General features: G+C 34.4%; 2 protein-coding genes and 4 non-coding genes across 8 annotated transcripts; 3 read left to right on the top strand and 3 right to left on the bottom strand.

Moving 5' to 3' along the window:
* Positions 1 to 1,776: 1,776 nt before the first annotated feature.
* On the top strand, positions 1,777 to 46,193 carry LOC125066053 (prominin-like protein). Of its 3 annotated transcripts, XM_047673950.1 has the most exons (16): positions 1,777 to 2,378; positions 31,605 to 31,743; positions 31,864 to 31,989; positions 32,078 to 32,430; positions 32,611 to 32,732; positions 32,946 to 33,376; positions 33,852 to 33,956; positions 34,088 to 34,436; positions 34,519 to 34,707; positions 34,787 to 34,921; positions 35,010 to 35,168; positions 35,241 to 35,362; positions 39,019 to 39,069; positions 42,988 to 43,119; positions 43,418 to 43,498; positions 43,875 to 46,193. In XM_047673950.1, exons 1-16 carry the CDS (start codon positions 2,117 to 2,119, stop codon positions 43,885 to 43,887), a joined length of 2,769 nt encoding a protein of 922 aa, XP_047529906.1. In that variant the 5' UTR covers positions 1,777 to 2,116; the 3' UTR covers positions 43,888 to 46,193. The 3 variants fall into 3 exon arrangements, with proteins under 3 accessions (XP_047529906.1, XP_047529907.1, XP_047529908.1); XM_047673951.1 differs by lacking the exon at positions 39,019 to 39,069; XM_047673952.1 differs by lacking the exons at positions 42,988 to 43,119; positions 43,418 to 43,498; positions 43,875 to 46,193 and adding an exon at positions 39,748 to 40,737.
* On the top strand, positions 16,339 to 16,410 carry Trnae-uuc. Its single transcript has one exon. It is a non-coding gene; the product is annotated as a tRNA-Glu (tRNA).
* Trnae-uuc lies at positions 24,995 to 25,066 on the top strand. Its single transcript has one exon. It is a non-coding gene; the product is annotated as a tRNA-Glu (tRNA).
* Positions 29,236 to 29,307, bottom strand: Trnap-agg. The gene has a single exon. It is a non-coding gene; the product is annotated as a tRNA-Pro (tRNA).
* An 856-nt stretch (positions 46,194 to 47,049) lies between the features above and the next one.
* LOC125065756 (sodium-independent sulfate anion transporter-like) lies at positions 47,050 to 79,695 on the bottom strand. Its single transcript, XM_047673557.1, has 13 exons — positions 79,063 to 79,695; positions 60,436 to 60,612; positions 57,368 to 57,634; positions 53,702 to 53,829; positions 52,518 to 52,610; positions 50,462 to 50,651; positions 50,094 to 50,258; positions 49,431 to 49,618; positions 48,864 to 48,978; positions 48,605 to 48,750; positions 48,299 to 48,457; positions 47,918 to 48,102; positions 47,050 to 47,360 (listed from the first exon to the last, which is right to left on the bottom strand). Coding segments are annotated over exons 1-13 (2,256 nt in total). The 5' UTR covers positions 79,505 to 79,695; the 3' UTR covers positions 47,050 to 47,359.
* A 278-nt stretch (positions 79,696 to 79,973) lies between these two features.
* On the bottom strand, positions 79,974 to 80,046 carry Trnak-uuu. Its single transcript has one exon. It is a non-coding gene; the product is annotated as a tRNA-Lys (tRNA).
* Positions 80,047 to 107,342: the final 27,296 nt, after the last annotated feature.

Raw genomic sequence — 107,342 nt, 5'->3', positions numbered from 1 at the left:
CGAAGAATGGAATTTTGTGTTTTATAAAATTTCGCGCGGGTAAAGCCGGAGGCTCGTTCTAGTATATAATAAAAATGCTTAATTTAAAAAAAAATACATACATAATTCTGTCACAAGCAAAGTATTCGGGCGAGATTAGGACTGCTTTCTAACAACTTGGAATCAGCAAGGCAGAAGACGGAATTACCTCAGAACTTTTCAAAGCAGAAGGAACACCAGTTCTATGAGAGCTATCGAAGAGCTTTAATTCCGTCCTCCACAATGGTATTACACCGAAGACTTTGAAGTTGTGTTGGTAATATTTTTTAAAAAGAATAATAAAGCTCTTCTGAAAAATACCGCTCCATTTCACTTTTAAGCCACGTTTATTAGTTGTTTTCGAGAGCAATCACAAATCTTCTTGGCAAAAATTAGGAATATAATCAGCCTGTATGCCTAGGGTTTGTGAACTACGATAAAGCCTTCGGTATTATCGAGACCTGGGCTGTTACGGAATCCATGCAGAGGTTCTTAACTTTGACTGTCTGTATGTCCAGTTATTTAACCGGCCGTTTTAGCACAAGATCAGTTGCATCGTGGGGTAAGACAGAGGGATATAATCTCGTGGAAACTTTTTACCAAATGCATTGAAGGCCGTCTTTTTTATGTTAGAGGTGGCAAACGAGCATGAGGCTCATCTGATGACAAGTGAATACCACCGCCCATGGACATCTGCAACACCGGGGGGCTTGCAGGTACGTTGCCGGCCTTTCAGGAAGGAGTACGCTAGGCATGATTGAAACGGATGTCACATACATATAAATAGCCGGCAGGCTATATATCAGCAGGATTTGGTTAAATAACCTAAGTGATTCTTTAAGACAAGTAGGATTCGGAATAAACATTGAAAAGACCAAAATTATGATCAACCAACATGTATCCCGAAACCAGTAGTCTGAATATCTACCTGCCAAGCTATATAACTGTCATATTCTTGTATAGACGATCCCATAATCGCTTAAAACCTTCAGGTCTTTAATTAGTTCGTCCTACGTGTACGATTACAATGCCGATACGTGGACAAATTTAAGACCTTTCAGCGAGCAATGGAACGCATCGTGTGTTGAGGTTTCTCCGGCAGATAGAATCCGAAATGAGGACATTCGCCAGAGAACTTAAGTCACAAACAACGCGCGTAGAATTTCCTCGCTGGAGTGGAAGTTGGCTGGTCAGGTCTCCAGGCGCCTTGATTGCCGATGGAGATTGCAGCAGTGGACGGCAAAAAGGTGAAAAATATAGGTATATATATAATCCAGTCGACCTAACCCTACCCTACCGTAAACTTAGATGATTTCTAGATTTGGTGAATAATTATAAATTTTACTCCAATGTACATATATTTGAATATTTCACTTACAATAGATTAGAAATACCTTAAAATTAAATTTTAAGGTATTTTTAATCTATTGTGTTTTTTCGAATCTATTTGTATAGTGTTCTATGTACAAATTCACAATTTTTTTCTTATTTATTTAATTGTTAATTGAAATAAATGTAGATATGTAGTTAAGTTAATTTTTTTTAATTTTATTTGTATTAAAAAGCATTTTGGTTCACCTTGCCCAATTGTTGTTTTATTTCTTATGCTTTAGTATTTTCACCACTAGCAATACAACACAAAATGAACGAATGAAACATAGATGGAGCTAGTGTTATTTTATCGAGTTCTTGACATTTTAATGAATGAGTTATGAAGAGAGAAACATTCAATTATTATTTCCAGTCTCGCACTCTTCATTCAACGTTGTGCATCGACCGAGTCGATTTGTTCGACGGAACTCTACTTCGTGAAATGACAAAGACTAAAAAAAACATGTAAATTCTAACAGAAAACGAGAATATAATATGTTAAAATAAAGTGACAAGATTTTTTTAAACGTTTTTAAAATACGTCCATTCTATTTTAAATCGCGTCCGACCTCAATCGTGTTTATTTATGTTTTGTGAGTGGGTATCTTTGTGTGTTTGTTTTGCAAACAGTTAGTTTACCCTACAATTTAAAAGGTTGTGCATTAAAATGTACATAATGCAATGATAGTAATGTGGTTGCTGCTGTGAGGATCGCTAGGGCAGCGACATGATGTGGAAGGTGGTAGTGTTCTGTGTGCTGGTGGGTGGAGGCGTGACTACGGGACAGTCATGGCTGGATAACATAACCGACAACCTGCTGGAAGGCACGTTAAAGGAGATGCAGTCATCGGTCGTCAACTACTCGAAGCCGGTTATCAATGTAACGTACATGGCTGATTTCGAATTCGACATGCGAGCTATGGGACACCTCTACAACTCCACTCATATGATCATCGACTTTATTGCTAACAAACAGGCGTACCCTGAAGGTGAGCTATTTTTGGTTTAATTTTAATTGGAAATATAAATATTAAAATAACTTAGATGAAAATTCCTGTTACATATGTAACAATATTAAATAATAATACGTATACATTAAAACAATAATATTACAATGGTACTCGATTAGGTGAAACAATTTCTGTGTAGCAGCTAGAAAGTAAGTTACAAGGTAAACGAGTAGGCCAGAGCAATAACTTGCAAGCTATGTGAAATATTGATAAGGTTCACCGAATTTGAATATTAAATCACTTGTAGCAATTATTGCATGCATTTTAAACTGCCAAATATATTTAATATTTTCAAATGATAATACAAACACACACATACTCAGAATGATCACACAATGGCTGTGCAATTTGATCAATAGCTGTTTCATTAAACAACACACAGCTCCCACGGCAACATTATGAGATTTTATATTGATGAGCAATAAGTTAAACCATTATTTTACATTTCAACAGAATGTACAGTTACGAAAGAAACATTTTGAAAAAAAGTGCATAAAGTAATGTCAAATTTGGAAAAGTTTGTGTTTTTGTCCACATAGCTAGTAGAACACAATTGCTTGTACTTGCCTGAGCTTATAATTACTACTTAAAGATCTGTTAACAATATAATATACTAATTCTTTTGGCTGATGTTTATATAGTACCTAAGCCTAAGTAATAAACATACATATGTTTATGCAACATGTATATAATTAAGCAACTTTGAAAGGGAGGAACTTAGAATATTTATATTTAAATTGTCCCTATCGCTAATTATGCTCTATACATTTATTTAATGGTATAGTTAACATAACTAACATTTTAACATAACTAAATAGACAAAATAAAAATCAACAAGAGTGTTTTTATCTATTTTTTACAGAGAAGTCATTAAGATATTAATTAGTCTTGATGATAAATGTTTAAAAAGTAGGAATAAATTAACATTATTTTCAAAGAGATGTTGTAAATATATCAAGTGATTACTTTTATGTTTAAGACAATAGTTAGTACAAAAGTATTGAACATAAGACTCAAAAACATAAACATCTAAAAATTATTTTTTTGTTTACAATCAGCAAAAAGAAAAAATTTTTTGTTCAGATAATTAATTTATTGCTGTGTGACACTGTGATAATAATTAATTAACTATTATTGAATGTCATTTTTGTACCTTAAATCTCAGAGAATTTGATCTGAACCAACAAATTACCATAATAGACATTTATGTCTGTTGAATTGTTTAGAAGTTGGTATTGTATATTGATTGTGAAACATTTTGTTTCCTCTTCTATACAACAAATATATCGATGAAATAGCAAATGTTTTCCTCTATCGAAAAATATTAATAATAATTATACATATTTATTTAAATGGAGAAATAATTTAATTTTGAAATTGGAACATTAATTTCTTGCTGTGTGACACTGTGATAATAATTAATTATTTGTGAAATAGTCTGCCTTAACTCCAAGAAAATTTAAGTAATGGAGAATGACACTCCGATTTAATTTTCACAATTTAATTGCCAATTATTTTTCTTATTAGTTAATTATTAGATACATTTTTCTTTAGTTATGTTGTATCCTCTAATTTATAGACTCCAAAGAGTACAATTAAATATTGATTAAGACAAATCTCTCTTTCATAAAAATTAAATTAATAATTCAGTTTGTTTCTATTATTAAAAATGTTGTATTGTTGTACCTTTACATTTTAACAAACTAGTGTAATGTTAACCCAGCTTGTTTTTTTTAAATAGTTCATAAAAATAAAAAATAAAAATTGTGTCACTAATCTATTAATAAAATAAAAGAAGCCTAAGCCTAATACTGCGGCGTGTGCGTCGCGCTGTGTGCGAGCGCAGGCGCGGCCGTCGACCTTGCTTGTCGTGTTGCGCATGCTAACTGCTACTAGCTAGGGTTGACGAGCTACGACGTCTCACTTTCCGACTTACACTCAATAAATTATCAAAATGACAATAAAAATTTGTATGACATTTGGTCCTTGATCCTCAAACTTCGACCTAGACGGTAGAAGTCACAAATTTACCATAAGTAAATATTTATAAAACACTTCTTTATATCTGGATCATCATCATCAGATAATGAAGTAAAATTGAGGTATTAGCATATATTCACAGATGTTGTTGTTGTTGAATGTATATTTTTCCATATATTCAAAGCATAGATACAATATTTCAAAGCAGCCGGTATACAATTCATAACAAATAAATTGTTTGTAAAAGTAAAAAAATAATGAGATTCTCTTGATGGGAGCGCTTGATTTGAAACATTATTTCCGCTTGAGTGGTCGCGAGCCCTGTAAGTGGTAGTTTCTTATTGGCTGCGCCCGCCTCGCTCCCGAGACACGTTTGCTTATTATTTCCGTCTTTATTGTAATGCTACCTACAGGCTGCTCGCCCAGCAGCGTCTCCCGTTTTGATATTAACATTTCATACGCAAACAAATGAGCCCTTTTATCTTTTAGTCAAATGCAAAGGCGTAAACAGAAAAAGCAACAAAGCTTTGCTCTATTTATTCGAAAACAATAGTAGCTACCGTAGTGTTTTCGCACTTTTCGTCCCAGTCTCTAATATGTAGATGTACCTACATTTACATACAAAAACTATTGAGTTTTGATGTTGCGTTATGACATGAAAACATTTGAGTCATTTAAATTTCTTAGAAACCGAATTGTCATAAGGACCTATATTTATTTGATTGTTCCCGTTTGTTACACGTTATGAGCCTTTTTTAATATATTAGTAGGATATGCGCGACAATTTGTTTAGGTTTTTAAATAATTATATCTTAACTTGGAACTGGTAAAGCCAAAAAGATTTACCAATTAATCAATTATTACTATGTACATTACATTAAAACTTAAGGAAAACTACCAATTATGTAACGCTTCATATGATTGTAACAATATGAATCTTTTGTTATAGTAGTCTCTCGAAATATATAAAATTGTGTTGAAAATAATAATTAACTCAAGGATGGAAGGAAAATGATTTTCGGATTTAAGATGGTTATTAGTTATTAATTATGATTGCCTTGTTTGTTTAAAATGCACGATTTATGGACACGTACGGACTAAATTTGGTTTAGATTTTTTTATTGGTGAAAAATTTTAAAATGGTACTGGAGTGTTTTTTTGTACTATTGCGATCTAGACATCTACGAAAATTCTTATATTCGAGTTTAAGTATTGTCACGTTAAATTATCAAGATCAAGACTAGATGATGATTTTCTTATTGAAAAGTTTTAAGTTTAAATTTATCTTGCAAATTGACGATACAAGAGTGCTTGAAATAGTCTGTTTGAATTTATTAATTTTAATCTTATTTTTTAGTATAATTCCAGTACCTATTCAATTTAACCTGTCGTCAAAATTGGCATCACGCAAATTGTACCGCCGTAGTCAATTTCTTTTGTAGACACACGAATAGATATTTATAGATAGACCTTACTGACCTAAAAATCCCCTCTTGGAAGCGCTTAAAAAGAGGGTATTATTAATAAAACACATATTTTTTTGTTGTTGTGATAAATAATAATTATAGGCGGTAATTTTATTCAAATATTTTTGTCGTTTTGATGGTCCTGGAGAACTTCCTCTTAGGTAGACTCTTCGAGTCGTGAAGGCTCTTGAAACGTAGGAAATGATGCTTTGATGGTCGAAATATCATAATTGTCATCATCATCGTAGTTGTTGTTGGATATAATGTCGGCTCCGGCGACGTTGTTGCGTGTTTGGCCACTATGGTGCAGGCAACTAATTCCTGCTTTCTGGCTGCTGACTGGACTATATGAATAAATTCGAAACACCGCAGAACACGTACGTTGAAATGTTAGAATGCGATAAGCGAGATTGATTATAATAATTTTAAAAAAAATATAGGATAGACGAACCAAAATGGAATATCATCGTAAGTCGGTTGTCAATACATCATGTGATACGGAGTGAATTATTACAGAATATAATAGCATTGCAATACTGTAAATTGAAATTTGTGGCGAGTTACTACGAAGTCAAAAGAACAAGAGAAGACTCTTGTCTTCATAAAAATAAAACACATTTACGGGTCAAATTTAGGGTGATCGGTCTAATGGTGCCGAAGTCTATCAATTTCAAACAATATAGGTACTAGCATCCAATATTATTTATAACATTATTTAAAACATCTTTACATTGAACCTTAACAATTTTAAACGTGTTCATTTTATGAACTAAAAACTAGGAATATAATAATTAAATTTCCATTCTATTCCATTCGTGTAGATCATTCGAATGACTTGTAGATTCGGAGTCTTATACGAAACCGCTGTTTTCATAAGACGTTGGTGTCGATACAGCCAGGCTTGCGTCACCGTGTGACTCATTCGCTGCCTCATTGGTCTCGACCAGTTTTAGCTGGCCACGAGATGAGCTTTCTAAAGACTTGAGGCATTTCATTCTTTAAATTATAACCCTGGTATATAGAGTTACATGTTACAACAAAATCACTCTACCAATGATTCCTCTTATCAATCTAAAGTAGTATATAGGTCTGACGCGCTTGTTTTTTATAGTTTGAGCGTGATAATCTTAAGATTTCAATTTGAAAAAATATTTTGGCCTTAATCATCTAAGTCATCCTATCGCCAAAGGTTAAAGACTACAGCTTAACATCCAGCTACGACTTACGGGTGCGGAACAGTCTCATATAGTTCAGTGTTTTTTTGGGAGCTTTTGTGTCGACAACCCAAATTATTATTTTGTTGATGATGTAGGATTTGATAGTAGAGAAGATAAAATGATAATGATAACGTATAATACGCATATGAATATGATCGATGTATTAAGTCTTGTTATCTTTAATAAAAAATATAGTTTAGCGTTCGTTCTACGATGTTAAACCTAATAAGTAGATGTAGTACCGAGAAGCGCTTCCTTCTCTTGTAACTATCTGTTTGCAAGGTCAATCTTTTTCCTGGTTTTATTAAATAATGCATGTGTAATACATATCAAGAGCGCTCAGTGGATAGAAAAAGTGGAATTTAACTGCCAAGCTCGAATTCAAATCCGCAACATCTGTATTTTCATGTGAATATTTTGGGTTACAATATCGTACCGTTTTCCGCGATGAAGAAAACATCTCGAGGAAACCTACATTTGTCGCATGATATATGTATATCTGCCGTCATCCTGAACCGATGCAGCATGCCGACTTCGCAAAGTTAATACATCCTTCCTGGGACACGGCATTCGCTTCTACAATAAGTTATTTTTAACTTGACCTATTAAAAAATTTACCGTGGAATTAAAATTTGTTGATTTCTCGACAGATATATACAAATCTAATTGGACTTTACTGACACACTCTCTAATTAAAATGGTGGATAAGACATTAAATAGAGGAAGAATCATGTTAGAATCTACTTTCTGAAACGGTGGTAGCTCTACATTTAATTTAACACCGTAATATGTCGATTTGAAAATCCTGAATGAGAAAAAATGAGCCTACAGAATAGAGAATAGTTTGATTTTTTATCGGAATAAGCCCCAACTCCTGAAAAGGAGAGGAGGACTGATTAGTAGGACATTTAATGTTTGTTTAACATTTATTTACAATAAAAATAGAATTTTGTTTACTATTATCAAACCTTTTTAATAAATAGTTTAATTTATAATTAGTCGATCATGTATGGTTGTGTGTAAGACTGAAGAACTTGGTGCCATCGTTTATTGAAGTACTTCATTTCTTACAAGGTCGTAACTGGCGAAATACAAAACAAGCTATTAACCTAAAAGCTAAAAGCTTGATTCTAGTTCTTAAAATAGGTCATTGGGTATGTGGAACAGTTTGGCAAGTCTGAGCGAATAACGGCTATTAATTAGGTGAAAGGCATGATTAGGTCGCGTGAGACTTTTCTGCGAGTCTTGCTCTATTGTTAAGCATTTTAAACTTGAATGTTAGTATCATATTTAATGTGTTAAATTAATTAGTTATATTGTTATCATTTTTATGATGAACAAGATCATGAAACTTGACGTCAATAGTCTAAATATAAAGCAGTAGAACTTATATAATAATATTATAATTATTATATGCATGCGCTGAATCTTCTGGTATACAGTCTCTTGTATATTAGATGTAGTTTCTTTAGTAAAGCCTTATAGTAAATCGTCTCCTAATGTTTTGTATAGATCTATATAGACTGTACTGTAAGACTAATCAGTTACTTTCATTTATTTATTTATCATTTATATTTTTCGAATATCAGTTCATGAATAATAAATATAATGGCAAAATAAATTCACCGTGAAATATCTTTCGTTTGCAAACGATGTCATGGTCGAAGTGCGCTCTTTTCATCTGCAATGCTTATGAAATCTGCGTTCATAACTGTATATTCATATTACGTAGCTGACGTCATATAAAAGCTTGGCTTATTATGGGTATTACAACAGTGGAGCTTATTAGGCGGAATTTTTATCTATATCTATATGTATAAAAGCGAAATACCACTCACTGATTAATCACGAAATCTCAGAAACTATAACTCCTTCAAACTAGAAATTTTATGATATTTCACCCCTAAGGGTGTAAAAAGAGGGTTGGATTTTTTTATGAAAGTCCTATGTTTTTGAAGTAAGAGAATTGAAATTGAAATGAAAGATGATATGGAGCTAAACTAATAACGTATCTCTAGAAATTAACCCCCTTTTGGGGTTGAAATAGGGAATGTTTGTTTATCACAGCTATTTATATATGTGTAAACTATTTGATACTTACTGTAAATTGTTTAGATGTTATTCACATATATCTTAGTTGATTGCTCTGCACAGATCAATAAACACTCACTGCGCCTTCAATATGTTTGGACAACAATAGCGTTCATGTTTCACCTAGACATTGTGGTTGCTGCAGTCAATTTTGATTTGTTTTCGTTATAAATTTGTTGTGTGTGCTTTGAACTGTTTTATTTAGATTTAAATACAGTTTTTATAGTCTTTAGTTCGTCTCTCTACAGCTGTTAGAATTCGCTAGAACAATTTTGATTTCTTGTCATTTCGAACTGAGTGATTAAAATTAACACAAGCTTACTAACTCAGCCATTAGTGGTTATAATAGGTGAATCTTAAACGAAGATTACGGTTTCAAAAACGGAGAAATCAACACTAAATTTTCATGTGCTTAATAAATGTGTGTCATTTCTTTCGTGGTAAGGCTTTATGCAAGCCCGTCCGGGTAGGTACCAGAAACTCATCAGATATTCTACCGCCTAACATAAATGCTTAATATTATCGTGTTCCGTTTTGAAGGGTGAGTGAATTAGCGTAACTACAGGTTCAAGACAGATTACATTTTAATTCCATAGTTGAATATTTCTTAGTATGTCAATGTGTATGGGTAGTGGTGACCAATTACCATCAGGTTTCTACCAATACCATAAAAATAATTCTCTTGCTTAGCTGTAAAGGTATGTTTAAAAAGAGGATAACAAACAGTCGAGAACACCAATCGTTATCTAAACATATTTTGTAGTGTAGAGACGAGCAAGTCATTAACAATTAACGGTTTGTTTGGACAGCTGGCGGTCGGTCTCGCAGACGCTAGACGCTAGATGCAAAGGTGCTAAACGAGCGCTAACTGTTTGTACACGGAGTAAACGTAAGCGCTTTACGCGGTGAAACGTCACAACACGACGAGCGTCATCTGTCGCTCATATTTTTTTATGTACGCGATGTCTCGAACGCAAATGTGGTATCCTTTTGCGTTCGGTAGTCCTTTAGGTGCGTGCATATTACTCAGTAGTTAGTCATATTATTCTTAGTTACAGCGAATGATGTTGTATTGAAGAATCGAGGTCAATGACCAGCAACAGTGGCCGCTTTTTTCCCTTAACTCTTTGTTTCATATTCACTCCGTTATCAAGCGAACTACTTAAAATAGTTATGTCAAATATAATCATTCTATAATTGTCTTTTCGAACACTAAACACGCAAAAAAAAATTAAGCTACATACATCTGTACAATTTTCTGTTTCATTCATACACAGTGATATTTAAGAGTAAAAAAATATTAAATTGTATCAAGTCTACAAGTAGTTAAAAGGTCAGATGGCACTCGATATCAGGCAGATAATTGCAGTGGGAGCGTTGTTGTTCTATTCTGGGAAGAGCGAACAATACGAACGGTTGTGGTAGTTGAGTTAATTACACATCGTCTGTTACATCGTATTCGTAACGCAGGCATATTTAGCTACCAACTATTAGAAAATAAATTGTTTGTAAGAAAATATTAAAGTAATTAAATAATTAAATTTACAGTAAGACAAAAAGATTAGTTACAAAGATAGACTTATTAGGAAATCATGAATGTATACAGCCCATATTATTTCAATCTCTAGTGTAGTGTGTCGCTGATAACTTATCAATGTGTAATACCTATGTGTGACTGCGTTTAACGCCCCATACAGCACCTCGCCCCTCGCACCGACTCCCGCCTCTCGCCTGCTGATAACAATGACTACTGACTGCTTATGTTCGCCTGGTACGTTTTCAGGAGTTGCGTTGTGAAAAGCATTTTCCAGAGCGACGTCACAATAAACTTTTTATTTATTGTATGCATAATTTATACGTCTTTACTTATCGTGTAACTATTTTTAGTTTCGTTTTTCACTTTCAAAGTACATATAGCTAGGTCATGACGTTAAATATAATGTTTCAATGTTTGCCTTCGTCACAAATTAACATTGCCAGTCATTCGTTACATCTGATAACAAGACCCGTTAAAACCACAAAAACATCTACAGTTGTTTGATAGTTTTTAAGCTGCTTCATGATGTATTGGTGGATTATTATTAAAATATATTTTGTTTAAGAGGGATAGACAACATTGTAAATTATACTTATTTAAAAAAACCTTATCTATATACCGAGTATCATTCTCATGATATCTGCAGAAGCGCAGACGAGGTTGCCAAAACTAAAGTATGACCCAGCATAGGCGAGGCCGGCACGTTTGGATTTGGGTCGCACCTGCATTGCGTCGACCCTACAACTCGACTTGATAAATATCATCGATGACTTAGACCTTTCTAGAATTTCAATTAAAAAAAACGAAAAATCAAGTAGGCCAAAGATTTAGGTCGGATCTGCAGTGCGTCGGCGTCGTGGTTAGGCTTCTGCGACAGCCGCTTTGTATGCACTTGACTCGGTTTTAAATTCCCGACCCAAATGTGTAAACATGCCTGAGCTGCTTGTCTGAAGTCGTTTGTAGAAATCTATCTATATAATCCTACGTCATTGGTTCCTTTGATATTTATTTTACTTGGGGTTTTTTACTTATTTTAATTTATTGAATATAACTAATTATTTGGATTAACACGTTTTATATTTTATTGAAAACTGAGAATGAACCGATCTTGTATTGTAATAACCAAAGAAGCACAGATGAATAAGAGTAAATAGAAAAAATATGGAATTGTTAGTATGAAATCGTCATGGCCGTTTATTTGCGTACAGTGCTGCGTTGCCGACGCGGGCGACGCGCTCTGTGGGGGGAGCGCGGAGGTCGAATCAATTGCATCTATGGTTATCGAGAGTACCGTCTGCAGTACTATGATGACCATAATATAAAATGTAAAAAATTATATCTTATCGTTTACCATCGACGAGGGTGTAATTTTTAGTTGAAAGTTTCATATTCCTAGCCCAGATTGATTTAATGGATTGAAAGTTTCTACTCATCCAATAAACGTCATTAGGGATGTTTAACTACATTTTAGTAATGGATATTTTTTTTAAGTAGTGTCCTTTACATGTTTGATTACAAACACGAAAGAAAATATAACATAGTGTGTTGCTTAAAAAATGTTACAGCATTATTAAAAGATGTTAAATATGAAAAATTAAATTCATCAGATATTTTTGGGATTTTATATACAAACTCTTTGTTTAATTAACTTGAAATAAATTCTGTAGTAAGTAACCAGTACGTAACTAAAATGTTGTAAAGTACAAAATAATCAATATGAAAGCCAAACGTTTAATAGAATATATACATTTTCAGTCTTCATATCACGACTCGTCGGGAACCTACAATTTTTTCTTTAAATAAAAATCAAATTTCTGATATTACATATTAGTGATGCTGTCGCTACATCGGGCGTGCGAATTGCATTAGAAGGGGAGCCAATGCCGTCTAGGTATATAATATGTTATCCATTACACGTGTCCGTTAGTAAGCCTATAATATGTATTCACGCACTATATACATCTATATTAATAATTTCGTGCAGGTCTACGATAGACCCGATCGAAATCTATTCATAATTATAGATCGTTAAAAAATAATTATTATTAGTCGACAACTTGTATCCGCAAAATCCGTATAATCGAGATATTTCGATATTAAATCCGTGAAATTCAATGAAATGACAGTTCAACCCATGGCCATGTTTGACGTTGACGGGCGCGTTCAGAAAGTTGTGTAAAGAATGATTATTGATAGATTTTACCACCTAAATAAAAAATACAGATTTTTGATAATCACAAAGTTTATAAAAAAATTATGAAAAGTAAATGATAAAACGTATTTTAGTTTAGTATTATTTATTTCACCAGAGCGAAGCCGTTTTTTCATCTATTTATTATATCATAACATTATGCAAACTTCTTTAATATTAGTACTATCCCCTGTACAAATCATGGCATTTCATGATACTAAAAAGTATAAATATTATGTCTTAGGTATAGATAATTTTATAAGAAAGTAAATACGTGTTTGAGGGGTTTTTTTATTATATCGTATAAGCTTTCTGAGAACAAGATAAACTTCAAAACAATAAGATAACGCATAATAAAATTTACAACGAAATGATATCATTAAAATTTTATCTTAGCTTAATCATAAGTTTTTATTAAATGGCTTAACTGATTTATTACTCTTTTATGTTCAGTTTTTTAAATTACTGTGCAAATTTAATGATAATAATTGTTAACTTTTGATATACCGTGCAGTTGATAAAATCGAACGAACTTGATAACGGCATTTATTAACAGATCCATCACATAATAATTATATTTTAAAATATTCATCTGCTCAATAAACATTAACAAAAACTTGGGAATGACGATACTAAAAATATCATTACTCGCATACTCAGTCGTCTGGAACAAAGTTAATCGGCCGAGTTTGAAGTGAAAAAATTATAAATCTACCGACTATGGTACGGAGTTACAATAAGTAGGTACTCTGACCAACTCTAATTTCTCCAATATACTCGTAAACCGTCACTATATTGTTTTATTAAAATCACAATAGCCTTTCTTTAAATATTATTAGCGCCTTTGAATCGTCACCTAACAAGATTTAATTGAATGCTAATTTGTTGTGTAGCTTCTGGAAATATTTTTTTCCAATAATAATCTTATCTTCACTGTACATAGATGGCATGTATATAATACTTTTACGTAAAAACTTAAATGTATATAATACGTTTAAGTAGTATTTGTTAATGGTTGTTTCTAATACATTTAAATTTTCAATTTTTGTTGGTCACATAAAATAACGCTATCCAAGTGAATAGTTATACATGTCAACAAATCTGTCACTACAATATCGTAATAATACGTCCTAATTAATTTATTTCACTCGTTGGTAGGGCTTTTTACCAGGCCGTCAAGCGATGTTTGAAGTTAGGTCCGCCTATCAATTCTATAGAAAAACTTGTTACGATGCAAGCTTTTATCACAGGACGGACATAGACTACTGTTTCACCCTTTGAAAAAGGGTATAATGCTGGAAATAAAGGATTGTAAGCGAGCCGCGGGTTTCGCTAGTATATTTACCTATTGGTAAGCCATGGAGACAGCAGGAGGAAAAAGCAGTATAGCTTATTTGTTTATATTTAAAACTAGCTTCGTTTAAATGCGCTAAACGAAAAAAATCAACTTTTACTGTTAACTTATGACGTTATTTCACATTTGACACTATTTATATGATATTAACAAGTAAATTAAACCATGCATTATCATGCAAACTGAACGTAAAAACAACTGAAGTTAACGATACAAAATTTAAGCTCAATCGGTTAAAGATATGCTTCTAAATTGAATCGCAAGATTTCACCCTTACATTGTTAGTGAAATAAAAACTTGTAAATGTATTTTCATACATAACAGCTTGAAATATTACATTATTCCAGTAGATTTCTAACTACACGATATACAACGATGTCGGGAAGCGAATAGTTTCTTTACCAATCGACGAAATGTCAGTGAAAGGTACGACAGATATTTTATGTCAAGCAAAATAATAATAAGATTTTTACTTACCTCAAATTGAAAGATTTCTACTTAGTTGAATAAGCTTTCCTCGAGCATTGTGATTTTATATAAAGAGGCTCATTATAATGTGGATCAGTGGTACTCTTGAAGCCTCTAGCCTCCATTCGGAGATCTGAATAAATATTGGACTGGTTTTAATTAAACTATGCTATTTTTAATATGAATTTTTGGTCTTAGTTCATGTAAAACGTTGATTTTTTTGGGATGGAGTTTAGCTTATTATAATACAAAATTTTATTATGAACTAGCTGTGCCCGCGACTTTGTGCGCGTATTTTACATATAATTCTAAAATAAAAGTAGCCTAATTTACTCCTTATTACATCAGCTATCTGCCAGTGAAAGTCCCGTCAAAGTTGGTCCAGCAGTTCCAGAGATTAGCCCGAACAAACAGACAGACAGACAGACAAAAATTTTAAAAATGTTATTCAGGTATTTGTATCGTGTATACATTTAGTAAAACACGGTTATTTTAATATTACAAACAGACACTCCAATTTTATTATATGTATAAATATAACTTTACTTTTTGAAATTATTTTTGTAACTAATATAAGCTATAAACGTTGTTTTACACAAATTGACTGTTATTCTGCTGCTTGTAAGGTTGGGTGACGTGTTTTGTCACTGCTTTGCTATGGGGGGTAATTATATAGCTAAACTTTCACATCAGTGTCCCAAGTTTTCTTGGTTGTTTGATTATTGGTGTCAATAAACATAATATTGTACATTGTATGTGACTCATATTTATTCTAGATAATCTTAAACTTACTTATCATCCGATATTTACAATTAACGACTCCGAATATATTTATGTATTTTTCGTGTAATATAATAATAATAATGTTTATAAATACTTCTAGAGATGATTCAACATTCTGAGATATTAAATAAGCCATGTAGGTGTCTTATCGATACTTTGAGATACGTGTATCTATATTTATCTTTACTGAAATGTTACATGTAAATAAATAAACGACGTCGCGTTACGACGAATCCAACATTTAATTTCACTAACTGTTTGATCAAAGTGGACGAACGTCCATCTGTTCCCGCAGGCATCTAGTTCACGGGGTTACAGCAAAGCGAACATTACGACACAACTATCATCCTCCTAATGTCAATAATGACTCACACACCGAATCACTTCGTGTATGACTTTAAAACTTGTGCTGTTGACGATAGAGTTAATATTTGCTTGCACAATATTGACACGTTGAAGTGGCCACCGGTTGACTTTTCCTCTTTTGTGTCCGCATCATATAGAATTCTCGTTAACATTAGTCATACAACTCACAAATAACGGTCCCGTACGCGTGTCTTACGGATTTATATGTACCCGTTCAGTTCGTAACACAATAAATGATTTAAACATATATGTACATGTCGCTAGTAAGTGAATGCACTGAATTCCCTTTCGAAATTTATCATACTTCAATTATTTGGAATCGGTGTTGGATATTTAAATTGGTACGTTGCTGTTCACCTTGTCATAGTCGTTCGACTTGTTTGTTATTCATTCATAAAACTATAAATATTTTTAAATGATGTCATGCAACGTTTATAACATATAGACGTTTAGAAAGTAGGCTGTTATTTCTGACTATCATTCATCTCCCGTATGGTCTAGTGGCTAGGATACCTGGCTTTCACCCAGGAGGCTCGGGTTCGATTCCCGGTACGGGAATATTATTTTTTTATGTTTTCATTTAAAAGAAGCCTTATTTTTTACCACATCATGTTATCTGTAGATGAGCGTTGTTTCTCCGGCATAATTCATTTATGTTAATGCGTTTCCTGCCTCGTGACACGAGTTGATGAACAAATTACATTATCTGGAGACCGCACGTTTTATAGGTACATAGTCCGGGGTTTTTGAGCAAACTATTTATTCATGGCCTGGCAGACGAACAATTTTTCTCGTCGCCTTTTATTTAAATTTTCAAAATTATTTTTATGTTTTTTTTTTCGTAATTAGACAATAGAAACAACGTCGCTGCATATGTCTCCCTTACTTCACAGGGCACCCAATGTGCGACGCACAGTCGTCGGTGAAGAGGACTCGTGATACGTGCTCTTATGATAAAGGCGGACTAAGTCAAAACTTTATCTAAAATAAATCATTATTTCGGGACAATTTGTCAACCAAAAGATTCGAAGTTTTTATTTTTCAGTTTATTTTACCTTCGGTGTTTTTGTAGATGTGTGGTATTCGGTGGTGTTAGGGCTTTCTACATCCCGGGGTCGGTAGGTACCATCAACTCATACATACATAGGTTTGAAGGGTAAGAACAGCAATACAATGTTTTTTTTTAATTAAAAGCTTTAATATTTTAATGACGTAGTGTAAAGTCGATATTTTGATACTTGTTTGTGTTAGGTGACTGCCTCAGGTACCCCATGTCTTTACTCCTGGCAACGTTGAGTTGTTCACGAGTGCTTAACCAAAAGACAAATAATTAATAATAATCCAAACTAATTTTCGCATTTAAAATATTACGACGGTACATTTTCTGCTATCTAACGTGTGAAGTGCTCAGTAGATGTCTCCTGATTACGTCCCCTACGTCGCATTTTCCGCCCGTGTTCGCGACTCGATTATTTCCATCCGCAAGTTGTTTTATTGAGCGATTCCCGTTAGTAGCAGTCTGCCGTCTCCAATCTGTTCCTAACGCGCCCGCGCCGTATGTGTCGCGCTTTACTGTTACACTGCGATCAATGACTTTTAAACTTTTTCTTCAGCTTAACGATTCTTATGAATAGCGGCTGCTGTGTTTCGCTTTGAATTATTTAAAGTAAAAACTGGACTACCAATACATTTATATTCACTTAATTTAGTTTGTTAAATGACGATTCAAAGATGCTTGTAAAAGTCTACTTGAATAAAACACCTGGATTGAGGCTCGGGTTCCATCACAGGACACTAATTATTGTAAAAAAAACAGCATTGTAAATCTGTTTATTTGAAAAGAGCAACTATGCGACTTTCTTGCCGTTTCTTCTCGCTGGAGGCTGCTTACCGAAACGGTGGTAGTATTTTAATATCGACGATTCAAAAACGCTTCATTGTGAAGTTTACTTGAATAAAATTGATTTGATTTAAAGTATATTTTGATTTTGATTCTGTTTTTGGGCAAAGGACTTCCCTTCTATTAAACTCAAATTCCTTTACTCAATGTGGAAGCATTACACTTACTTATTGATAGTCAAATTAAACACTACCACTATTACGTAGTGTGTAGTAGTAGATGTAGTAGATGTGATGAAAAATGCTGATTGCAGGTTATAATTTCTTTACAAAAACAATGAATGTCGCTTAAGTTCGCGTTGAAACACAAGAATCAGAAAGAACAGAATCTACAATGGCTATATATTGACTCATTCAGTATGGCGAAAATAAAATCAAAGTAATAACAACGAATCCATTGTTTCGTATGATACTTTGCTTCCTTTCATGCAATTATTTTTAATTCATTTTCGTCAGAAAAACGACCGGGAATCCAATCCCGAGATTCGAGATCCCGGCGACCCCAGTCTAACAAAAAGAAAAATCTAATTATCTCATTATAAACATATCAAACACATGGAAAATCAAACTCTCGCTATCTCGCCTCTATATCATCACTTGTTTCACAAATATGTCAATATTTATTTAAACGTATTCTTCTTTTCAAGACCTAGTCATGTAAGTTGTTTATTATCTTACCAATAATTTCAAAATCATTGTTATTGAAACCACTGTTTGTTTACTACTTTGAATCCAATAGTATCTACTCTTTAGTACTTGAATAAAATCATATCGACTAAGATTATTCTCAAGATGTCGCGTTCGATTCAGTGCACTTAGGTATAGAAATAAATTAATTATGATTCAGCAACGGAAAATAAAGAGCGAGGATACTTTGAATAATGTTAACTAAACGAGTGGCGACCTTGAACTCGCTGCCCACTCTTCACTCGTCAGCGGTCGACAATGTGAAAGTGAAACGATATTATTATCTTGTGAACGGTAATTGACGATAACGACCCCCCACTGATCTAGGTGTTTACAATAGATAAACGTGTTTTAAAAAAATACGTCGCCGATTCATCTCCTAACACTACGAATATCCGGATTAAAGTCAAACATTTGTTAATTTCACTACGAGAAAATATAACATGTTGGTAATGATTGTTGCGCTTTATAGGACATAACAATTTTGTAATAATAAATACAACTATGGGTTGTTTTTATAGCGCGGCTATTTAAAAGAGCCCATTCACATCACAGTATGATAAATATTTATTAGCGATGGATATGAAGGTAAACACGTCATATTAAAAAGGCATATGTTCAACCATTACACGCTTTTAACCCCGTTGCCTAATTTTCAAATGGCCAAAAAAACGCTTATCATCTATTAATTAAATCAAATCATCATTATTATCATGTCGCGTTGAAATAGCCAGTATAGACAAGTGAGCTGTGTTTATTAAATACGATACGATGTTGCCGCAGAAGGTAATGGGAAAGTAAAACTTCAGAGAACCTTCGACATGTGTCAACACATGCCACCTGATTGACCGCTACAATTTACTCGCTAGAAAGCTAACTGTTCCGTATACGTACTATGAGAGTAAGAAATTGACGTTTGTCACGATATATAGTCTAAACTTGAAACTGTGTATATTTCATAGCGTAGATATTTATATAAAAAAATAAGTATGCTAAAACCTTCTCCGTAATGTGCTGCATGTTGTGGTATAAGTTTAATGTACATTGATTTAGTATTTTTTTCAGTTTGGTAGTATAAAATAATCTTCCTCGTGTAAACTTGCCATTGAAGATTAGAACTTATGTTCTATGGCAAGGTGTTATTTAATTTACTTTTTCCAATGGTATTCAATAATTTGCCGTTATTTAAAATTTATACATAAAATAATTGTAACTCGCATTCCGTAGTAGTTTATTAACACAGCTTGTTGCTATAATTAAAAATTAAACTAAAACATTTGATAACCAAGTTGATATACGAATATATTATAGTCATTAGTAAAATTTTACGATTCAAGTTATACATTTTAAATTACCGAATGTATTTAAAAATTGACACAATTTCAAGCTAATTTTACAAACCAGGTGGAAAACGAGATAAGAAAATTGTTATCTGTAAATAAGTACTACTGTAACTGGACTTAGTATTTATTGATTTCTAGGTCTATAACTCCTACTAGGTCTAGTATATAACTCAGTAGAGTTACATAGTCTGTAATTCTACTGAGTTTCTCGGTTGAATCTACTTTCCGAACCGGTGGAAACTTTACGTTTAATTCAACACTGCAACATGAAGATTCAAACGTGCTTTCAAGAGCCTACTTGAAAAAGGAAAATTTTGATTTTGAGTACAAGTGATCGTTTGAAAAAATTGAAATTGACCACTGAAGTAACTCAGCAAAAATATCGGCGAGCAGACATTTCAATAGAATTTTTTGTTGTCTATCTTAGTATTGAAATGAATTCGTATTCAATGCATTGTTGTATTGATTGAATATAATTAAATGAATATTTGTTAGCCGTTATTGGCACTTGTGCGAATTTTTCTGGCACGCTATTATTAACAAAGACTAGGTGCGTGAGTGGTAACGGATAAACGTTCGCTAACAAATTTAAAGAATTTTATACGAGATGTTTCGATGCATCTTTACCGATGATTGCGGGTTCAAACCCTGGCATATTTTTTTAATACTGGGTTTATAATTCATCTCGTGTTTGGAAAGGAAAACATTGTAAGAAAACCTGCATGTGTTTAATTTCAATGAAATTCTGCCACATTTGTATCCACGGGCGAGTAAGCTCCAAAATTTCTCCGCAAAGAGATCTTAGCCCAGCAATCTATGCTCAGAGTCTGTTAATTTATTCTACTTTAAGTTAACGAATGCCGACATTAACCAGTTTTTATTTAAATATTTTTTCTATGCAGTAGTGTGTCAGTGGTCGGCACGTAAGCTCTTGAACGAGTCATTTTCACTCGACGCCGACTATCATCAATTAGACATACATGTATCATATAAATAATATGGGCAGCTTGGGTCATTTTGGAAACTAACCTACTATTAAATGTTTGGCCAGATATATAAATTCATTCAAGTATGATAGTCGATTATTTATGATGATGATATATTTTACAAAATGGAGAAACATGATTATTATGATTATTACACTAAAAAATTAAAGAGATGTTCAAAAGCTTAACGTTCTTAACTTTGCTTGCCTCCATTCGTCTTCAGCGTTATAATGACGAGGGAAATGAAACGCCTGAATGTTGATATAAGACTACTTTATTAACGTTACTGGTGTGGGTTTTATATTATGATGGCACTGAACATGTGTATATCTAGATAGATACCACAAGATACTACAACAAACATATTACAACGTTTTATTGGATTTTAATTAACAGATTATTTTTTAAAGAAAATTTGTTGTTCAAATAAACTCTTATCTCTATTTGACCACTGCTTTTCCATGTCTGTATGTTAATGTTTACAGTAGATAATTTAACACATATCCTTCCTCTTCATATACAAATTTTATACGAATTTCCATGCATATGGGCTTCCCGACATTTAATTTTATTTTGTGTCTCATTTATACTAATAATATAAATACGAAAGTGATTTTTCACTTCAATTTTCACGTAATGTGATGAAATTGGTATGAAAGAAATTTGAACTCCAACGAAGGATAGTCTACTTTTTTATACATAATACTTGACGAGTAACCCTTATAAGGCGAGCGACAGGTCGTTTTACTGTAGTTTAAAGTTATTTCAAGAAAAAGCCGTGCTTGCAAAAAGTGACATGTTTTTTTTTTTTTTTTTTTAATTTAGAACAAGTCTATTGATATTTGCAGCGAAAGGTTATTTTAAATATAACGTAAGGTTATGATCAGTTCAGTGGAAATTATGCGGTGCGCCTCATGCGTACACATTCGCTTTAAAAGACTTTCATGTTTTACGACCGGGGAAGGGTCGAGCGCGGTAAGTGCGACTTTGTTTGCGTTACTTTGGACATTAGTTTTGACCATCCCCTTTTTATATTTCGTGTATAAATTATCTGAAATATAAGTTACTATCGTAGTTCGTTTCATTAAAACCTTTTCCCTGGAATACGCGTTATAACTTCAAAATAGGAAATGTTGAAATAATTTAGCTGAGTTTGAAAAATGTTTAATTTTATATAATAGAACGAGTTAGTTTTAAGTAGTATTGGTTAAGTATACAACTATAAAAAAAATTATATATTAGTTTTTACTTTCTAGTTATTAGACAAAAAAATTTCAAGTCTTATAATACATAAGTGTGGAGGGATGGGTGGAAGAGGAGAGAGTGTGTGCAAAGGAGGTGGAGGTCAGTATCATATCCGAGAGCCTTGAAGCGCCTGTAAATCACGGCCAAGCTTTTATCACAATACAGGCGTATATTCTATTCGGTCGACATTAGACCTAACATTGATTTATTGTCGACTATTCGAAAAAAGAACATCAAATCTACTTCAATCTCTTTAGAGTAAAAATAATATCTTTGCCATATAAGTTCAACTTGTTTTAAAATATCAAAATAATCAAATATCTGTTATTTATATAACAGCACAGGGAACGCGGAGCTAGGTACGTTCCGTAGCAGGCCTAGCTTATAAAATATTTAGGGGGAGCAAAGTTCTTCCCTGGTGGACAGCGGACAACGGCACAGAGGGCTGTTGCTCTTATTTCTGAAAATAGTCTAATAATTTTACGCATTGTATTAAAATTTATATCTTAGTGGTTAATAAAACTACAAGACACCTCAACACTGATATCTAATATCAATAATATACTCGCTTTACACAAAACCCATTACATTAAATTGACCTTGCGTTAAAGAGATTATTATATTATTGTATATACTTGCAAAGTTTTTTAGGCATATTGTATAATGTATAGGTATTACGTGTAGTCGAATTATGTTGTTTTTTTATAACATGTGAGATATAGATATTACCTATATATATTGAATACTAGCTGAACTACCCAGCTGCTCTGAGTTTCTTCAACCGCGATTAACGTTACTGTTCCACTACCGTTCATTGCGCGACATTATAAAGTTTAAAAACCCGTATTTAATATAAATGTAAAACAAATAAAAAAATTTTCAAGTCGCACTCATATCAGCAGATTTGAAGCTAACAAGTAAAAGTGAAATAAATTGTAATCAGTTATTATGTTATTTAAATATTTGCGTCACGCCTTCAAGGTGCCATAATACCGGCAACGTCCATGACGAAACAACTAATGAAAAAATGCTATAATTATACATTTGAATCGCAATTAAATTTTCAAATACGTAGGTACTGTGCGAGACTTTGTGCTTGGACTTGTCTTTGATTATTTTTTTTCAAATCACTGTATGAATCCGACATTCGAACATCGTCCAAATTAAGACTACTCTCTTGGCACAATGAAATAAAATCTTTGCTCATCTAGAATGATTAAATAATTCAGTATTTAAGAAATGAAAATGTATGCTTTTGTTACTCTAACAAACGACTAAGTTTATATTGTATGATTCGCTGGAGTGGGAGCTATAACTAGGGATAATTAGTTTATCTCGCATAATTTCATATTAAAATTCTAACCTTCTGTCAAACTATGTAACCTCGTTATTATAAATGTAAATTATTGTCATTAAAACCTTACTCTTGGTTTGAGTAAAAAATTTTTCAGTAATAAACGGAAATTGAACATTACGTACAGAATAGAGTTATTGTAAAACCACGAAAAGTCTGAGGTCAACTGCACTCTGCGGTTTCCAAAACTGAAGCGATATGAGCTTGTTCATTCTACCATGTACTTACTAGAATTGCGGACAGTAAATGAGAGTTTTGTGAACTTATACTAAGGTATTTTTATTCATTTGCCTAATGATTCAATTAAGTCATTCAAAATTAGATTCGAATACTTATTTTTATTATTAGTAGGTACGGTCGGTATAAAGTTTTCATTATTTTAGTAAAGTAAATAATGTTGAAGTGCTTTTATATAATTTTGGGTGTATTTTTTTATCATATTTTATTTAAATAGTGATAAAATGCGATAAAATCTGTGATAATCTATTTATAATTAAGCAAATCACATTTAATTTTTTTAACATATATGCGTGAAGTGCAATATCTTTCGTACAGTATATCAGGATGTCCGTCAATTAAGTGACCCGAAACGAGTGGGCATCATAATGAAGTACCAGCTCCCCACGCACGTTACCCACATGTGTTGAACTTTAGAGGTAATAACGCTAGTTAGGTAGCCGGGAGTCCTGGCAGCAGACAGGATCGGCGGCGGGCGGCGAGCGGCTATCGATCCGCTGCACTCTCACAAAGGGCTGCTGCTCACCCCCTCCTGTCCCCACGCCACCTCACCCCCGTCACCCGCCCCTCTCATCCTTCCTGGCGATAGACTGATCCCCGCCCCGCGAGCACCGCGCATCTAATGGCGGTGCATGTCAACATCTTAACAGCTTATTTTTATATCATGATTCGAAGATATTATTAGTCTTGACCGATGCCTATCAATTACGACGAACAACGCAGTGATGTTAAAAAAAAAAACAAAAAATACTCTTATGTAATGTTTATTTTCAAATATTAAGTTGTACTTTTCGTAATGTTTCCTGTCATTTAAAGTATAAGGTCTATTTCTAATAGAAAAAAATATAATGAGCCTTTGCCTACATCGAAATGTTTACGCTTCTCTTTGTATTATATTCCAGAATGAATATGTGAAACATTTTTTAAGTAATGATTTCTGTCCCTGTTTAGTGCAAATCTAAATGTTACCACAATTCTGTACCCGCTATATCTATTATCTTTTTTGTCTTTAGACATTTTCCAAGTATAGGCTGTTTGTTTTTTCCGTACTTGTAAATCGGACGCTGTATCTATACAATGTTTTTGTGCTGAGCCAAAAATTCGTTATATAATCGGTTAGATGAAAGCATTCGCATTACCAAGAAAATTCAATGACCTTCAACCTCGGTAACTGTACCTACAAGGTCTTCAGTACTTATTTGAAATAATTGCAATTAAAATAATAGAACGGATGGATTTGACCCCGTCTATTTTCTTTGCAAGATTAAGTTTTCAAGGCCTCGTTGTTATTTGGTAGAGAATACTATGAATATGTATCATAATCAAATAATAATAAATTATATCATTCAATTATTTTAAAACTGTTGCTAAATTTTACTTAATATTACAGCTCCCGTATGGTCTAGTGGCTAGGATACCTGGCTTTCACCCAGGAGGCTCGGGTTCGATTCCCGGTACGGGAAACCTTCTTTTTTAAATATTTTTTTTATCATCATTTTTTTCTTTAATTTTTTTATATCCAAATTTCTGATGCATGAAAAGCATTCGTGCTTTTATTAAATTAAATAATCAAAACCGACCGCTACTCGCCCGAAGTAATTACGAATGTTTTTTATCTTTCGTTCCAAACATATGAATGAGTAAGTACTCTGAAATATATATTTCTTAAGTTTGTCGCTGTGTGAGTGTTGTTAAAGAGTATGGGCTCCTGAGACCAAAGTTTTCAAGACGAGGCAACGGCCTAGGGCGGCAAACGTAATGACGATGGAAATCCTCACAGGACGTTAAGGGTTCTTAGTGAGGTATTCAAGTACGTCTCACATTGCTGAAAGACGTATTATACCTTATGTTTAAGTTAATAACGTTCCAACTCAGAAAAAACAAAAAAAAATGAAACAGCAACACGACTCGTGAAACGTTCTAAAGTTGACTTGTAACAAGAGATAATTTTATTGAACAATTGTAATTTAATTTTAAAACGAGTTTCATTTTGATGTTTAATTGTTTAAAATTTCTATTTTCGTTTGAATATAATTGATTTTGATTGAGATGATTTTTTGCATTTGGAATTACCGTGATACCGTTAAATGATATCCCGACACACAAAGACCATTAAGAAGCGTCAATAACGAAGTAAAAAATAACCACGGAAGGAAATTAAAATCGTAACACTGAAATATCGATTTATGCTGCCTGGTAACACCAAAAGGTCGAAAGCCATGAATAAATGAGTCTGGAGTTTCGTTGGTTTAAAGAAAAAAAGAGACTATCACGGATATGTATGTAGGTTAACGTTAAACTTAGATAGTTTATTTGCTAGTACTATTAATAAAGTAAATTACATACTTAATAAAGATGTAGGAAACATTTTTAGAATTGGATCTTTAGTTTCGCAGATTACATACAGACAGACACATTTTATAATATTAATATAGATTATTCAACTTTATGAAAAAACGGCGACACAATATGAGTTTTGAATATTATTTACAACCGAATACTAACTGAAAATATTGTTCAACAAAAAAATGTAATGTACCGATATATTCATTCAATAACTGGTCTTATGGCTCACCTTGTTCTCAATTCGTGAACAAAATCGATCGGAAATGCGTTACGGCTTGTTGTAAATTGAACGCTGAAATTGTTTCAATCTGATTTTAAAATTATACATCCATAAATATTATTGAGACCAAGATACACAATATACTTAAACGTGAATTTGTGAGAACTAGGTAAACTAGGTATGTAGGTATATGTATTTATTGCATGTTTAAAATATGCACCCTTTTTTCTCCAAATGGAAGAATTCTAGTAATATGATTGTTTTAAACATTATCTTAAAAATGAATGACATCTGGTATGTCGCACTCAGAGCGTAATCCCTTCACCCGCGCTGCAAGTAGCATGCTCTTAAATCATGCAATTTACAATAATTTGCTAATAATGAGCACGACTTTCAGTACGGGAAATCTATATGTTATTTTGTTATGATAATGTACGTATGTACACGTCAACAGTAAAAATAACCTAATAATTTTTTTGTTTCTAAATATGTGTGCAGTGAAATCATGGAATAGTAGTAGTAATAGTTTACATATATTGCTTTATTGCTGTCGACCAGTAAATATGAAGTTGTAAATCAATAAAATAAAAAAAAAACTTGTGTTACTTATAATTGGGTTACTTATAGTTACAAATATAGTTCGATATTATGTTAGGAAACGTTTCCGAATTAAATATTTTCAAAAATCGAATGTGCTAATTTCTGGACAATTCTAAATTCTAGGTGAGTTAATAGTATAATAAATATGTCAAAATCTACTAAACGATTCAGATTCTCCGTTATAGATACGATTATTATCAAACGTCCGTGGACTCGAGTGGTGTATTGTACTGAGATCACGTGTATAGATACGTTATGTACTGTGTTGTGTAACAACGTATAAGCCAGGTAACACGGTAGAGGACGTCAAGCAGAGCGCGACGGCCAAGGTTCCCGCGATGATCATACTTATTGTTTACGTGTTGGATTATGAAAATATTATAATCAGAATTCTAATAGCAGTTATGCATTAATATTAATTCCTACGTGTAACCTGTTTTCTAAAAGTTTGGCCTGGGTTATTTAAATTAAATACAGTATTAGATGTGTAAAGGCTGTATAGGTAAGTAGGCTGGCCGTACATTTTTTGGCACAGATATCGTTTTTTTTTTTTAATCCGGTGATGGATTTTTGAATTACAGGGACATTTCGAAGCAGTAAGACACGTAACGTGAATAGTTTCAAGTCCGATGGTATGGTCACTTTACACATAAGACAGTCTTAAAGTCAGTCTCTCCTAAAACCTAGGAAAACAAATTGGTGTATGTACTTGTATTAAGCATTATTTGTGGTCTGTTGTCTTACAATGCAACGCACACGCTTCTCACTATCTTGTTTTCTAAACGTGCCCGAGTTCATAGTTTATAATATGTGTGTGTTTTTATTCAGACAACAGTCTAAATTGAAAACTAGGGCTATAACTAAAATTAAGAACTTTCATACAATCTTACATTATAATTAAATATGTATAAATGTTTCGGGGAATAAAAATCTAACAACGAACTCTTTATAAAGCCTATTCAACAATTACCACATTTGAATATTCAAAAATGTGTAATTCGTACTAACTTTTATTTTCTATTGAAACGTCTAATGGGGTTATTTCAAATACTTTCTTAATTCCAACCTACGTTATATAAGGAACTTGTACAATCACGATCCAAAGAAACAGCATCCGTAGTTTTGGTTGACACTTCTTACCACTGCCTGGTAATAACGATAAAACACAAAGTTCCAAAAAACCAACTGACAAAAGTACCGTCCCGCGATTCAAAAACCAGTCCCTTCATACAAATTTTCAGGACAATCATTTTTATGGCTTATCGGAACTGCTTTGTAAATTTCATGCTTATAAACACCGGTTTATCTTAGCATTGTTTGACGTAAGTCAGAAGTGTTAGACTTTGATTAAGTAATATATCCGTTGGTTGCCTGGAAGAGATTGCTGTAGCAATAATGTCGCCAAAATTGTACGCCTCTTTTATTTAGGCTGGATCCATGTCGTATACACTACACTACTTTCAATATCCTGTTTAGTTTGATTACAAAGTTTAAAATTTAATACAATATGAAGTGCTTTTCATATGCTAATACATCAAAATGTATACGATGTTTGTACCACTTGTGGCCAATATCTATCCATATTAGTTTACTTCTAAGAATAGATACGTTAACTGGTTACTGGGCCACCTGATGGTAAGAGGTCATCACTGCCTTGACATTGGTAGTATAAGAATTATGAAAAAATCCCCATATTAATAAAGTGCCACCAACGTTGGGAACTAAGATGTTATGTCACTTGTGACTGTGTTGAGTGTTTTTTTTTTGAGGGTAGAATATATTATGAGTAGGTAGCTGGTTCAAAATCCTGCCACCAAGTAAAAGTCTTCCTAAACAATATCTATCCATATTAGTTTACTTCTAAGAATAGATACGTTAACTGGTTACTGGGCCACCTGATGGTAAGAGGTCATCACTGCCTTGACATTGGTAGTATAAGAATTATGAAAAAATCCCCATATTAATAAAGTGCCACCAACGTTGGGAACTAAGATGTTATGTCACTTGTGACTGTGTTGAGTGTTTTTTTTTTGAGGGTAGAATATATTATGAGTAGGTAGCTGGTTCAAAATCCTGCCACCAAGTAAAAGTCTTCCTAAACACCTAAGATTTAGTAACTGTAATATGTTGTAAGTAATAAGCGTTTTATTCTTTAAGTTTATACAGGCGATATAACTTAAGAGATAAAATATAATGTAAGTTAATATCTACTACTATTACTAAAAAAATAAATTAAAAAGAAGGTATTTGTAAGGTCAAGAATAGGCACAAGATAAATTTATTAAGGTTTCGACAATATACAGATATACACATTTACGTGTGCACTTTATCAAGCTAATAATAGTGTTTGAAGATAACCGTAATAACGATTTTTTAATTAATCATTACTTATTTAGAACGAAAACATACTTCCAGGATTGGGTTAATAATATTATATTAACCATTAATAAAAATAAAAAAAGATTTGGGCTCGTCCGGGATTTGAACCCGGGACCTCTCGCACCCTAAGCGAAAATCATACCCCTAGACCAACGAGCCGCTTGAACATATATCTTAAATTATACACCTCTAGCTTTACCAAGGTATATTGGTAGTGTTATTCTTTATTTATATTATGTATGATTATATTACGAAATATTTGTTTTTACTATCTTTGAATGCAATAATAAAGAGCTATATTATATTTATATCGAAATTATATTTCATTTATTATAATAACATAACCCGTAATTATTTTTTATTTTAATACAAGCAATGTACGATGGGTTCATAGAAGTTCCAATTTTTTTATGTTACTTCGTTAAAAGCACTAATTATGTTCAAATTAAGATTAACTGTTGGCCACGTCCGGCAGAGACAGTAAATTTTATTGGCCTAAACAGGCTATCGCACTGTCCTACATCTGAACACGTACGATTATCAACTCTATTATCCGATATATAAAGTGTATTTTAAATTCGTTAGTCTCTAGTATTGTTTTATTAGAGCAAACACGATGAGAGCAATTGAAGATATGTCGAGCCGAATAGAGCGATAACTCTTAGCTATTAAATAACTGCTCATTAGCGTGATGCAATGCCTCCGAGCCTGCTGCGACCGATTAATCAACAAGCGACACTTGTTGCTTTATGGGTTGTAGACCATACATGCTACTCGTATAATAAAACTGACACTCGAGACTAGACCGATCTGCCTTCGATTATTCATCTATGTATGTACATAGTTTAATAAGTAAATATTGAAAAATGTTCGTGTATTCGTTTTAATGCAAATCGGCGAAAATTGATTTACGATACTTTATTAAATTAACTGAGACCGCTTTGCTTTTGCCTTACAATAATTATTTTATTTATTTTGAAATTTATTAAAATAAAAAATATCTTAAAAACCTTTTTTTTTATACAATAAAAAATAATAAATACTGTTGATTATGGATAATTTTTCTCTGATTAGTTCGGATCGGAAAAGTGTGTTTTTCTCTTCCGATCATCTCTAGTCATAACCGTAACTTCCTCAATCTCCCAAGATGTCGTCCCTCACACAGACCGTCATCTTATTTTGGTCTTCCTTTCAGCTTTACTACTTCCTTTTACGTACTCATTTAGTATTCGTATATTGACATTTAAAAATAAAGTTTCATTGTAAAGATTGTGTCAACAAGTCTAAAAAAATTAAATACTAGTGACCGCTCCGTGGTCGAAATTCGACGAAAATCGTTAGTGATAATTAAAGGAAAACATATTTTAATTTGCATGTATTGATTTTTTTTCTACTCTTAATTCCAAAATTATTGTATTGATAACAATGATTTTTTATCTTCAAATATTTTTATTTAATTATAATTTTAAGGGTCTTGTGGTTATTTCCCCTAAGGGTGAATTTATTAATATAAACCGATCGTTATCTTATCTCGTTAGAACAATAAAAGGATGTCCGTCATGTGGACGAGGTGTAGGTAGAACAAGTTACACGGTTAGCTTCTTAACGACGATGTTCCGCTCTAGAATAAGAACCGGTCTGGTCGCGAGACCGGGGGCCGCTTGAATGTCACCGGCTCGTGTGCTACATAATATCAATGGTGTTCTTCAAGTATTATAAAGATGATGATGTTGAGTAGCTTTTTTTTTATCGTTCGTTATGATTTTATTTATAAGATATTACATCAGTACTTAAATCTTTGTATAAGAACTTAATTGGGGATGTTTTTAATTGAAAATTTCTTCTCGATGCGATAGCCATCCTCTGCTCGCATCGGAGGGTTTCTAGGATCGGTTTTTAATAAGTCATAAGTTTATAACTCGAAGTCCTTGCTTTGCACTCATTCAGATTCATTCAGAGAACTTCAGGTGAGGAATGAGTCTAATAGGAACTCGTTTTAATTATGACCTGTTTGTCAGTGTTCCTCGGGTCTCCCCCTGATGGGAGCGATCAAGGTCCTCCTCGCATTAGAGCGGTGCTAATAACAGTACTACGTTCATACTTCTCTAACACTATGATTTAAAAGAAATGTAAGGCTTTCACCTCATGGGCCTAGAGTCAGAAGAATGTCTCAGCCGAGTGCGTCTAACAAGATTGTTATTCCCAGGTGGGAACTCTCACCTTTCAGACCATATACAGTTTTATTAGTCGAAAACTAGACCCTCCCCGCCTCGTTCAGAAAGTTGAAAGAAGGCTGTGCTATGGGGTAGACTAGCGTTCCGAATTTACTGAAACAAAATAATTTTAACAAGATATACATACATATAAGGCACATCGAGTCATAGACATCGAGTCATAGTTTAGGTAAATTGAATTTTGTAACTAAATCTAATCAAACAATATTTGTTCTTTCGCAGGGATTGTGTCGGTATCCGACGGGAACGTAGAGTTTGCATCACCCCGTGAAGAATGGCGCACCCTGCTCGCGCACTACGCGGGCCCAGTGGCGGTGGCGGTCGTTGTGTTACTGCTGGTTGTGCTGCTTCCACTCACTGGGTGAGCATTACTATTTGTTATATTAATGTGTATAGCGGTTTTTCTCTAGACAATAACTGTATACCTAATAAACACACATTTACATTTTGTTATGATTCACCATTTCTCTGGTATTATTAGGCTGTTCTGGTGCTGCTGTCAATGGTGCAGAGTGGGACGACGCCGCAGACCTTTTGATCGAAAATATGACGCCTGTCTTAAGGGTATCTTAGCGATCGTGTTTATAGGACTTCTGACATTGTTCCTGTAAGTGTTATTTGTCTACGCTTTAAATTGTCTAGATTGAAACGCTGAACCCGTAAATGAACAACGTCGATCACTTTTTTGCACCCAGGTTTGGTGTCGTGTGTGCGTTCGCGACGGACTCTCAGATTGAGAGCGGCGCAAGTGGCACGCCTGACGTTTTGCGTGGTGGTCTGCGCGACGCACGGTCGTTCTTAGACGCGACGCAAGCACATGCGCGTCACTTGCTTGTTGACAATTACCGTGAGCTGGAGGAGCAACTGGCGGCCACGTTGACGGGCAGCGGCCGCGCTGTACTACGCAAGCTGGATGACTTTACGAGTGCCACGTCCGTGCGTAAGCTGAGCCATATGGCAGCTCAGCTGGAACGCGTGCCGGCTGAATTACGTGCCGTGCAGCGCGCCACTGCGGACCTACGCGCACGTGCTGAGGAGCTCAATGCTGGTAAGATTTGTCGCTTTCGAATAAAGTACATCTGAAAAAATGTTATATTTATCTAATAACAAATTGTCAAAATCTGAAGGTCCAAATCGATGATAAAATTCTAAAGAACTAAACGGCACTTTTACATGTATAATATGTGATTTCGCTACGTATCTGGCTTAACGTGCGTGTTCGTTAAAGGTCTGCGTCAAGTGAAGTCCTCTCTGTTACGTACTTTGGCGCGCTGTCAGGAGCGGCAATGTGTTCAACTGCAAGAGAAGTACAAAATAGGACAGCTCGATACAGACATACAGTACAATAAGGTGAGTAGTGAAGCTTTGGCTCGATACATATATGTCTGTCCCAAATTGATAAGCTAATATATTATTATATTATTATTCATCGCATACATGGATAGATGCTGGACAAATATTTCCCAACGGTACGTAGTAATATTTTTCAAAATATCTTGTATCGTATTGACATACATATAAGGCACGGTCGTTACACCTATGCGTTCGCGTGCGCGTTCACAGATCCCGGATGTATCGGAGCTGCTGCACAACGTGACGCAGCTGGTGGACGGTGACATGCGAACCGAGATAGCGGCCGGGCTGGAGGTGTTCACGGGGATCAAGCGCACCGTGGACCAACACATACCGCGGGTGCGAGACTCCATCACTGCCACGGGGCAGCGCCTGGCGCGCGTGGCTGATGAACTCACGTGGGCGGCCGGCAACGCCAGTGAGCGGCTGGGACGGTCGGGCGCGCCGGAGGCGGTGCAGGACGTGTTGCGGCGCTACGGGCCGTACCGCAAGCACGTGACGCGTGCCGGCGCCGCCGCTCTGCTGGTGGTGGTGTGCATCATGTCTTGGGGGCTGGTGTGCGGCGTGTGCGGCAAGCGGCCCGACGCGTACGGCGCTAGCGACTGCTGCAACAAGGGCGCCGGCTCCTCCTGTCTGCTCTGGTATGGGAAGTTTCGTTTATAAGAGAAGATTAGTATGCTAAATAAGATTTCACAGTCGTTTGTTTTTCTTTAAAAGGTATTTAATAATTTTCTAAAAACGCTTAAAGATAATGTCATCGTTACCGATTCGGACGGATATGCTGTACATTTATACCCTAAGTACCCACTACTTAGGCTATAAAAATATTAATTATTTTCTTTGCAACTTTACTTTATATAAACCTCAATACTTTCGTATTTAATATACATATACGATAATAAACACACATTTAGTTCTATGTCATTTATTGTAATAATATAGTAAAGGTAGTAAAAGTAAATTCCACCACTGGCTAAGGCCTCCTCTACTACTCTACTCATAAAAATGTTAAGAGCTTTTTCTATCATGCTGTGCTTACAACTACCTTTATGCAAAGTTTTATGTGATCGTTTTTTGTTCATCGTCATTTAAAAGTTAACGATTGTGTGCCCACAGCGGTATGTGTGTGACATTCGGTGTCGGCGGTGGGATAGCGCTCATGCTGCTGGTCTACTTTGCGGCCGGACTAGCTGCTCAACGACTCGTCTGCGATCCTCTAACGTAAGTCAGCCTTTTAGTAGTGTCCTCTTTTCATTAAAATATTTTACAAATTTAGATTTTATCTCTAGATAAAATTTAGTAGTCTAGGTCAGACTAATGAGCTTATCTGTACAATGTAACTATCCCCGTAGTGAGCCGCGCGAGAACCGCGTATTTGCGGACGTGGAGCGCTTCGTGCAATTCGAGCGAGTGCTTTACGAGGAGCGCCTCGACCCGGACTTCAACCTGACGTCGGTGCTGGTGGACTGCCACCGCAACCGCACCATCTACCGCACGCTGCAGCTGCACCGGCGCTACGACCTGCAGGCCGTGCGCGAGCAGACTGCGGCACAGGTGGCGGCCAGCGTGGCGGCGCTACGCACGGACTACCCGCCGCGCGGCCGCCCGCTGCGCATCCTGTCGCCCGCCGCGCGCCGCAAGCTAGACCTGCTCGCCGACACCGGCCTCTCCGACTTCGACTTCGACCGCATCCTCTACGCGGTGAGACCCTGTCGAGTTATGTCCCACGGGCGACGCCGTCATTCCTTTCGTCTTCATGATTTCGATATGATCACCGTTACAGCTGGAAACGAACATGACATCTCTCTCGCTGGACGGACTTTCGGCGCAGCTGGAGAGTACGGCGCGAGCGTTGGCCCCGCGCGGCGGTTTCGCCGAGGTGGCGCGCGACCTGCGTAGTGCTGCGGAGCATCTCGCGAGACTGCACCGCGACGTCGTGCGACCTATGCTGCAGCGCACCGCGGAGCTCAACGTGAGACCGCCGTCGACCTCGGGTGGCCTCCCTGCCCCGTACCCCACCACTCCCTCCGTGACCGACGATCTCTGTCCAGGCCACTGCGTCGGAGCTGCGTGACGTGCTGCGCTTCAACCAGTCGTCACTGAAGGAGGCCATTCACTACCGGATTCGCGACACGACTGAGGTCGAACTCTTCCTCAATACACAGGGACCCGATCTCGTACAGAACGTGAGTATGCGACACCCATCTCGTCGCGTGATGGAATCTGTCGCTGCATACGGGTACATAAATATATACCGACGTTCCGTCTCCGCAGCTGACGCGCGACTTCGCGGAGACCATGGGCGCGCGGCTGCAGGAGTACCTGTCGATGGTGATGGACGCGGTGCAGACGGACGTGGGGCGCTGCGGGCCGCTGTCGCACGCCTTCAACTCGACGCGCGACGCGGCGTGCCGCGCCGTGCTCATGCCCGCGGTCGGTACTCGCGCCGCGCTCGGCCCGCCGAGCCTTCCGTCTCTCTCTGACCGTGTTCCGCTCTTCCCACAGAACGGCTACTGGATCTCGCTGGCGTGGTGCGTGGTGCTGTTCGCGCCTCTGCTGGTGGTGGCGCAGAAGTTGGCGCGTCTCTACCGCCATCCCGACCCGTACCCCGGACCGCTCGTCGAGGCGTACGTACCTATGTAACTCTCATGACACACTACATAGCGAACACCTCGCTACTTTCACACGATAATGTGATGGACCGAAGACATGTTAGACAATATAATGTTAATTGAAATCCAAATTTGAAGATTCCAATTTAAGATCTATTACAAGTTGTCGATATATTGAAATCGGTTCATCATACACTCCACACACATTACAATTTTATGACATAATTACTTTCTATTAACCAGATAATAAAAATCTGACATGACGTCTTAATATCGTCATTATTATTTCATGTTTAAATAGAAGAAAATTATGCTTTCCGAATAGTTCAGTACAAATTACACAATAACAAATAAACATATAATTTATTTGAGAGACGCAATGAATATATTGAATTACTGAAATAATGTTGATCGGATATCACGCTAAAGTGTTCCAGATTCAATACATTTATGCGTAAAGTAATTTCTATTTAATTGCAACGGTAACATTTTAGCAGGAAATCGCACAGAATCTTTACATATAGCTAATATTAAACGTATTGAAATAGTAATCTTTACGTGACTAATACGATTGAATAAAATCCTTGAATGAAATAATTTCTTTGTCTTTATTGATTCTATGCTATAGTTTCTGTATGACATGGTGTTTGCAGCTCGTTATCATAATCATTAAGGAATTTAACACACTTAGCGATCAAATCAAGGCAGAACTAAACGCGTTATTGAATCATATGTAAAACTACAACCACACTTGTTTGAGATAGTGACTGTAACATTATTTTGTTGACGCTATTTCGTGCAGATGTGACCGTAGCTTTACAAATATTCCCTCGCTGCTGAAGTACCTTCGGCTTGGTTCGGTCGCGCAGTGTGTTCAACTTCTTACACGATGTAATGCGAACTCCATCTTTTGCTACCTAGATGTAAGTCATTCATCTACCATTTTTTATTGTTTTTGTTGGAATCGTGTGCAGTTTTCTAACACTTGAAACGACTGTGTCTATTTTGTTAATAAACAAAATTATATCATGACGCTGCATACGATCCGTCTCTGTCTTCTTTTAATTTATTATGTTTTTAAGTTTGTTTTTTTTTTCTTTTTTATATAATTTGAGGTCTGTTCTACTGTTCCCTTGGTTACTAAGTTTGTCGATGTTACCTGATTTGGGTTTGTTGTGCACCCTCATCCCTGTAATGTAGTGAATGGAATCGCCCCTTAATCCATTAATTTCCGAAAGCACCAGTCTAGCCCTAGTGTTATGTTCGGGCTCTGATTGTATTCGAGGAAGTGGGAAAAAAATAAATAAAACATAAATTGCGTTTTATTCACATTGAACTTGTTGTTAGAAGGAATAAAAGGTGATCCCGCTCTCTCGTATTACACGCACAAGTCTATGCAGAGTCGATGTTATGTTTCGATAAAATGACGAGCACTGTGTGGTTGAAGAGCCGAGTAACGCGTATTATTCGACCGTTCTGATAGATCGGCTTCGTTTCAATGATGACATCTACTCAAAAATATGAAACCTATCGGTCCTCTACGAGATGTAATACCATTTTAGTGAGTAGTAAAATATTTATCTACATAGTTGTCTTCAAAAAGAATCGTTTTTATTTACTTCTTCAAATTATTTTTACTTTGGTTTCACTCACCACCATCCTAAGATAATCTATGGCGAAGAGCCGCAATCAATTTCGTTGGATTACCGCAATATCCCAGTAAACCCGCTTAGCCTGGCCGCACATGTTAGGTTATCGTGTATCCTTAGTCGAAAGTCGATGTTCAGTTAGAATTTTGTCTTGAATTAAAAAACGACCTTTTAAAGGCGCGCACTCGATAAATGTATGCTTACATAGCGTACATGATGGTCGCGAGCGCTGGAGTCGCATAGCTAGCGTGTGCGGCCAGGCGGGTCGGGTCGGTGCCGAGTCGCATGTCGTGTTGTCAGGGCCGGATTTAGAGGTTGTAGGGTAATAAAGAAATGGAGGCCCTGAAGCAACAGAGGAGTGGAGGCCCCCAATTATTATTTTACAAATTAATTTGAACAATTTCATTTCTGCCAATAGGGGTTGACATTAATTCATTAATATATATCAACTCGTTGGAATGTCATTTGTGGGGCCCCCTCTCTTGGATTGCCCTAAGTCCGGCACTGCGTGTTGTGTCACAGCGCGGGCGGGGCGCGGCGGCGGCGCGGCGTGCGGTGACGCGGCGCGCGCGGTAACTCGCAGGCGGCGGGCGCGCTTGCGTTCAGACGTTAGTTATTATACTCGTGGTATTTGACGCGAACCCGCACTCGACCGTATGTTTGATTTTGCGTATTCAAATTAGCTAATTTAAAAAAGATCGTCGGTATGGTATAGTTCACTCACTGTTTATCGCTCGAGACGTGTGCTCTTCGACCCCATAGCGGCTTGCACCGATCCCGCAACGTTACCGTCCCTGGCTCGTTGGAATCTAACCCTAGTAGTAGACGTTTATTAGTCGTTTTCGTTTGCCACTTAAACTTTTGACATTGTATGATGTCCCAGGACGGTAGTGCAGCATAGCGATTTATTCTTAATAGCGTTATTATATAAAGTCGAAAAATTTATATAAAATTGATGACTCACGTATTTAAACAGCAAAACTTACTGGGACAGCATCAATAATTTAGTGATTTTTTTTAGTTTTGCGAGTGTAATAAATATATTTTAAGACAAATATATTAATTTTTTTTAATAATTTTCTTATTTTTTCCATTGTGTTTGATAGGAAAAATACATTTGGTAGACATTTCATATTTTTATTTTCGAATAAAATATTTTTTTTTCGATGACAATTACACGAATTATTATGACGTCATTCTGTTTTAGAGTGAATGACGTTAGCGAAATATATTTAAATGCATGCATTTCAATGAGCCAAGTTTTGAGTGTTTCGACGTCGTGTCGTTGTTGTATGTAGGTCCCTAACCTGTAGTACGGGCTTGCTGTTGCTCGCTAGTCCATAACCATGTATTGCTTACCTTACCCGCGGTTATATACAAACCCAACGTATGTAGCCCGCAATGTATTACGAACATGTAGATGATGTACATAGTAAATAGACATAAATAGCGTATACTAAGCGTTCAGTAATAGAGGTCATTTTTGTTTGATAGTTTTTATATTTTTTTCTTTTATTCATAAAACATTAACACCATGACGCATATATTCGTCTTCAGTGCCATTAGTTGTCATAAATAAATTAAGGTGTCGTTTAGGACAGGACTCTTTAGGTGTGTAGAAGTCAATCTTAAATAGTATATATATTACATTAAAAGTTTAAGGTTATTCTCACTTGAGTTAAAATAAAACAATAATAAATTGAATTTATATTTATTTTTAATTAGCATAGTTATGTTAAAGTAGTTTAAATATAGGCATTTTTTCAAACTATATTCTTCATGTTGTTTTGGTTATCCCCGATAATTCCACGTCCGAATCTCTTATGTGTGTGTATTTACAACACCTCATAAACTCGCCAACGAACTGATTAAGAAGTGGGCATTTTATGTGTCAATCATTCGATCGTCTATCAGATCGGTAACTCGGTACAGTTGTCGATGTTGTCGATCACACGAGAGTTCGTAGCGTGTTAGAGGTCGGGCGCGGTCCGTTGCGCTAACCGGCTCTGTTGTCTGTTGCAGCGAGTATTTGTATGACGCGTACGCGGACCGCGATAACGTACCCCTCGCCAAGTAAGTGCCCTCACGCATGCGCTCTCACGCATTCGCTACTCGCTTCTCGCGTGCACGCGGCCTTACGCTCAACGTTCACTTCTATTGACATAGAACTTCCTACTCCGAGTAGAATACGACGTAAAGCCGGGTGCACATACGAGTTCTTTCTATGCATGGGTTAAGGTTAGGGCTACTATCGAAATTGGTAATCTTTCTCAGTAATATTGTAATAAAAATATAATTTATTAACATTCCGTAATAATAAGCTATGAAATAAATTGTAACAGTGCCATATTAGTTATAAGAAGCATGCGTTAAGGAACTGGCATGGTACTGTGATGTGCATGCAAGTCCCGCACGAGGATACCCAACGACAGACTTTTAAATTATGTTTAGTTCTTACTTTTAGTTTTTTCCTTTCGTTTTCTCGGTAGGTGATAGGACCGCATTCTAGGATTAATTTAGTGTTTATGGGACTCGAGTAATACGGATTCGTATACACTGTATCAATATTGAAACAAAATATTTCGACCATATTGTCGAGTCCATCGATTAGCCGACGTGGTCCGAATCGCGCATGCCAGTTTTCGCATTCGAGTCATCCCATCGCTAGACGATAGCCGTCGAACATAGCATAGTTTTAGAGACGTAGTCAGTCGTAGCGGGCATGCGCGATCGTAACACGTGCGTGCGCAGAGGGTCCAAGCGCAGCACGCTCGACATCGAGGGCAAGATCGCGGAGTGGCGCGGCCGCAACCACGCGGCGGACGAGGGCGCGGGCGCGGGCGGCACGCGCGTCGTGCTCGAGGGCCGCGACGTCGTGTGCCGCCTGCTGCCCGCCGCGCCCCCCGCGCCCTCCGCCGCGCTCATCGACGACCTCAAGACGCGCCTCGACGCCAAGGACGAGGACAACGAGTCCGGCATACACGAGTCCGAGTAGACTCCTGAACCGAACTTCGAATTTTACTACCAATCGTAGTTTTGTTAAGTTTCTTTTTGACATTCTACTCGTAGTCATTAAAGTTAAACCCGCTCGGTTTACGTGAAGTTTATAAAAATACTCATAATTCGCGTCTAACCGCGCGTTTGGTGACTTGTTATTTTTTTTTTTAATTCAGCTACGATATTGTTTTCTCTAGTAGGTTAATGATATAATCATGTAAAATTTTTTAAATGTTTTCGATATCTAAATTCTAATTATATCCTTTTTAATCTCGTGAATGAAGTGCGCCATTTTGAGTGGTCCGTTTTCGTATTTTTATCATTAAATATTTAAGACCTAACAAGGTAATAAATATTCTTGTAAGATTTTTGACATTTTGTAATATATTGTGACAGTTCGTATTGATCTTGCAATTTTTATAATGAACGTGTTAAAAACATAAATTTAAGCGTAAATTTTGCCTGGAAATTATTGCGACTGATTGAGTGACCAATTTATTGTAGTCGACTAATCGAGGCATAGTTTCACTTCGATCGTCTTCCACTGTTCGCATTTGCTTGAATATGATATTATTCTAGTTAAAAAGTACACCGGTACATAATAATCGCTATTGATAATTTTGAATGTAAATAGAAAAGAACTAGTTAATAAGCTAGTAATAATGCTTCGTATACTACAATATTCGTCCATTACTAACCTCACCGACCGCTTGCGCCTATGAATTTTAAAATATGAATTTATTATAATCATTCCAGTTTTTTACTAAAATATACAAACATTGTAGATCGAAAGTACTTTTTAAACAAGTCAAACTCATATATAAAGCTTTTAAAATGTGTAAAAAAACGCTTGTACAATATTCGATCAAATTATTGACTGTATCCATATCGTAGTTGGTACCAAAATTATAGCAATTTTAGAGAGATTTTTGCATAGTTTTGATACGCGGTTTGTATGCATATTGTTGTTAGTTTATTGACGAGGTCTCGAAAAAGCTGAGTTAGCACAAAATGTAGAATAAGTAAAAAAAAAACATGTGAATATCAATATTATTGTAATCATGTTTGCGAAATAATTAAGATATTTAAATTGTATTAAGTTTACGATACCACTAAATACTCTTTAGTACATAAAAATATCTTGACTGTTTAGAAATGTAATCATAAATTCTTATTTGCAATCTAATAGGATGAATTCAAAACAATGTATACACAATATATTCACCTAATACAATTAAAGCCGCTGACCCAATATCGTGCATAGGGTGACACAACATGTGTAACTTCGATATATATAGTACAGCTTTGTGTAGGGTTACCAGAAAGATATGTAAAAAAAAAACAGGACAAGATTGAAGATGTCGCAAACAATACAGACGTTGGGACACCCTTGTGTTGCAAATAATACAAGGTAAATTTAAAGTATTACAATTAAACAATCAAAATATTAATTAAATGTAATATTTTTAAGTCTGAGTCTAAAGATATTATAATATGAATCTTAATTTTTATAAGTAAATAATAGTCTTATTTATTTTTTCAATCTGGCAACGATAAAAATTGACCTGTAATACCTGGTAACCCAGCTCATGGATGTCAAACGCCTTCGACTAGGTAACGACTTTGATCTAATATTATTCGTGTTCGACTATTGTAGTGTCCTAAAATCTTTCAATATTATTGGGTTGGCTAAATAATTCTTTGGTAAATTATCTTAATATACGTCATATATCTCACAATCATAATCATAGTATAGATGTGTGCACTGCAGCGAATTGACTTAGAATTAACGCAGGGATTTGATGGAATTCAAATGTACTTTTATTGTAAAATATCTCTTAGTTCAATATTTCTCATCCAAACATAACGTATAATAGTAATAATCAATTCAATGTCTATACTTACTCATATTTATAAGAGATTTTGTATAAGTTTCGTTTAGTTGTACGTTGTTGTAATAGAATAAGGCATATTGTACACGACTAGAAGCGGAATGTAGCGTGAGGAGGATTACTCATCTTGTCATGTGCGGTAACTAACAATCATTAATCATTTCATTTACAAACATTTATTACAAACTAAGGTTTTACTAACATTACAAAAATCGAGCGTTTTATTGTTTTAGTCTGTTGAACTAAATAGCAAGACAAAATGGCGTCGCGATTTCTTTGCAAGCCATTCTAAATATATATTTATTAATAATTACGTTTAATTTAATTTTAAAATAACGACATATAATTATGTATAAATGAAACGCTCCATTTGTGTATTAACTTGCATGTATTTTCACACACTTTGGGGCCTACTATTAACGTCAATTGACATAACGAGTGATATTATTTAATTCGGCCTCAATTTGTTGTCTTTCTCTTACTAGTCTAAATAAAACTTTTAGTTAGTTAGTTTCGCTTGTCTCGTGTAAAATGACGTCTGACTTTCAGGCCTATGTGTGTTAAAAGTTTTGAATTTTAGCTCTCAGCTGGCTTGTCGTGTTTTCTTATAAATAATCTTCGGTACTTTGTGGATGTTGCATGGTTTGCTGACGTTTCCTTCGCTGTTCTGAATGAAAGCAGTATGCAGATGATTTATTTAATTAATCGCTTCGTTATTTCTTTTATATTATTCGATGTTGTAAACTTATTTCACGATTACTTATATATAATTTCATCTGAATTCTGTTTGTAATTTCTTTTTCCTTTAAGTTCACAACCCGAGCCGACGTCAAGGAACGATCCTTTCGGTAAATAATTTTCTATTATTTATATAATATGATAAATTATAGTAAGTATATCGATCAAAATAAAAGCATTCAGCCTTCAAATGGTTCGATCATTTTTCATGAAAGATACAGTCAAAAAGATAAGTTTGAATGAAATTGTAAGGATTCAAAATACGCTGGTATAACATAATGTGAAGCATCGTAACGTCGGTTTCGGTTGTGACGCGGCGTGTCCTACGTCGTGCTGTAGCGCCGACGCGCGTGTTGTGTTGCAGCGCGTACGCCGCAGAGAAGCGAAGCGGGCGCACGCGCGCGCGCGAGAGCGAGGCGGCCGGCGCGTCGCACGCCGCCCTGGCGCCGCCTCTCGACGCACACCACGCGCGCAGATATAATGATATGGCGCCAAAGTTAGTATGCACACTGCACACTGCACACTGCCCACTGCACACCACAAGTAAACTCAGACAGAATACAAACATTATTCATTTAGATTGGTTGAATATTTAAATAAATGTCTATTACGGCAAAGGTTCCATTAAAGGGGTTGTATGATTTTTATTTACAATCATTGGTGTCGGGGGTTCCTGTTTAAACATGTTTAAATAAAAAACTATATAAAGGTGCTAAATATGTTTAAGCTTATGTGTAGCTTAATATTGTTTTGTTTAAACGCGACACTTTCATTCATACATTCGGTGTGTGCAGGCACTGGGAAGAAGGCCCACCTCGCTACCACGGACCCACTGAGTACGAGCGCCCTCCGCCATACTACTATCCCGGACCAAAGTGAGCTGAATCTCATAGCTTTTGCATGCATGATCGATTTGTTCATTTTTGTAGTTAATAATAATAATTACAAGCGAGTACCTAAATATCTATAAAAATATTTAAATTATAACAGATACTGGTAGTTTACGCTGGTACCTATTACGCACAAGAGACAATAATATGTGATGGGGCTTTGTATGTTTTTATTCCGTTTAAAGTAATGCTCGTTGAACGCGGTGGTGGACATACCATTTTGATCCTGCTCTTGAGATCACTTTATGTTAGATTGCCGTCCTATCGGAATATGGGACTGAACCTTTGTTTGCGCAATTGACTAGTCTTGATATTGGCATTCTTTGTTCACTTGTAATAATAATACGTTACTATGTTCCAGTGATAGACAGTAAACTCGCGCTCACGGATCTCGACGATGACCTGCTGAAGTATTAAGCCGTGCGATACAACCGAGTCGCATCGAAGAGTGACTTCGATGTACACCGACACTATATTTCCCATACAGAGAGGGCCGTTTCAATGAAGAATCTTGATATTCACAAAATTAATAGAACAAAAAAATAAAATGAAAAAAAAAAAAACTATTTTTCTAGACTAATTAAACTTAAGTCTAAACACTAATGTCACTAGCATCGGCCCTCGTATGCTCTAAAGTTTATTGTAACTTGTAATGTAATATTGATCGTAAGAATATATTATAGATGTTGGAGTTCGGTTCTCGATCACAGTAACTGCCATATTTGGACTGTCTCACGTTTTACTCCGTTAGCTATTTTATATACATGGTGTATCCTATCGGACGCGACTATCAATATAATTTATATATTTAGTTTCAATAAGTCGAAGTGGTTGTATTATAACCCGCATTTTATTAGGTGAGAATGAGAAAGATTTATCCGAATGATAGTCGTTTGTTTTATGTCTCGATAGGATACGCATATTTCTGGCTCAATGATTATTATTAAAGTGTTTTGCGAGCAGAATATCGTTGGCTTTAAATGATTTCTGAATGCTTTATTTTCGTCGTAAGTCGCGGAGTCTCCGCACAAACCAATGTCTGATTACGAGAGATTACGTTAGCTTCGATCACATATTTATGTAATTAAATTCGTTTAGCGTTTATACACAAGTGTGATATAGGGATGAGGAGAGGGCACCCTCATGGGAGGGAGTGTAGTAACTGGTGTGGTGGTACACTGAGCGAGTACGTCAGCGAGGGAGCAGAATCGTTGTTAGTTAAATGTTGATGTGACACTCCGATTGGACTTTATTAGAAAGTCTGAATTATTTCAGGAGAGTGGGAAAAGGGTTAACTCGCTCGTTGTTAAAGCGAGATTTGAATGCATTTATTGTGAACCTAGTATTATGAAATTTACTCTTTACTATGTAGTCTGTAGTTGTAAGTAAGTAAGTATAGGAAAGATGAAAACGCCGCGCCAAACTTGAGATACTCCGACGTTTAATACGATAGCTAACAATGATATACCAACTTATAGATTAGTAAATGTATTTAGTGTAAGTTCCTGCGGCCGGTCGCCTGCACGCGTCCCCATTCACAGGCCGACGTCGCACGACCGCCGCGCGACCGTCGCACGACTGTCGGTGCGTCCAGTTAGTGCTAGTCTCTGTGACACTAACGGTACGTTTTTTAGTTTAATTGTGATTATTCGTCTAGTTAATGTTAGGTTTTTAATCGTTGACTGGCGACTTTGTTCAAGTGATGTGTCATATCGTATTATTTATAGCGGTTGTACGGTTCGTCTACGAAATGCCAAATAACCGATTTTATCCGATCGCCTGCGAGGTGATCGTTGATTAGCGACTTTCTAATAAAATGTCCGCTGATATGTAGCAAGGTGTGGTAAATAACAGAGGAACAGAAATCCGTACGAATTTATTTTCCAATAGCGAAAGCTTTAACTTGCCACCTTACTTGGTCTCAGTACAGGGATGATCTCAAAATAGAAATGACAATTATTGATAAACGAAAATGTAGCAAAACATTTTGGAAATTGCAATTGAAAAAAAAGTGTATTCTAGACCAGTCTTTTATAGCATTTCTAGTTTACTAATTCTCTGTTCTGAGGTACCCCTCAGTGAATTCTGTCTTCCTTATCTCTCACGGGAAACTTCGGCTCATTTTTTGTAAAACACTCTTTATCGTTGGCAAATTTCGAATTTATCGACTCACAGTGCTCAATAATAATTATTCGTTCATTTAGATGAAACTTGGTGCTAGCGAGGCATCCACATAGGATTATTAGTTGGAATTTTTTAGGGGCCGTTTTTTTATTATTTCTCGTGTATAGCGAAATTATGTAGCGTTAATTGGCAAGTATGACTTTTATTAATATTTTTAAGTGCCGAGTTACGGGACGACTTTTATTGTATAGGTATATGTTTATCGTACAATGTAATGTTTATATGAGGGTGATCTTGTAAAGTGGCACACATGGAGCGAATGTTTTTTGCGATATTCATAAACGAATTTAATTCATCACGATAAGTATCGCTCGATGTGTGCGTACGTATACGTTTACGTACAAGCATATGTACGTATATGTAATTCCAAGTTTGAAGCGAATGATTTGTAACGAGGTGAAATTTTGTACGAACGTCTCATGGTCACCTGTGGCTGTGCAATCCGCAGATCTGGACTTTATGAAGGATTATAAAATAAATATTTGATTATCTCCAATATGACTCTTATTTAATATGTACATCCTTATTCCTTTTGCTACTGATTTCAAAATTAGTTGACGTTTCTATTAACTGTTTCGCTTCTTCTGTGGCGTGAAGTCACACATATAACCATTCTCAGTAACCCGGTTATGTAAATTTAAATCAAACTGACAGTTCCATAACTAAGTCCGTTTATCCTTAGAAATTAATCAACTTTATAAATGTATAGATATTTTGAAATCTTAAATCTTCAGTTTGGGATGACGCCTGGCAATATAATGCAGGAACATTAAATAACATCATTAAAATTATAAGTACTGTGATATAATAACAGCTCGGATAGCACGCCCTTGGATATATTGTAATAGATAAAAAAAAAACATGATACCGCAAGTTAACCTACTTTGAGTGTGTTTAACTTGTATTATGTCTTATAGCGCTATAAAGAACTGTCAAATACTCTTCATTTATTTCTCACAATGAACTCTTAGAGGAAAAATTAATACTGGAAATTATTGCATGTATTGCAGTATCTATTCCAACCATAAGAGGAGAAACCAAATAAACAAAATTTGACAGCAAATTGACGCATCATAGATCGAGACCTTGATTAATCTATGTTATTCACTATGGATTTGTGAAAAAATGGCGTTTTGAACGTCGATGAAATCGTTATTGGAAATTTGGAAGTAAAATTAAAGTAGATATAATTAATCAAAAACCCTTAGTAATGCACAATGTCGCTGAGTTACAAGCAAATTGTATGAAATACGTAAATTTAAGGTTTGTTTATCTTTATTCCTACTCCGATTGGAATAGGCTTTAGGTATATATTCATGATGTAACTCATGGGTAAATAAAAGTAATTGCTATTAATATTCTGAGAACATTTATTTATTTTCAACAATTTATTAAATTCTAATACTGTTAAAAACACGCCCGCTATCATACACTATATTTCTTACCTGGCTTAAGATAACATAAATACACTGTATGTATATAAGTTACTACTAAAGTATCGCCTCGCTTGGACACACGGGCTTAGCTGTGGTAGTTTAAAATACCAATGACATCTAATTCATTTATACTTATCTCTTTATAAAAATTTTGTTTTGACTATATTTTTACACTTCTACTCTTTGTGCTGTTTAGAGATCTGGTATGATAACGCGTCACGAACATTCTGAAAGAGAAACAATAATGAATACTTATAGAATTATAAAAACAAAACATCGAATTCCTAATACGTGGAGTAGTTTATAGTTATTAAGAGCTGTTTAATAAGATGTTGTTTCCATCTTTTTTTGCAAATAAATAGTTATGAATACATATACCTACACCTGTATGAATATAATTTCACTAAACAAAGAAACGCATTCATTTACTGAAAACCGACTCTTCCTTCATAGCAAGAGACGAGACGTTATATTGTTGGTTGCGGAATTGACGTCAACAAGTGACGAAATATCGGTATATTCACTTCCAATTCACGAGAATGCCTTAGCCCAGCTGTGGGAAATTTACGGGATGTTACTTTACTTTTATAAAAACTATTCAACATTCAACGGTCTTAGTTCACTTATGTTCCATCAAAAACAATATTCGTTTTAAAAAAATACGTTTTCGTAAATGTCTGCTATTTTCTTTTTGTGTGGTGTTTTAAATCATGCTGCTTGTATAGAATAAGGATAAACAAATGATGATGATGTGAGTGGGCCGAGTACTTTATCGTTATCGTACCACGTGGCTCGCCTCGCGCGTCGCTGCGCCTCGAGGAGCAGTCGCTCGAGCTCAGCGCGACACGAGCAATGCACGAACTCGCGCGGCTTCACGCCCCGGAACACCTCCGCGATGGAAGGCTTCACGTTATAGAATATGATCGTCTGACCGCGAGCGTGGAAGTCCTCGATTAGAGATTTTATTCCCTGAAATATTATAATATGTCGTTAGTAGGTTATGAAGATTAGATTAAAAAAAAGTAAGTCAGTAACGCTACCTTAAAAAAATGTGTCGGTAAGGAAAAATTAGGGACTGATGTATTACCGAGTTAAGCTAAATCGCAAGACACATATTATGGTCTAACTTAAAAATGACTTCGATTTCATGTAGTGCTGTATGTACCTTGGCGGCGGTGAAATCGGCGGCCTGCACGTGGTGCGCGTCCAGCACGAGCGGCGCGTCACCGGCCGCCTTGCGCAGCGCGCGCCGCACGTACTCCGCCGCGGGGAACGCCAGCGCGCGGTCGATGGTCGCTACCGCGTAGCGCACGCCGCCCTCCGACTGGAAGTTCCGAAATACGCTATGTTATGTTTTCGACGTTCATAGACAATAGCCGATGGAAGCCTCATTAAATATGCTTATCTAGACTACCTACAGTGAATACAGCGACTACGTTTAAAATATAGGAATAAAATAGAGTTTACTAACAACGGCGGTGGTGACGCGCACGGCGGGTCGTGCGGACGCGTAGAGTAGGAACAAAAGATTAACGGCGATGCCCAGCACGATGCCCAGCTCCAATCGCGTCACAAGACACGCCCCGAATGTGACTACCGCAGGTATAATGTCTACCTCTGGAATATTATGATAATTATAATAGATTTAATTTAGAAAAGAAGTCGACATTCTCATTTTATAAAAATAAGTCATTATTAGTTAGAGAAAATATATATTTGTAGTTACTCACTCTTAGTTCGCCAAATCGGCTTAAAGACGTGTAATTCCATCATGAAGACGACGGCTGCTATGATCACCGCCGCTAGCGACGCCTTTGGAATGTAGTAGAAGTAGGGTGTGAAATACTGTGAATATGTAAAAAATCAATGCCATAAAAATATATAGTGAGATAAACTTAGTCAGACCAATGATAAATTCAAACAACACTGCCTGTTTTCTTGTTAACTTAAAATTAAGACGTCAAAAAATGACGTGACCGATCCTCTTTAAAATTTGACATAGAGATAACTTGGGATCTAAAGGTTGCCCTAAAACGACCTCTCAGTGACATGATTACACGGTTAAAAAATGCTCCATGTACCAAATATTAAAATTGTAAAGCATCCGAGAGACATTTCAAACCATGAATTTTCATCATTACAGAGAAGTATTGCACTTTTTATCCGATTACATAAATGTATTATTAGATATACGAGTAGGTAGACCAAAATGCAATTGCATATAATTATTCATAACGTATCATAAGATATAATTACATAATAGTATATATGGATAATAAGGATCAAAGCGAATTTACCTGAAGTGCCAACAGCACAAGGGCGCCGGTGTAGAGGCCGCCGGCGGGCGACGCGACGCCGGACGCGTGGTTGACGGCGCCGCGCGACAGCGCGCCCGACACCGGCATGGACTCCACCAGCGATGACGCGATGTTGCACACGCCCAGCGCCACCATCTCCTGCGTCGCGTCCACGTACTTGCCCTCCGCTACACACGCGCTCGTCAAATTATACACATCCATATATAGTCTATTCCAACTATAAGAGGACAAAAGCCAAATAAACAACATTTGACATCGAAATGACGCGATATCATTGGTCGAGGGCTTGAATTATCTATGATATACATTATGGATTTGCGAGAAAATGGCGTATTGAAACTGTTATGGTATCTTTGGGAGTAAAATTAAAGAGAATATAAGTAATTAAGTACTAGTGTATTATAAATAAAAATACATTTATCAAGAACTGATAAGTGCACAACATAGCCAAACTATTAGCAAATCTCAAGGATTAACGTCTACGATTGAAATAGACTATAGAACCAAACCTAACGTTGAACCAGATCCAGGTTATCACATTAACCAATCAAAATATTTCACAAATTTTGAAATTATTTCAATTTTACAATCTTAATACCTATAAATAAGGAGTCTCCTAATAATATTCATAAATATACTCACAGAACACTTTTGCAAGTGCGATGTTCTCTAGTATAGAGAGCAATGGCACTACAAAAATGGCGGAACCGAGTGTGGACGCCATTTCAGTGAAAGAGTAGGTATGGTTTCCCACCGTGGCAGAGAATGGCGGAGGAGACATCTGGGGTAGGCCAGCCTTCACTTCGCCTGAAAGATTTACAAATAATACTTTCTTTAAGCTAATAAACAGATGAATCATATAAAAGTCACCTTACAGATCAGCTCACTCTTTTTTTACAAATAAATAATTAGTGACAAATACCAGATCATATTTTGTGTAACGTAGAAACGGATTTCAGTTGGTACATTGTTCCAATCTGATCGATTGGGTTTGAGATATTTCTACTGACCGGTCAGCACGAAAGGCTGCTTGTTCTGCGTGTCGAAGTAGTAGGCGAGGGCGGCGCACACCAGCACCACGAGGATGTTGCGAGTTGTGGAGAGGAACCACAGCGCCTGCGCGACCGCTGCCTTCAGTCGCGATACCTTGCCTTCACTCTCTGACACATCTTTTGTGCCGATCTTTATGTCTTTCACTTTCTGTGAAAAAATATTTAAATTTGGTTTTAAAAATGGACGATGAGAGAGCATATCGATTGTTAAGAAAACCTCAATTTTAACCGAAAGTCTTAGCGCAAAGAGTTTCGAGTGTTCAATTTGCGTTGTGGGAATTGAAAAAGAACATCGTCAAAAATGACCAGCGTCGCATGAAAAATGGCTTGTTTATTCAATCTGCAGCAGAGCCATATGGTGTTCGTAATTATTATGGCTAGTAGTAGTAGTAGTTATAATTATTGTCTTCTTAAGAGTCGATGAGGTCTTTGCCCCGAAATGAGACAAGTATAGACTATTACTGTAACTATAATTGGTATCGACAATCGTTAAAAGTTCGGCGTAGTTCTAACGTAGTGTAAAAATATATATTTTATTTTATTCCCAAAAAAGGTATTTAACTAAAACTACCATAGACCGATATAACGTTATAAATAACATGGAACGATATGTGTATAAAAATCCAATTACGCGGAGTCTACGCCGGTTCAAATAAAATTACTTTTTCATTACATCTGTTTAAAAAAGTTAATTAGAGTTCGATAACATTCAGTCCAGCTTTTGGACACGGTGACGGTTTTGTCACGGCATTCATTGTCGTTGAATTCATATTGCATTCATAGCGCTCGTTTTATTTACATACATTTATAATAATATACATTTTCACATTTACATTTTCCGTTATTCCAATTTACAATGAAATAATATTTTTTATTGTTAATAATCCACCATGTTGGTGATCGGCATTGTAATATATGTTAGACTTCGACACCAAACTTTAGAGTTGAGGTGTTATGTCCGTTGCGTCTGTGGTTACACTAACACACCTACCCTAACTATCCAGAGGGCAATTTAAACAGTGGATAAGTGCAGTACTATGATCAATACACACTTATATAATTACTATTTAATCACTTCAAAAGTAAAATCAAAAGTATAACACCTCGCCTTATTGCCTCCACTGGTGACAGGTGGGCTGGTTCGTTTTTAGCCCAGAGGATCGGAATTGCGATACAACGGGGAAATGCTTCTAGCATTCTTGCCACCATTCCACGCGGTCAAGATTTATACAGTAACTATTTTTAATGTTATCAATTCTTATGTTAATAAATTGGTAATTGATTATAACATCACTTCAAAAAAACTTTGTGATATATAGTGGACGTAATAACCATCGAATCAGACTAATTTGATGAGACGACCTTTTTATTCATAGCAAGTAAGTAATTAAAAAATAATACTCGATTTATTGCCGAGTGACAATTAAAAAATAATTGTTAATTCATTTGGGCGTAACATCAGTAAATAGCACTTTACCGGTAACAGGATGTATTCAAGTTAATGTTAGTGTTTATCTCTTGATAGACGTCTGTTACAGCCCAGAGTGCATAACAATGGTGATGATCGTTACGTGTGATACAGCGATATAAGACAGTTTAGGTAAATTCCCAGTGACACCTGTTATTTTTGAATTCTGATGTCTTGATGATATATAATATTGTTTTGATCGCGATGCAAAATAAGATTTCTAATGTGAATGATTTGTGTAGGAAATATAACAATATTTTAATCAAACATTGTCCGTCTATCGCAAAGATAAAAAAGTACCTTATATTTTATATAGTTTAGTTTTGTTTTCAATGACCACCTCTATAAAACAATCACCTACGTTACTGAGTTTGTTTTGTTAATTAAAAAAACTCCGCAGACTTTGGTATATTATTTGATTAGGTTTTTTTTTGGGGCCTGATTGTTTTTATTTTCGGACCATCACAACTACACTAACATCTAACGCACACATTAAACTAAAATCTTTAAGTCAGTAAGGCTAATTAATGTGTAGTATATGCTTACTCTTAGAAGTAATAACACGACGATGCAAGAAACGCCCAGCACGGTGTCCCACAGTCTGGTTTCGCCTATATGCTCGTACATACCGGTCCATACCTAAACATACAAAATGTTATAATACGTCATATTAATCTTAAAATAATATTAAAATAAGTCAAAGTTTTTTTTTCGATTAACTTAAACAAACCGTGTGTTTCATTAGCCAATGTTATTCCAATTTAATATTCGAACTGTCAATGTGTGAGTATTTCCAACGGTTAAAGATTAATATATTAACACAACGTACATTCACGTATAACACAATTAGAAAAACATTGATATTACAAATGAAAATAATATAGACGTTCTCAAAACTTTTTCATCCGGTGAATGCCAAAACGGTAAACATACAGTAGACTAGTTGTCGCACGCGGCTCCACGTCAAGTGTGAGGCATAAAAAAGCCTGTGCCTCCTTGGGGTTCAAGTTTGCTTCATACCATATTTCATCAAATTCGGTTCATTGGTTCGGCCGTTAAAGAGCAACAGACTGACAGAGTTACTTTCGCATTTATAATATCAGTATATATTAAGTTTGGGCTAATGCCCTGTTTTAAAACGCTGATCTAAGTCAGTTTTACTAATCTGGCTCATATCTGTACGCTCATTGGTCGCATATTGCGTCATCAGTCGTTAATAACCAATTACAATTAAGATTGAAGTCAAATAAAATAATCTGTTTTTGATCAGCGTTTCAGAGCCTAAAGATAAGTTTCGCAGTAAATTATTTGACGAAGGTCGATAGAAAGCGTTTAAAGCAACAAAAAGTATTAAATTGGCTGACGCTTGCAAAAAAATGATGATTACATTTAGCAAAAAGTAATAGTACACAAACTGGATCAATAGATTGTCTATTAAAAAACCTTATTAGTGCTATAATTGCGAAGATATTGAATTGCCAATGTTGAGTTCTTTTAAGGCTTATTTAATATAGAAAATAATATAATTATCTTTTAAATTAATTATTATAGCTCATTTTTTTTTAAATAATATTGGCCAAACATACTTTTTTTTTATCACGCTGTTAATTAAAAAAAAAGACTTCTTTTTTTAAATAAAATTTATTTCTACATGAGGGTTCAAATTAAAGGCTTCATAAAATGAATCGTGTTTGTGTACAGGCTATTTTGATACTATATAGGATATATACCTGTAAGAATTTTCCACCAGGAAAGCTGAGCCCCAATATATCTTTGACTTGAGTTGTGGCAATGATGATTGCAGCTGCCGAGGTGAAACCAACTGACACCGGTCCACTGATGAAGTCGATCAGAAATCCTAAACAGCAGCACCATAGATAAACCATTTATATAAACTTGGAATAAAATCAAATCAATATGTATTTTATTTAAGTAAACTTTACAACAAAGCATTTTTGAATCGTCAATATTTAAACTCTACCACGATTTCGGAAAGCGTCTAGCGAGAAGAAACAGCAAGAAACTCGCATAGTTGTTCTTTTCAAATAAAGAGGCTTACAATGCTGATACTCACAATATTATTGTTCAACCAATTTTATGATGGAATCCGAGTCTAAATCCATTAATTATAAGAAATATTGTTATTGCAACATTTAAAATACAATCATTTAAGATTCGATCAAAGATACTGTAAAAATAAATGAATTAGTTTGTTCCTGTCAATCTGAAACGTATACTTACGTAAACTGTTAGTGTTATCATTGTTATTGTATCCTACAAAGTTTAAGAAGTTCCTGATTAGAATTAAATAATTGTTACATTTCTATTGCAAATCGGACCATACCGGCATCGACTGACTTACTTTCAGATTTCTTCAAACTCGTCTAGTCTGATAAAACTGATATGTATGCCTACATTCAAAGTTAAGAAATTTTTGCTTGTGTACATTTATAAAAATAATCTTGGAATTCATATATATAAATCACAGATACTATAAGGAACATTAACTATTTAATATTATCAAATGCCTCCTTATTTACAATATTAACAAACTATTTTATTGGTATCGTAACGCATAAATAATATTACCACCTTATTTATATTTATTACCCAATATATTTTAACGACTTATATTTTAAAATAGCGAGTTATTTTAAACAGCATTTTTAGTATATCTCATCTCATTATCAAACACTTTAAATAATTATTTAAGAGTTTTGTTTGAATAAACTAAACTTAAAAGTCCTCTGTAAAGAGTCTGAAGTATTTGTCATTTTAATTTAATAGCAATGGCTTAGTTAAGTTTTGTTATATATATTATTTCAATCAAAAAATAATACTGAGACATAAATTGAGTTTTAAAAACTGAATAAAAAGACAATTACAGACAATTATCTGACAATTACAGATATGTAAAAAGGCGTATTTTATCGTTCTACCTTTTAAGACGTACCTATCATTCTCTCGCCGATGTGCTCTGCTCGCTTATATATACGGCTCGGCAACAGTGTACGTAAGGTCGTAGTTCGTTTAAAGTAATATGTACATTTTCGAATCACCTTTTTTGAACTTATTTACTACCTAGATTATTATAAATATATATAATTGGTAGGCGGACGGATAATCTGCGGCCACTGATGATAAGTGGTCACCATTTTGTACTTCTTTAGCACCCTATGAAATTTTAACCATTGGTAAAGACGATGTTACGACCTGTAGTTACATTGTCTAAAATAATACTGAGTATTGCTCTTTGGCGGTGTTGAGTGGGTGTTCACAACCTAGACGGGCTTGCACGAAGCTCTACCACCAAGTAAACATTAACGAATGTCAGAAAAACTTATCATTATTCACAACAAGATGTTATGTATCATAGTGGCTAATACCGACACAGACGGGCCAGTTAAAAGTATTTCAAAAATATCAAAATCAATTATTTATAATAATATAATATAAAGAGTTAAAAAAAGGCCCCTAAAGAGACCACAAATTTACTTAAACTAGTGTATATTCGTGGTGGTTGTATTTGCATATGACAAGTGTAATAACCTTATTTTTCCTACTGTTAATTGAAATATTCAAACAAACCTCTTCACATTTTGCACATGAGAAGATCAAAGATATTTAAAACAAATAAAAACCATATGTTCATACTGAGATTTTATCAGATTTTTCTTAAAAAAACGAATGTACAAAAAACTTGAATAAGTATGTAAATAAGTGACAAAAAAGTGGAATTTTAGATCGAGTCAGCGTCGCCCGTGTGTGATTAATCGACGTACGTGAATTATTATTCAATATTTCAAACATTGCGTTGATTGCAAAATGACGTTATAAATAATATTTTGCAACGATCGGCTCGCGCGCAAGAATTTTCTTTAGAAAAACGTGAAGAAACCATAATATTATTTATTACGTCAAGCGGACATTTTATCGTGAAATGACGTGTATATTATGAAAATCGTACTGTAACAGCGATTTGTTTAGAATTACTATACAAAAAATTAAATTACATATTTATGTCGCTACTTTCTAACCGGGATGAAAGGTATCTGTATATGTACCAAATTTAATTTCTATCCTTTCAACCGTTCTGGCGTTATGGAGCAACAAAAATCTATCCAGACATTCATGACAATATAACACACTTTCTATTTGTCATTAGCCTGTCCAAATTCAGAGCGTGTCTCACTAAACTTTTAACCTAACACAAGTTTTTTTTAAATTAATAAGTTTATTTTTAATTTTAAGTATCTATTTTTTTTGTTTTTCACTTCTATGTATTATTTTTTCACTTTTTATCTTGCTTTATAGTGCATGCTGTGGTATTCTCTAATTGGAAGGAGCACACACAACTTGTAACCCTTATATTGTTTAATTTTAAGAATATGTATTCAGTGTGTATCTTTTGTTAGAGACTCACAAATTAAATAAATTATAATTAGTAAAGTAACATAAGACGATATAATACGCTAATTATTTATTATTAGTCATTAGACCTTAAACTTGATTGGAATGAAGAGGAAGCGCCGACCGTGACCTCAGAGTATTTAAATGAGACGAAACACATCGAACGCTGTAAGCACTAGTCGACGCTCGACACCAATGGACCATTGTCGATAAACAATGTGTTTGTTCTCATAAATGCTTGTTTTGATACACTCCACATGACACTGACACTTGTATGTACATGTCTTCGTTTCAATTTCACAATAATTATACAGACTTTATAGTAACTATTGATTGTGTTTTGTGCTTATATCACGAGTGTCGGATAGAATAGAATATGCTTTATTGTACATCAGAGAGTAAGAGTAAAGTAAACAAGTAAAAGGCAAAGTAAAGTAAAATTTATGGTACATAGATGAGAACGATCTCTTCCAGATAGCCTTTTGGTTAATGATATGAGATTAAGCGATCAGTATGTCGATGTAAAGATACTTTCATACTAATAATAAGCTTTTCTTAGTGGTAGGGTTTTGTGCAAAGCCGTTTGTGTAGACACCGGCGACACATAATATATTCTACCACCAAGCAGCAATACTTAATATTCTTGTATTCCGGTTTGACTATATGACAAGTTAGCCAGTGTAACTACATGACAAGGCATATAACATCTTAGCTCGTAAGGTTGGTGGCGAATTGGTGTGATGTAAGGAATGGTTATTATTTTGACGGTGGTGACCACTTACCATCAGGCCCCCTTATTTGCACGTCTATCTACCTATTGTATAAAAAAAAACCTGCTAGAGGAAAATATATTTCAATTAATTGGAATATAATGACTGTAGTTTATTTCTATAGCGCCTTAAGATCATCAATCAACCGTTTTTGATGAATTTATTATAATTATGTCAAAGTTCAATTTATTAATAAACTAAATGTTAATAACTTACCTAGCTGAAGTATACCCATGATAAGTTCAACGCAACCAGATAAAAATGCCAGCAGCACCGCGAACTCCGGACCAAGACCGTGCAGGTTTTCTCTCGTCAGTATGGCGGCTATGGCAGTAGGGCCAATGGCTGAATCTTTTACGGAACCGAACACAGTGTACACGAAGCAAGCCATGAATGAGGAGTATAGCCCGTATTGGGGAGGAAGACCGGCCACTCCTGCATAGGCTATTGCTTGTGGGATCACTGTCAGCCCTACTGTCAATCCTGTAAAAAAATAATATTTTTATTAAAGATTACTTGGTAGTAAGGCTCTGTACAAGCGCGTATGGGTAGGTAATACCCACTCCTCGGATATTCTTTCGCTAAACAACAGTTTTCAGTAATGTTGTGTTCCGGTTTGAAGAGTGAGTGAGCCAGTGTAGTTACACTGGCTCACTCACTCTTCTTACAATGTTATGTCCCTTGTGCCTATAGTTATAGGCACAAGGGACATAACATCTTAGTTCCCAAGGTTTGTGGCGCTGTAAGGAATAGTTAATATTTCTTACAGTGCCATTGTCTATGGGCGGTGGTGACTACTTACCATCAGGTGGTCCATATGCTCGTCTGCCTAGTAAACCTATGTCATAAAAAATAGATTGAAATGTATATGGTTGTAATAAGTGAGTTTGCAAAGTATAAAAACTTGGTACATATTGATTTTATTTAAATACTTTATTCAAGAGGACGCTCACTACATAATTGTGTTATTTATTTAAGAAAAGCCATCTGACTAATATAAATGAGCCCCGTATCGATTTTACGTCACAAAACAATGAGTTAGGTTAAATTAAATATTAACGGTTTTTTAAGCTAGTGTACTAACTTTTTTAAAGCTATTCTTGTGAAGGTTAGTATTTTTTTTGTCACCAGGACATTGTAAATATCAGTTACGTTTTAATAAAATAATATTGACCTATCCCCTACAATAACTCTCATTGTATCACATGATAGATTAAATGCCTAGGGGATGTTGTTAAAATACACCTTCCGGGTCTTAAAGGACTTAACTCAACACCTATACGTAATTATACCATTTTAAGTATATTCATATTTAAAAAGCGAGCAAGCTTAAAATAAAATTTTGATAGCTTTCAAATTTAATTACTGATAAAATAATTAAATTTTTGACATAATAGAAATGCATTATAAAATTAATTATATTCAGACTTAAAAAATATTTTACTAGTGAAATCTTGAACCTAGATCTAGGCCGAAGCTTGCAAAATAACACAACAATGCCTCCAATCACACAAGAAATCTCACTAATTTAACGCTTCACTAACTCTGACGTTAGGTATAAAGTATAATGCTCTAACAATTACATAGAGTACCTATATATAAATACTTTATGGTAATTAATTAAATATTTTAGTTGTTGTTGCTCCACGGGTCACCTACGTGTGGCGCAATAAATAAAATTTCAGCAGTCCTTTACGAAAAAATGACTGTAAAAGTCTTAAACCTAGGCTAAGGCTACGTTGTCATTCCTATTCTTTAATGCCAGTCAGTAAATGAGGCAGATTTTCGCGCGATTCATACAGATTTCGTCAATATGTTTTCCTTTATCGCCGAGTGCGAGTTGAATTGCTAAAAACAATAATTAAGAAAATGAAAATTCAGTGTAAAGTGCCCAGAGGTAAATTTGAACGGGTAACCCGTTGAGGTTAAATTGTTCGAACTTACAACTGGGATATTTTGGTACGACTGGTGGTCGCTGACGTATTGCAGTCTCGACATTATCATATAACAGGACCCAAGACAACCTAGAGGCAAATTCCCAGGAGTCTTCTCTAAATAATTACAAATAATTTACAAATAACAAGTTTAATAAAGCCTTCAACCGACATTTATTAAACAATGAAATCTTAACTTTTAAAACATTAAAATGACATACTCATATTTTTTCATCATAATTATAATTTTATATTATTATAATATATAGAAATTTACATACTATATTGTTACAGTAATACTACAAGTATTGATATTAGAGTCCGCTAAGAAATGTGTGCAATTTTACACATGTACACTGTAAAAAAGTTTTTTTTTTCTTTGTAAATAAGTCCCGGGATCAAACCCTATATCCCTAGCTTAAACTCAATTCGACTCAATTTAGACGCTTTTTTACAAATGTAAGTAAAGTAAAGTGCAGTCATTTGCAACGCTGTTAACTGTCAATTTGCGTCGGGAATTAGTCTACCACCTACGACAATGTTTTTTATTTCTATTTTGATATGCGATTGAAAGAAATTAACGAAATCATGAAAAAGCTGTAGATATATTTAAAGTATAAGAATACGGATACGGAAGTACAGAAGTACAGATACGGATTGGGCTGAAAATCTTTTCATTTAAATCCGTTGCCCTAAAGTAAACGAATTAAAATTTAGTAAACCGTATAATCGTATTTCATATATTTATTAAAACCCACTTCTTTCATAATTAAATAGGTACATACGAAAAGTGTAATGGAATATAATTATTAAAATACAAACATTCTTTAAAAAATATATATCAAATCAGTTTCACGTATGACGTTAGTTTAAATATAGCAATCAACAGCAAAAACACATACAATTTTAACTTAATATGTCAAATCTTTTGTGAAGCCGATCGGAGTGAACAGATAAAGGCGTGCGCCGGAGCGTGTCGCGCATGCGCTCGCCCGTCTGTCCTCCAGAAAAAGGCAGTGGCTTCTGGTTTTATTGACTTAAATATTTCAGACAAATCATAAACCGGAAATTTGTTAAGCGTTTCCTTATCGAAAGTACTTAATTGTATTTATTTTAAACTGTTGTTGGGTCATAAAGATACTACGAACAAAAAAATATATATCGAAAAGTTAAAATAAATGTAATTGTGAAATTTGTCGTATTGCTCAAATAAAGTAATAAAAAAAGTTCCAGTGCAATCGGCCCCGCTTTATCCCACATTTTTTTAACTAAATTATTTTCCAGTGGGAGATTAAGCGGGACTCCTCTATTTGAAGATACATCATATATAAACTTACTTATGAGACATACCTGCAATAATATCCGCTAAACCACTTCTGAAGGAATAATGTGGTAACCAAGCAAGAATGGGTATCCTGCGAAGAAGAGTTTTCTTGGAACAACAGGCTCGGAGGCGCCGGACAGCATCGCTTTTCCACGTACTCTTCTTCGGTGTGGGTGAATAATGTTGATACGGTCCATTTCCAACTGTAAATAAGATACTTTTGTAATGCTTATTGTTAAACGGTGACCATGAATCACATTTTATTTTCAGGACAAGGATAGGGTTAAATATGGAATTTAGATATTTAATAATAAGAACATTCTAAAGGATATGTTATTAATTAGAACTCTCCGACGTAGTATTATATATTGTGTTTTCTAAATGATACGAGATAAGATGAAGTTGAGTGAGTGAGTGAGTGAACTCATTAAGGTGACGATAATGGTCTTTGTTATTGAACTGTCTTAAATTATTTGACAGTCGTATTAACAAAGACCTTGTTTCCTGAATGAGTTGTCCCAGTTCAAACATTATCGAACTAACTTCGAATAAGTGACAATATTTGACGTCAAACGAAACAGCTGCGAAATTAATCGGTTCTGTTGAATAATTACCGTTAATAATTGTAATATTTTTACAAAATAATAAAAGCAAAAATGATACTTTATATATTAATTACAGTTTTACCTGTTATTATTTATTGTATATAACAAAACTAAGAATGTATACACGAGTACCTTGTTATAATAATAAAAAAAAAATGAATCAACACTTATAAGTAAACAACCTAGTGATACGTATTATATTAATTCCAGATGTAGGTCAAAGTAAAGTCAAGGTCCGACAACGCAGCTAGTGTATGAGTGTAACTTGTGGCGTGCCCTTGAACCCAGTGAACCAGCTGGCTAGAATAACCTGAAACCTGCGCATGCGCCGGCGAGCACTACATCCGTAAACGTACATATGTAGGCCACATTACTTGAAACCTACGTAAGCACAAAACTATTTTACCTAGAGTGTAAACTTGGCAAACAGTTTTAATAATTCATAAACCTTTGAAGGAAGTTTGACAAAACGAGACTATTTATTTATAATTGTGTTATTTATGAACTTTACGTTTTATTTTTTATTTTTATGAAGTAGGTAGCTGGACGGGCAAATGGATCACCTGGTGATATGTGTTACTACACTACCCATATACATTTGCGTCATAAGAAGATTTAATGATGCCTTACATCTCCCATGCGCCACCAACCTTGGGAACTAACTAACTAACTGATTACCCTTTTCAATTAAGTTACATTGGCTCACTCACTTTTCAAACAGGAATGTACTTAATAGATAATGTTGCTTGTAAGTGGAATATGTGATGAGTAGGTGGTACCTGCACAAAGCGAAGGACTTTAAAACATATTTTTTTAAGTGCAATATTTTATACAGTACATAGCTTTATTGTCAGTGTTCTTTATGCGATATATGGTAATCAGGGCCGAGTTCATCCGGGGCTATAACCTAGTCTCTAAGAGAAAATGTGATGACTATGGAGTTTGATAATTAAAAAGAACTCACAATATTGACAAGTGAAAATTATTAAAAAAAAAAAAAATATAATATGTATGTTTGTTTAGTAAATTACAAACTTAATTCTATGCTTAATATATCTACATAATTAATTTTATTACAAGAATAAAATTTGTTCTGCAATTAGTTATTGAAGTTATCGTACTGAATAAAAGTGCTTATATTATTTTGAAAATAATTAGGTGGACGAAAATAGCACCGGGAACTAATTATAATTTATTTAAATCGTCTTGACCGTTTCGAACCTGATGCCTGTGCTTTCTGTAGCCGCATAAGCTAGCCAGACGCTAGCTAAACCAGCGAGGCATGTGATTAGTAGGAATACGAAATGCGTTAGACTGTAAAGTGTTAAGAAAAACTTTATTAGATTGTATCAATCTATCATTACTCGAGCCATGATTACATGTAATTATTAAGCCAACTTGTCAATTGTTCACGGTTAGTTGAAATGTGTATATGTGTGTGTATATGTGTATGCATATGGTGTGTGTGTGTATGTCTGTGTATACAATATATAGGTATACGAGTATGTGTATTTAACGTGTATATTGTTAACCTTCGGTAAAAAGCAAATAATAAATTATAAATAGTAAATTTTAGGGTCGGCTTAATTATTATTTATACTTTTAATAATTTCCATAGTATAGTAGTTAACTTGTTCGGGTGTAGTTCGCGAGATTTTTCGAGGCTTTTCGGTTTAGATTTTTTTAAGAACATCAAGTTGTCAATTATTGTAGGTAAAAAGATTTGAGCTGCTGCGCTTTCACGTCTAAACAATTGAATTTGATGAAATTTTGCATTAAAGCAAGCTTGAAACCTAAGAGAGAGTGGGTTCCTCTTGCTTGGTCTAAGTCAAGTCGGGTACGGGCCTCGAGGAATTCCTCCTTGGCTTGTCCTCAACGGTAGCAATAGTTACCAGTGAATTTTGACCTAGTGGATGGCATTAAGCCACTGGGTCATTAAGACCTTGATCTTGATGACCCAGTGGCTTAATGACGAACAATCCCTAAAATGCGAGCGACGTCAAAATATAAAAGCCTCACTCTAAAATAACGTTTTCGTGTCTAAGTGACGCAAGACACGATACTTCAGTCGAAGGACTGGTCTTTGTAATGATTTAATACGCAAATATTACATCACGGCTTCTCGTTATTAATCAAATTCTATACAAAATTATAAACATCTTATAGATTAATTATGGATGATTGTTTACTGATATTTAGTTAATGTTCGTCGATTTAAGTTAAGAAATCTGGCATCACTTTTCTTTGTCGCACCGCTAAAAATGGAATTCTCTACCAGCACACGTGTCCCCCTCCTCTCATAACCTGAGCTCCTTCAAACGTGGAGTGAATTGGCATCTTGCGAGTCGGCATGGCGAGGGCGACTAGTGCAGTTCATTCTCCCTGACTCTACTAACCGTCTTCACTTTGGACTCCACTACCACTTACCATCAGGTGAGAGGAGTCATATGCCCATTAAAAATAAAATAAAACTTAAGGTTACGAGTAGGTAAGATTTGTCGGATTATCAGTATGGTAGCATTTGCATCCCCTGAATCCCCCAGTGATAGAGAAGGTTTGGCTGGTTTAGTGAAGATTCGAACTTCAGGTGCCAGTGCCACATAACTATTTATATTCTTCATTAATATTTTCGATTAATTTATGTTATTTTGTTTGAATTACTTTAAATATGTCAAAAATTAATAAGGAATAACAATGCGCTTCTTATCTTCGAAATGCTGGTGTATAAACAGTTTTGGAAAGTTTGTGATGGATATAATAAAATAATATATTAGTTGGCGTAAAGTTTTATTGTTAGTATTCTATGTATTTGTGTAGAGGAATTAAATGATGGAGGTTAAACATTGTATAGTTGTTGTGGCCATATGCGTGAAGGTTTCTACCACAATAACATCAACGTCCACATTTCGCGTATTTTGTCATAAAAAAATTAAAGAATGAGTCTCGTATACTATAAATGTATGGATTTAAATGATATATTAATTCAAATTTATTATCTATTACATATAATAAAATTTAAGTGTCTGTTTATATTAAAATAACGGCTTTTAACTTAATGCATATGTACCTATCTATACACAGTTTTTTTTTTAGCATTAGCAGCCTGTAAATTTTCCCACTGCTGGATTAAAGGCCTCCTCTCCCTTTGAGGAGAAGGTTTGGAGCATATTCCACCACGCTACTCCAATGCGGGTTGGCGGAATACACATGTGGCAGATATTCGTTGAAATTAGACACATGCTGGTTTCCTCACGATGTTTTCCTTCACCGCCGAGCACGAGATGAATTATAAACCCAAATTAAGTACATGAAAATTCAGTGGTGCCTGCCTGGGTTTGAACCCGAAATCATCGTTTAAGATGCACGCGTTCAAACCACTGGGCCATCTCGGCTCTTATGTCTATACACGGTACATATATCAAAATATCATTTTTTTTCAATTTTTGTTTGTCTGTCTGTTTGTTCCGGCTGAGCCGATTTTGACGGGACTTCCACTGGCAGATAGCTGATGTTATAAGGAGTAACTTAGGCTACAACAATAACTTTTTTGTTAAATTCAAACGCGCACGAAGTCGCGGGCACAGCTATTAAGAAAATATAATAGGTACTCCGTAATGTGGATCACGTGTATACTTTTAACTAGCGTACTTATATAACTTGCATTAAAGTTTTAGTATAGGCACTAAATCTATACTAATATTATGAATGCGATAATAACTCTGCTGTTATTTTGTCACGCCTAAGCCGTTGAAATAATTTAGATGAAATTTGTTACGGAGATAGTTTGAGTCCCAGGGAAGGATATACGTTACTTTTTTAATTCACCCCGCGAAGGGTAAAATGTGGTTTGACTGATCTGGTAAAGTTTTATAAATTTCGCGCGGGTAAAGCCGCAGGTTGAGCTAGTTATTTCTAATTTAAAATATAAATATTCAAATTGAACTCATAAATTACGGAAACAAGAAACATACATAATACATATATATTTTTTTGTATATAATTCTACCAAAATCTATCAATTATTCCTATCTATACTAAATACGAAAGTAACTTTGTCTGTTTGTCGCTCTATCACGGCCAAAACACTGATCCGAATTTGATGAAATTTGTTACGAAGTAAGCTTGAATTTCAAGAATGGTCATAAGGTACTTTCATATATCTAATATCAGACGACTATCTCCTAAAATGCGAGCAAAGCCGCAAGTGAAAACTAGTATTGTATAAAGCCTTCAAACCAAAGTCCGTTGTTTTTTGTGCTTTGTAAATAAATAAACAATTAACTTACTTTTTGTGCACGCCATTATAAAACAATTGTAAATAAAAATTATAATAATTAAATGATATAATTGCTAGTTTCTTGGACTTTTTTCAATGAGAAGAATTGTTGATTCGTGTTCAAACAAAACAAATAAAGGTAAGATTATTCGCAACTTTTCGAACTCGGGATCTGAGGATGAAAAACCATAACAACCGTAAAAGCAACGCGGCAGCCGGACAATATATTATTATTATTTAACTGAACTTGAACGAAGTTTTTTTTCTGGTTAATAATCTCGGCTCGATAGGATTGCGTTGCATATTTTATCTGTTAAATGTCAAAAATTTCCCTCCAAAACGCAATAATTATTTGCCTTAAAAATATATTATTACAGTACATGTATTTGCGTCAGAGAAACGTGAACAAAATCGAGTGCGTGTTCTAGTAAAGAATAAGGAGATAGGTTTTCATGTCATCCGGTGAAAGCCACATACCAACTATGTTACGTCAGACATACTTGTCAGACTAGCCTTTTCATTAACATGCTAAATCTAGAAAATCGTGGCTTGAAATCAATTCAAGACTCGGTATCGAGTTACAGTAAATATGTCAAAGTAGACGGTAGAATATTGCCTTTCAAGAATTCAAGTTCATTTGTCTGTCTGAATACAAAAGAAAAAGATTTTTTTTAATTTCTAAATTTGTGTATAAAAGAAAACCCCATTACACTAATAATATTTGTAGTGACGCGTTCAAACCCAGAAAAGTTACACTGAGTTTTGAATTGCTTTATCTGGGCTGATTTTCGTTAACGATAACGTCGTCGACGGTAAAAGAAAATGTTGTGAGAAAACCTGTATCGCGCATGGAAGCTAATAATTTAGAAAGCCTGTTATTTAAACGGTCAGCTAATTTAAGCGGTTTTGGTTATCGCTCCAAAATTTATTTTGAAAACAAAGTAAATTGAGCTGCTTTTGGTAAATGGAAAAAATAACTTACTTAATCTAATATCACATATTAATAGGATTTTTTTAAAATTAATATATACCAATACCAACAATACCATTTGCATAATTATGCAACAATAATGGATTATTATTTATATTCTTATAATATTTGATTTACTTCGTAACCATTAATTGCTGGTGGATTTTACGGCCGACAAAACATTATGCTGTCAAAATAAGTTTTCAGCTAATTTCTATTGTGAACCCAATGTTAAAAAAAAATACCATTTCATTTAGAAATATGCAACCTGTAATCAATTCATCAATTGTTTTTGAAAAATAGCTCCTACGCCATTAGAGAAACATCTGACAATAGCATTGGAAATATTTGTCGATCGCATTTAATGTAATAAGATATTTTTTTTTTTTTATATTGGACAACATCACATACATTACTCTGATCTCAATGTAAGTAGCTAAAGCATTTGTGTTATGGAAAATCAGAAGTATCGACGGTACCACAAATACCCAGACCCAAGACAACATAGAAAATTAATGAAATTTTTCTACATCGACTCGGCCAGGAATCCGGTGTACATCCTATTTGACCACGGAGGTATATATATATTTCATATTAATAAGTTTGTTGCAATCGAATTCTGAGAAGTGTATGCGGAAGAACATACTAAGTATTCATAATACATAGTTAAGCTAGTAATAATAGATTCATGTTATTTCATTATTACAGTACCACCCACCTCATATTCTATGAGCTATCCTAACCCACACCGTTGGTTCCCTGGAAGAGATCGCTATGTAGTGATAAGGTCGGAAAAATATGTGTTACGAAACTTTTGAAAATTCATCATACAAGAGTAAGTAAGTAAGTAGTGACTGGGAAGAAAAAAATTGAATGAAAGTACGTATGTTAAGTCAAAAGGCTAACATTGAAATGGGGAGACACATAATAGGCATATATGTGACCCCACACACACACAAACACACCATATTTAAAATTGAATAAATCCCTTTTATAACAATAACAAAGCACTAGCACACTGTTTTGTTTTGTGGAATAAATATTAAATAAAAAATTACAAAATTTATTTTTTCTTTAGTCTTATTAATTTTCGATATATTCATTGTCTATATTATCAACTGCCACATGAGCCGAGATGGCCCAGTGGTTAGAACGCGTGCATCTTAACCGATGATTTCGGGTTCAAACCCAGGCAGGCACCACTGAAATTTCATGTGCTTAATTTGTGTTTATAATTCATCTCGTGCTCGGCGGTGAAGGAAAACATCGTGAGGAAGCCTGCATGTGTCTAATTTCAACGAAATTCTGCCACATGTGTATTCCGCCAACCCGCATTGGAGCAGCGTGGTGGAATATGCTCCAAACCTTCTCCTCAAAGGGAGAGGAGGCCTTTATCCCAGCAGTGGGATATTTACGGGCTGCTAATGCTAATAATTATCAACTGCCCGTTCCGACATCGAACGGGTACAATTTCCGTCCCAATTTCTTCTTTATGTCGATCGGACCTACCTATATTTCGGACATTCTGTGTTGAATCATTCAATGCTATTTGGATTCAAATATAAATATATGTTTTGTTAAATTTTCGAAACAAGTTTTATTTACGAATTTCACACCTCTTCTAAATTGCCACTCAGGTGAAGTACCGGTATACCTTACCGTATAATTATACCATTTGCTTAGAGGTCGAGGGTTGTTCGTTATACAAATAAAGAAATTCTATATAAAGCGTCGTATGATCATGACTCACTGGACGTGACCGCTTTTACTAGTAGATATACTGACGAATGTGGTACGATAGTTCTTATTTTATATAACACTTGGGCCTTGAGGATTCAATTGATGATTGCGCTTATTATCTATATAAAAAAAGGCAAAGAGAAAAATGTTTGGTTGTTTGTCGCGCAATTTTAGTAATAAGAGAAAATGTTGGCGATATAAGTAGTCTAAAAGAAATTTGGAAAAATTAAATACATATATGATTTCATAAATAGTTATTATGATCGAATTTTAACCACTAGGCGAACACTAGTACCTACTAGGCTATTACACGTCCCGAGAGTAAAGTATTTGTATTCTATATTTTTATTGGCTATTCTTGGTGGTAGGGCTTTGTGCAAGCCCATCTGGGTAGGTATCAGCCTACCGCCAAACAGCAGTACTCAGTATTGTTGTGTTCCGGTTTGAAGGGTGAGTGAGCCAGTGTAACTACAGGCACAAGGGACATAACATCTTAGTTACCGAGGTAGGTGGCGCATTGGTGATCTAGGGATTGGTTGATATACAGCGCCATTGTCTATGGGGTGTAGTGACCACTTACCACCAGGTGACCTGAGTATTTGCTCGTCCGCCTACCGATATCATAAAAAAGAGCCTTTGAGAACTATCGAAATCTTTTTTAAATTGTATTAGAATTCGCTAAGCGTAATTGATACTGCATTTATGATATCAGTTTATAAAAAATATCGATTTGAAGAGATCATTTATATCAATTTTCCTTTATTTCCAGACAAGTTGGCTCCCGCTGGGCTAATTTAACAAGCGACTCCTATAAACCTATAAATACCTGTCTTAGTAATAATTGACACTTTTATTAATATATAATTTTTTACCTCTATGCAACTTAATACGTTGTTTTTACGCTATTTTGCATATTATATTATATTGAGATATTATGTTTTTATTTACCAAAAATTTAAATCTTCAGTCCTCATATAGCAACCATAAAAGTACAATACTCCGTGATGACACGACGTCAGTCGGCCGGAACGTAACGCTTCGCGTAATCACACGTTTGTGATCGCGTTCGTAACATTTAGAGTTTTAGCTCACTATTATATGTATAGGTATTAAAATATTTATAATAAATACCACTTACTCTTGCTATGAGGGCAGTCGAGCGTACTATTTAATCAAATTATTTTGGTTTATTTTAAATTCAATCATTTTATATTTTTATTAAAAAAAATAAAAAAAATAATTGAAATAATCATTTTCAAAACTGCACATTATATCAAAGACTGGTTTTAAAATTAGATATATTATAACAACAAAAAAAAATAATCGATAGGTATCGTGGGACAGCTAGTTCCTTTCACTATAATAATATTATATATGAAATAACATACGCAATAAAATAAATTAACAACGTCTGACAATAATAAATGACAATGAATATTTTTTTATTTAAAACTCCGTGTGAATTAAAACAATAACGAAAATTAAGTTTAAATAACATTTTATAAAACGGAACATAATAGAAAAGGACAGAAAGAAAAGAAAGAGAGCCAAAAGTCGCCTGGATAACGCTTTTTCGCTAGTTAGCTCTACTGTAAGCTGCGTAAAAGAACTTCATTCCAAAAAGTATTTATATCATTTTATTTTAACAGGAAAACGTTATGCTTAATATATATTATTTTTCAAAAATAGAATGTGATTCTTCTAAGACTAACGACTTCCTTTTGACCGCACTTTGTATTCGTCAGAACAGACACGCGATTAAGGGGACGTTGATAGGAGCTGAGCGCTACCGGTTTTAACTGATAGAAATCACTCTAGCTATACACTACGGGTACTAGTCGTGTTACGCGATATAACTAACGGATAAAAAAAGCAATACAAATTCAATTTTTTTTAAACACGCTTTTCAATGTCGGTGTTTAAAAAAAAAACAAAAAATATATTTATTTTTTTAAATTAAAATTAATGTAGGTTGTATGTAACATTTCGTTTTAATTATGTTTAAAATTTTACCGTTTCTCTGTGCTACGAGGATGACACTGAATTACGACAAATTATGTAAAAAAGAACTTTTCCAATTACATTAAAATAAGTTAATTCATTAATTAAAAAAATAAGGTTATAAATTGACAACTTAACGTAATGCGAACATTAATTGAAAATGAATACACACATATTACCTTATTGTTACATTTACAATGAATTAAATAAAATAATAAATATAAGAAATAAAAAAAAAAAAACGTCTTAAGAGTAAAAGGAAGGTTCACTCGAACGACTGCCTTGAAGTCACAATTAGCTCATAAAAACTTAATTAGCCTCTCTAATCAGGCTCAGGAAATTGAGCGTCGCAAAAACAAGTCCTATGAGTTTTATAAAATAAAAATAATTATTATTAAATAACAATGTTGTCATCATAACATTGTCCGCTTGGTGGTTGAATAATGTTACAGATTTCGAATACTTGCGAGCATTCATTGAGTTAGAGAGATAACATGAACAGTATGTCGTCGCATGCGCATTCTTGGAGTACCACTGGACTGATTTTAATTTAACTCTATATATTTATACTTGTAACGGTTGGATATTATACCAATAGCCGTATCTTGGAGCAGTCTGGTATTAAGTTAGATTACTTATCTGCACTAAGATCCAAAGTTCGCAGTCTCGTCGACCCGTGCAGAAGATTGCGTTCACGCAGTGGTATTAGTGGGCAAGAACAATATAGCAACGAATATATTACGTTTTTCGTAATATTACGTAATTAAAATCCATTTTTATTGCTCAAATTAAATTGGTCGCATAAGTAAGTGAAGCATACAAACGATAAAATTTCCAACAACGTTTTCAATTTTGTGTAGGTAGGTTTTTGATAAAACATTTCTTAATTTCGTTATTTAGTTATTCAGATAATCGGTTTGTATTAAATATAATTCAGCTAACTTATTATACACAACAAAGTTGGCAGACGATGCTCGTCGGCAAACGTAAACAAGTGATTTAAGTCGAAGCGATCTCTTTTATCTTTCTAGCTGATCTTTAATCACGACCTAACGAATACTTCTTGCTATAGCCTATTCCAATTAAAAAAGGAATAATAAATACTTCTATAATATAGTATAATATTAGACCCAAGAAGAGAAACAAAGCTGCTGTCGCTAGGTATTATGTATTATTTGACTGCACCAACTTAATATAAATGCTCTTTACATGCCTTTTTCCTCCCGCGACTATTTCTTCACGCCAGTTCACTCTACTGTAAGCCGCGAAAAAGAACTTTGTTCCAACAAACCTTAGATTTAATTATTTCATGCGATTTGCTAATAGCTTAGCTATATTGCGTTAACTACGTATTTATAATTTTACTTCCAAACTTCCAGATACGTCGACGAGCAAAACGTCATTTTTTCGCAAATCGATAAATAATATCACTCGATAAATAAGATCAATCGATTCGATGTCAAATGTCATTTATTTGGCATTTGTCCTCTTGTGGTTAGAATGGAAAGTACTTGGGTATTTTATTTGTCACGTGATGAAAGGTTCGGACTGAAGGACGATAAAGTCGCTTCGATTCGAATCGAATGCAGTTGCCCGTATATCGATAAATTACTCCTCGTATCGAGCTATTTCATTTTTATTTATTCAATAACACCTGTTACTTTGTGTTGGTAATATTTTGCAACTTAACAATTAACCTGTTTCAACGATTGAATAAGTTTCATGTTTGTATGTGTGCGTATTTATAAAAGATTATTTTTAATATTATCGCAGTCAATGTCAAATATCTTTTTTTGACATTTCAAGAATGACTTAACAACTTACGATTATTAATTTTAAATTATATATTTATACTGCTTACCGTTGCAACACTGTTTATTAGAGATTATCTCTCGGATTAATGTACAAAAACTGTTATTAAACAAACACCCTAAGTCTACGCTATTTGTTGTTGTTAATTGTCTACGCTGGTGACAGGAGGTAAGTTTATCATTGTGATGCAATGGGGAAATGTTGCTAGCCTACCCTTTATTCCACACGGTCATGGTTTAAACTGCCGAAATATTTTTTAACTTTTACTTATATAAACTTATTTGAGTATTTTATATAAATAATTATTTTGTGAGGAAATTTAAAGTAAAGATTTCATTTACTTATTTATATCTTACTACCTATCCGTCTTCACACGGGTACAATAAGGGTAATATGGGGTCTATACAACTTTTCGACTGAAGGACTAACACTACAAAAAAAAATAATTCCAGCCATGAAAGTTGAATTCCTCGGATTTTCTCTACTATAATACATTTAAATTACATTATTTTACATTAGCAGCCTGTAAATTTCCCACTGCTGGGCTAAGGCCTCCTCTCCCTTGAGGAGAAGGTTTGGAGATATTCCACCACGCTGCTCCAATGCAGGTTGGTGGAATACACAATTTTGTGGTGGAATTTCTTTGAAATTAGACACATGCAGGTTTCCTCACGATTTTTTCCTTCACGCCGAGCACGAGATGGATTATAAACACAAATTTAGCACATGAAAATTCAGTGGTGCCTGCCTGGGTTTGAAACCGAAATCATCGGCTAAGATGCAAGCGTTCTAACCACTGGGCCATCTCGGCTCTTACTATAATACACATGTATTAAACGCATGCACTTCCGCTCAAATCACTCTGTATATTATAAAAACCGCATTAAAATCCGTTGTGTAGTTTAAAAGATCCAAACGTACGGAGACCGTCGCTAGAAATGACGTCTGTGTATACGTCAGAAAGTATTAGATAGGCTTAATTGACACTCGGCACAAGGATATCCTTAGCCTTGGTTAGACATATAGGTTTTGTATCCCGGAGAATATTTTTACCGCTATAAAATAATCAATCGCCATATCTAACGCCAAGGCGAGATAGCAACTCATAATATTATTCATAGATCAGAGAGAGAGACAGAGATAGAACAACTATCAACTGCACTTTTTAATGTAACTCAAAATATAAGTTAAGTGCGTGACACGTGACGAATATAAAATAATATTTCCGTTTTAATAAATTTCGTATTATAGAACGAAATTACTTTTAACAATAAACTACATGCACTTCCTATTTGCAAAACCGTTCAAGTCATTATGACCTTAAAGTATATTTAAAATTAAGTTAAATTAAATCTTCGGCGAAATTTAAAACGCATTTTTTTCGCGAATCAGTAATCAATATCATAGATAATTCTCGATCACGACCAACGATATCACGTCAATTCGATATTAAAGTTGCACATATATTTTTTTTGTGGTTGGAATAGACCAAAGGCTTTCTGCATTTGAAAAAACTTAAGTCAAATAAATTGACTGTGATGTTCCTCTGAGCGATTTCGACAAGCTGGAGATTTCTCAAATGAGAGTCGACCGTATAGGATGTTTTATAGATTAGAAGCGTGTGCTTTTGCACACAAACACATATGAATTCCTTATTTTTTCGTTCTTATAATTTGATGAGATAGAAGTCCAACACGACAGTAGCGTTCAAGCGATTATCTCGCTTAGATGCTTTCCGAGGCACACGTAGTACCAATGTCAAGATTCCTAGCTGCAATTTCTGAATGTAAAATCATTTGGTTTTTTGTGGCTTCTACATAGGAGAATGAGATCTGCGACCTTGTAAGCCTATCCACTAGACCAACGATCTAGTGATGCCAGTTTATTTAATATGATATTTGATTATATATATTGTGATTTTTTACATTGTCCTATGTGGTAAAAAATCTGTTTACTTATGAATCAAGGACAATAATGCTCCTCGTAGTCATATGTTATAACAGTTATAGTCCCACGTTAGTGTATAATATTAGCTAGTTTATAACGCTGCAAAATTTCGAGTTTCGGGAAGAGAATACAAAAGATTTTCGTAAATTGTTTATCACTATGGTTAAGAAGTTGGTAATATAACCTGTCATGTTATAAAGCACTTAAAGATTGATCCTGATCCACCAATACGATCGAGTTGGTGTGTCCACTGAGCTATGAAAGTGTTAAAAAAAAAAGTTCAATTTATGCACACATTTGCGCGGTATATCTTGTTTCTCTTCTAGATTGTTTAGTTGAGATTATCTGTCATCATTATAGTAATTATTATTGAAATGATCTTTAATCTGTTTTATTATTTATTAAATTTAAAGAAATATATTTTTTGATAATTCTACATGTGATCCTCCAGGATCTGCACAATAAAAGTCATTAAGATTAATTGTCATATCCGAAACTTCATTGACTTTGATACGGCTTGTTCCTGCGTTTTGAAACGTGTCTATTGATTTTAACACCATATCGTTGCCAACGTTGAAGCGTCTCAATCCTACGTGTGATATGAAGTTGCCAGATATCTAATATAGATAGCAAAATAGTAGATAGATAGTCACAATATTATAAAATTGTTTTCTTATCTAAATTGAAATGTTTCGACATTTTTATGAAGGTACTTGTCAAGTTTTAATGAACTTGAAACCAATACCCTTTTTTGTCCGCGAATTAATCTGATATTTACTACCTTCGCCTGAACTGCATATATATATATAAGTTAATGTCTTGTTTATCATGCTTTGCGTTATTTTATGTTTTAAAGTGAAACATTATTGACGCGCAATTTTCGGTAAGACCATCTTATATGCCGTGACTGCATACGGAATGATACTCTTTTATACCGTCATCTATTTGCTCTTCTCCAATGCATACTTCTTTGTGTATCTGTGACGCGTTTCACTTCGTTGCTTTATATAATAATAATAATAAGATATATATCTTTTCGTTTTCATTATTCCATGGGCATTTATTTAGTTGTGAATTTATTTGTAAACATTTTAGATGTCTCATATCTTCGACATCTCGTGTCAGGCACTTTTTTATTAGTAATTATATTCTAAGTACCACCTAAAATAACACACACGAGAGTCTTAATATTGTTGTATTGCGAAAAAAAGTGCTTGTATGGGGTGACTAGCAATTCATGATCTAATTTATTGAGTGTTTAAGACAATGATTACGTAAAATCTTAGATTTCTTCCCATTGAAATAGAACAACCCGTTTAACCTACCCAGACAAAATATTTCCGAGGATGTTAGGGCAGGCAGTAGGTAATAAAAATCGCCAAATCAATTACTCGAATACCGAAATGAACAAATCCCAAAAAAAAAAAAACAAAATAAAGGCAAGGAATAAAGTATTTATAATTTTATCGAATTATGTAGGTATCTCTTTTTAATAACGAGTTTTAACTTTTATTTAACATACAATATAGTACATACAATGACCAAGACTTTATAATCACGCTATAATTATTTATAAGTGTATTTATTTAATACAAATAATTAATTTCTTATTCTATAAATTTTCAATTGCAAGGACAACACGTAGTAAGGGGTTACTAAACTTCATTGATATACATTTATAAAATCCTGCTCAACTGTTTCGAGGCACGTGTAAACAATCGGCTCCGTGTCTTTCTTGAATAAACTGGGATTTTCAGGTTCAGTACGACCATGAATTAGGACGTTAATGATAATTACTATCCGACTGAACGTAACTGTTGACCTTTGACATCGATTACCTACTTAAAAACTACCTGTTGTGAAGTTTGTTCTCAACCTTCGGCTTCGATTAGATCTATAGATAGACTGTCGTATCATACTAGTTTACCTTTTATTTATTTTTTCACGACGTTAATGGATTTGTATTGGTGCTTAAATTTGAATGTCAATTTAAACTAACGAAATTTAAGAGGCTATAATTTATTCCTTAAGCGTACTTACCAATGTTTATTTTAAATTTGTTCGTGCAATATTGTTTGTAAATTACAATTATTCCATATTGTCTTTTCAATAATATAAACAATAATCATCAAGCTTAATATCTGATTGTTAATTATATGTCTTGTTGTTAGAGCTGAATACGTGTCGAAAAATATAGTACACGCACACTAGTAAAGTAGTATGACGTTTGGTGCGAGTGTCAAGCGTCGCTGTCACGCACACCAAGACAATAAAGTTGATTCGTTTGTTTTAATTCTTTTGTAGTGCGACACTCTATAGATATATAAATAATTTAAGTTGAAGCCTTATCTTAACCTTTTCAAGTAACTCGATGAAAATATTTGGCACATATAAGATTTTTACTTATTTTATAAAAATACTTCGTTAGTTTATATTCATACTTCGTTAGTTTTTTTTATTTATAGGACAAATTAGTATAAACATTAGAGATAGTTATATGTTTACTTTTCGAAATGGTACGCGTTCCAAACCACATTTACACAAACGTTCGCTTTCCAAACCAACTTTGCTTGACTATAGTTTATATCCTTTAACTTTGTATGCGATACTCTAAATGTTATGTGAAATTATATAAAAGATGGAGTACATTTGATAGAATTTCGCAACAATCCACTTTTTAAGCTTTTTGACTTTTGTCTAAATTACTATATTTACTATTCATATACGGTTGAGTACTGTTTATAAAAAATAATTATTGTAGAATGATTAAGTATATTATATACTAAGGCAAGTTGTCATCACGGAAGCTCAGCGAGGCCGAATCGGAATTTGTTTGAAAATAATTGCATAATTAAAGGTTAAGAATATTAGAAACATACATACGTTATAAAATATTAATAAAGATAAAAAATAAACTTACGAACGTATTAAGTGCAAATTTATCTATAATTTTTAAGATATGGAAAATATAAATAAAAAAAAAAAAACAAATGACTATCTTAGACGAATAATACAACTCGGAAACGTTTAGTAATTCGTCAATTCAAAGTATAATTCGAAGATCGTAGATTGACAAATATTAAATTCTCTTCAAAGATTAAATTATCTATACTAATACTCTGTCTGCCTGTCTGTTGCTCTCCCACGGCCAAATCATTGAACTGAATTTGATGAAATTTGTTATAAAGCTAGAACTCTAAGAAAGGACTACGTTTTTAGGCATAAAACCTGACGCAATCCCTAAAGCGCAAGTAAAGCTACGGGCGGCTACTAATTAGAGTTATATAGACATCAAACTACTCCGCCGGTCTAGTGGCCCATCGGATTAAGAAAGTGCGAGGAATAGACAGTGCATATACAGTGCAGTACAGTTGGCTAGTCTTCGTTGACAACTCTCACCCTGGTCATCACAATTGGATAGGAGGACATCATAAGATATACTATCAAAGTCTAATAACATAATGACGTCTATACACATAGACATTACTTTTATTGTAATTTCCATTTTATTACTTCCGTTTGCAATTGAAAAAAAAGTGATAACGGAAAAACTTAAAACTAATTTTAATATACCTATAGCAACTCGTCTTATTGACCCTACGGGTAATACATAAGAGGAGGGTTGGTTAATTTTTCATCCCGAGGATCGGAATTATCACAATTCCGATCGTGCATCGTGATTTGTGGAATTGCAAATTGTTTTTTAGACCTCAATGTATATAATTATAATATACCTAGCGTTGAACATATATCTCGGGATCTGTGGCTATATCTACTAGAACTAGACCATACATTCAGTGGGCAGCTAAGCGGGCAAGGCATCTGATGCATAGAAACAAACACCCCCTCTTTAACTTATATTGCCCTTTAAAATTATAGCTAGGAATAAGAATAGGGTACAGTATACAGTGAGTTGAACTTATCATTAGTAGGCTAAATCCATACATCATCTCTATTCAAAGCTTAGGTTAGAGGGCCCCCTGAGCTCCGGGGCCGTATTGCACTGCACCACCTGGCCCTACGATACCTACGCCACTGCATCCAGTCAATTTATAAATACGAATAATGATTGAAAAAATAAACGATACGAAATTTTATCACAATTCCATTTTACGACGACCGATGTAGTAACATTTTTAAACCAATAATAGATAACGAAAACTAACAAAATCCTTGGTGAGTGTATTGTTCTGTGCCCATTATAATTTTAGATGTTAGACAAATGGTCTTACAAAAAACGCATTGTAATTTTAGTTTTTCAGTTCGCAAATCAAATTGCAAGAGGAAGTCAATAAATGTACCGAAATGTAAAGAAGATACTGTTAGTATCGGTTTCTTAACACAGGAACTGTCTGTTTAAAGAGTCGTCATTGTTTATTAAAATACCAAAAACCCTGGGAACAATGATTGAATTGATTGTATTGAAATTAAACAATCTAATTGCATTCAGAAATAAGTAACTTTGTATGAAATTTTACAATAATATTTAATTTATTTAATTATTAAAGAAGAATTTGTTATGATAATATAATAAATAAATTATTAAATTAATACGTTAATTTCAATTAGCAAAGTTAAATTAATACTATTTTTAAAACAACATAACATTAAATAGTTAACAAAAACAAATTAATAAAAAATATTATGTTGGTTTGAGAATAGTTCCTTCAAAACGATAGTACCTACTAAAATTTTTAAATTAACATAAAAGGCTTAAAAGAGGTTTTACTATTACTAATACATAAACTAAAGCAAAATTAAATTAATAATTATATATATAACCTAGTTAGAATTATCTTTGCAATATTAAACAGACATTGTTCTTTTGAATAATATACGATTAGGAAGCTACAACGATCAGATCAAATGAAATATACGTTTGATTAACTTTTGTCTATAAAAATATTTCAATAAAACATTTAAGTAGACGAGATCGGAATTAACTTATTGTATATAAATGAACGCGATGTTTTTAAATTGATGATTGCCATACGTGCAAAATGACTAATTAGACACAGTCGAGTTCGCTCCGTATTGTTATTGTATTTTTTTTAAACATTATCAAAAATATTATGTATTTATAAAATGCCTCATTTATTTTTTCTGTAAGCATTTATATAACAGTTAACATTAAATGAAGCTATTAATAATAATTTAGTAGACTTCGAATTTATTATTTAATACGTTTGTTGTATGATATAAATGCCTTTGATTATTTATTTGAGTGAGTGAGTGAGTAAATGGTGACAGATCTATCAGCATTTAAACTAATCGCAATGATATTGTAGATTAGAATACTCACTAGGATTGGGCGATCCGCAAGATGCTCCTTGGCATGCGAGACAGGAATCTTTTCCATGGTTGCCGTCCAAGCTGAGCGTCAGCGTTGGAGCGAGACTAGGACGAGGGCACAGTTTACAACCCCCATTGTACTTCTCGCATAGACACGCATCCCTACCCAGGTTCTCAACTTTTAACTCGTTCAAACTGTACTTATCGTACCGTTTCTCCAACGACGCAGCTATCTTGCCCGGTTCTTGGAGAAATTCGCACGAATCGGGACAGTCATGGCACTTCCCGTCTATATTACGATTCGTTTCTGATATATTATCGTTCTCATTGGAATCCAGCTGCATCTGGTAATATCTGTCGTCCTTCCTCTCGCTGTCCGTGCTACCCATGTAGGACGTGAGAGTGACTTCCGAAGAGGACCGGCCCGTGTTGTTCAGCTTATATTTGGTCATGTTTAGAAGTATGTTTTGAAAACGGACGCGCGAGACATTTTACGTAAACGATTTTAAAGAGACACGGCACTGTTTGTGTTTTAATTTTTATTGTTTGGTGGGCATTTTACTATCACAGACGGAGAATGTCAGCGCGGTCGCGCTCGCTGTGTAGCTTCAGCGGGTGGTCGCGATCGAATGAGTCGAGTTGTGGAGCGAGTGTAGTTGTAATGTAGCAGAAGGCAGGCTGTTACGGGAAATGGTGTGAAATAATACGGTATTATTATTTGAAAAAGGATTGTTACTTTACTCTGAATTTATCTATATTGTATGTTTTCTTAGTATAACGAGAATTTCCTTGTATTTTTCTACATAATGAATAATTTTGTTTTTTTAAAAATAATTTAAAATTTAGAAAAAATAATATTTATTTATTTGTTTATATCATATATATAAAAATAAGTATAAAAAATATAATAAAAAAACTGGCCGCCCGAACAGGGACTTGAACCCTGGACCCTTGGATTAAAAGTCCAATGCTCTACCGACTGAGCTATCCGGGCTCGTATCATAAGAAGCGAAAAAACGGTATAGTTTTTATGAACGACATTCGTTCTATTTTAGTTAACACTATAATATTACCAAGTTATCGATATTGTATCTTATTCGATCGAAATAAAGATATTTATTCCTTAACGCGGAATCGTAAATTTGAACTGTATTTTTGGTGATGTCTGATTTGTTATTCATAGTAAAAGTTGCTTTTGCATAAAATACATTAGGTATTTAGAATTCATTTAAAACTCTCCTTCGAATGTTTTAACTTAGGCAATAACGACTTTCATTTAAAACTTTTAAATATATAGATAGTACAAACAGGATTTTTACTTAGTAAGCGTTTTAATACTTTGTTCATCAAAATTACTTTATAAGCAAATCATTTTGTAATTATAATTTCAATTTATAATATTCTTTTAAACATCACATACATAAAATTTATGCTATGCGCCTAAATACGCATTAAAATTCTGACGTAATACTAGATATCTAAGTACGTTATTATTCCTGATATATTTGAATGCTATGTTAAATTTATCTGTTTTCAAAACAAAAAAAGAAACTTCAGTTCTAAATGCAACTTTATAGGAAGGGCCTAGTATCCCAGGTAAGGAACCTTTTTAATACTTTTTAAATATAGAGCATGACGGTTAATAAAAATCATAAATGAATGTATTCGAAATACTTTCCAAACTACCTCATAAGTATTTGAATTTAGAAATTTTCTCTATACCTACCCAGTCCAACCAGTTATTCACTTTTTGACAGTTGCAACTAGTGATTGCGGCAACTTAACACGTTGATTATCGATTCGATTATTGGTATGTAGTACCTACTAATTGATATGTAGTATCGATTATCGATATTTGCTGTTGAAAAAATATTGTTTATTTTTTTAGCGGATTCTAAGCTTTGTGTTTATTATAATTTAATGAAAAATATAGCTGCTAGTTAACTTGAAATTTAATTTTGCAGTTTTTATGGCAAATAATATCGTAAAATTCATTATCAACATGTTTGTCGTATCAGTGATATACTTAGTAGAGTATTCATAAAAATACACTATATATTAAAACGAGGTTTATTGTGATTAACAATACTTCTGCTGGTCATCTGACGAAAGTTCTATTTTGGAAGATTAAAAATAATCAATTAGGTAAAGTGAAAGTGAAATACTATTTTTAATTAAATTAATAATACTATTATTGTAAATATTTTTTATTACAAACGACATAATAAATATAAATATAAATATTTATTATGTCGTTCACTTTTCGGTGCATAAAACCCACAGTTTAAAACAATCAACTCCTCTTTTTAAATATATTTAGGACTGGCTACTTTATGTATTTTATAAATATTTGCGTTTCATTCGCCTTTGTATAAAAACGATTTTTATTTTCGGTTATTTCATGTTCTAAGTGCCACAGAAAATAAATATAGTTGTATCGCGTAACAATTAACGTGTTTAAAAAAACGAAACGGTTATAAAACGTCCATAAGAATTAAAAAATAAGACAATTCATAATTACTAAAACCAGGCAGTTTACATGTTTAAGCACACATTTTAACGTTGACTTTTACGCAACCCAAAACAGTTGGTTTCTAAGGCAACTGTTAAAAGTGCATAAATTATTTTTTTGTTTTGTTTTTTGGATTGTTTGGACTATTTTCCAATTTAAAGCATAGTAAAAAAAATCTATGAAAACTATCCAGAAAACTCATTGTTCTAACATTTATTAAAATGCCCAAAAAGATATAAATACCTACCAAATGACAATTAGTCTTGACAATTCTTAAAAACATGTTAATATGTGAAAATGTAATGTAAAAAACTGACGCACGGAATATAAAACTAGTAAGATAATAAATTTCATGTATTTAAATTTTTGGCTGCCACAAAAAGTAGTATAATTTTTTAAGAGTTCGTCTTTGTATGTTTGTGAGTTTTTTATTCCCATATTTTTTCTATGCTGGAACCACTTTGGATGTAAAGGATACCGTTAGAATATCCTTATATCATCGCGCGACATTCGCTATAAATTAAATAATTCATTCAAGCAGTCGTACTTTTTTTACTTTTGAGGTAAATAATTTTATTGGTATTTATTATCTCCTTCAATATTAAATATTGTGTGATCTAAATTACACAAAAACCAACAAATAAATGTAATATCACAATATTTGGTTTTTATTTTGGCTTTTATTTGTGCCGAGAGGGCACAGAATATTTCGCCAATGTCACGTGCGAACAATATTTGTTATATGACGGAAAGACAAGTTATCTTATATAAATAAGATAAAGGCTGATTTTTAAAAAAAAATCAGCCAATTCGGTTCACATGCATTTTGAAATAGACTGCGACTCGGATGCTGGCGGGAAACTGCATGACGCTTTCGATAAAGGCCGGCAACGCACCTGCAACCCTCCTGGTGTTGCAGATGTCCATGGGCGGTGGTAATCACTTTCCATCAGGTGAGCCTCCTGCTCGTTTGCATATTAAATAACATAAAAAAAAAAATCGATTTTCCTATAATTTATTTATTTATTAAAATTAATTATATGACAACGATATGAATTATTGAAAATATAAGGAAACCTGGGGCTAATTCTACTAACAAAATGTAATTTAATAGCAATCGAATCGAAATGTAATCCTTGCCCTTATTGCCTTGGAATAGAATTTAGAATGTATCGTAACGGTAATTCACTAGTAAAATTCCATATTTACATTACATTTGAGAAATATTTTTGTGAATAGAAAAGTTGGTAGGGCTTTGTGCAAACCCATTCGGGGTAGGTACTACCAACTCATCAGATATTCTACCGCCAAATAACAGTACTCAGTATTGTTGTGTTCCGGTTTCAAGGGTGTGAGAGCCAGTGTAACAACAGGCACAAGGGACACAACATCTTAGTTTCCAAGGTTGGTGGCGCATAGGCAATGTAAAGAATGATTAATATTTCTTACAGCGCCTTTTTCTATGGACGGTGGTGTCTTACTATATACGTGGCCGCGTTGGCTAACCTATGCCATAAAAAAATTAAATAAAAAGTTGGATCGGAATGGAATCGGGAACGTGTCGTAATCGTTATAACTCAGAAAATTGGCCCTCTGCATATTGAGTCGGTCAACAGGTATTGAATCAGTTTGGTGCAATAAATTAAAATATAACTAAAATACTATAAATTAAACTATTCCCCAAATAGTCAGCAGGTTGCTTTACTTTTGTATTTTAAATTATGAATTATATTAATGAATGTGTGCGTGAATAATTTTAATGATTACGCCTCTAATATAATTAAGATAGGATAATGTGTTGTTTATACATAAATGAAGCCATAATAGTTGTTGGTGACTATCAGGTTACCATTTTTAATCTAACTTATATAATAAATGCGAAATTTGGGATGGATATTTGTTACCGGAATCGCTGAACTGATCTAGATGAAATTTAGCACAGTGCGAGATTATCTGAGACTATCACGTAAGTTATATAAATATATTAATTATAAAAAAATCGCTTTCCACTTCTCGTATATCTTAAGTTCAATTCAACAGATATTATTTAAGTATTTACCTACTTATTCTCGAATATATAAGTAATGCTTGTATTTATTTAATTAGTTGTTTCGCAATAAAGTTGTTGAACGGTACTTAAAGGACGCTCACATAGCTAACAATGACGAATAAAAGTAGATATTAAAAATGACAATGTCAGCAGAAATATTCGCGGCGATAATTGTTTGTTCTTTTCATAAATTTATATATTAATTAGCTAAATTGACTATTTGGTTGTACACTGTAAGAAATATTAAGCATCCCTCGCCATTGCGCCACCAACCTTACCTTAACTAATATGTTATTTCTCTTCTGCCTCAACACACTTAACAAGTTTTTTATTTACCGCATCATACAAAGCATATTTAAGGTTAGGAATCTCCAGTATGTATTGTATCTACTAGTGTCAAAGAGACCCTTGCGTAACATAGTAGGTTAAAAAGAACAATTTACTTTTAATTAATAATTTTAAACTGGAACACCACAATACTAAGTATTGATGTTTGGTGGTGGAGCTCAGTAAATGATGGTTCCTACCCAAAAGTACTTGGACAAAGTCCTTTAACCAATATAAGTACCATTTTTAGGTTTAAAAATATAACGACAATTTCATTTCAAAGTAATTAGTCTTATTTTTTTTCCATGCTAAGTCGGGACGAATTTTATAAACAATTTCCGTTCATTGTTCAGAATAACAGAATATCAGAATATCTTTTATCTTAAATCAGGATATTAGCCATCTACATACGAGGAATTGCATTAAACGTTTCCGTGTGAAGCGAGCTTCATTTTTATGCTGAGTAATATTTTTTTATGTATGAGTAATCTATAAAATGAAGGTCAATGTCCTGATCGATTGACTATTAATTAACACATTCTTATTATTATAGAGTAAAGTTGATGTTCACTGCTTGATATGATGTATGCAGGTCTTAACGATCCTTACTTTCACCAGTGAGCGTGATGTGAATTATAAACACATATTAATCACATGAAAATTCATCGTTTCCTGGTCGGATTTAGGTCCGCAAACTTCGGAGAAAATTCACGTGTTCTAACCACTATGCTAACAGCTTTATTTAAAAACATAGAAACTTTTGGAACAAGGTCCAATCCATTTTGTAGTATAGAGTCGTAATAAGACGGGATTTTGAAAAAAAATTACGAAGGCGCTCTTCCCTTTATATATTTTTTGGAACCTATAACAAATGTATAGTCCGCAATTTTGACGCAATATTGATCGAGAGCTTGAATAATCTATGAAATTCATAATGGTTTTGTGAAAAAGTGGCGCTTTGAATGTCAACGAAGCGGTCGGAAACTTTGGAAGTTAAATTAAAAATGGAATAGTGTTGATTTATAAATAAACATATATTAACCAAGAACTGTTAATAGTATACAATATATTGTATTCGGCTATTAGAAAATCGTATATAATACATAAATTCAAGGTTTATTTATCTTTATTCCTGCTTAAATTGGAATAGACTATATTAATAGTATTTATGTTACTGGATTAGAATTATGTGTTGCGATGAAAACGTCCTATTCGTTTTTAAAAGACAACTCTGCGATGGTTTTTGTATGTTGAAAATAATGAAATGTTAAATCTCTCTTTTGTCTGTCTGTACGTTTAGTTATTCGCTATATTCAAAACGCTTTGTTGTGATGTTTACTTGAATAAACTTGATTTGATTTGATTCTATGACCTAGCTTTTATTTAACAATATTAAGTCTCCATAATTTACTCGATTTAAAACTAACTCCTCAATTATCTAGTATTGAGACTTTGACAGCGCAATATGAAAACCCTTGTATATTTGTATGTTCGCAACAGCCCCTGAAGGGGAAACTATACATAACTCAGAAGTAGATGAACAAAATGATGATGTATGAAATGATGTTCGCTACAGCCAAAAGTTAATAACTTTTTTTATTACAGGCATATTTTTGTTAATTCTTCATCTCAAGTATCGGCTTAATACGGGTCATTGTCATATTAATCTAGACACGCGGTAGCGTGTCAGCCAAGTTCTATTTAGTATAAATAAAAACGTCTGGTTCAAGTTGCCTTTAATGCTGATGGTGTCGGTTCGACTCCCCCTCGTTACCGATATTTTAATTCGTGTTATTGGTAAAGTGGGTGTCTGTACTGCGCCTCGGATTCGTTAAGCGGTTAATCCCTTATAGTAAAATTTAACACAAACTATAAGTTTTAAAAAAAGATATACTAGTGAAATGGCGGTAGTTAGAAACAAATGTCTGGTTCATCATCATTCATACATCAACAGCCTGTAAATTTCCCACTGCTTGGCTAAAGCCTCCTGTCCCTTTGAGGAGAAGGTTTTGGAGCATATTCCACCACGCTGCTCCTATGCATGTTGGTGGAATACACATGTGGCAGAATTTCGTTGAAATTAGACACATGCAGGTTTCCTCACGATGTTTTCCTTCACCGCCGAGCACGAGATGAATTATAAACACAAATTAAGCACATGAAAATTCAGTGGTGCTTGCCTGGGTTTGAACCCGAAAAGAAAGAAGAAGAAGAGACACTCCAACAATTTACAAAATGACAGTACCCTCCATAGTCAATGTTTTATAATACGGAATTACTAGCATGCTTCAAAATACTTAAAAATACTTTCTTAATCGACACGTACTATAGTGCAAACGGAATGGTCGCATTATTTATTGTTTATACAAAATATAAAAGCAAATTACCCACATTTTTGTACATTATGATTTTGTAGTAAAGATCTTATTGATTATAATTATAACCAACTATTTTTTCATAATATTGAATTTTCTACTGTTATCTAAAAGTAAAAAACGTAAAATAACTTTACAATAAAAAAAACATAAATGTACGGTACACATGTAGTTTTGACCGGGTGGTCACGAGCATTGCGTGCATGCGTTTTGAATTAATGAAATTTAAAAAACTCATAAAGGATAATCTTCGTGAAGAGATTCTCTACAAAATTGTTCCGACATAATTTTTTGGTGAAATCAATAGAAAAAAGTTATTACGCAAAAAAGGATTTTTTTCTCACATTTTTGCTCATAACTTTTTAAATTTTGGATGACAAAAAGTCACATAGACATAATTGTAGGTAAAGCGATTTGCTACAACAAATATGCTTTTACAAATTTGTTAGATTGACAATTTTCGAGATATCGCGAAAAACGTTTTTTCACCCCTTTTGACCTAACTTGGGGTTAAGTTTGTATTGACCCTCCGTACATGTCCCATAAATAAAATTGCGTCCTCAAAAAAATGTTCAATTTGGCCCTGAAATTGTTACATTTCAATGGATGAATTAATATTATTATTATATACATATATTTACAAAACCAGACACATAGGTCGGTTCTAAGATGCAGCCAGACCACATAATAGTTTCTCAGTCTTGCTAATAAAGGTGCATTATTTTGATTCTCGCGCTCTTAATTTTGCAGGTAACTGTTGTTTCAGCATAGTTCCATTTTATGTCTATTTATTATTATGCTTTTCGACTCCTTGGCGCGCTCAAAGGAACCCTCGATGGGAATAGTGAACCTCCATTTCCCCAACGGCAGGTGAAGCAGTAGACCTGGCATTAGTATAGAGTTGGCTACTATACCGTAAGTCTGCGGAACACTGGTTCTTAGTCTATAATAATTTAAGAGTCAAACGCTTTCTGTCAGTTAGTTACGTAGTACATAATTACGTGTGACGCATGAACTTAATCAAGCATAATTATCACCATTTACCGAGAAGATTCAAATCAAATGGATCGACAATCGCAGGTTAGGTTTTCTGAATGCTTCGACCAAGGCGAAAGATTTATCCGGTAACAATTAACCCTGAACAATGTTTCAGAATTTATAGTAAGTTGTTTAACAATTTTCATAAAGTAATATATAGTTATGTAATATATTTAGCCATTGATCATCAGCTTTAAGGTATAAAAAGTAAAGCAACAGACAGAAAGAGTTACTTTAGCATTTATAATCTAAATATATAAAAACATAATACCACACACACACACACACATCAGCCCGCATTCGTCCACTACTGGACATAGGCCTCTCCAAATGCACGCCACTGTGGTCTATCTTCGGCAACTCGCATCCAGCTCCTGCCAGCCGTCTTGCGCAAATTGTCACTCCACCGTGCCTGAGGACGTCCTACACTACGTTTGCCGAGACGCGGTCTCCACTCTAGAACACGTTTTCCCCAACGGTTATCGGTTCTACGACAAATATGGCCAGCCCACTGCCACTTCAGCTTACTAAACATAATACATAACATAACATAATACATTAGCTTTTCAGCTAACATAATACCACTCACTGGTTAATCACGAAATCTCAGAAACTATGACATCTACAAACTTGAATTTTGGCAGGTAGGTTCCTTATAGAGTTAAGACATCCGTTGAGAACGGATTTTACGAATTTCCACCCCTAAGGGGTTACCCCCTTTTTTTTTTTATTCTCGCTGGAAAAACGCGTTACGCGCTTCCCCCACGTGATGGAAGGTGGGGGGGGGGGTGTGGGACTCCCCGGAGCCCTGGGCGCCGAGTGCGCCCAGGTACGCCGGGTTTACCCACTAAAATACCAGCGGTACCCTCTCCGTCTTTCGGCGGACGCCACGGGATCGCTTGCGCATGCTACCGTGACGCCCTGACGGTCGGCCCGCCTATGCGGGCCTCCAACACCTAGAGGGGGTTCTCGGGGTACTGAGACCCCCCCTAGTCCCTGCGACGCCTATTGAGGCGGGGGGAGAAGGTGCGCGTAGCGCTTCTACCTCCTCCCCGGTCGTCTTCGGCGGAGCGAGTCTGCAGCGGCATCCTCTTCCCGCTCCCGCTCCGCGGCTTCCTTCTGCGACATCACGTTTTCGCAGAAGGAGCGCATCTCCGACCAACACGTCTCGCTAACGAGCATTTCGTTGACGATGCTCGGCAGCGAGAGGTCTCCGCCCATAGTCGCCGCAAGGGTGTGCCTCTGGGGCCCCCACGCAGCACACTCACTCAGGGTGTGGTGCGCCGTATCGACTGGCGCACCACACTCGTGGCAGGAGGGTGACACCTCCCGCCGCGCTATCCCGTGCAGGTACTTACCGAAGCATCCGTGCCCGGTAAGTACCTGCGTCATCCTGAAGGTGAGTGTGCCCTTCTTCCTCTCGACCCAGCGACTCAAATGGGGCCGGATCGCCTCCACTGTCGCCAGGCCCGCCGTGGGTGACCCCAGATCCTCCTGCCATCGGGCGATCAGGGCTCGCTGGGCTAGAGCCCTGATCCGCCCGACCTCCGCCGACCCTGGACGGTCGCCGCGGTTCCTCGCCTCGACCCGGAACCGGTACACTTCCGCAAGGGGGGTTACCCCCTAAGGAATTTATAAAACACATAATTCCATCCGAATTATGTGTTTTATAAATTTTACGCGGGTAAAGCCGCAGTTTCAATTAGTATTAGTATATATTAGTATAGTTAAGGTTAAATGCCACCAAGGAATTTCCATGTACTTGATTTTTATTTTTCATTTATCTATTGGTCGGTCTCTTGCTGCTCGGTGAAGGAAAATATCGTGAACACTTTTCCACATACCTATGCATCCTTCCCGCGTTGAATCAAGTCTTCCTACTCACGAGGGGAAGCGGCCTTTACCAAGCAGGAAATTTTCTGGCTGGGTATTCCTCACTAAAATAACTAGTTGAGTTTACTATTAACAATTGCAATGGGTAAGATTTAGGATAAATTAATAGAATATATTAAAACTAAAGAAAAAAAAAGCGTTTGACGACTTCAATCATAATATTTCGAAGCGTTACTTGTATTATCTCGATAATCAAATGGCTCATAACGAGATGTACAGATGTACCAATAAACGGATCTCACAGGCGTGTCCTTACAATGAATTGCACAGTCGGGGAGTGTTCTCGTAAAACTGTCGCGTGATGTATGTACGGAAACAATATATTCAAATTGTGCTTTATTCGAATTGTCTTTTAGAAACACTTTCGGATTGTTTTATAAATTCATCTTGTTAGTTCTCTGTTATAATACAACCCGTTCAAAATGTTGTTGCAATAAGAAGAACCGGTATGAAAGTCAGAAGATATTCCTTTCTAATTCATTATAGCATGTATTGATTAGACTATAAATATAATTGGTAATATTGGCAGAAGGTGTCTAATCCTTCATTAGGGTCGATCGAAATTGTCTTTCAAACATTTTGTGTTACCTACGAAAATTTGGGAAAGAGTAACTGCTGAGATATTTGCCGGTTATTTTCGCCAAATTTTTATTCCAAATCTGTGATCCGGAAGACCCTTTAAGAAAAAATTGTAACATGACGATCAAAAAAGTTCTTATATATGATGGTTTGAATAGGTTATTAATTATCTACACGTACAAAAATATCTTCGTCGATGGAGCAAAAAAATTAAGGTTTCTAGAATATCCCCGTTTAGTAATAAGATTTTGTTTTTGGTCGCCGTCAGGTTTCTTAGACTGTGGTTTTGGTGTGCATGTTCTTAGATGTATACATAACCCTTGTTACATAAACCATAGTAAAATAAACGGCAATAGTGCCAGTAGGTATCTACATGAAAGTGTATCCGTCTCATTGACGTCCGCACTTGACCGTCGGTGGCGCCCTCAGCGCCAAACGATTATTGTGATGGGCGACAATGATCGTAATTGACACTGAACGAGGATATGCTAGAAACGTTCATTTTTAGGGTTCAGTCGACGAGGAATACGTTTAGAAATACGTATAAGTAAGTATTGTATTCCGACCATAAGAATACAAGCGACTCCCGCTTAAATGAACTTAATCTTCTATGATTTCATTCCTGAAGTAAAATCAAAATATACTTCATTCAAGTAGGCTCATAAACGGACTTTTAATCATCATGTTACAGTATTATTTTAAATGTAAATCTATCAGTCGAATTGCAATAAAGCTTCTATGAATAAGATCCAACAAGAATCTCAGCAGTTGTAGTTTTAACCAATTTACATAGGTATGTTTTTTATCTTGCATGAAAATTGACGAAGACGAACTATACGCATTTTTATCATCTGTATACTATTATTAATAAAGTCTTATTTATTATTGTTTTTTCTTTCCAAGTATATAGTTAAGGTACTTGATGATTTATATTGTTATAACAGTTAAGAGGATTTAGGATAAAATAAACATTTTGAATAGGAATAGGAATAAACTGTATGTTACGCAACGTTTGAAGCACAAATTAGCACTTGTTCAGGCGATCATATATAATATTGTTTCTCAATAAAGTCTCCATTCTCTTGTAATCGATGCTTTTTTTACATTTCCGATGGTGAAGTCTCGACGCATTCTTTATTAAATATCAATTATCAACTATAATAGCATATTAAAATTGCACACATCACAAAAATACAATAAAAAATCTTAGCATAAAAAAATCCGTTCCTTATCTGGATATGTAATTGAAAACCAGTTTTCAATTAAACTTACATACAAATATGTAGACATAAATATATGACTAATAATGTTACGGAGAAATGTAACGCCCTGCATCTCTAGTATAATACTTTTATGTTTAGTGGATAGTTTTTATCAGTCAGGAATTAGAAATAAAACGTCTCGACTGTTATTTGTATATATTTAGAAAACTTAAAGTAGATGACGATACGCATTTATAGCAACTATTATCTTAAACGGAGGACAGGAGTATAATTATTTATACTAAAAGCGGTGAATAATGCGCCATTATGAAAAATAATAATGACTGTAAATATTATGGAACTGATGAGTTGCTGTTTTTTTATAATGATACCCAATGTGTTTGGGGTATTGTGTCAAGTGGGTACTTGTAATTGTATTGTTCTTAATATTATATAGTGTAGCTATGCGGGCGAACTTATACACCTGATGTTGAGGTCACAAACACGTCAGCAATCTAAGATGATACATCCTTTGTGCTAACAATGCTACGTATTGCTGTTCGCCAGTGGAATATCTGATGAGTGGGTAGTCCGTATCCACAAAGCCCTACTACCAAGTATCGTTTCATGACCCCCTGTGTAATCCTTATCCTGTAAAGATCCTGAAAATGCATACATATTACGTCATCGTCATAATAAGGTGGGACTCGTTTAAAATTGAGTTGTTAGATTTGAACATCACTTCATATTATGATCATTGATTTTTTATGCTTGTAATTAAACGGGTATTTGAAGCTACATTGGTGAAGCTGTCGAACGTTACAGATGAGTCCGTTCAACGACGAGCCGCGCGCTTGCCAAGGTGCATTGTTGGTGCAACGCGGCCCGTGAAGTTAAAGGTCATTTGAAACCACCTTAAGATCAGACGAAATATTAGATAGTTTTATTTGTAGTTTCATAGATTCAAGTCAATTGTAAAAAATACATTGGTAAAGATAATATTCTATACAAGATTATATTTATGAAAAAAAAGCGTGGAGTTAATGCTTGTTGACTTTCAGGCAGGAGACATAACATACATACTATACATACAACTAACATGACTGTATTTTTAGACGTTGAAAAAGAGTAACTACTGAGCTTCATGCCGGTTCTCCTCGGTAGAATCTACATTCCAAACCGGTGGTAGCTTTACTTTAAATAGTTTGTTAAATGACGATTCAAAAGTGCTTGTAAAAGCCTACTTGAATAAAGTATATTTTGCTTTTGATTTGATTTTGTAGATAGCAACTATAATTTCGTCACTAATATTTTGTAATTTTTTTATATCACAAAAATATTTAAAAGATACTTAGGTAGTTGCCAACGGCTAGACAATTACTCATTGGATATTTAAAAAAAATGCTATATACGATAGCTAGATATTTTTGTGTAACCCCATAAACATGGAACACGTAGAAGTCTTTGTTTATGTTGATAAAAATAATTTAATTAGATATCAGCCGTTCATTAACACTCCATATATTTTTTTCGAATAACGTCTACGTAACCCGTCACGGTTCCGGTAAAGTTATATAATATGTATAGATTTGTACCAATTTTTGAACAATTGCACCCAAACGTGGTCCTTCATCATCGTCACGCCGTTTCGCGATAGTTCACGGTTAATTTGCAGGTAACGCGGAAACGAACCGACCTTGCGCCTCCCGCACCTTCCGCGCTGCACAAAAACTACACCTGCAAAGTAGGTTCCACACTAAAGCGCTTTCTGCTTGATACTGTCCCGTTAACGGCATCTTAGTCGTTATTGGAATATTGATGAAGAGTTAAAATAGAAACGGGATATGTCGTTTTGTTATCGGCACTTGCTAATACTGCTCTGCTGCAATAGTATGTTTTTTATTGCTTTTGTTTGATAAATTAATATTATCGAGATCTTACGGAATAAAATTATTGAACGCGAGTCAATATTGAGCGATGGACAGGGGGGGGGGATATGATATGCAAGTCTTTATTATAAATAATTTGTATTTATTTTGTTGTTAATAATTAGCTCAGTTTTACATACAGTACATACATTAGCAGCCTGTAAATTTCCCACGGCTGGGCTTAAGGCCTCCTTTCCCTTTGAGGAGAAGGTTTGGAACATATAGTCTTACATCTTAGGACTAAATGGGGCAGCAAATATAATCTGATCTATGAAAAATTTATTATTCGATATATTGAAATTAGAAACATCTGAAATTAACATCGAAGCTAGCTTTTCCAAAATAGTGTTTTAAGTAAAACGTGGTTACCTTAGTCTTAGGAACCATGGACGCTGATCATAATAGTTAGCGGATCTAAAAGTGTGCCTAATTAAATGCTAGATCGACCAAATCGATTTTATTTAATACCTATATATAATCCCTATCGATTTGTACGAAATTGAATTCGATCTAATAAACCTACTTATTTAGATATTGCTGTTTTGTTTTTGTTTAAAAAAAGGGTTGCATGATGTAAATGTTATTAAAGTCTTCATATCGTCAAAAGTTTGATAATATTTATGTGTGAAAAAATATTTGTAATAATTTATTCTAAATTTGAAATTAAATTGTTTGGATATTCCCTACTACTAGCGCCATCTAAATATCTAGCTCAGAATTAAATATAAAAAACTTAAACCACTTCTGCCATCTATTGTATGTACTGTAAAACGTTATATATTCTGCATATTCTACTAGACACTAGATGGCAGTAGCACTGTAAATTTATGTGACATACCAGCGGTAAATATCTTTTTAAATCACGAAACATATAAACTATAATTATAGTTTGCCCTGCAAAAACAACAAGAAAATGGATGATGTAGATCTGTGTAAGGGATGGCAGGTTCGAGAAGATAGTAATTAAGGTATATTACACACATTTTAGTGCCTTAATATCAAAATATATTTTTTTCTTTGAAAGCGAATAAAGTATACAGATCAGTTGGTTCGGATAGCTGCTTTAAAATTCAATTGCTAGGTTTTAATCCCTCATTCATTTCATTCAACGTAACATGACATATAATTATGGTAATGTTTAGATAGTGTGACTATTGGAACGCCTGACGTTAAGTGGTCACCATATTGGTGCCGTAAGAGATATTTACCATTCCTCAAAACGCCAATGCACCTCCAAAATTCGGAACGAAAAAGGTATATAACATGTGTCTATAGTTACACTAGTTTATAAATATTAATTCAACAAGTATTTATTTGAAAATCTTATGACATTGTCCCCGTTCATTTATCTTTTCCTCTTATGACACGTATTATCACGTAATTGTTAATTAATAGGGAATGAATTGATTGCATTTTGCATGAGCACTGATTAGCGGAAAATAAGACAAATATTAAATATCATTCATATTATTTATTTTAAGTCAATCAATACTTCATTCAATTGAATCTACTTAAGGTATGCTTGGTATGATCCATCATTATTTACACCACTTTGTATGAAAAACTTTTTTTATGAATTAAATAAATATATCATATTTTATTATAAAAAGCAATGTAACAGCCAGTAAGTTTTTCAGGAGTAAGTTTGGAGCTTATTTCGTAACTTCGACGTGAGTTTGTGGATACATATGTGGGAGAATTTCATCCGGTTTCACACGAAGCGTTTACCTCATTATGTTTTCCTTCATCGCTGAGCACGAGATGTAATGTAAACACAACAATTAAGAATATGAAAATTCACGTATGCTAGCCATCTCAACTATTATATCCAAAAAAATTGCCAAATTGGTTATACACATATGTTGTTTAATTAGTATTTTTTTTTGACTACGTTATGCATGGGCGTAATGTGAATTTTGAAGTATCATCTATCAGCTCCTGTATAGTTCGATTGTTTTTATATCTGTCTATGGTCGAAATTCGATCAGGGTCGTATTACTGGAATAATGAATTAGTCATCCAATACGACAATTCGAAGCTACGTGCTAGCTAGCACCACGTAGATTGTTGTTAATGGTGTGACACACCTCGGAAATTTATAACATACTTAGGCCACGTCGACCAAACAAGTCAAAATTTTATATTCTCTCTAATAGCTATTGTTCCAAAAGTGTCCTTTAGCCTCATCTTCAGCACAATACTTAACTATGTCTATATGTAAAGCTATCTCCCCTCCACTCCAAAAATGTTTTTTGTGAAGATTCTGTGGCACTTTACTATTGGTCCAATACTTGACTATAAACGGCGAGGTGCCCAAGGCTCAGCATTAGGGTTTGCATTCTCGGCACCCTGGATTAAGATGTATGCCTTTTTCAAGTTAGGATTGCGGTTAACTGTCATGTTTGCAGTCGAAATTATTGGCCGTTGGCGTAGTAGTGCAAAAAGCCTCTACAGGCGACAGGAGGGATGGTTCGTTTTTTGCCCAGAGGATCGGAATTGCAATTCCACAGGGTAATGCTGCTAGCATTCTTGAAATCATACCACGCGGTCATGGTTTATACAGTAGCTATTTTTAATTAATATTTGTATATAATTGAGGACTTATGTTATGTTCCTAGTTAGTTACCAATTATATTACTTAAATTATATTATAATGTTATTTTTCCGTTTATGCCGAAATAGCCAATGCGTCACCTGATGGTAAGTAGTCACCAACGCTATAGACATTGGCGGTGTACTTGTACTTCTTACACCGCCAATGTCCCACCAAGGTTGGCGGTGCATTAGTGTTGTAAGGAATGGTTAATATTTCATACGGCGCCAAAGGCGATGGCGAATATGCGCCACTAAGTGGCCTTTTGCACCCTTTCCCACTCTTTAGACACGCAAATAGATCTTACATATCAAGAACATATGCGTAAACCAATTCCTTTTTCAAAGTCAGTTAAATTTATTGAGAAATATAACTTTGCCTGTGTGCTTTGGGATGAGTAGTTTGTTAGAGTTAATACATACATATATGTATGTGTGTTAATACTATATACCACTAATACATAATATATAAATAAATATGTATTAGTGGTATTCACTTTAATTAATTAAAATACTAAAAAAAGTACCATTCTAAAATTTTATAAATTTATCTTATGACTAATACAATTATTATATTAACTGATAAGTTTGTGTGATCGACTTTAGTACGCCATTTCATGTGATGGCATTGGTTCTGTTACATAGTAATAGTCTGGTAATATCCAATTGCTAAGCGAAGCCTTATTCTTAACTTAATTCATTTTTACGATAATAAACGGCACAACTGATCACACGACAAATTATAAATACACATTATGAAAACTCTATAGTGATACGAACTGACTTTCAGTTAAAATTGTAACTATTGAATTGTTATCTATCTGTTACAAAATATATGCTTTAGATGTCCTAAAATTAATACGCGTCATCAGTCCCTTTTTCATTTACCTATCACAAAAACCAAATATGCTCAAAATACTTTTATTTTCCGTGCCTGTGATAAATATAATAAATGTTTTTCCAATATAGATTTTACAATGTGTACAAAAAAAAAATTAAAAAAAGAAATTAGTAATGCCTGTAATTTGTAATATTTTTTGTTTTTTTTTTTAATTTTTTTTTTTTTAATAATTTATGTTTAACTCATGATTTTTTTTTTAATTAATTGTCTTAATTTTCATTGATCATATTATTATTTTGCTCAATGTCATCAATTTTTATATTTTAATTTTAATTTTAATCTGTTATTTTATATTTTGGCCAACGTGTGTTTATACGTTTTATTCTTCTTAGCTCCAAATGAACTTGTAATCGGTGGAAACTTAATTGGTCTATGTATTTATTTTTGTATGAATCTAGACACGCGGTAGCGTGTCAGCCAAGTTCTAGTAACAGAACTGGCGTGCAGCACCGTGTGTAATATTACACGAACCATTTGGAGCCACTTTTGACCTCCTCGTAACTCAAAAACTATTTGACATAAATGTGTCAAATTTGGCTCATATATTGAGACTCGCGAGATACATATGTGTTCTAAATTTCATAAACGCATCTCAAATGGTTATTTAGATATTAACGTCTAAAAATCGTCATTTTTATCACTGACTGACCTATAGATCAAAACTATATCCTACTTCCAGGTGACCTAGAAAGTTCAAATTTGGCATGCAGGTAGATAATTAGGCCAATATAAAGGAAAAAATCTGAAACTTGTAATTTTTTATCATTTTATTATAATTTTTCATTTTATTGGGTCTATAGGAACACGTATATACTTAGTTCCTGTAATAACTGTAATAAAAAAATTATGTAAGAACCAGCAATCAAAACTTATGACAGCCGGTCTTAATGTGGATTTTAAGGTCTTCACGTGAATATATAACAAGTTGAATACCACCCTTAAGTTTTTTAAATCCAAATATTTCCGTTTTATAACTTATTAGTATAGCTGACTTTGGTATTTATTACGTTATTAACTAGCATTTAGCGCACATCAATGGTGCAAAATCTATATATATACTTTAAAAAAAAATAATAATACGCATTTCGGTACACGGCGCGCGACGTGACGCCGAAGCAGCGGGATAGAAGCGTTGTGATTAAACCTTAACGCGGACGTGTTTGAGCGAGTGGCAACCGCGCTCATAAGAATTATTTCAATGCCTTCCGATGGAAGTTGCCTCGTCTATTCGACTGCATATTTTTTGTTTGAGTATACTAGTATACAACAATAAAATAGGTTTCGTGAGACTGTAGTAGAGTATGTATATCGTAACAGGAATGATTTAAGTTTGTACTCTAGCGCTACAAACGGGGATCCTTATTGCTTGGAAGAACAGTATCGAGCGAGCATGCTGATGTCAGCAAAGGACTGGTGAATGGGTCCAATGGAAAAATAGAGAAAGTACATTGAGGACGTCGACAATAGCAATAGCGCACGTAAAATAACAATTCAATTTAAACATAATTTAATTTGCGAACTAGAAGCCAAACCAAGTTACAGATATTAAGTAATGTACATATATGTTCAAAGGAAACAATTCTCTGTTTGCTTAGCATATTCTACTACTATACACAAATCACAAGGCCTTCACCTTGACGGTGCTCTTTTCGACATAGGCTCCTCTATATTAAGTAAAGAGCAGGCTTACGTTGGCCTCTCTAGAGTTAAAAACTTAGATGGAGTACATCTTATCAATTTAGGTCCAAGTCAAATCAAGACACAAGAGAGCTCTATTGTAGAGTACAACCGTCTGCGCACATTATACCACCCCTACTTGGGCAAATTAAGTATAAACAGAAAACGCGTAAAAAATATCCGGACACTGAATGGGCAATTCACTCGAACATTTAAGAGGTACCTACAAGAAAAATAAGAACGTATAAAAAAAAAGACAATTATACCCCGTAAACATAATAAAATAGAATAGCTTAACAAAAACCATTTGGTATTAATTTTGTTATTAATAAGTACCTACTAATCATTTATATACAAAAAGTAGTGATATCCCATCAAAAACATAAATGTAAAAATGAGAGCCAAGTTAAATATTATTATATGATATATACCTTGGTTGTTGTCTTCAACGACAAAAGAAGTGAGATCTAAATTTGTGCCAAGTTAAATAGTCCTTTCTGAAATTTATTTATAACTACATAAAATATCATTTCTTCTTATAACTTGGGATAATAAATATTGTTGCCTAAGGTCTGACTTGGCTAGTTCTCATATACAAATTATATTATAGCCTTCGTAAGTTCTAAGCCTGTTACAAATGAATTATAAACACAAATTAAGCACGCAAATATTAAATGGTACTTGTCTGTATATGAACTCGCAATATCTGGTTAAGATTCATGTTTTCTAGTGACTGGACCATTGCAGCTCTTAATGTACGTTAATACTAACTAAGCAATACTGAGCTGTCCTCCATTCTTCTTAGATGTTTTGAGTTATAATTTGTTATTCTAAACACAAACTACAATTTGTGATTATAAACATATAAGAACTAGCCAAGTCAGACCTTAGGCAACAATATATTATATATATAGCTATAAGAAGAAATGATATTTTATGTAGTTATAAATAAATTTCAGAAAGGACTATTTAACTTGGCACAAATTTAGATCTCACTTCTTTTGTCGTTGAAGACAACAACCAAGGTATATATCATATAATAATATTTAACTTGGCTCTCATTTTTACATTTATGTTTTTGATGGGATTATTTTCAATTGATTGGTTGTAATACTGTTTGTTTCCCAATAAAAAAAAAAAAAATCAAAGAATACCGGTTACAATATTTGAAAAAGTACTTTGAATGTTGATTTTCGTAACAAAATGCCACAAAAAATATATTTCAGCAAAATACACACATTTTATTGCCATAAAATTGAATTTTAAACCTTTTTTATTCTCGCAAAAACGCTGTCACTCATTTTGGTAACGTAACGTTGGTAAAAACAACAGTTGTGTATGTACGACCGACATTCATTCAACGTTTGGGAAGAATCATAATTTATTTTTCACTACCGAAAGAACCCGTCTATAAACAAATCTCCTGTTGCCTGCATGCATGCATGCATTTTCTTATATTTATAATATAAATGAAAAATTGTTTGTATATATACATATATATTTATTTATTAATTTAATCTAAGTCGTGGAATGATCTTAAAATTTCATTACAGAGTATCAGAGTAAATACTAAACGAAATTTTGCAAGTCACTGTATATTAATTAATGAGGCGTTTTAATTTATCTGTGATTAGGATGCAAAATTTTCGTTTTTGTTTAGTCATGCTGTCTCCACGTAGTCTTGAATGAACACGTAGGCGGAAAAGCGATCATCTTGGTTAGTCTATCCTTATTTATGGTTACGCAATATTTCATAGTGTTGCAAAGATACTTTTATTCATGTTTTATTCTGACTTGGCTGACGTCAGGGCCGTTAGCCGTGTTTCCCGCCGTGTAAAGCGTGACCGCCATTTTAATTTGCATGTTGCCGTAACTCGATACCAGATGGAGTTAGTTATATTAGATATTTTTTTCAATCATTATACGTAGCTATGGCGCAAAAAAATTGTGCTCAGATAATGTATTACATACAAGAAAAATCTTTGACAGAGTTTGTTAATATTTAAAAATCTTCTACGAAATGCCATTTTGTTTCTTGTTATGTGTTTTATGATTTAGAGGTTTTTTAATAATGTAAAACAAAACAAAATTTCGTCGCATTTATTAATATATATTAAGTTATGCCATCGAATATCTGAGTGTTAGTTAGACAGTTCAAATTATTTTCAGATCGTAATTTTTATTTTGACACTGCAGCCGCTTGGCGATTGAGAGTCAGGCCGGAGTAAGGATAATAAGGATAAGATTTCGACCATCACTGGAGTTTTCATTTACAATTATAGTGTACTCACAATCTTACGAATCACCTATTTAAAAAAAATCGTTGCATACTTTACTGTACGTGTACTACTATACCATTGTATTAGTAACAGTAATACTATATGTATATATATTTAAAAGCAATCTTAAATGAAAGCCATCGGTATTGATCGCATGTTGAACTCAGATTATCACGATGTCCTCCCAACCGATTTCGGTCACGGCAATTATTCACCAACGGAGCCAGCCCTCTTGATCACGGACACTGGAAAAAGGAAGATAAAGAAAGTTTAAGTAAACACAAGCTAATCCGACGACAGATGCGCATCTTCCGGTTTAAGCTTTATGTACATTGGTTTATAGGCTTTTTCGGTTAGGAAATCCATACATAATACAGATAGTATATTTATAGTTCATAACTGTGACTTTTTGCTAAAAGTTCCAACTCAAAAAATATATAAATTTAGAACAATGTATTTAACAAATATTAGTAATATAGGTATATCTAGTAGGTAATCATTTTATGGTATAGCTAGTCTAGAAAAATAATTTAGTTAATATATAAGTTTTGATTTATAAATATGTTGTTCTCTCGGTGTCATCAGGGTCTTAGTATATTTGCCTTATGATAGCTACGCCAAGACAACCAAAAATCATATTTTTCGATTGTGGGGTTTAGTGAAGTTTATTGTTTAAGGAGGTTTCGTATGCCCTTTAAAATTGAAAAAAAAAAAATGCAAATTATTACTTCTACTATTATGTATGTATATTATAGACAAAATAGTGAAGTTTGTATACGTCGAATTTTTTCGCAGAATATTACTCATATTCTGAAATACTGAGTTTATTGCCGGAAGTCTCGACAGAATTCACATTCCGAACTGGTTTTAGCTTCACGTAGACATAAAATGTAGCTATTGCGACGATAAAAAAATCATTCGAAGAATCAAATTGTAAATTAAATTTTTTTTTTTTAAATATTGAAATTGTAGAAACTATTTGTATAATTGTTGCTATCGACAATTTAATGTACTTAAATGTTATAAAATCTGTATTAAAAAAATCGTGCAGGTCTACGATAGACCCGTTCGAAACCTATCCGTAATTATAGATCGTTAAAACAAAAAAAAATTTAGTTGACAAAATATACCTGCAAAATTTGTTTTTAATCGAGATATTTCGCTTTTAAATCTATGAAATTTGATGACATGAACCGGCGGCCATGTTTGACGTTTACGGGTGCGTTCAGAAAACTGTGTAAAAAATAATTCTTTTTAGTTTTCACCATCTTAACTAGATATTAATTATATTTGATAATCACAACGATAAAAAAGTTAAATAAATAATTTAAAATTTTAATGAAAAATCGTATTTGTTTAGTTTTATTTACTTAATCTTTTCATCCAGTATACAATATTATACATTAGAAAAGAAGGGATTTTAGTTATTTCTAAAAACAGACTGTATTGCAGATTTTATTATTTTATGAATTAGCAATTACCATGAGCTATAAAGGTCACTTATCAAGTCCTCATTATGAACATTCGTAAACATGCGTATGAAGGTCACAGAATGAGGTCTGGTCGACATATAACATATAATCACATAATACTATTGTTTACGAAAATGTGTTTGTGCTTTGAATAATTTAAGTTAGGTTTGAGTTAAGCAATCCTTGTGAAACAGCTAAAACATTCAAAGGTTCGGGTTGACATTGTTCTTCGAATTCTTCCAGTAGTCCATGTGTCGGCAATGATACAGGTCAAGATCACGGGGCTATAGTCAATACGTTCTCAATAATTTAGGAACAATAATAACTTAAGGACAATTGGATAATAAAAATAACTAAAGAAATGTTGCGTCAGGCTCTCCGATCCGTATTCATAATGGCTATCGCTTTAGTTGGTAAGAATCCCTCCTTTTTTAGAATACTTCTATCGCGTCGAAAAAGGTTCGCGTTTCCCATATTACGTTGAAATGAGACCTAAAAATTATATTAAAAAGTAAAAAGTCTTAACAGGAAAATTTCATGTTTGCCGGAATCTAATTGTAATATCATAATTTGTAAGCAAAATACTAAATATTTTGTATAACATGGACATATCTGTTCCAATATTCTAAATGCGAAAGTAACTCTGTTTGTCTGTCTGCCTGATTATTACGCTTTCACAGCCAAATAACTGAATCGAGGTTGATAAAATTTGGTATGAAGCTTGAAACCCAATGAAGGACAAAGGCTACTTTTTATGCTTTAAACCTGGCGACCACCCCCTAAAACGCAAGCTAGAACTAGTATAAAAAATAAATTACCTTATTTTAAGCACATTTCGGCTGTATAAATATGTTTTTTGGTATTACTATAAGTATTTTGTTTGATTTTTTATGTTAGAAGCGGATATGTTAATGAACCACCTGAAAGTAACCTTCCACTGGCGCTCTAAGTAATATTAACCATTTCTTTCATCACACCAATGCGCCACCAACCTTAAGAGAGAGAGAGAGAGAGAGAGCTAAGATATTATGTTCCTTTTGCCTGTACTTACGCTGGTTTGCTCACTCTTTAAAGTGGAACACAATATTTCTTAGTATTGCTGGCGGTAGAATATCTGAAAAGTGGGCAAAGCTCTACTATTAAAATACATGGCTGCGCAGACGTGTAGCTTTAAAAACAAATTTACGTTATATTGTGACGTTATATTGAGGTTTTCGAAAAATTTCTCCTTTGATTACAGTACTACATACGCTTTAAAAAAAATGTATTCATACGAAGGTTATACACAATTGCCTTGCGTTGCTTTAACAAAAACATCGTGGTATTGTGATGTTTGTCTAAAAATTTAGGAAAAAACTCGAGACACTAGCGACGACATGTAGCTTTACGAGTACCATGTGTAATCTCTTTGTAGATTTATTAGTTCCCGAGATTACCCTCTACATATTTTAATATTAGTTTATACAACGAACAAATTTTAATATTAGTTTATACAAGGCAAATGGACTACACGGAACGTACTACTGGAGCAACGAAAGCGTATACAAAACCAAAAGCGAATGAAAATACCCGATAGTGCGAAATAACGCGTCTTTGTTTGTGATACGTCATAAGTGCTATCACATTAATTATTGACCTTTTAATGAATTGGTGATTGACACATGGTTCCCGGTAACATGAGCGGGAATTTGTTGCTTCGCTATTATGTTTGTCTGGCATTTTTGTCGATTTTGGGTAACAATTATTATAAATCGAGATATCAATCATCTAAGCATCCACTTTTCGTAATGTTAATAACCTTGTATCATAACAGTGAATGTCATAACATAACCCCGATCGTCCCGAACCGTGCTCGCCATACTAATGCTGTTATTAAGATGCGCAGGAGTCGCTGGCAATGGACGCAGCCGTGAGTCTCTGGGTCGCGTTGACTTGCCTCGCTATTCTTTTTGATTATGTTGACGAAATTCTTGACATGAAATAAAAAAAAAATTAGGTCGCTTTTATTGTAAGCGTTTGTTTATGTTCTTGTTTTATTGCAGCCGTAAGATATATATTTTTTTAAGGTAGACGGACGGGTAAAATATGATGACAGATACAGGTGCTGTAAATAAAATAAGTAATACTACTTTTGCTAATCCTTACATAGACTTTGCGCCACGACCTTGGGAACTTAGGCGTTTTGTCCTTTGTGCCTGTAGTTACAGTGGCTCACTCACTCTTCAAACCGGAACACAATAATATTAAGTATTGTGGTTTGCCAGTAGAATACATCATGAGTTGGTTCAACAAAGATTTATCACCACGTAATGTGTCAGGTCTATACAGTTAAATGTTTAAATATTATTATTTATTAATGACTGTGAAATAAAAGATATGTTTAAAATTAGAGTTGTTTGTCTGGATTTAAGTTCATTGAAATTGAAATCCTGGGAAATCCTGAGCTGTGCTCTTTAAAATGTATTGAAGTTGCAACTTTCTACGTTTTTGTTCGGCGAAAACTGTGTGTTCGGCGAAATTTAATTTATTATGCATTTATTCCTAGGTAGTTTTATTTCAGTGTTTTTAAATATTTTTAAATTGAATAATATCCCACCCGTCACTCCTTTTTTATTATATAGGTGGGCGGACGATCAAATGGACCACCTGAAGGTAAGTGGTCACCATCGCCTTTAGACAATGGCGCTGTATGAATAATAACCATTCCTTACATCGCCAATGCCTAATACTGAGTACTGCTATTTGGCGGTAGAATATCTGATGAGTGGGTGTACCTACCCAGGCGAGCTTGCTCAAAGCCCTACCACTCATAGTAAAAAAATTAAATTGTAAGCAATGTGTTCACTATTTATGGTACAAATAAATTGTTATATAACATCTTGTATTTATATATCATCATCATTCCATTGTTTATGGAGTTTATGTAATTATATTAATAATTATAAAACGTGAACTTCGTAATCTGTATTGTAAATAGAGTTTCTGCGCCACACCATAATATAATGGTCGTACAATTATTAAAACTTTTCCATATAATAATATTTGTGCAAACAATATATAATAAATGTACAAGGTTCAATGAACTGATATTATTATTGTTAATATTATTTTAATTTCAGACATTAAGAATGAAATGAGAATAATAAGGGTAGGTATAATTTAGCGCAATGTGGCGTCGACGACTTGCACGCCTTCTTCTCTAGGCGTTAGCGTCGCAGGGGCTATGGGACTTCTTTGTACTCCAAATTCCCCCTAAATTAGTGGCCCGCATAGGTAGGCTATCGTAGGTGCATCGCAGATGTGTGCCCAAGCAATCCCGTAGCGATAAGGTGGTTGTTTAGTTGGTATTTCGAAATTAGGCGCCGGTGAGTCCCATATACCGAAAGTGTAAATGCTTTTTTCCGGCTAATAAAAAAAGGGATCCTATTCCAGGATAGAATTTATTAGCTAAATATGTATAAGGCTTAGCTTTAATCAATTATATTGGAACATTGCAATACGAAACAATGTCCATTGGAAGATTTTGTTATTTCGTGGTATTTACCCGAACTATCTATCACAAGCATACCATAATAATAATGATGTCCGATGAAATTTTGAGAACGTAACATAATGGGCATTAAATATCCAATATAATACAATTTTAGTTTAAAAATAGTTCAACGTAATTTTAGTTAATATTCATAATGTCGGTTAAAATAAACGTTACAAGGAAAATTTTATTCGTATCATTTATTTCAGTTTATTGGAGGTTAATTTAATTTCGCATAATTTTATTTTATATCAAGTGGTAGATTTTTATGTTCGTTCTCTTTACATTTTCCTCGTCCTATTTGGGATCGGCAGAGGTTGTCTTTGCCTACCTCTTCCATTTTTCATCATCTGATCGTTCACATCCTTCCCCCTAACACACTCCATCCATGTCTTATCAAGCCGTCCTCTTCCGCTCTATCTCTCCATGCTCATGCTCATCACTCTTTTGGTTACATGTGTCTCCTGTCTTCGCTTCACATCTCCATACCAACTTAATTGGTTCGCTTTCATTTTCTCTGTTATTGGCGCACCTTTCACGCTACCACTTTGTTGGTTTATAGTCTTAGGACTGACATGTGTCATGTAGTATTTGCTGCATATTTTTGAGTTACAACTTGGGCTAACTATAATGTGGGCAACACTGGATGTGCTATTCTGTAAGAATTAACTTTTTATCTAACTCCTGAAATGTTGAATACAGACTTACTATGATACGCTATTTTGATGCGTGTAACCTTTAAATTGTATAATTATTAAAAACAATTTTCCGTATCACTTTTTGACATTTTAGGATTGTGCTCTGCGGTTAGTGTCGAGTTTGAACTTACAGTATAGCTTAATACACATAGTTCAGGAAAACTGGGTAAAAAATATTCGTGGGTACTATGGGGGACAATGGTCATAAAATATTAGGTCTCAAAGTTGATGACGCACTGGAGATGTGAGGGTTAATGTGTTCCTTGTAGTACTAATGACTATGATCGCTGGAAACCACTTATCACCAAGCCAATGTTATAGTAGTAAATAATAATAACGAAATAATTAATTTTAAAACATTAGGTACGTTACAAAACAATTTCGTTGTTCGAGCAGTGTTCGATAATTTTGACCGCATTATTGTTTTAATTAGTATTATCTCCGCTCATGGTGGTGACGCCACCGATAATCACCCATAAATAAACACATGAGTTTAGTATTGATAATGCTCTAATTGCCGGCCAATGAGGCCAGAATAATACTCGTTATATGTTTAATTAACTCAATCGTATGTGCGACATTAACGCACGTGAGAATTACATTTGTTGTTATAATTTTGACCATTATTAAATTCAACTTATCCATAGTTTTGTTACTATGGACTGATTATAAAAATAGTTGCTCACAATTTTATGAAATTTTAAACGATATCTTAAATTAAATAATATTAAATGAGCAATATGTGTGTATATATACTATCTTTATAGTGTATTGAATATTTTGGCTTTAAATTTGACTCAAATTTTCTAGATAGATAAATAATAATCTTTAGATATTTTGTAAGAAAAACGCATTTTATCACAAAAAAAAAAAACGAATTACATTTACGTCACGTCGCCAGGAACTTTTAGTCCTGGTAAATAAAATTTAATAGCCTCATGAGTCTTATGAAATTATTTTTATTATATTTATTCAATAACGAAATTTTCAAAATAGTTAGATGTTTTAATATCGGAACATCGAAGTTCCTATATACTTCCGTTGCCCTATATCCACTTCATTGTTAAGCCTGACTTCTTCCTTGAGAATGCTTTTGTTGTTGGGTATAATTACTTATTTTTCTTCGTCCTAAATAGTTGAGGATGATTGAGTTTCAAGGCCGGAATAAATAAAAAAAAAAAATAGGCTATGCTTATTTGTCTTGTATGGTACAATAATTAGAAGATACTATACAA

The sequence above is a fragment of the Vanessa atalanta genome, chromosome 8 (genome assembly GCF_905147765.1).
Source record: "Vanessa atalanta chromosome 8, ilVanAtal1.2, whole genome shotgun sequence".
Taxonomy (NCBI): Eukaryota; Metazoa; Arthropoda; class Insecta; order Lepidoptera; family Nymphalidae; genus Vanessa; species Vanessa atalanta.
The sequence above is the reverse complement of the archived record's forward strand: the minus strand, read 5'-3'. Positions and strand labels throughout refer to the sequence as shown.

Coding starts and splice junctions, on each gene's coding strand:
- LOC125066053 (XM_047673952.1), top strand. CDS start 2,117: ATGATGTGGAAGGTGGTAGTGTTCTGTGTGCTGGTGGGTGGAGGCGTG. Junction 31,990..32,077: donor GGACTTCTGACATTGTTCCT/GTAAGTGTTATT, acceptor TTTTGCACCCAG/GTTTGGTGTCGTGTGTGCGT. Junction 35,363..39,018: donor CCCGGACCGCTCGTCGAGGC/GTACGTACCTAT, acceptor TGTCTGTTGCAG/CGAGTATTTGTATGACGCGT.
- LOC125065756 (XM_047673557.1), bottom strand. CDS start 79,504: ATGACCAAATATAAGCTGAACAACACGGGCCGGTCCTCTTCGGAAGTC. Junction 50,652..52,517: donor TCGTGTTATTACTTCTAAGA/GTAAGCATATAC, acceptor ATTTTTTCACAG/AAAGTGAAAGACATAAAGAT. Junction 48,979..49,430: donor TTGTGCTGTTGGCACTTCAG/GTAAATTCGCTT, acceptor ACATATTCACAG/TATTTCACACCCTACTTCTA.